Source organism: Sphaeramia orbicularis, chromosome 13 (genome assembly GCF_902148855.1).
Source record: "Sphaeramia orbicularis chromosome 13, fSphaOr1.1, whole genome shotgun sequence".
NCBI lineage: Eukaryota > Metazoa > Chordata > Actinopteri > Kurtiformes > Apogonidae > Sphaeramia > Sphaeramia orbicularis.
In genome coordinates, this window is record NC_043969.1 from 27,428,295 (window position 1) to 27,572,473 (window position 144,179).

The window sequence follows — 144,179 nt, forward strand, 5'->3', positions numbered from 1 at the left end:
TTGATGTGCGGGTAAACTGTCACTTTTTGAAGTTCAGTGTGTTTTATCTACTCTGCATGTAGGAGACTATGTCAGACAGTTTCTTAATAATGTTTTACATTTATTCTGCAACTGGCTTTGCACAGCAGGTTCACCATCTGGTGAACTCAGAAGTCCTCTAAACAGAGATAGCCAATCTGGAAATGTTTTAAATATCTTCATAGAAGTAACCTACTTTTGGAGATCTACTTCATTACAACGAAATAATATACAGTACATTATGCAATATACAGGGTGTCCTATAAAATTTGACATCATAGTGCATCATAGTGCATGGCCCATAGTGTGCGAGTTTATTTTAACAAGAATCTGCCAGGAAGATGGATTGGATGTGCTAATGATGGTGACAATGTGCTATTGAAATGGCCCCCATGCTCACCTGACCTAACACATTTCTTTTTATGGGGTTACATGAAAGGACTGGTCTATATCCCACCACTTCCCACATGTGTAGAGGAACTCAAGAGGAGAATCACTGAGGCTCTGGAGAATGTTAGCAAGTGTCCACTACCAACTTGATGTGTACCATGTCACAATCAGCGCACACATTGAACTGAGGTCGGCGGTAGGCATGGGCAGAGGTGGGCTCAGCCCACCCAAATGTCCATCTTGCTCACCCAATCAAAAGTTAAGGGAAAACATTTATTCAATAGAAAAATATAACAGACTACACTACTATTGGCTCTTATTTGCGATTGGATAGGCAGCCTACAGTCCGCCCTATTCCGTCAGTGACTGGTTGTCATTACTGTTTTGCATTTCCTGAGCGCTTCATTCGATCATACAGCAGCTCACTGTCCGTTTCTGGGCTGCGGGGAATTAAACGTCCCTCCTTGGTCTCTTCTGCACCCATCGAGGTCACTGCTGCACCTATCGCGGTGACTGTTGCACCTGCCGAGGTCACTGCTGCACCTATCGCGGTGACTGTTGCACCTGTCGAGGTCACTGCTGCACCTATCGAGGTCACTGCTGCACCTATCGCGGTGACTGTTGCACCTGTCGAGGTTTCTGTTTAATACCGCGATTCTCTCTACTGCAGTTTCACTGTATCTGTGACTTTTTGACATGCTCTGTCTCTGGGCTCCTGCAGAGCAGCCAGCCTAGTGCGTATGCACTGACTAAAGTAACACCAATAAAACACACACATTGAGCAACACGACGCCAGTAAAACACATGCACAGTCTCTCAGTCATCGCCCAAGGAAAATACAAAAACCAAGTGAGGGGCAAACGATCTCTGTCACTAAATTATATAATTATTATAATCATTTTGTCCTGTTGTTTTATATGTATGTAGTTCTACTGACATTTGAGTCTGAAGTTCAGGGTTTTAGTTGGAAAAAGAAAGATTTGTTGTTTTCTTTGTCATTTGTCACTTTTCAGATTGAATTTAAATAAGACTTTTTTGTTTGTGAAATATGAAAAAATATAATTTAGTTATTTTATTTTTACTTTTGGCCCAGTTTCAGTTGTTTGTGCGGTTGTTCTGTTGTGCCACTTTTTAGTCTGAGTTTGAATGAGACTGCCTTATTTTTGTATAAATTCTGGCCACAGTGAGAACATTTTTGTGTATTAGTATTTAGTATTCATTTTTTTTTATTTTTCAAGCTCATCCAATGAAAAGAAATATGCATGAAGGACTTTTAAAATCATTTTTATTTTATATTAAAGAGTAAATGAACACAGATGAGCTGCCCGACAATTGAATTTCTCATAGGGGATCGATGAAGTGATTCTTATTCTTAAATAAACCCCAAAAACCACTTCTTTTCAGTGCCGTCAGGACTGCAGTTCAAATTGTCAGCCTTCAGGACACTATTCAGCTTCGCTATCATCAGTACATACAAACCAAGTTGCCCGCCTGTTATTTCAACCAGCCCACCCTAATATGACCAGCTAGAACCAGCCCTGCATTGAACATTTGTAATAACTTTGGAACCTTATAAAATTACCGTCTCCCAGAATTTTTCATTTGAAATTTATAGAACAAAACATTTTATGTCCAAAATAATTCCGATTTGGAATCATTTCTCCTGACCATGTAGTCACTCCGATATGGACATCTCAAATGATGTCAATTTTTTCGGGACACCCTGTATATGGCCCTGCGATCAACTGGTGACATGTCCAGGGTCTATCCTGCCTTCACCCATAAGTAGCTGGGATAAGCTCCTCCAACCCCCGTGACCCTAATGAGGATGTACAGTAAGTGGGTTCGGATAATGAATGGATGTATTACAATTTCACTGACCTTAAATCACGTGGAGGTAAAATCCAATCACTTCATTTCACTTTTTTTTTATCCAATTACACATTTGTTTGTGAATATAACTATGTACAATGTGTGCAAAGTTGTTCACAATATAGGTCTGTCCTGAAATGTACCAATAATTAATCACTTTTAATTGTTTAAGACTGAGAACTATCTTTTTGTATTTTTTTTAATTTATTTTGTATTTCCCTCTGTTTAACTTAGTGATTATGTAGATCTTCAAAAAATTCAAAGGTTACTGTATCAAAAACAGAGTAGAGTTAAGAAATTGTGACTTGAATTGTAAAATATATCATTAACTGAACAAAAAAACAAGTCTGGAACTGCTCCTATTTGTCAAACGACATGGGTTTTATTGGTGAATCAATGTTGCAGAAGATGATGGCATTTCTATGTTCTCTACTGAGCGTCTGAATGTCCAAAAAAGACACTCCTGACACCACTGAAAAGCTGAGAAACTGCATTTTACCTGGATTATTTAAATATGTTGATAGGATTAGTGGTCTAAAATGTTGAGGGGGAAGGAGAAAAGAAACAAACAAAAGGGGAAAATAAAGTAAAGTTTATGAAATATGATTTTATGAATATGAAATATGAGAGTATTCTAAGATTTTATTTTATTCTCTGCATGAAAAATGGGGTTTTCGTCAGTTAACGTCACTGTAAATTGCTTTGGAACTTCAAATTAACACCTAGTGGGAATTTAAAGTCAGCACAGAAAATTCTCTCCAAATGCCTAAAATTGCCGTGAATTCCCAACCTCTGGTTAGAGAGCCTTGGCAATAACCCCTCCCCCAGCCCCTTGGACTATGTGAGGTTTTCGTATGTAAATAGTCCTGCTGTGAGGTATACAAATGTAAATCGAGTCATACACAACACAGTTTAAGCTTTACAGTGGAGGTGAGACAACAACTCATTGACTTGAATACCAGGCAGACACTGCTGGATGACCGATGAGACTGTGGCTGTGGATAAGAACCAAAAAACAGCTTGTGCACAATCCAAAAATTGCAGTAAGTACATATTCAATTAATTATTAGATGTGTGCAATTTGGGTTGGAATTTTATCTTTGTGTGACTTTCTTAGTTAATTGCACAGTGTATGAGTGTGGTTTTACTTGTAGAACCGATTAAAGTCACATTGATCTGCTTGAACCTGGAGGTATTTGTTCCCCCAAAATGACTTATTTTTTGTCTTGTATTCTTTTAGGAAGCTGTGCGCTGTCTGCATAACAGTGAATGAAACAATAGATGGTATGAACCAGAGTATGGGTAAGATTTTAAAGAGCCTGGATCCATTCTGCTCTATAGAATTAAATGTATGCCTTTACTGAACTATTTCTATTTTTTTTCCACAGACTGAGCTCACCCCAAAATTAAGCAGTGACTTCTCATTTAATGGCAGCTCTAGCTGCAAGTCCAGCCTTGAATGGAGTAGAAAGTGGAGTCCTGTTGATTAAGTAACTTTAATAGTTTTTTGTGTTTTGCTTTTTTATTGGTATAAACCCATGCAGCTATTTTTTTTTTACTCCTCCTACCTTGTGTAATTTAATTCCAGCGGCCTGTAAGACATACTGAAACAGTCCGATGGAGCTACACATACAGCCAACCAGATCTTGCAGCCCTGGCAGAAGCCATGAAAAATTCAGCCTGTAGCAGAGAATAAAAACAGTAAGATTTATAAGAATCTGTATTTAATCTTAATCTGTCACAAACACCACACTCTACTGCTCTGCCAACCTCACAGTGCAGCACTGATAGTACTTCCTGTCTTTACAGCAGCTGGAGGCAGAGGAGGGGTGAACTGGCCAACAAGGGGGAGACTGATTTTTGGCAGGGTGTCACAATAGATATGATGGTTTGATGAAGAAAATGGCACCTAATGGGACATCTGGGTTGATTGTCTGGTATCCTTCCAGAGTCTGGAGCTCTCTAACCTTTGTGCTGCACTCCAACAGACACTACAGCAGAACTCAACATATGTTCCTACCCACCACAGAAGACTCTGTATTGGGCCACCCTCAGAGAAGCTTTAATTTAAATTTAGATTAAATAAAAGCGTTGTCACTTTTATTTAATCTAAAAGATTGTTTTAATTTGAAAGTGTTGGGACTGTTTTCTTAAATATGTAAGTGTGCTTTTTGCATTCTGCATTTTATTAAAGCTTGTCTTTATTTTTTAACATCTGATCTTGGCAGTCGTGTTGTTTCTCAATTGATATTGGTGTTAATGTTTTATATGTAAACAATAAACAATAAATAAATAAATAAAAACCTGAATAATAAACACATTAATAACATTATTATTTTTAATGGGTGGGGCATATTATAATGCCACACAGATGACCAATACTGTCCAATCACATGTGAGCTGTCCTTTGAAATGTCTGTGGTAACATCCAATGGGTTGATATAAAAAGAAAAAAAAACATCCAGTGGGTGTTTCTGAGGCCAGACATGGTGTCTGCCAGTAACATTCAAATGTAAATAAGGGCCATTCACACCTCTGCTGTGAGTGAATAACCCCCCACCCCTCCATATCCCCCACCTCTGACGTTTCATTTCCGTCAGTTCCCGGTATGGCTGAACTTTTCTGTAAACTCACAAAAATTACTGGGAATCATTGAAGTTGGCGTGTGTTAATGAGGCCGATAATCTGTTTTTTCATACAGTGATTGCTTTTTCATTGTCTGTGGTTATAAATCAGTAAGATTTTTAATATCTCTAACAAGATATGTGTCAGCAGCAACAGTTTGACTCGACTATTGCTGAGGCTGTGGTGTAACATGTTATTGTGAAATGTCTTCTATTTTTGATTGTAATTTTTTTTTGTGATTATATTTGTCTGACAGTTGCCACAAATACAAAGAGAATTTGCTCTGGATGATTTGCGGTGAATATGTCCTGGACACAGTCAATACTTTGATGAGATGTGAGACAGTCAGTCACTTTGACACCTTAAACTGGTTTAAAAGACACATCAATATCACATACAATTTCTTCTAAGGTGTCCATAGAGAGATCCGAAGAGAGATTTTCACCTTTAACTGTAGCAAAGATCTAACTGACATCTCTCGCCACAAGCTTCCGTTGATACACAGCTTTAACCTTTTTAGTCCGTTGAGTGGGAGTGAACAGATGAGTGATTACACAACAGGATCTATTAATCTGGAAATAGCACATCAATTACCTGCTCTCAACTGCTACTGAAATGAAATGAATTAGCAAAATATGCGTTTTAACATTACATAATGCAATGAAGTCTTGATAAGGTCCTATAAGAAGACAATATTTATGTTTCCAAACAGATTTTACTTTTTTTTTTTCATCTGTCTGGAAACATGAATATTGTCTTCTGTCTTCCTCCTGTTTCCTACCACTCAAATACCCTGATTTAGACATGTTTCACACTTTCAGTAGTAAAATATGAGGCTGTGTGACATGTAAATCTGAGATCTTCTTGTCAGCCACTGCCTCTCTGGACAAGAATAAACAGTAGCAGCAAATAGAGCCTGAACTAACAAGCATTCGACAACACAGTAGTTCTCAAACACAATCTGACTGTATGCTGCTCATTTTTCTTGGCAAATCACTGCTCTTTCACTCCAGCACTGACTTATTGAACCATAATGAGCATCAGGTGGCTGCATTCCTTTATGGTAGATCCTATACATTATCACTAACTAGACAAAACAATAGGAATGCACCAATACCATTTTTTTCCAGACCGAGTACAAGTTGTTAGAATTAATCAATATTTAATTAACATTTAATTAGCATTTAATCAAAATTTAATCATCTTAAAAGATACTTCATATTATTTTACTTTAGATAGTTAAAGTCTTAAGTTTAATCACATATTAGTTAGTAATAGTTAATGTTTTAAGATTAGGGCTGGGCAAGTTAACACGTTATTACTACGTTAACGCATTCATTAAATAACGGCAACAATTTTTTTTATCTCACGTTAATGCCGTTTTATTCTAACTCCTATTCTTCTGCCTCTGCTTGTGTACGTGTAGCGATTAGCTCGGCAGATAGACAACAGGTTTCCCAAGGAAAGCCGGACGCCCAAAACTTCTCTCCAAATCTTTTACTGTAGACTCACTGTAAAACTGCAACATACACACAAAATATGTCACAGTTCTGTTCATTGCCTTAGTACATTTACATGGCATTATACATTTAAATGAATGGGAAAAAGATCGCTAGCTCGATGTTAACTTGAATGGGAAAATCCATAGACACGCTAACGATTAGCATTTACAGCTGAACTTAAAATTTACAACGTGTTTTTATCCAGCAACAAAGGTTCACATCAGAGATATTAAATACTAGTCATTCTTACAACAACTGAACATAAAATACTCACAGACAAACGTTTTTCAGGCCATACAAACAGAGTGAAAGAAACGTGTCTGTTAGTTCCTTCTTATATCCGAACTGACTACGGGAACACCGAAAGGACAAAACATACGTTAGTGCAACTCATTCCGACCACTAGAGGGCCCCCTTTGCTTGCTTTTAACAACTGAACATCACATATTATTGGGCTTATTAGTATTAGTACTTATTAGTGGGCTTAAGACTAGGGATGTCCGATAATATCGGCCCACCAATATTGGCATAAAAATGTAATATCGGTGAATATCGGTATCGGTTTTTTTGCCTATCATGAAAAACCGATAAAATAATGCTTTTATTTCACCGGCATTTACCAACCCATAAATGAAGCATTGTTTGTAGCTGAAAGAAATGTGCAGTTTTCAAAATTGTACAGTAGAGTTGCCACACTGTAATAGATTCATGGAGGGAGGGAGAGAAAATAAATAAATATGGCATTTTTTCCACAACTTAACTCTTTCTCCGCCAATGACGAGATTTTCCGTCACTCCGTGTTTTCACTGTTATACTGTAGTTGAAGCTGTTGCGGATCATGTGAATTACTTTCCTTAGTCCAGAAACAAACAATTAAGCAGCTTTTTCGGAAAAATGACGGACCGGGCTTAACGTTTTCGCACTGGAGTCTCCGTATCCCATGGCAGCGCATCCAGCGGCAGTCACTGAATGAGGAAATGCAGACTCTGCAGGAACCGCGCACAGTTTCAAAAGCCTTAAAGATGATTATGGAGACAGAGTCTGACAATTCAATATATGATGGAGTTACAGAAGAACCATTTAGAGACAGGAACGGAGAAATAGAAGGTGAGGGAGACGGACACGGAACACAGGAAACACAGAGCGCCTCAGGTCCGACACGGAGATGGGGGGGTGCACGGAGTGACACAGAGAAAATGACAGACAGGAGGAAGAGAAAAGAAACATTGCTAGAGGACATTCAAGGAGAAGACAGACACACGGACATGGGACAAGACAAAGGACAGCTAGTGTTCATCTGTTAGAGTGAGTTCAGATTCAGACTGAGGACACAGAACAGATTCAGCTGTATAATGTCAGCAGGGACACAGGTAAGACACAGATTTGGCTTTAGTATGAAATAAATAAATAAATACATAAATTCATACAGAGATAAATAACTAAATGTCCATATAATTATTTCCAGATCAAACACAGCAGGTGGTCCAACAGGAGGACCTGGTACAGCCAAGGAAAGGCCAGAAATCTACAGTATTTAGTGAATTTGTTTCTTTTTTTTCTTGAAAATGAGGAATATTGAAGTGTTTATATCAAAAAACCAAACTACTATGTGGAAGATTTATAACTGATGTATGTAAATGTGCAAAGTTTAGAAGGAACCTGGTGCTTTAGAAGATGTTTGGTCTAAAGTTTGGTGTGGATTCCTCTAATATTTTGTGGAATGATGGGATATCTTCGAGCTGTTTGTTATTATTATTGTTGTTATTATTTTATTTTGTGGTTTTGAATACAGTGTTACTGTTGGTAAATGACAAAGAGTCAAAAATGTAAATAGGAAATCAATTTTATCTTGAAAATCAATATCTTTGGAAAAAAATGCAGTTTTCTCAGTTTTTTGCTCAAAATTCAGTTTTTTTACCAATTTTCAAATGTTCATATCTCACGAACGAATGAAGATAGAATTAAATAATTTCTTGTGTTGAAAAGTTGAAGTTCTGTTCTTTCTTTTGATGTATTCAGTGTTCACATACTCCTAACACAACATTTTCAGTCAGCCTCCAAAGTTTAGTGAAAATGACCAAAAAGGCTGGCGCTGGCTACCAACTCACTGGAAAATGCTCTGGCGGGGAAAGAGTTAAGTTGAAGTATGTATTCTTTGCACAGACAGTGTTTACATTTTGAAATCCTTGTTGCATTTGAGAATGCATCCAATGGGGCATCACTATAAAATTAGGCATGATGTGTTAATTCCATGACAGGAGATATGTGATGTTACCTAAAATTAGTTTAATATCCCACATACAGGGTGGGGAAGCAAAATTTACAATGAACATTTAGTTGTTTTTTCTCAGCAGGCACTACGTCAATTGTTTTGAAACCAAACATATATTGATGTCATAATCATACCTAACACTATTATCCATACCTTTTCAGAAACTTTTGCCCATATGAGTAATCAGGAAAGCAAACGTCAAAGAGTGTGTGATTTGCTGAATGCACTCGTCACACCAAAGGAGATTTCAAAAATAGTTGGAGTGTCCATAAAGACTGTTTATAATGTAAAGAAGAGAATGACTATGAGCAAAACTATTACGAGAAAGTCTGGAAGATACTATTAAAGAGGAATGGGAGAAGTTGTCACCCGAATATTTGAGGAACACTTGCGCAAGTTTCAGGAAGCGTGTGAAGGCAGTTATTGAGAAAGAAGGAGGACACACAGAATAAAAACATTTTCTATTATGTCAATTTTCTTGTGGCAAATAAATTCTCATGACTTTCAATAAACTAACTGGTCATACACTGTCTTTCAATCCCTGCCTCAAAATATTGTAAATTTTGCTTCCCCACCCTGTATATCGGCAGCGATATCAGTAGATATCAGAATCGGAAATTAAGCGTTGGACAATATCGGCATATCGGTTTTTGGCAAAAAAGCCAATATAGGACATCCCTACTTAAGACTCCTGTCAATCTCTCACAACTGGAAATAAACTGGTGTGGACATAAACATGGAGAAAAGAACCAGTCTGTTCCATGGACATTTTCGTTTTAAATGTCTTCAGATGGTGGGGTTGAGAAGGACAAAGCTGTTTGTAAGCACTGCAATGTGGAATTATTTTTTATCACCTTAGTACTTTGAGTCTGAAATATCACTTAAAGGCAATACACGCTGTTGATGCCGGCACCCCCCCCCCCCCATATAATTATGCAATTAATTGTGATTAATCACAGAAATCCATGTGATTAATTGCGATTAAAAATTTTAATCGCTGCCCAGCACTATTTAAGATACTTCCTTTGTTTCACTAGTGACTAGTAAAGTTCTTGTGATAGCACAATTTGGTCAAAATACTAAACTGGCAGATTTATGATCACAGGCCTTAGGTTTAACCTTAGCTACACTCTGAATACACAACCCCACGTAAGATCGTAAACCATAGGAGATAAGATGTAAACATGGTCAGAATAGGGTCAAACATCTGCTTGACCTTAGAGTCAGGTAATACCAGTCTATTTTTTGTGACACAATCCACTTAGTACAAGAGCAGTTTTATAGAGACATGAAATATGTTGCTTAGATAGGGGAATCTAGGATGTGTATATTTTAACTGCTGTCAAAACAGATTACATGGCGGAGTCTCAAGGAGCAACGTGAAGCCGCTGGAGAAAACCCAACCCCCGGAATAGAATCACTTATCCAAGGAACCAGTCAGAAGATGAGATCAACCTACATGTCTAGATAACCATTGTCTACGATAAAATACTGGGTCTGGAAAAGAATAGGGAGTCAGACTGTATGAACTGGCAAAGTATATTGTTGTCAGGGAAATAAAGAGACCCAGAGCTCTGTACAACTTATTAATTGCTACTTTATAAATAAATAGTTAACTGACACCGCCTGAACTCACTGTTAGTCTTTATAAACGAACATGCAAGAGAATACAGACACATAGAAGGCAATGAAGACAAAATGTGATTCTCCAACAAAGTACAAGCACTAACATTTGATTACTTGCCGATTCCAAGTACCGGTATGAGTACTTAAAAATACCATTACAGTTCTTAGTTACTTTTGAAATATGCTTTATTGTCGTTGTCGTTGGTCTGACTGTAACAAAGTGCTGCTACTGACATTTAATGTGTTCAGATGAGTATTTCTCAGTCAATCCACCAGAGGGCGCTGCTCTTTAGTAACCATACTTGCCAAATACCACAAAGAAGAGCAAAGTTTTTTGAGAAGAAAAAAGTCGGTAATAACAAACATGGTGATGACAGAGCAAGTAATACTAATGTGGATACTAATATTGATATTGATGAGGGTAGTTGTCATAAATATGTCAGTAGTTTTTCTCTAACTCACACAGTCGCTCTTTGAAAATATCTGCTACCTCCACAGTTCTCGGTGACACTGCTTCTCCGTCTGGGTACACAAAAAGCATTATAAAATAAAATTATAATCTTTATATGACTCTGGATACGCATCTGCTAGCTCCTGGAAAATGGACAGAATTACATGTGCATTGTACGCAGAGGACGGACAATACACTCCATCCATATCCGTATGTGTCTTTAACATAACTTGCAGTTACTGTTACTTTTGTCACTGTCGTTTATTTTTGAAAATGTCCGCACTGCTGACATTACTCGTCCTACATGCTGCACTATGAGGTGAACGTCATGCCACCGTCATGTGGTATCAGTGTGTTTGTATTGGAGCACTTTTACGAGTATGAGTATTACTACACACAGTATCAGACCAATACCCAATACTGGTATCGGTATCAGTGCATCCCTACACAATAACAAGCAAACTTTCTGATTTGATGGTCAGACATCACTTCAGAGGTTATCTGTGTTACCTACATGCAATTAATCATAATTTCTTCTGACTCAAACTCAAGAACATATGCATGGGTGACAAATATATCTATTACTATTATGTCAAGTGTATCTCATACATGAAACTGATATTGAAATTAGATAATTATTGGTGGAAGTGCATGGTCTACGGCAGGGGTGTCCAATCCTGGTCCTCAAGAGCTACTATCCTGCATGTTTTAGATAGTTCCCTTTTCCAGCACACCTGACGGTCATTATCAGGCTTCTGCAGAGCTTGATGATAGGATTATCATTTGAATCAGGTGTGTTGGAAGAGGGATACATCTAAAACATGCAGGATAGTAGCTCTCGAGGATCAGGATTGGACATCCCTTGTCTATGACTTTATCAGAGGGATCTTTGTTGTACACAAAAAAAAAAAAAAAAAAAAAAAGACACACACTCTCCTAACATTGCCTGCGTTTTATGTTGAAAAGAAAAAAATGCATACATCAGTTATGTTAAGTACTTTGCTTAAATGCCATGTTAGTAAAGAGTAACGCTGTAACCGTACCAGTATTTTCGATACACCTCTGAATTTACATGTCATAAAAGCATAAAAAAAAACAAAAAAACATTTATCTAGTACATGTAAAAATGTGTGTGACTGTAAATGTGGACAGAGGAGTATGTGGGTTTGCACATCATTGATTTACTTTAGTGATGAAGACTTCCATCCAAGCATGAAAGCGAAGTGAACTGGCAAAGATGAAGACGTGCTAGCTTTCTAAAGTTCATTTGGTTGTAGTGACAATAGATTAATAATAATATTCCTTTATTTGTTGTATTTTCTCTTTCTCTTATTCATAGTTTTATTCTATTTTATTCTGTCATCTGTCATACTACCTGTCATTGCAAGGTGTAAAGTTGTAATAATGTTGAGAAGGTAATAATGTTCTCTGATGCTTCCACCCAGCGCTAAAAGCTTTGTGCCTTTGCTTTTACTTCAGGCACTAATTCTCTCCACATGGTCACCTCAGTTTTCTCTACCACACCTCCTGCTTTCCTTCCATGTCTATAGTGTTTCCTTTCTGGAGGGGGGCTTGTGTACATTCAGACATATAAGGGTCAAAGCAGACCTGAGATGTGAAGCCAAGCTAATCTGCTATGACTTTTTGTTACCATAGATGTCCCTATAGGGCATTGAGGGCCACTAAATCAAAATTAGACAGACGGTGACATTTAACGCTGTAGACACGCTCTGCTGCTTCACCCTCAAAACATCAAAGTTCAGTGGTAATCAAAATCAAACTTGTACAAACTATAGTTTGAAAATACAGCTTTAATACAGAGGATAAAAAGAAGTAGCTTCTGTTTAAAAAGTGCGACAACTGCACCCTGCCTCTTGTGTTTTTATGTGCTGGTTTGTTAATTCTCACCATTAATGTAAATCTTCTAGAAGGGAGTAAAGTATTTTTAGACGTTTACCTCTGTGAAAAACACTTAACCTTTTACTTTTTACTTGAAATACATTTTTTATGTATTCATTTCCAGCCCTTTTCGCTTATGAACATCAAAATTAAATAAATAGATAAAAAATACCATTATTTCCTTGTTGCACTCAAGAGTATTTCTACCTAAACTTCTGAAATGACAGTTTCAAGTCATCACTCAAGGTAGAGCAAGACTACTACTATTACTAATAATAATGGGATTAGATTTCTTTAGCGCTTTTCAAGGCACCCAAAGTGCTTTATATTATGGATCCATTATTCATTCACTTTCACATTCTGATGGTGGTAAACTACATTTGTAGCCACAGCTGCCCTGGAGCAGACTGACAGAAACATGGCTGCCAATGACTAGGAAAGAGCGGGAATCAAACTGCCAACACTTCAGTTATTGGACGAACTGCTCCTCCTGAGCCATGGTCGCCCCGATACTACACCACAATCACATTAAGCAATTATAGCTCCTAAAAACATGTACATTTTACCACATGTAGTTCAGTACTTTTGCCTGAGTAATCACTTCCAGGACTTTACTATAAATGGAATGAACTTACATGAACTTATTCGTATGTACTTAGATAAAAATATCACTGTAATTCTGAAGGGATTTGAGAGCGCTGTGAGGTAACTGGAGCAGCTGTCAATTGTGTGTGTTTTTGTACTTTATTTGCTCTTCAGATTATCTACAACAGCATCTGTTCATTTTCATAATTAGAAGTGTCTCTACATCCTGAGACAAAAATCAATGAAAATGTAAAGATGCAAAATCTCAATGAATAAACACAGAAACAAATACCCTGGCTAATACAATTTTAATAACTTGGAGCTATTTCACAAACAATCATTAAGTCAATTCCACTTGTGATGCAACAATCTCAGCACATGAATGCTAATCGTGTTATCATATCAGCAGAGAACAGAAGCAAGGACATTTGTTATCTAAAGGAGCCAGATATTTCAATAAAGCAGAAATATAAGTAATGTATATGACAAAAAATTAAAAATGAAGAAAAATACACAACTCATCACACAAAGTGGTCTGTTTTACTTCCAGTGCTTTTTATTCCTTATCTTGAAGATCTGTGTCTGAAAATTGCACAAATATGCTTTGTAAGTTGCTCAAAGTAACCAGACAAATCCCTCAAACATTGTTTTCTGCTGAAAAAGAGTGATCAATTTCTACAGCTTTCCACTGGCTGTATCTTTTTTACTGCTGCTCTTATATGGAGCTTTAGTGGGTTTGGCAGGAAAGTAGGTTCTATTGAGTGAGCCGGTCTTGAATTGAATTGGTCCCTCAAATGATGCAGTGTAAAACGGTTAGATAGATTGGTGGATTTTTTAACTCAAGTGTCGGAGCAGTGGCAATAAGGAGCAGCAGTTACCACAAAAAAGAGGGGAGATATGATGGAACAGCTGAAAGCTGAAAATAACATTATTTGATGCTGCTCTCATGTAGCAGTCGATGTGTCAGCAGGAGGTTACTGCATAACAGCTTGGAGTTTGACAAAGGGCAACACAAAGGATAAAATGAGATAATAATTCCTTAAACTACGGCTGTGAAATTTTAGTAACAGATAACTACTTGTTACAATGTCATGAAAAACATTTTTTAACAAATTGTCTTGCACTGAAAACTACAAAAATACATTTGTTTTTCCATTGGCTTTGCATCCTCCTAAATGTGGGAACATTAACATGAAATTTAAATTCTTATGGCAAAAAAAAGCAGTCACTGTCCTCTACTGAAAGTGCAAATAATGGGTTCTCGCATAGGTCTTCACAGCATGTTGCTATAGATACACACAAACCTGTGGGTTTTTGTGTCCGTATGCTATGTGTGTGGATGCAGTATGGATGGGAGGGGGCACAGTTTTAAAGCATTTGAGGGAGAGAGGTTAGCGGGTCCCTTTTCTTTCTCCCTCTCTGTGTCAGTCTTTCTGAGTGCTGAGGGAGAAAACACCATCTCCCTGCCTGACTTCATATCACAGTAGGTTTTTCTGAGAGCTCCAGGAAAGCATTTCTAAGTAGTAGTTAACCTCTTTAACTGCACTGAAAAGGAGAGAAGAAAAGAGGAGGTGATAGAAAAAGAAAATCAGGAAGACAAAGAAAGAAGAATATTGTTCATTTTGTTGAGCTGAGGAGTCAACATACGAATAGTCGCAACAACAGCACAGGTAAGATACTGAGTGTCCATTCACTGATTCTAGAGGATGCAGTGACATTTACATCTGTACAGCACAGCCACATACCACAGCCTTCAGGTCATGTTGTAATTAAAAGCACCGACTTACAACAGCTACATTTGCAATTTGACAATTTAGTCTGTTCACTTGCAATCAGCTACAGGTTGATGTGTTTTAAGTGTTAGAAGAAATGGGCTATATTTTGTTAATTGCAAAATGTAGCTTTTACTTGCTGATATAGAGAAATGTTAATATCAATCTCACTGCCAATTGCTGAAAGAGGGCCAAATTAAGCAGCTGTTCTTGGTTTTGAAGATCCAACAAGTCTCTAAAAGGTGATTTTAGGTCAGCAACAAACCTTAAAAGATGTAATTGCATGCACTTAAAACTTATAAATGAACTGAGTATTGCATATAAATTGTGTATAATCTTTCTTAGCACATGAAAAGCCTTGTCTTGTATAATGTATTAGCTGGAAGATTAATATATAATATACACATAACATACATATAATATGTACATACAATACCCATTGTCTGAAGGGTAGATTAGTGCTTTGTTTAATGTAACTGTTCTATGTATGGTCATATTTTTACATACTCAAATGTTATCAAAATATAGTTTTTGCACATTCCTATTCACAAAATATGAAAAAAACGTTACAAAAAAAAAAAAAGTACATACATATATATGTGTATATATGTGTGTATATATATATATATATATATATATATATATATATATATGATTTTCTTCAAAAAATGTGTTTGTACATCAACAATGTGTATGTATGTATGTATGTATGTATACACACACACACACACACACACACACACATATATATATATATATATATATATATATATATATATGTGTGTGTGTGTGTGTGTGTGTGTGTGTATATTACATACAATAATATACAGATTTTACAAATAAGTTTGACAGAAAGCTTATATGGAAAACGGATGAGTACAACATAAATGCTGTTTAATGATTAACAATATAACAATATGGTTCAGGATCTTTCACATCTTTGGGACAAAAACATCTGTGTGCATCATGCCAACATCAATGAAGACTGAAGGGAAGAGTGCAATATGCCAGACTTAAAAAGATACATTTACTACATTTGTACTTTATGTGGTTAGAAAATTGCAAAAAGAATCAAATACAAATGTTAAGAACATTCTACTGAGTTGCTGAAACATGTGTATGAATGGCTTTGGAGCTATTCTAGCAGTAAAGTAATGAACATAAGCACCCCCAGGCCTACAGTAGTCAATGACGCAAAGTATAATCTACAACAAAAACATTCTTCACCCAATGCACTTAATAAATTCTGCTATCAAGCACCTTGACAAGCTGTTCTAATTTGTACACCTGTGATTGGACAAAATCAATTGCCTTGGCTTTGTTTCTTGGTACAGCCGATACTATTAAAGAGGTTTTGACCGCTGCAAATGAAGGGGTCAGCAAGCGATAATAACATTTTGCCAGCAGCTGATCAGTAGCCCCGAGCAAGCGCTCTGTGAAATTTCAGTGTGCAGGCTTTAAAACAACAAAAACCACCCAGTATTTGTCTCAGGCTTTAATATCATGGGAATTAAAAACTGTTTTTATAGCAGTGACGAAAACGTATCACTGAAATTTACAGGGATAAAGGTGTAACAAAAAAGAACTAAACGACCCTTACATTTTTTTACGGAAAAGCAGAGTTTAAAATGAGCAGGCCTGTGCAGAATCAGAATCTTATAGAGTCAACAGTGATTATTTGTTTAATATTTGTTTGTCTCTACCTTTGTTTCTCTTCACACACCCCAATGGACTCAGACAATTGGAAAAAGAATGATGTGCTGAAGTTATCAACGGAATCAGGGAGAGCAAAAAAGTAAAGGTAAAGAGAGATGGGAAAAGCAAGCTATACAGTGATCAGCAGAAGCATCCTTCCTGTTTTGCATTTTGAGGGTTATCAATTCCCATCACGCCTTGCAAATTAGCTGCAGGGTCTGGATGGCTTCCACACAGGCCATGGCAACAGCGTTACTAGGCAGGGGTGGGTTTCTTCCATGCTGTCAGATAAGGTAGACAGTGTGAGACCAGATGGCATGAAAAAACCTATTCTTGGTGAGGATTAGAGACACGTGCATAAGAAAAAAAAAAACACAACAGTCTGCCACTGTGAAGAAGCAGCTTTCAAATGGAGAGTGAAGCTGAGCAGGTAATGGTCACTAACAGCTGCTGAATTGGACGTAAGACAATTTTGATTTATGTCTGTCAATTTGATTCCACTGATGCACTTTACATATTGAATCTGTGAGTACATTGGCTAAAGAGTTTATCAGCATTCAGGTCATTTATTTGGACAAAGATGAGATGGAACCCTCAGTTATAATGGACCAATATTTCTTTTTTTTTTTTTTTTATTGATTTATTTTTATTGATTTTAGAGTTGTGCATTATGGCTGGGCAGTCTGGCTAAAGGATTATATCATTTTTTTAAGTAGAATCATGATCAACAATCTGATTGACAATTTTCTCACCTCTTATAAAATATGCAAACTACATTAACTAAGTTTTCTACTAGTTTTTTCTGGTTGATGCAGGCTAAAGCTGCATGTGATGTTTAACTATTGTTATCTGACTACAAACTCTTCATCTTTGCATAATTTTGGAATCTAATGACTGCAATATTTGGACAATATCTAGATTAAGTAAACAAACGCATCCACATTTCCATTTAAGTTTTTTTCATTATTTTCCTAATTTATTACCTAATTTATGAGTTTTACATTGAATCCAACAACATCTTTACATTTTGACGTTAAATCCGACTCACTGCGAGTTCAGAAACCAACAGCAGTAAAACAAAACATGTTAAACAAGTGGTGCCAGGCACAACAAACCTCGCCCCCACACATATTGTAGCTTATTTTGGCATCGATCCATCTGATGTCATCATGTCTGTGCATGTGGTGATGTCAGCATATCAACTGCCTCTATATGTGGGCCAAGTTTGAAGTAAATTGAAACAAAATTTATGTTTTTATAGACATGTGAAATTTCAGCCATTATAAGAATGTTTGTGTGTGTGTGTGTGTGTGTGTGTGTGTGTGTGTGTGTGCGTGTGTGTGTGTGTGTGTGTGTGTGTGTGTGGAGGGGGGGGGGGGGGGGGGGGGGGGGGCATTAAATGCATAAAAAATTTAAACTTTGACCTACTTTTCCAAAAATTTAATGACATCTATTCTGGGTCACTGGGAATCTATAAACCCAATTTGGTATGAATTCAACCCGTAGTTTTGCTGCTAGAGTGTTATAAAACAAACACTAGCAGCAAAACTACACAAAACTGTTTGTTTGTCTCTTTGTTCTTTGTTGAAATGATACATTTTTGGATCTTTTTTTGGGGGTACTGAGTTCCCTATCCTTTATAATGGTGGAGTACCACAATGTTAGGTAAATGGTGGGGAAAAAAATTGAAAAAAATGTATCCAAAATGTGAAAAAAATACATATGCCTTAGCTTTATATCAGAGTGATGTATAACAATTGCCTCTATATATGCACGAAGGTTTAAGTAAATTGGAACAAAATTTATGTTTTTATAGACATTTGAAATGTTGCCAATTATAAGTAAATGGGAAAAGGAAATATTTTAAAAATTCATAAAAAATTTGAACTTTGAACTACTTTTCCCAAAATGTAATGACATCTATTCTGGGTCACTGGCAATCTATAAACCCAATTTGGTATGAAGTCAACCAGTAGTTTTGCTACTAAAGTGTTAACAAACAAAGAAACAAAGAACCATACCCAACCAAAAACAATAGCCCTTAGTTACCCTTGTACCCTTAGTTGGGTTTATTGTTTTTTTTTCCCATAACAACACTGGCATGCTTTTCAAACTACTAACCCGCCTCTCAATCAGAGTTTGCTGAGAGAAAACAATGGCACTTTCCAAACCAAATCATTTCATTTGATTCACTCAGTTTCCTGAATAACATAACATTTATGACTCTTGGAGGCTGTTCCTGATTGTTACTCAGAGAGGCAATATAAAACAATTTACACTTTGCCCATCTGGATGGCTCTCCATCTAAAACACAGGACACAGGTGCTTCATTTCCATTGTTATATAAGTCAAGTCTTGCCTTGTGAAAAACCTCTTGAAACTCTGAAGCTGGACCACAGAGTACAGTTTTTGGTCACACAGGCAGATGACAGACTGCCAAAAAAATCCACTCTACACAGCCAGTGGGAAATGTCAGGATTTTTTCTTGTCAAAAGCCAATTTGACATTAGCAAAAAGATTCAAAGGCATCAGAAAGAAATATGACATTCAGGCAGTGATTCAGAACATAAAGGCACTGATGAGTGTTCAGTATTAACTGCTAAAGCTGGAAGGTTTTGTTTGTGAATGTATTACACTTGCATGGTCTGTGAACTGCAGGTGGTGAATAGAGAAGACAGGCTTACTGCAGTTGTAATGACAAAGACTGAATTAAATACACCTGCATCAGAGATTTTTAGCAGGTTTCTCAGGGCTCTAAGAGCATAATGCGAGTCTCTTTTAAATGGTCTCTGACTCATAGACTGAATCGACGACTGAAAATCTTCCTGAACAAATTGCCTACTCATCTGCTGGGGTCTTCATGCCATTTTATGGCTCACTTCTGCTACACAAATCTATGTCACTGTATGGGTTTTTTCTCTCATTATCTTACAGGCTGATACATTTTTCTGTCATTATTTCTAGTTTGTGGTCGAAAGTTAGGCATGCAATATTCAACAAAGGCTGAACAGTGGTGGATATGGGGGGGGACTACATATACATACATATGTGACAGCCTTCTCTGAATTGTTATATTCCTGCTCAGCAAGACTTCTTGCCTTGTTTACAGGCCATATTGTGCATTACAGTCATATTTCACATCATAATATACACTTTAATCTTGATTAACCCGGAAGCTTAGATGTAAATGTCACATCCCAAAAAGTATCAAGGCAATCAGACAGCAAATAGGTCAATCCTTAGGCCAACAGAGATTTAGCTCAATAGGTAATGCTTGGGACTGCAAGGCAGAAGACCGAGGTCTGATTCCCGGTTAAAACAGCAGTTTTTTGTGCAGATTTTCAAACAGCGTGGTTAAGGGTGCCAGTAGGTACATCCACCATTGCTGAAAAATAAGCAAAAAAAAATTACTTAAACATAAGCCTTGTCCTTTGCAAAATCCATTTTGGAACATGGAAAGCTAAAATATGAATAAAATAATCAATAAATGCTATGGAATTTAGTAAATGTAACTCTGAAGAAGACTTTAGCATGCAGTTGTGACTGGGTGTCAACCACAAAGGTGATTTGTGGGCAGAGAAACGAAAGCACAGGCAGTTCTTTTGTTAAGAGTGCGTAATATACAGTATTGTGCATAAGTATTGGGCCACACTTAACCATGTTATTTTTACATCAATCAATCAACCAACCAGTCAGTCAGTCAATCAATCAATCAATCAAATTTTATTTATATAGCACCAAATCATAACAAAAGTTATCTCATGACACTTTAGAGCTGGTCGAAACTGGACCATAGATGGTTGTAAAGGTATGTACACATGGTTGTAATGAGCATAATATTCCAATCTATTTATTTGAAACAAACAAAATAGAGAGGAATATCATGCACTGCACTAAAAAGTCACAAAAAATATAAACTACTTGGCTTCAACTGGAAACAGTCTGAATTTAGAGTGATGTCTGTTCCAATGATAAAAAGTAGCCAAAACAATAGAAACACTGGACATGTGTTGAATGAAACGTAGTGTAAAACAGTAGAAAATTAGTTTAGTAAATCTAAAAATGTCTCCACAGAAATGTTCAAGACACATCAAGCACAAAGAAAGGTCACAGTAAATACCAGATACTTATGTGTTACATTGCCTGAAATTTTTGTTTTAATGCTGTTTTAGAAACTGAAAAATTCATTTGCATATTTTAATATAACATGACAGTCTTGTTAAAACAACAAATCTACTTGTGGCCTACAACTTTTGCATAGTACTGTACATATTTTATTGCCCAAGACTAAGGGGTAGGAATCATAATGTTTTCAAAATACTTAGCAATTCTTAACATATTCCCACTCAAAACCATGCCTCAAATTTCCATGGAAAAAGTTGTAGCATCCAGAGACATCTGGGCTGGTCTGTATTCAATTAATGTGAATTAAATGGGCACTAATGGCCTAAAGGGATATTTTGTGTATCCATCTAATCTAATGTGGTCAGTGCAATTATGCAGATACATAAGAGCAAATACCATTCTATATTCCTGAAAATTGCAGACATACAGGCCAAATCCCTTTAAAGTCTCATTTTCTTTATCATATTTCAGCATCTATGAGCTACAAGTTCCTGATGTGGTGGTAGTGTCCAAAATGTGATTTAACCGATGTTTGAAAGAAAAATAACCAGGCTGCATACTTTCATTGCATGCTCTATCACAAAGCACTGATGAATAAAAGAAATGTCTTATGTTTTGTCCTTGGGCAAGGCAGTGAAACTTCAAAAACATTTTCTAGAAGAGTCATTAATTCTCAATGAGATATCATTATTCTTTCTTCGAGAATCAATGACTTCTGAAGATAGATACAGAATAGAAATATTTCTGTTCCCAAAATCAAAAACATACATCCAAAAAGTTCTGTGTTACCAGAGAACCAACTGAGATGTAAAAATAATATAATATAATGTAGTAATGAGTCAATATTTCATTAACATGACAGAATAATATTATTTCCCAATAGAACACATATTGATTATCTCAGCAATTTCAGAGTCCTGAATGGATTTACAGAGTTTTCTTAATATACATACTGTTTTTAGGTTTGCCTCTGGAGACATGGATATAGTCATGGATGAAGATTTCACCATAAACACAAACACCAGCCATGAAGCGGGACAAGAAAACCTTGATGGCAGCAAAAGTCATGGACTCAACCACAGCGATCCTCTGGACATGTTCACAGGCATGGAGCTTCTGCTGCAGTTCAAATCTCTCTTCCTGCCTCTCTACTACCTTGTGGTGGTGGTAGCTGGTGTTGGCAATTCCGTCTTGTTGGCTTGTATCTTGGCTGACAAGAAACTTCACAACGCCACCAACTTCTTCATTGGTAACTTAGCTGCTGGGGACCTACTAATGTGTCTGAGTTGCGTACCACTGACGGCGTCCTATGCCTTCGACAGTCACGGGTGGGCTTTTGGGAGACCCCTCTGCCACCTGGTGCCCTTGCTGCAATGTGCAACAGTGTTTGCATCAGTGCTTTCACTCACTGCCATTGCTGTGGATCGCTATGTTGTTGTAGGTAAGAACAGGAACTAACATTCACAGTACATTTACACCTACAGTGCTGATTCAAGGTCAGAATGAAGTTGAGGTCATGCAATCTGTTTGTGAAGTTGGACTATACACTGCAGTTTTAGGGCTGTCACAGATTAATGATGAAAGAATGTGATTATCTTCATCTTAGTTCTATAATTGTTCACTTTTACTTGATCTGTAGCCTGAGATTCATTCATTCTATCATCACACAGTGAGCACATGTGTCGTCACTGTTACAAAACATGGTATCCAATAAACTCAGTCTGCAGGAACTCACAGTCTGCAGGAACCTTAAGATAGTGTCATCGAGTGGTGAAGTTGCAGATTACAACCAAGTGAATACCCCTCAACTGATGCTCTCCACTGGTCCACACTCAAGTATTCCAGTACAAGACGCTGGGAATTGCCACTCATTACAAAAGGGAAAAAAAGAGAAAAACAAGTCCCTTCTGTGCTAACATTACAAACTGAAAGGAAGGATGTAGGCTCCAGAACAACGCCAATGTGCACCTATCTTAAGTTATACCAGTAATACCATTGGCTGCCTCTGGGTTTGGATCCAAAAATGCTTTGCTCCAATGAATTTCTCTCAATAAATATTACATTATGATTTTTTTTTTACTGTAAAGACTGTAAAATGACTTCGTTACACATAGTTTGATGGAGTTGACCATTTTACCACATTATTAAGCACTGAGTTATTAGCGCTTAGCATTAGCTGACCTCTTATCCTTTGTGCTGCCATAAGTCCCTCCAAAAAGCCAGCCCAGTGATGGCCAAATTGCAACCTACCTCTTCAAATGGACAGTTCAGGAACCAACAGATTATATAATGGTCCCTCTATCCACTAATTATATAGAGTCTGTGGTTGAAACATCACAACAACACCATGAATTCCATTTCTGTAAAAATATTGCTTATTGAACCTTTAAAATAAAGATTGAAATAGAAATAAATTTATAAACAAATGGTATATATCATAATACGACTAATATTTATAATTGCTATTCATGATAAATATTGATGTTATATTTCACATGCAATCCTCTACCCCTTATAGAGAGATCTCATTTAATTGGAATACATTTTTCATGATAGCATTTTCTTTAATATATAATTGCTTGATGAGAATTTTGTTTTTGTTGCCTTACTAGAAGTTACTCATAACTAGAGAGAGAGAGCGAGAGAGAGAGAGAGTGGTTCTTTATGACAAACTACACACTGTTAGAGGCCCCATAGGTTTTCCTATGTCTGTTTCAATGGGGAGGGTAAGCCAAGGGGTGATCACTTGGTTGCAATTTTCACCACTTTGGCAATAAGTCCCACACAGGATTTTAAAAGGGTTATTTGCAGTCTTTATTAAACCCTCTATCTAGAGACTTGTTTTTGGTGTATTTGATGTAATACCAGTTGTTCAGTAGTATGTCGTAAAAGCAGCTTTTGTAAACTCTGATTGCAGAGAAATTGCTGTCGGGTAAATAGGCTATAATCATCACAAACACTGCCACAGTCACTCCCTGGACTGATGCAAATAAAAAATGTATGCCAAAACAATGATTAAAGAATAGTTACAGATGCTTTATTGCAGTGGTTTTTCAACCTTGGAGTCGGGACCCCACGTATGGTCGCCTGAAATTCAAATGGGGTCACCTGAAATTTCTATTAATTCATAAAAATAAAAATAGAAAACTTACTAATAAAAATATATGGTGAGTTGACAGAGACAATCCCAATACATAAAAGACATGACAAACTCTGAAGCTGAAACTGAAGCACTGTGGTCCTGTTTACCTGTCAAATGTTCATTGTGGTCGGTTTCAGATGCTGCAGCTCTTTCATAATTCATAGTTTGATTTGTTTGTTCAATATTAACTGTCAGCCTTGTAAATACAAGCTGGACTGACTGTACATATCCTGACCAAGGAAAATAAAATTCTCACTTTGTGCAGTAATCTCAAAATGGATTTTCTGCCTCTGTCCATAATAATATACTTTATATAGACTAAATGTCATCTAAAATTAACGTTTATTTGCAACATAGTACAGTAAACTATTAAAAGATTAAAAACAAATTAATTTAGCAAAAAAATGCCTCAGTTTTGAATGTTTGGGGTCACCAGAAATTTTTGATCTTAAAATGGGGTCACGAGGCAAAACAGGTTGAGAACCGCTGGGTTAATTTGTGAAATAATGCAGCGTTTTTTCTGCTTTCACATCAGTTCTTGTGACACCTTGTTCACTCTTTGTCTCAGCTCACCCAGTCCGGAAGAGGATCTCTCTGTGGGGCTGTGGTGCAGTGACGCTGGGTATCTGGTTGTTGTCTCTTACCCTGGCTGCACCTCCATCCTTCTACACACGCTACGTGGATTTACGGCCCAGCAAAATTGACCTTGTGGTGTGTGAGGAATTCTGGCCTAACAGTAGCAACCTGCGACTTCTCTACTCCTGCTTTATTCTCATTGCCTCCTACATGATCCCGCTGTTGTCCGTCAGTGTGTCTTACTGTGCCATTACTGTCAGCTTAAAGCATTACACAGTACCTGGAGAACCATACAGCAGCCAGCAGAGATGGAGCAAAAGGAGAAAGAAGACCTTCTCTCTGCTAGTGGCCTCAGTCCTGGCTTTTGCCCTGTGCTGGCTTCCTCTGCAGGTGAGTTTCATACTGTTCTCCTCAGTGTTTATCATGTTCAATGGAATGTGTGATTTTAAAAAAAAGAGGGAATTTCTAACTCTGTGTGTTTTACATATCATTAACCACAGAAACTCATCAGCAGGTAAATGTAGCAACAAAGACAAAATTCCAGCCACAATGAACCATGCAAAATCCTAACTCCTGACAATCTTCATATTAGGAAGGTATTAAATTGAGCGTAGTATGAGCTTTTAGTTTCAACTTTTACACACAATCACAGAGGAAACATGCTAAAGGTTATATTCAGCTTATATTCAATCACAATAGCAAAAACAACCTGCTGTATAGTTTTTGAAGGGTTATATACGATATACTGTTTGTATGACTGTACTACTATGATCATTTTGATGTGCATTATTCAATCACTGCATTATGTTTTAGTTGTGGTTGAATGCTAAAATTAGGAATAATGTATTGTTTGATTCTTGTATTAAGTTAGTGATAAATGTGTAAAAGCACTTGAGGGGTAGGATTAAATAAGTTTATACTTCTTTCTACTCCTTTTTGACCGTGCAAAATTCAGACTTGTACGTACTTGAAGATGGACTGTGTTCATTTAAATGTTATTTTGTTCTTGTCTTATTTTGCTTTGTTTTGTTTTGTTTCTTTGCATGTTCTAAATCAGGGGTGTCAAACTCATTTTCTACCGGGGGCCACATTCAGCCCAATTTAATCTGAAGTGGGACGAACCAGTAAAATAACAGCATGATTCAATAAATAATGACAACTCCAAATTGTTTTAGCTCAAAAAATAACATTCAATTATGCCAATATTTACATTTACAAACTATCCCCCCAAAAAAAGGATGTGAATAACCTGAAAAAATTGACATTTGTTAAGAAATATAACTACAGTTTTATCAATATTATGGCTCTACTAATCATGTATACATGTGCATTACAGATCAGGTCTACAAAGGCACAAAACTTTTAGTAACAGGCAGAAAATTGTTAAAATTGTACTTAACTTTCTTTAGACATTTCAGGTTGTTCATATTTGTTCAGGTTATTCACATTTTATTGTTAAAGGACAGTTGTCTTAATGTAAACATTTTCATAATTTTATGTTTTTTGCACTAAATCAAAGAGAAAAAATTGTGTTGTCATTATTTATTGGTTATTATGATATTATTTTTGAGTTTGATGTCCTAATTTGCGCTTTGCAAATTCATCCCATGGGCCGGATTGGAACCTTTGGCGGGCCAGTTTTGGCCCCGGGCCACATGTTTGACACCTGTGTTTTAAATAAATAAACAAACAAATATCTAACCTTTTAATACCTAGAAGTGTTTTTATAACATCTTTCAAATGAAAATTTTTTTTATCACCATTTATTATAATATTCCCTGCACAATTTTCCTACATTTAATTCTCTGATTATGTAGATGTTTACAAGAGCTGACAGTAAATTCAAAGGTTATTATATCAGAACAAAGAAAACTGAATAAAAAGTGATTTTATTCAGCAAAATCTATCATTAATTGACTGTAAAAAAATAATAATAATAATAACTGCATGCGTTTTACTTGTGAATCAATGGTGCAGAATATTTTTCCATGTTCACTACAGAGATTCTGAAAATCCAAATGGGTCATATCTGATCATCCTGAAAAGCTCAGAAACTGCATTTTACCTGATTTATACAAATGTATTGATAGAATTAATGATTCGCAAGGTATTAAACATTTTGGGTCAGTGGATACTTTTGGTCACTGTTGAGTTTTTTGGGGGAAACTTGAAACTGGTCATTCATAGAAGGAATTTGCACATCCTTATCTGTGGCTTTAGTCTGTGTTTTTTAGATTCTAATACAGATTTAGATCATTTACAAATATGCTTATGTCACTATGCAGGTGCTGAACCTGTTGCTGGACCTGGACCCAGAGTTCCATATCATAGACAAGCGCTACATAAATGTTCTACAGGTGTGTTGTCATTTAATAGCCATGAGCTCTGCATGTTATAATCCTTTCATCTATGCCTCACTGCACAGCAAAGTACGTATGCATCTAAAACGTTACCTGTGCTCATGTCACGGTCGTCAGGAGCAAACAACAGGGGTGACATCCAGAACCTGATCTTTTTACTGTATTTCTTGTAACACAACTGTTTTACCAGGAACTGACATTACCTTCAAGATGACACATGCACCTCATTGATTTTAATGTCTGAAGTGTCCAAGAGAAAAAAAAGAGATCTCAATTTCTCTGTTCAGTTTATGACTTGAACATTTTGCCCTTTATTGGTTCAGAAGACGCATTACCACATAAGGCCACATATGACCAGTACACAAGAAAGTAGACCATACTGTAGTTTAGAACGATGATGAATAAGATTTCTTGATCTTTTGGAACAACTGTTTTCTTTATGGGCTGCCAAGCTCCTGGCACAGACACTTAGCAGATCCTGCACCTTTCGAAAGGTCAGCAGTGACATAAACACAGCTTTAGGCTGACTGATGCTGGAGGCTGAAGACAGGGGCTGTTACATGGGTTACTGGGGCATGATATCCAAAAACAGCAAATGCCTTACTTTAGGGAGTTGACCGTACAATGAACTTTTCTCACTACAGAAAAGGAGGCGGGTAAAAAAAAAAAAAATGCAATGTGATTATTTCATGTTGTCCCTGATAGTGAATGTCAGTGATGCAAAATCTTAGTATCGGTATGTCTTACATAAATATCCCTAATGTATTTTATATTTATTTTTGATGTAATACACATTGGCTGCTTTTTTGTGTCATTATGTAATATTTATTTTGTGAAATTGTCTGCATCTGTGGTAAAACCTTGATTATGTACAGCACAGGGGAAAAAAAATTTTGCAATTTATGTGTTCCTTGCACATCACTGTTTAAAATGTAAAATGCAATCAATATGGAAACAAGAGAGGTGTTACCAGATAAGTCCTAATGCTGTGGCTTTGTCTGGAAAAAAAATAATGACACATTGATCTATGCTAATTAATATTCAGTTCATGAACAATGAAGATGCCTCTAAGTGTCATTTGTGATGGCGGCACTTCTGTTGAGTTTTCATCATGTATGATTAATGCTTTCTGCTTTTGTCAGTGCTTTGATATTAAGTGAATATTTTATCATATGTAAAAAGCCTCACCATAGAACTGACTAATGTGATCTAAATTATATTTATTCAGTTCTGTTCCTTTTTCAGAACTATTGCTATGATTAAATGGTTATATTCAGAAATGAAAGCTTCACATAAATCTTACAATGCACATAATTAAAATATTCTCGTGACGGGTCAACAGGTCCATCTAATCCTTGATAAACTTTCAAAATGCCAGTTGTTCAGTCATCTGACTAACAGGAACAAAAATATCCAGTGCAGCTTTGGTGTCAGCTAATAACCCTTATGCCTCCCCTAATGCTTCTGATGCTGACATCCCTGTTGCTCAGACTCTAGTTTACTTTGGCTGTTTTCTCTAAGTGAACCTTGAGACTATATTCACTTCCCTTTCACATTTGATTTTTGTTCTTATGTAGTGGTCTGCTAGATATAGTGTTTCAGGGGGAAGTTGATTGCTTAAAGGTGATTTTTTTCTTACAGATATCTTCAGTTTGACAAATTCCATATACTGAAAAATGGCTAAATTAAAACCATGAATGTAGGATGACCTTTTCCAACACAGCATATTTTTACACCATTCATCTATCACTAAATAATTTTATCCTCCGTATTAAAAACATACATATGACTGCAGGACACTTGTCTAGGCTGCATACAATAGGGATGCAACATCAATAAAACATTTTTATTGTCACAGGTATTTCATCTGCTACTTGGTTTACTTTTACACATGAATTAATAACCGTACAGACAGGCCCTTACCAATATTTTGGAAAGATAAAACCTCAATATTACAATAATTATGTGAGCTTATTCATAACATCTTATCTTTCAGATAGTAAAACCCATTGGAGAGCCATGCCAATAGCCATTATTTTCCTCTGTTGCAATGACACATACACTTGTGCGTGCCAGTATGTTTTGTACATGTTCATGCCAAATAATGCTAAGTAATTGCAATTTGTTGCCAATGACTTGCCACATTCCAAGTCCTAATTTACAGCCAGATACCGTGTCATTTTAAAATGAAAACTACCTTATGTCATCCGTCTATCCAATATAACTGCAGTAGCAGCAGGAAAAACGATAATGGATGGATATATTAAATGATGAGATAAATGTAAGTCTAAAATCCCGTGTCATTAATTCATTAAATGCTTTGTATTAGGAAATCCAAAAATAACCCATCCATTATGCAACACATTCATTAAAAAAAGGTGTGATATAAGCAGTGTAGGACCATAATGAATGATGTGAACAGGGGATGGTCACGTCCAGGACAGGTCTCATCCTTCAGGAGCACAGAGGGGCCATAAATCACCTGTTTGTCAATGAACAAGTGAGAAAGTCTGTAATGTTTAAAAACAATGTTTCTCAAAGAAAGAAGAGGATTTGGATATGTCCTCTCTACTTTACAGAGCAGAGTTAAAGGAGTCAAGGAACCAGAATATATTTTGGTGCATGAAAGGGCAAGAGTGCAACTATAAGCTGAACAGCCTTGATCTCTGTTTTCTTAGACAACACTGCATTAAGGGTGATCATAGCAAGCAAATGCGATGTGTTATGTTGTATAAATGAGAGGTGGGAGTGGGATTTAATATGTTTTGTTCTTTTCACGCCTTTTCGAGCAATACATATTGTATTTATTTTGTTATTACAGGTGGACATGACAATTGATATACTGTCTTGATCACCTCTATTTATTAATTTATTTTTGTTCTGCTATTAATTCCTTGTACACACAAAGTTTTTTTTCCTTCTGCTCAGAACAAGTAAAAAATAAAATAGATAAAATAAATAAGTCATTCAGCCATAGCTGATGGAATGTGAATACTGTGGCAAACCATTGTCAACCACTACATGTACAAATGTCAGCTCAGATTTTATTTGTTAACTGAAGCATTATTAACTTCTTTGGCTCAGAAGCATTGGGGATGGAACAATCAGTACACCAGGTCTTTTATATAAAAACAAAACGGACCACTCTGTGTTCTCCGGACCAACTGTCAACTGACTGTCAGGACTGTTACCAGCAACAAGTCCAAAAGACAGAGTCTGTCATTGTCTGGGGTTATGCCAGTGTTTTTGGCAAAGGTCAATGTCACTTCTGTCATGGCGTGTCATGGAGTGTTTATTTTGAAGAAAAAAATATGAAGTGAGATATCATATGATGTATTATTTTGAGTCTAGTTTTAATCTCATGTACCATACCAACATATGCTGATGTGTTGTTGTAAGTACGGAGGCATCAGCATCAGTGTTGAGCAAATATAACCTTTGAAAGTGTGAACAAAATGTTGGTTTCATTTGATCCTATTCATTTCTTCATTTTCCAAACTGCTTAGTCCTCCAGAGGGTTGTAGGGATGCTGGGGTGTGTTGTGGCTACCAGCGGGTGAAGGCGGACTAAACCCTGGATGAATCTTCAGTTCATCACAGAGATACTATTTACTTGATATTAAAAATTGCCCTCAAAAATAAATTAGACATATCAGTCCTATGTGTATGTATACTGTATATTATTTTGGGTTAGTGGTTGTGTCCCCAGATGGGTTCAAACCACACCTATACCACTGTTTTGAACCAACAGAGACAATTGTTTCAGCTTTCATTTTGGCCTGTGGACCTTAGAGGAAAAGTGGGATTGTTGGGCCTCCTTGGATTTTTCAGTTTCTAATCAACCAGCTCTGAGTTTAATAAGGTAGCTCATATGGGCTGAAATAAATGATTGGTTTTACTTTGGGGAATCAGTCACCAAAACACACAATGTCATTATAAACTCATAATTATGCCAGTAAAACTACCAACTGAGGATGAAGTAGCTGATGAAATGTGCTGATAAAAGTTTGTTTGTCGTATGCGGCCTGAAAAGATCATGATTGTTTTGATCCAGTGAAGCATCAAAGGCGTGAAAAATATACCGTCTGTGAAGATTAATCAAAAGATTAAAAATAATGAAATGACGTGAGATCAAATTGGTAATGCATTTCAAGGGTGCCATTAATTTTGTTGCTCGCCATGCATAATACCCTTTTGTAAAGGGTGAAGATTTTCATCACCAACTCAGATGTTTGGACATCACATAGAGCTGGATTTGTTAATTGAATGTATAATTCAACACAAAGATACAAGGATATAAAGATGTTTGTTCACCTTAAAGAACAGTGGGTGGAGTTTGTAAAGATCAAGACTTTAGAGTCTTGCTGGTACAGGGGAGATTTTGCTTTAAGTGCTTTTATTTGTGAGTTATGATGAGCTGAAACCAGGACTGATAATATAGTATTGGTGTAGTGCAAATCTAAATATCATTAAAAACTGTTTAACTGAACTGAAAATAAAATATCAAATCATATATATTTATACATTGTTCCCATTCTATCGGAATGACAGTTTTGATATTTATGCCAGTTGTTTAGAAAATATCATAAGCAAAAAATAGTATCCCAGTGTCCTCATGGGTTTATATGGGCAAGTGAGTCAAAGAGAAAATGGGGGGGTATTCATTGCAATGCATATACATGCAGTTGTCAACAGTTGTTCAAAAAGAATATACGTGAAAAAAACAAATGTGTTAGATTGGCAAGCATGAACAAAAAAAATGGTTGCTTTGTTCCTGTTTGTTCCTGGTTGTTCCTGTCTGTGAAATAAAAGTGTGAGAAAATCACTTGTCAGTTTCGTTTTTATCTTTGTGTGAAAGTGTGAGAGGAGGTGTTAAACTTTGAGCTAGACAGTATAAGTTTCCGTTAGTGGTGGAGAGGTGTTCATGAAGTTCAGTAAATCTGCATTTTAGTTCCCATGTTCAAACTGACCATTAAAAGTCAATAAATACATTCAATGAATATGTAACAACATTAGTTCAACTCCTTTCAGTACCATGATGTTATCAAAAGATAACTTAAACTACATATTGATGTTATCTATAGCAGCCTGTGTTGCTGTTGTCAAAGAATGAGGATCAAACTGCTTATTATGTTGCTAATGAAGTATCAAATCTAATGCTAAACCACTTTGTGTTTGTTGATTAGAAACCCATTAGTCCACACATACATGGAGCTGGATTATTAATACTTGCTATTTCATTAAAGACACTCAGTGAACAGCAGGACAGTAACAGTTCAATAAAAGTATGAACTGATTAGCAATGATTGCTCATTATGGTGAAGGAAATAGGAAATTGGTTTCCATTGTGTGTTGTTTTGCATGTGTCTCAATACTTAAAATAACTCCAGTCTAACAATAGCTACTGTATCATGCCTGCAGACCAACCCTGCAGTATGAGTGAATGAGAACAGCAAATCCATGAAACCATATTGATCTCCAGGGCGTCTGGCTTCAGTCAGAGTTAGTTCATTAAAAGCTGAGTCTGGAAAGAAAATATCTTGAATCTAATGTCATAATGATGGACTACAGCTTTTGGTAATTTGTTTAAACTTGGCTGTATTTAAAGTTTTACAGATAAGGAGTCAAATTGTTCATTCGGGTCGTGTCTCTTCTAGTTGCCACAAGAATAAAACAGTACACTGAGGAGAGGAGAAGCAGAGGTCCAGCATCACATGACCTGATGAAATCCAAAATTGGACAGTGTCATCTAATCCCAGGAGAGGTCCAAGATCTGTCTATACTTTTAGAATCATCCACACAATTTCCGATTGCTGCTCCTATGCATCATTCTAAAAAAAGAAAAACAAGTGGTGCTAGGCACAACAAACCCTGTCCCTCGCAAGTATTGTAGCTTATCTGGGCATCAATTCAGCTGATGTCATCATGTCTATGCATGTGCTGATGTCAGCATATCCGTTGCCTCTATATACTATGTGCCAAGTTTGAAGTAAATTGAAACAAAATTGATGTTTTTATAGACATGAAATGTCACCTATTATAAGTAAATGGGAAAAAAAGATTTAAAGAATTCATAAAAAAACAGAAACTTTGACCTGTGCTTCCCAAAATGTAATCAGATCTATTCTGGGTCACTGACAATCTATAAACCCAATTTGGTATGAACTGAAGCAACAGTTTTGCTGCTAGAGTGTTAACAAGCAAACAAGCAAACAGGCAAAAAAACAAAACAAAACAAACTGAACCAAAAACAATACCCCTTGCCTCCCCTTCAGGGTAAAAGTCTTCTTTGTGATCTTTGTGAATGAGCTATATTGGGATTTAACGGATAAAACATGACAATCGACAATGAAAACCAGTAAAATTAGAAAATTACAACATAGCAACAAGACAGCAACCGATCCTTGAAATATAAATGAGTAATATTTCTAACAGCTGAAGTATTTTCAAATGAAGACACATCATACTATACATTCTCCTTAATACACAGAGTTTTCATGTGTCATAAAAAGGGTCAAGTGGTCAGCTGTAAACTTGTAACAAAAAACAAAAATAATAATGGTTAATACAAACCACAACAGCAGGGTTTGTACTGGTTATATATCAAATGCTCAGCTGGTGATTTATTGATGCTCTTCACAAAGAGCTGTATTGATGAATGGAAGAAGCAATATGAGTAACGGATAAAACGAAATGAATAAAAATAAATATATTAATAAATGAACATTATTGATTGTACTTCTGCTCTTTTTTCTCCTTTCTTTCAGTCTTACACGCAAACATGAGTTTCGTTTTTGCAGCCTGTACCCACATGCCCGTGCTATATTTATCATCACCTTTATACTCTGACAGTTAAGACAAAGTACTTCTGCGTTAACAGCATGAGACATTTCCTTCCTATGGAAATACACTGTTACCCATAAAGTTGGAATAAAACATATTTTACTTCTTCTCATGAGATGATTGTGGCAATGTAATTTAGTCTTGATAGATAAAGTGTAACTGGGACTCAGTATGTAATTTTAAAACGTGGTCAAAGGTGATTATTAATGTGCATAAAAAGAGGAATGTGTTTGTAACCTATGAATATGTAGATCAAAAAAGAACACGTTTGCTGCATAAACCACCCAAGTATTGAGCATCTGTTGACATCACTGGTTTATTTCAATTAACTGTACAAATACAACAACCCAATATTTTGATGCAAGTCAGACATTGAGGACATGTTCGTGCAGATAAATATATATATTTTTTTATTTTGCTTCAGAGATAATGCACTTTTAGTTATACCAGGGTCACACAATTACGGTCACAATATCCTTGTTAGATTGGAGGGAAAATACAAGAGTACTTCAGCTCCGGTATTGGCCATCCACAAACCAGAAGTGGCTGCCACTGAAGAACTCTTGGGAGAACAGAACCTAGGACTGAAATCCAATTACCAACATGCATGTTATTCAAATCCGCCTCTGCTCAGGATGAGATGGAGAATACAGGAAATTGATTCTGTTCTGATTGTCTGCATGTCAGAGGTTGCACATAGCATGTGAATTATCCTGCCACTCAGTCGTTAAGTTTGAAGGTGGTCATATGTTAAAACAACACATTATGCATAATCGGGTTTAAAGGCACATACAGTACACACTCATGCATGTATATAAATGTACATATATACCAACATATTTACCATGTAGCTTATTTTTCATATTAAGTTATTATTACACTTCTCCCTGTTGTATGCAGTTAAGGCACATTCTTCTGTCTGTGTCCTTTTTTGTCTCGTGCAGCACAGTTTGACCTCCTTTTGGAACCCGTTACTGACCAGCACATAGAGCACAGGGTCCACCACACAGTTTAGACTGGATAGAGCCAGTGTGCATGAGAAGTAGAAGTGCATTTTTTGTTCAAATTGGCAGTAGCTTCCGTCGGGTAGTGTATTGTCACTGTGGTAGAAAACTAAAGAGCGTACAAGCAAGAGAATGTGATAAGGAGCGAAGCAAACTGAGAAGATCCCAATTACCCCAAAGGACAGCAAACGGACCTTCCTCTTAGCTTGGGCGCTCAGACCAGGACTCTGACCGACAGTGGCCAGTACCTTCCAGTAGCTCACTGCCAAAATCAGCAGGGGCAGCACAAAGCCAAACCCCACTCTTAGCATGTTGAACAAAGCAATAGGAGACGTCATGGGGAAGGTCTCATAACAGCGGTCATTGTTGTTGACCTCATCGTGTGCATCTGTGAGGTTGTCGTTTATTAGTACCATAACATGCAGAACAATCACTATGACACAAACTGCAGCACATTGTGCCCACACGTAGCACGCCGTACGGTGGGTTTTGGAGCGAAGTGGGTATGTGACCACCACGCAGCGGTCTACAGAGATACAAACAAGCAGGAAGATGCTGATGTACATGTTGGAGTAGTAGAAGAAGCCAGCAATGTTGCATGAGGCGGGACCTAGCCTCCAGTGGTGGTCCTGCAGATAATAATTGATCCAAAGTGGCATGGTGAAGATGAAAAGTAGGTCAGATAGAGACAGGCAGAGCAAGAAGATGCCCAGGACGTTTTGTCGTTTCACTTGTTGCACAATCGGGCCAAAGGTAAGAACATTGAAGATCAAACCAAAGATAAAAGCCAGGATGTAAACCGACATCAGGACGTCGCTGATAGCATTAGCTCCAATTCGAACACATACAGTTGAGTTTGCAACCGTTGTTGATGATGATGGAGGTGTAGATGTTACATTCATCGTCCCTTTTATATATATATTTTTAATGACTTTGCTGGTTAGAAATTCACCTGAAACAAAAAAAAAAAAAAAAAAAAAAAAATGTATTAGTAGAAGTTGCACAAGAGACAGTATTTGATTTATCTGAAACTTCAAATTCATAGTAGAGTTTGGACTTTTTTCCCCCCTACTCTATTTTGTGGCTCAGTGCACACAAGTGATAAGATTATTTGTCTTTCCTCTGATCTTTCTGAATGATTCTGTTTCTGTGCATTGGGCAGAGAGCAAACGTTTCGACATCTAGAGAAGATACAGGCTTAGTCATGCTCCTTGACGATAGCAGTTTGCACCCACGGTTCCAATAAAATCCAAGATTGCCAAAATTCCCCCCTATTGCCACAGCTGCTGCTTCTGGAGAAAACATGTCATGCAATCTTTTCTGTGAAGGTTCTGGTCTTATGGACGCTGAGTGCATTAAGGAACTAATGCCTTACATCAGATGAATCAGATGTGAAAACCAACCCACCCGGCTGATATTATTTTATGTTAATGCTGCTTTTTATTAAATATTCTATAAATTGCTCCACTTATTGCATTGTGTGGTCTGAAGCTGAGTGACAGGTAGGGTCGGCACAGGCTGAACTCACAAATCGAGCATTTGACTTTTATTGTAATCAGTGTTTAAAACTCATATCTAATTTATGCAGCAAAAGGGAATATGGGGTTCTATGAGGACAAAATAACATAAAAGGCATATGCATTCACCCAGAGCTGATCTCAAATGTTTCACTTGGGCATCTATTTCAGAAAAGTAGAATTCTAATACTGTTGATGTGACGTAAAATCAACTTTAGCTACTGTTCTATTTTATGATGCAGATGTTTTAGCCTGTGCTTTTTCCTCTTCAAATCAGCCTGATGATAATATTTAAAGGTAGGTAGGAGATCCTGGCAAAACAGTTTGAGCAAGCTACATTTAGAAAATACACAATTCAAAAGTTCAAACCCCTTTCTTCAGACTTCCCCCCGAAGCCACGCCTCCATTGTACTGATTGTACTCGCAGACGGGGGAGGGACAAATGGCAGTTGAATTTGACTGATATATCACCATTCAATCATTTTGATGGGCCAGTTAAAATGATTGGATGGTGTTTTTTCAGTCCTGCCCATTCCACAGTTGACTAAATTTTTTTATTTTTGTGTTTGAGCATTTAATTAATTGGTTGCAATCGGGGTGTGAAGGGGATTTTAAGCAATATAGTAAAAAATGCTCCAGGAAAACATCTCCTACCCTACCTTTAACCCATTAAGGACCCATTGTGACATTTGTTGCTGTTCCCAAATGAAATTTTCTCTATATTGAACCATCCTTAAGTGGTCTATCACCATTTATTGTAATATTATCTTCTGTATTTTGTGTGTTTTTTCTGTGAAAATCAAGTATTTTCCAACATTTAATGTACTGATCATCAGGGATGGGAATCACTAAGAATTTAACGATTCCAATTCCATTATCGATTTTGCTTATCGATCTGATTCCTTATTGATTCTCTTATCGATTCTCATTGGGTGAGGGAATAAAAGAGTACAAACGGGTGTGTTTGCATTAACTGTCTTTTAAATTTCCATCTCTGCACAGAAAATCTAATATGTACAGTATGTACAAATAATAATAACAGATGATGCTGGGCCCGTGTTTGGGGGGGGTGGTGGAACCGGTTCCACTGTGCCCGTCTCCCGTTGTTGTGCACCTCATTTCCTTTCCCCTACCTTTGGAAACTTGTATTTTAGGGGGTATGACGTTTGTTGCCCGCACCGGAACCAGAACTGGGCCCGGATGACGGTCTGGTGTTCATTCTGCTGCTACATTCACAAGCGCCACTGAATAGCATGTCAAATGAATCACATGCTATGTGGGCAAATGTTTGAGCATATTGGAGGGATTCCACCCTTTTGAAGAAATGGGAGCTTTGCAAGTGTTACAAGTGGACCTGGTGTCATCTTTTTAGACCATTTTTGCCTCAACCCCGTGTTGGCTACGTTCTGACCAAAACAATGCAGCGTGCATGTGACGTCACTGCGCATGTGCAATGAAGGCGGAATCGATAAGCAGAATCGTTAAGCAGGCAGGCAAACGATTCCAAGGAATGGAGCTACAGTGATCCGGTTCTCAAAAAGAACCGGTTCTTGGTTCCCATCCCTAATGATCATGTAGATGTTCATAAAAGCTCAGAGTAATTTGAGGGTTATTATATCAAAAACAGAAAAAAAAGTGAAGAAAAAGTGACATTTTCATCAGAATCTATCACTAACTGAACATAAATCAAGCATCTCCATCCACTGTCATTAATCCAGCTCCATGGGTTTTACTGGTGAATCAGTGTTGTAGAAGATGACGGTGTTTCCATATTCACTACGGAGCCTCTGAATGTCCAAATGAGTCATATCTGATGACCATGAAAAGATGAAAAACTCTATTTCACACCAATTATTTACATGTATTGATAGAATTAGTGGATCAACATGTATTAAACATTTTAGATCAGTAGATAGTTTTGGTCACAGTGGCTGTTTGGGTCTCTTAGGGTTAATACTGAAATGTACTACCACATGTACTACCACAGAAAAGGAATAAAAACTACGCAGTCTCAATTTAATCATGTAAAGAACACATTAAATACAGGAAGTTTGCTATTATCCTTCCTCTTTTATTGTCTTTATTCTGTCAATTCCTCTCCCTATATTGGAAATTTCGGCATCTTAAAACATTTCTCTCTACCTCTTTCTGTTTTTACGACTCCAATTTTGTTGTTTGATTTTTATCTCCTCCCTGTGTTTGTGTTCTATCTTTGAGGCTTGTCTCTGGTGTGTTTGTAAGCTCAGGAAGCATCTAATGCCATTATCATCTGGATAGAGATAGGCTGTCCCATCTAAACTCAATAATGGAAAAGCCATTTAGAGTCTGGCCATCTTTAGCAAATGATAATGTGCGCTTGTGTGCGTGTGTTACGTGCATCTCACTGTGTGTGTTTTTGCATAGGTCTGATTTAATGAATAATTCATTTTCAAATAATAATGGGAAATCACACCAGCTGTAGTCACAGAAGTTTTACACATGTATATGATGCCTTTTCTTAAACTATGCTGTTGGTTAGTCATCCGTCTGGCAACTATGACTAACCACATGTTGGAATTCACCTCTTTTAAAGTATGAGTCAAAAGAAGTTATTTTCTAATTTGTATGTCCACTGTTTTTTTTTTTTTTTTTTTGGGGGGGGGGGGGGGGGGGGGGGGGGGGTTGTTATTTTTACACAAATTCCAAATACAATCCTACTTTTAACAGATGGTCCAACCCTCAGTTAGCCTATTTGCACATCTCAGCCAAGTATGTGTTTGTTAATATTATAAACTGAAAGAAAAACTTGCTGTCATTGAGCAGCTTTGTTACCAGTAAGACTTTACAAGGGCACTCAAGCTTTAACTTTCTATTGAGAGGGACATATTCTACATGCTAAATCTCCAGTGAAAAAATATGGAAATATTTTATTACATGTTTCATCGTACTCCTCCCAAATACTGACGATGTAGGAGTCACAGTCCAGCACTACATTCCTGTGAATTTCCACTTTTTCTTCTTGTCAAGCAGTTCTCTGCTGCTCTCTCCAGCATGTTTTTCAGACAACACTGCTGGGAGAACTGCAGAAAACACTGAACCCTGCGGTGAATCAACATTTCTACTCATATTATTTTTGCAACATTGACTTACACAGCCTCGAATATGCAATCTCTCTCTGCGGGGAACAAGTAGCAAAAACGTGACATTTGGAAATAAATATATCTAACACCAGAGCTGTAAAACATTAAAAAATACCACATATGGTTAGCCTTTTGGGTCTTATTTGTCTTACATAACTACGACACATGTTAAATCCAGAACACCAGCCAGTTATGACCTCACCTGTTGTTATTTGGTCAGAGGTGTGTCTTGAGCGTAAAACAGAGCTGTCCTGTACGTGATGAGCTTCAGACACATTCCAGAGCTGTTTAAAGTTTGACAGAGTTCAGTCCAGGAAGGTCAGAGGAGCAGCTTCAAGGGAGCCTCTTCACATCTGCTGACATAAAGCCCAGCCTTGATAGTCCCTCATGGTGCTCTCTTATTATAACTGCAGGAGATAACCTTCAGCCGGTACAAGTGTGTAACAGAATTCTATCTGAATGTTTCACTGTGGTTGAGTTGATGCGCCGTTGACAACCACAGTTGAAATGTCAGCAAAGAGTGCAGAGACGGGATGAGACCAAGAACAAAAAAGGGAAGACACATGCAGGAGGAGGGCTGTAGCTTTGCACACGTGTATGTAGGAAGTGAGACTTTGAGGGTGGGGAAAACCATCAAACTGTAATGGAACAGATATGATGCAGATGGTTTTTACCCCTAAGAGATAAAACAACCTCAGTCTCTGTCAGTATCATAAAATTGGTATTGTAGTTACAGAATACTGAAAGTTTGTGGGAAGACAGACACCACTTTCATTTCCCCGTTGTACATTCATCTACGTGCCTTTTCACACTAAAGGTAAATGAATGAAATGTAACCCTGTCTGACTTACGTAAGATGAAGCCTACACACCATCTTTTTTCACAGTTTGTCACAGAGTTGGACTCTACAGAATGAGCAGCAAGGGATATGGCAATAAACTGAAAAAAAGAAAAGAAACAGATGTAAGTTTGAGGTTAAAAAGGGATCAGATTTCTTTGGTATTAGCTCCGTACCAGGCAGGAACATGGGCTGTGCTGTTATCAGACACAGTATGTTATCCAGGACTATCGTTTGCCAGTTCCTGTCTGAGGATTTTTGTGTTTACGAAAAGAATCGGTGACGAAAGCCAGCAGACCATCTGTTAATGTGCTGAGTAAACATTTAAACCAGCTCTAAATGTTGCATGTTTTCCTATGAGCAAGAATGCATACCTGTGGCTTCATATCATTTAGCGACAGTAACAGTTAAAAGAAAGTAAAAGATTAAACAGAAGTCATTTTTGTCAGTAAGTTATAAATTAATCTAGCAGAGCACTTTCAGCCTCTTCTCTTTTCTGTGACTATGTGAGAGTTTCAGGGGCTGTAAATGACTCTGTGAGATATTTATGGACTTTACATGAGTTTGTGGATACCTGAATTAGTTCAGTTCTTCTGAAATAGAAGGTCAAGGGCTTTGGTCACGGCATATTTATCACGTTGAAATGATTTCTCAAGTCTTCACTTGTTGAATAGTTGTCTGAGATTATACAGAGCTATTGTAAACAGGGTGTGTTCTCTTTAAGACTACATGTTATGTAATGAATTAAGCACACTCCTACTTTAATGTTCATGGTTTATGGAAAATAATACATGGAAATGGTGTTTTAGACAGACTATCACATGAATTTTTGATATTCTGTTCTCGTAGTATAAATATATATTTAAGAAATCTTCAGGATTAGACGTTCTTGATGTATATTCTAGTGGTTTAAGGGACATTTTAATTTTTTTTTTAATTTCTTTTTTTTTCTCTCTCTAACCTGTCTTGTCCAGCATCCTAACAGCAGAATGGTGGTCTTGGTGCCTTTTAGTACTGAACAAATTTGCTTTGCCAAGGGAAACTTCATAAAGTATATGAGGCTCCCCTTGATATTTTGCTGTTTTTATTATGAGTTTTGTTGAACCATATTTCGAAGCTGGGCCTGACATGAAGGAACAGGAGGGAGGAGAAGAATGGGGGAGTAGAGAAGGAAAGAGTGAAGGGGGGAGAACAAGGAAGAAGAAGGTGGCGAATACCCTCACAAGAAAATATCAACAATTTCAATAATAACAACCATGGTGATAATTGTAATGGTAACAATAACTAGAACAAGCACTGAGTAAAGTTTTTTTTTTAAATTTCATGTGGGTTTTGCTAGGTTTCCCTCACACATTTCAGCACAAGAAACCACCAATGGCTTAACATGTCATAGAATGAGAAATGGCAACTTTTCACCACATTACGGTTCAGTAAGTATTTCCACACCTGTACGTATGCTCACATTTCACCTTGGGTGAACTTTAGGAACTTGTAGACTAAGTGTTGGTGCCTCCTAGGAACTAAATTGACATTTTACTTTGTCCAGTGACAATTAAATTACATTAGCTATCCTTTCATGAATGTGAATTGCTATCCCCTCTCTGTTTTACCTTCATTATTGTGCAGTTATTACTTTCCATACAAGCTCAAATGTCAAGGAGACACATGTCGTTGCTTTCATATGACCAAATAAGAAGTTACCCTGAACAGGAAGCAGAGGCGCTTTGCAATAATGTAATATGCAGGGCAATATACATCTGTCATTCTTAAGTGCTCCTTTGTTCTTTCATACAAGTCATTATACTGTAAATGTTCTGTTGTGTCGTCTAAATATAGAATAGACTTCTTTGAGTGTAAATCCTAGCCTAACACAGTGTGTGCTGCAGAATCAGAACAGAGTGATGTGAATTTGTCATTTTTAGTGTTCTCATGAGGTGAAGTGTTAAAATGTTGAGCTTGACTTGAGTGATAAAACACTGCCAGTTTCATTTCATGTCCAGACAGTGGCTGGATGATGGAGTCTATTCTTACCTGTCAGAAAGTCCCCTGCAATTTCTGTTTCCCTCAGTACACTCTTCTTTGCCCATAGTCATTCTTCCAAATAAGTTTCCACCGTCGTCACAGTCTAAACCCCCACACTCCCTTGTTTCAGTTCTGTATAAATAGTTCCCAACTTCTCTTTATTTCCAATAGGGTTGTCTGTGTGATAATGGACTCAAGAAGAAACCTCATCCACAGAGAAGTATAAAAACAAAGTAACAAACTAAACATACAGGCATATCATTTATCACTTTAATATATTTTTTTGCACTTTTATTGGCCTGAAAAAGTAATGATTCATAGAGTAATTAACCCATAAAGACCCAGTGCTATGTTTATGGCAGTTCCCAAATGTATTTTTCTCTCTATTTAACCTTTCTCAAATCATTTATCATCATTTATTATGATATTATGCTCTGTATTTTGTATTTTTTCAGCAAAAATCAAGTATTTTCCTACATCTAATTTAGTGATCATGCAGATGTTAATAAAAGCTCAGATTAAAGTTAAGGGTTATTATATCAGAAACAGAGAAAACTGAAGAAAAAGTGATTTTTTCAGCAAAATATATCATTAATTGAACATAAACCAAATGTCTATCCACTGTCATTGATCCAAGTCCATGGGTTTTACTGGTGAATCAATGTTGTAGAAGATGACGGTGTTTTCATGTTCACTACGGAGCCTCTGAACATCCAAATAGGTCATATCTGATGACCATGAAAAGATGAAAAATTGTGCTTTACAACAGTTATTTCAACATATTGATAGGTTTAGAGGTTCAGAAGTTATCACACATTTTAGTTCAATAGATGATTTTGCTCACTGGTGGATGTTTGGGTCTTTATGGGTTAATTAAATATATAAAATACATTTTGACTACCCCTATGTTTGTGTGCAACCAGTGTGTAAATATGATGATGTTACTAAACTTAGTTAATATGCAATAAATCCTATATTCCCATAGATTTGTTCCACAAAGTTAGTTAATTATTTGCAAAGACAAAGTGGTTGGATGTAAGTAAGTTTCCATCTACCTTTTGGTTTACATCTGACAACCAGAATTACCCTGCAATTTTCTGTAATTTTGTAAATTGTTTATGTTGTTATTCCCTTTCATATAGTGCATTATGCCTAAATACAAGGGCAAACCCAGTGGCTGGCATGGGCTTTTAATGCACTTGATGGTCAAAACTGCAGGTCATTGGTGCTACAGTCACAGTGGCTGATGAGAAAAGTCCATTAAAAATGTCATCATGTTACACTTTATAGACTAAACATTTCCTGAACTGCAATTCTTTCAGTTTGCATGTTCAGACAATGTGGTTATCGGTGTCCCAAGAACTACTGAAATGAGTTGGCTTTACACTGGCTATGAGTAAAGCATCTTACTTCAGTTCATCTTTGTTATGATCAGAAAGGTGACGCAGTCCAATGCCGTTTCATACGTTACTGTGATGAAAGAAACTGTGACCACATCTGATACATTTCTAAAAATACATTAATGATGCAATTTTTTCTTAGGAAGAAAAGGAAAAACTGATGTACTGATTACACTTTACTTGTTCCCTATTTACGCCTCAAATTAAAACAGTTTAACAATTGTTTTAATTGGCAATATCTTTTAAAATAAAGTAATACTAGCTGACCAGCTTGGTAAATTAATAAACACTCTGAAAAATATATACATGTATATCTGCTGTACATCATTGTGTTGTAAAGATTTTTTAGTCTAAGAATTCAAAACAATTCATATGTATAACCATCTAAGTGGTCCGATTGCTTTTGAGCTTCTGAAAATGGTTGTAATTCCAAAACTGTTAATGTGATGTTTTGTTAAACCCCTTGAACTAAAGCTGAAAGTCCACACTTCAATCACATCTTAGTTCAGATCTGTTGTGGTGATGTGCAGAAGCAAAATGCATAAGTTTGTCTTTGACCTTTTCTAAATCGGCACTTTTACTGCAGATAATATATAGTGTCTTTGCTGTCAGATAGGAATGCTTTGCTGTAATCTCTTTAGCAGATCTGCACAATTCTGATGGCATTGCCATATGTAGTTTCACATAACTTTCAAACACACAAATTAAATTGCTTTCCAAGACAAAATTTCCAAGAAAAATAGAATTGCTCCCACTGGTTGTCACCAGCTGGTTTAGTTAAAACTAGACTCTACTGCAGTTGACAAAAAATAGGTTTAGATGAGGTAGAATCTGGGAACGTTCCTATGAGTTAATCTGGTTCTCTGTTTGAAAAGCAGGTTAATATTAACACTTTAAAGTTACAATTTGTTGTCTGTAATTTACGGCATTGTGTCTATAAAACAAATGTTGAATGTCATTCATGATGGATGAACAAGTGAAGGAAATTATGAGGTGACAACTCCTGAAGTATTCAGTTCTTGTCACTCACACCAAATTAGATGCATCACCTCAAATTCATCCTCCTCTTTATTACACTATACAAGTAGAGCGTTATTTTCATGGAAGTATGTCAAGTCAAATTAGTGGTAAACAGATCCAACTCTGTGTTTTGGTTTGTGTCTCTGCTTCCTAAGTGCAAAGACGGTTGCCATGGTTGATGGAAATGATCTGCTCTTCTTCAGAGCAACATATTTCCAATCTGTCATGCCTTAAGTAGAAAGTTCTTGTGTTTCTGTTATTTAAAGTGTGTTCACCACTATAAAAACACCTGAGTGACAGTCCCTGCATTTAAATCCACTGTAGCCAACTAGAAGAAACATATTGTCTCTTTGTGGCTTCATGGTGTTCTCTCTTGAATACTATGACCATTAAAACTGTTATGTTACAAATAAAACATCAGACACATAAAATATTGTTCAAAGTTTGTATTCTGTTACAAAGGCTAGAATCATTCTTAAGACATGTTGTACAGCCTACACGTTTGACATTACATAAACTTCAGGTTACACATCTATAATAGATCACTGTAACTACAGGATGCTTTCTATTGTATTTTATATAAATCTACTTCACAGAAACATGCAAAATTTTGACATATCAGGTAGTCCGTAATCAAACCTACTACATACACTTCCCAAAAATCTACCCCCTTCCCCAGACCCCACCCCAGATAATGCACACTGACCATCCATGCACCTCTACTGTAGGGAGAGGTCTGCTTGTGCTAAAATAGCAACAAATAGGTGTCCATTTACCTGCTAGGGTATACTTATGCTGCCTTCATTAACAGTATATAAATCTTATATAACTGAGTGAGTCATCATTTGACAGCTTGACTTAAGAAATGAGTGAAAGTGAACACAAAAGAAGCAATTTTCTGAATTCAGTGACAGTCGTTATGGGTAATACAGTATAATTTTTCGGATATAGGAAAAAACATTTCACATGCCTGTAATGAATTTAATGGTCATGGCAGACAATACACAGCCCATGATAGGGTTCATTTAAACCCACAATGACATTTTTAATCACATATATTGTCTAAGACTCTTTTGTGTCTCAACAGTAGTGGTAATTACTGGAGATCTTGCAGCCTCTAGATCAATACTTCACAGGGATTTATGAGAGTGCATTTGTGAATACAGATGGACTCGACTACGTGCCTGCACATTAGTAATTACCAACACAGAGGAAGCCTTTTGTCACTTAAAAACACTCTTTTTTTACTGAACACATGGGATGGAGTGTTTTTCCAGTTAGAAATATAGTGAAAATGAAGGTTTGGTACTCTTTAAGTGGTGGGAGTTAGCTTGAGGCAGCTTGATCCCTTGTTAGGACACAGTTTGTGCTGAACTTTCAAGCATTTTGCAGGGAGTAGAAAAGAACATGCTGTTTTCACAAATTATGATTTAAAGACTTTTTTTTTCAGATTAGGGTTTTTTCAGGTTAGCCACACACTGAATGAGAAATATATTAAAGCAGTTTTCACCTTGAAGAGGCAAATGCTATGAAGTTAAAAGTAGAAAGAAATTCTCTTCTTGACTTCAAGCTCGAGAGAAAAGTAATTTATTGCTGTAAAATTGATTCTTGCACACAGCAGCTGTTCACTGTCAAGTCAAAACTGTTTGACACCATTCGTTTTAGAACCAAATGATTCTAACTTTATGTTTCTTCCAGGCTCTTGGTTCACCATCCCATCCACCCTCTCCCTGTTTCTTTTCTCCTTCCTAAACTGGAGTCTCTCTGTCTGGTCAGAGGATGCTGACCCTCTCCGTCAGGCCTTGCACATCTGCGTCCTCCCCACCATCTTCATCATCAGATGCTGGTGCAGGAGGAGGAGGCACCAAGTGAGCAGGGTAAGGCAGAGTATGTTCACGGGCAAATGTTTGCCAACGGCTGTCGTCACTCTCATGGGTGATGTAACGCTCGCCAAGTTTAGTCTCCAGTTCCCGCAGATCCAGCCATGTCTGATAATCCTGAGGAAGAAAAAAAGTGGAATAAACAACGGGATGAAATTTCACTTTTGGGAGCATTGAAATTAGATCAAAGTTAGAGGGGCTTTTATGCATTTATGGAACATCACCCGGTAATCACTTTAGTTTGAATGTGTGAGCTGCTATGAACTCAAGTGACCCCAGACTAAGTGGTATCTGAGTGTTTCTGACTACATTATACATGACACTTTCATCCACACGACAAATTGCTTTTACAAATTGATTATTCAATAATTAAAGCATGGTTTAATTTTCCTGACAAAGTTGAGCCGAGGTAAAGGAGACACTTAAGAAAACCTAATTTTTATAGCTAATGCGTCCCTCTATGCCTACAATAAAAATCAACCTCCGACTGTCACACAGTTGTGCTAAATGCAGGGAGTTTTTGCTTTTCTAAAATAGTTTTTATAAGGCTTTTTCAGGGTATTTGCATGTTACCACTTCCTGCTTGAAGTTAGTGAGGCAGAAAATTGCAAATCCTAAGTCATTACAGTTATTGTAGATTCTTTGTTCAGTGGGATCAGTATCAGGAGTGTTTTTTTTTTTTTTTAATTAGCATTCTCCTATTAACAGTTCATCCCTTTCATTCACATTTAAGTCATCTGTAACAGTGTACCACAAATACTTTTAACATGTTTTTGAAATGATATTGAATTGTTTTACAAAGTAGAAGACACCTAGTTTACTAGTTAACCCAAAACATCAGAGCAAAAACAATAAAGCATGATTGCAAAATAATTGGCACTGATACAGATTAATATGCTATACAGTAATATGACCTGTAATCGAGTGCAGGGAGTCCATGTTTATGCTTCAACTCTAAAACTGCTGCACAGAGGGGTTGTAGGGTATTTGCATATCTATCGCTCTGTATTTTTAATACATGCAACATGATTGTCACTGAAACTTGAAGAATTTCACATTTTTTAAGAGCAATACTCTTTTGATCAGAGTAAAATCAAAACACAAATTTATTATATGCTTTATTTATCAAGAATTGTGTTTATGCCTTCAGATAGTATGTATTACCTGTAAGTATGCGTGGCTGAGACTCTTGTCCACACTGTAACGCTTCCTCATCTTCACTTGCAGCAAGTTGTTGATCAAGTCAATTGCTGAAAAAGGACAAAATGATATAAATAATTTAGTTTAATAAAATTAAGAAGGAAATACATATAAAGGATTTCTAAAAATGCTACTGGTTATTATTGTGGAATTATACTGTGTATATATATTTTGACTAAATCATATAATGTCAAAAAGTCACTGAAAACTTCAGGAAAAAGTGATGTTTTTACAAAAAGCTTCATTTTTTTCCTCTGTTATATCATCATCGTCATCATCATCCTCCTCCTCATCCATTTCCTCTGTGTGACGGTGAAACATTACTGTGTGTTTACCATCACTGGAGATCTGTTTCCAGGGGTTGGGAGGATACATGAAGGCTGCATTGTGGATCTGGTCATTGATATCTTCATCCTCATTAAATGGGAAAGTCCCGCTGAGGCTGACGTACATGATGACGCCCACAGACCACATGTCCAGCGAGCGGTTGTAGCCCTGGTTTAACAGAACCTCAGGGGCCAGGTAGGCAGGTGTGCCAACTACAGAGCGACGAAAAGACTTCTCGCCAATGATGCGGGCAAAGCCAAAGTCACACAACTTCACCTGTAAAGTAAGGTAGGTAAAAAAAAAAATTAACACAACACGGAAAAAGATATTTGGAAAATTCTGACATCAAATGTAGGCTGACATTCCATCGATACTAAGTGCTGGAAATATAAAAGACATGAATGCTCCTTTATTCATGGACTGTGAAGTTGATGTTTTATCATTTTGGAGGAGAAGTAATTAAAACTATTCAAAGTTGGTTAAATAAACCTGTACCTGAATCAATTCAGTTGTGCCTGTTGGGAAATGGATTATGTTTATCAATGATTTCCACATTTTTTGTAATCCTATCACCACCCAGACTGAGTCATCATCTAAAACAGTAGTTAGACCTTAATATAGGTTAACCTGATGACAGAAACTCCACTATTTGAACTAATGATTGCTAAATTAGATAATCACAAAGAATAATGGTGCAATACGAAATGCATGTATTTATGCTCTTCATGTATACTATTTTTTTTCTTTTTTAAACTGTATACATAAACTCATGTCTTTGAGTGAACTATAAGGATTATTACCTCCGCCAAGGAACGGCAGAGGTTATGTTTTTATCTGGGCTTGTTTGTTTGTCTGTTAGCAAGATAACTCCAAAAGTTATGGGCGGATTTGCATGAAATTTTCAGGAAATGTTGATACTGGCTCAAGGAACAAATGGTTAAATTTTGGTGGTGATCGGGGTGGGGGGGACTGATCCACCTTGGAGGAGGTCTGCACTGTCTGAGTGCGTTTCTAGTTATTTATGTATTTATTTACTTATTTTCTTATTATTCTTCTGTTTGTCCTGCCATGGATAAGTTAGTGTTGATGAATGTCACTGACACTGCTAGGATAATACTGTTTTGTTTACTATATGCTATTAAATTTAGGGTCTTATTTGTTTTTTGTTTTTTTTCTGATTAAAAAAATTGATAAAAAAAACTTGATTATGGGATGATGTTGGTTACAGAAGGGAAGTTGAGAAATGATCATTAGGGATTTGACAATATAGCTGCCTCAACAAAGGAGAGAGAACCAACTGCCTTATACGAGATTGTGTCAAGATGTATGTGTGTATGACCCTGGTGTGGCACTTACATCATGATGTGTGTATAGATGTGTGCATATACCTGGGGGAAGGGATCAGCAGAGGCAAGCAGCACGTTCTCAGGTTTCAGATCACAGTGAACAATGTTCTTAAAGTGCAGATGTCTCAGAGCTGCAAGAATCTACGCACACATCACAACAGGATATGAATTAGTCTGAGGTGATTGCAAAACCACATACAAAAACACACTTAGAAAAATGATCTATGACGCATTAAATATGCATGCAGAGGTACAACAACCGCAAAAAGCATGCTCTATGACACTGCAGCTTCCAGAAGTAAACAATAAGTTATGTGCACACACAAAAGAGCAGGTGCAAACACACATTTTCACTGTTACAGAATATAAGTACACAACACATCCATTCTTTGCTTCGGTGCATATATACCTGAGTAATGAGGAATTTGGTGAGTCTCTCAGGTAGCCTGCCTTTCTCACTGGAGAGGATCATCTCTAGCATGTCACCATGTAGCTTCTCCATTACCACAAACACTTTTTCTGGCGTTTCAAACATACACTCCAGGTTCACAATACCCAGGTGGCGTAAACTCTATGTAAGAGATTAAAGACAAGGGGGTAATATTGACAAGGAGACAGAGAATATGGAAATTGAAGGGTATTTGAAAATTGCAGGAGGGCAGTTAATGCAGATTTGACAGGATAAGAGACAAGAAGAGCATGTAAGAGTGTGTGTCAAATGGGAAAAACAAAAAGGTAGAGACGGTGTCAGCAAAGTTGGTAAACCACAGGAAATGTGAAATGCAGCAGAGAGAACAGAAATTGGATTGTTGCATATTTTTGCAGCAAAAATACCACAAATGTTTTCCATAATACATGTTTACACATCTTATACGTGATGTACAATTTTGCCCACATCATTTTCTCTACGTACATTATTTCAAGTCTTCACATAGTGTTCTTTACAATCACACATCTGAGCAAAGCATCGTCAAATTTTGGTGCAAAATGCATTTCTACCACCACAACATCTGATAATTCAGCAACAGTATGTTTCCTTAACTATTGCTCTCACACTGAAAGAATTTGGCGCTCAGTGTGTAATGAACTGCAAAACAAAAATCCATATGCTTTTCTATGCTTTGCTATACAACAGCAAATTGTCTGTGCTATATTATGGTACAACAAAAGTATGAAACTACTTCTCCATTCTAGTAATAGCTGCTAGCCCATGATTTGCACGTAGAGCAATACATTTTGCTGGGTTGACAGTAAAATTTGCTGTAATTGGACACAATTTTCCTGGTGGTAAGCATTGAATGAGAGACGTATTCATGAATTTTGGAGAAAGTGGTGTTTGAATGCATTTGTATAAAAGCAATGCAAAAGTATATGCTGTTTAGTTCTAAAAGTATACATGCTGAATGTGATAAGTGTTTTGAGTAGGCGTGGTACTGTGATACGTACAAAAACAATTTTAGCCAATGTGCTAAAAGGCAGAGTAAATAAATGTTGAACTGAGTGGGAATAAACAAACTGCTTCTCTTATGTCTCCCCCTGCTGGTAATACAAGGACTGTACACCAGGAATGAGACTAACGGCAAAAACTGTCATTTAAGTTGAGGAATTGGTGGTAAATTTAGGTCTGTTTATAGCTGTATTTCTTCAAAAAAAAAAAAAAAAAACCTGTTAAAAGGCAATTGCTTAAAGCTGTTCTGTACAACTATAATACAACATAGTGAAGTGTTTATTATTATACTAAAGTAATGGTTTCACTTCCTCACAATAAACTGCTCAATATGGTCGTTATTTTTAAATAATGAATGAATTAATGAAATTGGTATTCTCTTTTGTCTTTTACGAGAAGCGCATTTTCATTCGTATCAGGCTACCTTTTTGTGATTTTTAATATTTTGATGTAATTATTTAGTCATTTATTTGGTTGTTGATATAGTAAAGTGTTCAAGTAGCATTTGCATTTGACAAAGACTAAGAAATGCTTGATTTTCAATTGCAGAGCTTTAGATATTATAGAATTAAATGCACAATCACAAGCAAAATAAATATTAGAAACATCATCCGGAAAACTAAAACAACCTGTTGACATTTAAATGTTATCAGACTAAATTATCATTAATCTAAGCTACCCCCATGTATAAAGGAGTTATCATATATCTGTGACCTTCAAAATATGACCTTTAAGGCTTCTGTAGACAAGAATCTAGCTATTGTTAAAACAACACAAAACAAGCTGACGTTTCTCAAATGGCTCTAAGAACCAGATTGTTAAGTCCTATTGCACTAAAATCACAATATTATGGCCTCTTCATTACAGCTCCCTTTTTGTAGTTTTAAGATGATGCTCTAATACTTTTGTTGTCTGTCAAAACACTCATAAAAGGAATGAGTGTGTGGTTTCACTTTTCAAAAGTGATTCAGAAACCAGAGAACACTAGGGTCAGATACTGAACTGTCTGTTCCTGTGAGGCAACAATAGTACTATTATGTGCTCAATTTTAGTCATGTTACTCATCTAAATATGATTTATGTTGTAATATTTATAATAATGAATGTGAAACGTTCTTCTGCTTTACTACAATCATCCATAGGCCCGGTATTGAAATCAGTGCTGGCATTTTATACCTCATTTGCGTACTCTGTGTGTAATACACAAATATTTAATGCAAAGAGATGTGTCCTTCATGGTACATAGCTCTCATTTTGCCAGCACTAGTGCAAACATGGGCCTTGACAGTTGTGGACAGATGCAGATGTGTGTTTACCTGCAGTATGGCCACCTCATTTCTCAGCTGGCTCTCCTGCTTGGTTGGGAAACGAAGCTTGTCTATCACTTTGACAGCTACATCTCTCCCTGTCTTCCTGTGCTTTCCTATTGAAAAAACGCACACATGGTTTTAATTATAGTACATGTATGTATATTAATTAAGGTTTGCAGAGCTACATACCTCCATACACAACTCCAAACTGACCAGATCCTAGGACTTCATCTGCAAAAATCTGGTACACTGTACCAATATCCTAGAAGGAAACAATTTTATACATAATCAACAATCATAATCATTGGAAATTTTCATAATGCTTTAAGAAAGAGCATTTTGGAAGTTGAGCGAAAGGCTCACCACATTCTCCTGGATTTGACTGTTTGACACAGAAATGCTAATAGAAGCTTGTCCTGAAGATACAAAACCAGAAGTTAAATTCAGGTCTATACAGAAGTGGTGAGTTTGATTCATCATTTAACACAAGTGTCATTTCACATATAGTGCATTGAATTTCACCCTTTTCAACCACTGTATGACTTAACAATCTGAGATATCCATTCAGAAATATCAGGTTGAAATATGCTGATAAAAATAACATGATTCATTTAAAGCACACCATCTGCATTCAGTCCACTTACTGTGTGTTGTATTCCCCTCAGCTGGAGGCGCATCCTGAAAAATGACAGGCATCAGGGCCTGGCGAATAGCACTTTCCCAAGCCTTGGCCACTTCACGGCCAATGCCGCTGTTGGGTGCCACCTGGCTGGGTGAAGGGGGGGTTTGAGGAAGAGTCTGGGCACTACTGGTTGAAACAGAGGGGAGGGTGTTGGGGTCCTCCCCTACAAAGTAGCACATAGTCCCTGTGATGAGCTCGAAGCAGTGAGGATTAGTGCCAGGAGGGACAAGAGTGAAGTTGCCAGCAGGTCGCAACTCCAGAATCTCAGACAGAGGGATCTCCTACATGGACCAATGACAATACAATAAAAAAAAAATAATAATAAAAAAAAAATGGCATTGACATGATTGAACAATTGAACAATAACATTTCCTTACCTTGTAGTATTTATTGGAGGTGTTGTTCTGGAAAAGGATGATGCACTTACAGTCTAGACGCCAATAGTGCCTCTTCCTCTGATGGGATGGAGCAACAAACGGGAAGGCAGGGTATCAAGGGAGGGGGTGACGGGGAAAGGAATGGCAAAATTAAAGGATTAACATGGTTGTAACTAAAATTCTGAGTTGTGGTCCAGAGGAAGAGAAGAGCAGCCAGATGTGAAGAAAGACAAGGAGGACAACAGGCTGCAAGATGACGAAGAAGACAGTAAGAAAAAGTTGTTAGTACCGTCAGAGGTCACATCTAAAGCGACAGTCAATTTCTTCAAGCTCAAATACAGAGAATGCATTAGTAAAAAGGAGCAGAGAGTGGCTTTGTAGGTTCAATTTTCTCATAGAGTGCTTTTATGCTCTTAGAGGGTAAGCCTCTATTTACCTTCAGCTTTTCATGAGGAAAGAGGCTTCACATGTACACAAACCCACTAACACACACTAGCAAATAAAAAGACAAACGCAAGCCATTAAGTGTATAGAAACAAGGACTAAACGGTTAAGAATGGAGCTATTAGATTGAAAGCAGACTAACTGGACGAAGCAGACCGATGACAAGACTGGGAGTAATGTTTTAGAATCATAAGATAAACAAAACACATTTAAGAGCAAGAAAATATTGTGCAAAACACAGAAAAACAAAAATGTAAGCACTTAAAAGAAAAATTATTTGAGATCTTTACTTCTGTCGTGACGGCTCTGGAGAAAGAAAACTCTAAACCAGTATAAATATCCAGTAGGATAGGAATTATGGGTAATGCTTTTACCAGTGTGTCCTTGTTACTGTAGTGAACCATCCACCCCTCCTTGATAGCTGTACTTGAACGTCGAGTTGTGTGTCTCACAGATTGTACCACCCTCATTAATGGGATGTAAACACTGAAAGAAATACAATATTTAGGTCATTAGCTGGTAAAATGTGCCGGCAATGCATGTAGACTCAATGAGCGACTTCTCCTTTCACCTCTGGTCTCCGTTGGTTCCATCCTGGTTGTTTTCCGGAGAGAAGGACCCAGGAATACTGCAGGCTTCATCTGAGTCATCCATCGAGGACTTATCTGATGTGTCATACTCACTGCTGTAGTCCATGGGCACCTCGGGGTCCGCACTGGGACTCAGCATGTCTGAGGTAAACAAAAACGCACAATGGAGTTAGAGGTGTTCGAGTTCAACCTCATTTTATTGGGATTATGCGATTAATATTGCTCTAATAAGCTGCCCTAGAGCCGCTAATATGACTAAAACCACCATCTATAGCCTCAGCACGGCGCACTACTTTGCATGCATTCATAGCGGGTACTGGCAATACTTACCACTGTTACTTCTGTTGTCTGAGAAAATAAAAAAAAAATTAGTTCCAGTGAGTTTCAGTCTTGTTAGTTGGAAGATTATATGATGTATGCTTATGAGTATTAACCTCCTTCTCACAATAAAAGCATGCAGATGAGTTATTAATACTGTACACATCCATGCAGGGTTAACAGAGTCATGAACATAAAGGACAGATGACAGACTTATATCTCCTCCTACCTCCAATGGTTTCCCCGAGGCAGTCATTAGGAACCTTGTATGCACAGCGTTTATGGCAGTTGAACTTGCAATCTAGAGTGGAAAAAATAAAACACATCCTGATGCTTCTGACTGGTTCTGTTGTTGTTATATATAAGGTGGATAATTCTCTCCCTCCTCACCTTTGCACTGTAGGCCCTGTCTGAACAGTCCTCGAAGGAGCCTCTTACAGTACTGGCACACTGTCGGCCTTGTGTATGAATGGACGGCAAATGTGTGGGGCACCTTCACCTTACTCATCAAAATCTTATCCAGATGAACAGGTCGACCCGTGTAAAAACGTCGGGCATCACTAGCAGTCCGTGGCTAACAGGACAAAGAAAACAACAAGGAAGTGCATAAATTCCAGTCAGTTGGTATAAAACAGTAAAAATAGCTGCTATTTTTACCCTTTGTGTTTAAGATCTATTTTGATGCACTTCAGAGGGTAAACTGAGCAGCTTTACCCGGTTTCTGACATTATCCTGACAATAATTTTTTTCAGATATTTTTTATCATGAAGCCTTATCATAGTACAGACTTGAGATCCCCTAATTGGTACATTATGCTTCATTTTGATGTCAACACAACAAATGCACAATCAGAAATGAAAAGAAAACAACATGAATAAAGTGAGGAAAAAAAAGAAGAAAGAAAGAAGGGGGTAGAAAAACAAAAAACACAATTTGACATGTCAACCCCCCCCCCCCCCCAAACCCATCCCCCCTCCCCATCCCATCCCAGACCCACTGAGATAAACTGATGCAGTGCTACGCTGTGGACCACTGCTTATATTAGCAAAATTTCATATACATGCTAGCAAATTTGCCAATCAGAAACCCAACTTTGTGGTCTTTAAATCCTACTTGAACAAAAAATAAAAAATGAAACACATCTAAAATTTAAACACATCTAAAATAAATAAATAAATAAATAAATAATTAAAAAAAAAAAAAAATCCTACTAATATCCTTCTTGGACACACTTAAATTTTGCACAAACTCTAAAGCTGTGAAAACTAAAGCCTTATGTAACAAATTTGAACTGTAATTTTTTTTTTTTTTTTTTTTTTACTTAGATTACCCCTTCTTTTCTTGTTTATTGTTTAACTTATTTTATTTATTTACTTAATTTATTTACTTACTTTTGTATTTATATTATTTACTTTCTTCCTGCCTTGCCTCAAGTGTTATGCATTAAATGTTATTGTTTATTCCTGTTGTTGACTGCTGTTGAGCTATTTTGTATACAGCATTGTGTAAATAAAGTTTGAAAAAAACAAAAAAACAACTGCTTATGCAGTGGACCATAACTGTCTGGCCCCTCCATATATGACATCACTGATTTCCAATTTTTTTTTCAAATTCTCCCAGTTTGTCGTTAAGTGTGTATCTAAACCTTTTAAAGTGAAGGGTATCCATTATTGCTGTTATTCAGGCTTTAAAATTATCCTGACAATAATTTGAGGAATTATTCAAAAGACAATTGTCCTCCAAAGTCTAAAACCTACTAAAATACTCTGTTTAGGAGTAGTTCAGTACCATTTGTGTATGTGAGCGGATGAGGCTGGTGTCCTCTGCGCAGGTGGAGGCCGTCCCTACACTGTACACTGACTCGGTGGTGGACAGACGTAGGGACTGACTGCTGGACAGGGAAGTGGTGGAGAGACGGCGTTTGCGAGCTCCACTGCAGTTGTTTGGGATGCTGAATGCGCAACGTTTATGGTAATTCAGTCCACATCCTGCAGGGGGTAACATAAACCCAGAAACCAGAGAGCAAAAAATCAACATAGTGGTTGATGTTAAGTTTTACAGGACATTTATCAGAGACATTAACTAAATTGTAAGTAGCAGTTTATATGAAAACAAGCACATAAAACTGACATTTGATGTGACAGCTGTCGTGAACATGAAGACCACTTTATGAATGTTTATGACTACTGAAGTTTAACACTGAGGCCCATAAAGATTTCAGGCACATTCCTCTTTTTATTCCAGTTTACACACATCAGTAATCACCTTTGACCTGGTACAGTGATTATATACTGAGTCACATTTACACTTTATCTATCATAAATAAATCACATTGTCACAATCATCTCATGAGAAGAGGTAAAAAATATTTTATTCCAACTTTATGAGAAACGCCACAGCAAAAATCTAAATCTTACCAAGTGTATTTTTCTCATTTCTAGTCAAAATATCTCATCACATTTAAAATAAGACATAATCACCTAAAGAGTAACTTTTCAGTGAGATATAAGAGCTTATTTTTAGACAATAGATCTTGAAAATCTTATTTCAAGAAATCTTACCAAGATAATTTTCACTTGTTCCATTGGCAGATTTTCTTTTGCTTAATTTAAGATTTTTTTTTTGCTTAATTTAAGCAAAAAAAATCTGCCAATGGAACAAGTGAAAATTATCTTGGTAAGATTTCTTGAAATAAGATTTTCAAGATCTACTGTCTAAAAATATATCTCACTGAAAAGTTACTCTTTAGGTGATTATGTCTGATTTTAAGTGTGGTGAGATATTTTGAATAGAAATGAGAAAATAACACTTGGTAAGATTTTGATTTTTGCAGTGTATTATCATTATTCTTCGTCTTACTATTATTATATTAAACTCTAAAATGTGTTTGAGTTCAATATTGGTCATCATAAGTGACAGGTGACACTGTTTAAATAAAAAAACAGTACAAAACTGTCTTTCTGCATTCCCACTTTAATTCTCCATTTTGCATACCGTCACACTTGAGCCCCTGTCGGACCAGCCCAAACAGCATCTCTCCACAGTGATCGCAGAAAGCCGGGGCCCGATAAGAGTGTACATTTAGTGCATGGGGTCGGATTTGAAAATCTTCATACGTGGCTGCCGCTAAAAGAAATAACAGACGTAAAATGTGGTCAGTGGGTGTTAAGATATAATCACATCGCTGTAACAAGGCAGAATAAACAATTTATCACACATTTAAGATGGTTACATACCAGAGAGCACAACCTCCACCAGATCTCCCTCTTGAATGTCACTGGCAGCTTTAACCAGCTGCAGGATGTTGTTGGTGGTTGTGTCATGCTTGAACAGTAAAATTTTGTCATAAATGCCATAAAAGCCGCACTCTGGGAACTGGAAAACAGAAAAAGAGCATAAGAGGAGTTTAAGTTAAGGGACTGAACAATGCAAAAGCAAATCAAAAAAGGTTTTCTGCAAATCCAGAGAAAATATGTATCCAAGACACTACCGCAAAAAACACACTACAAATATATCCATTATAAATCAGACAAAATATGGCAGTAGTTCTTTAACTGAAATATAATTTTAATTAGGGCTGAACAATATATCAAATTAAATGTTTTGCTTCCTGAAAGTTGTGAAAAATTGCCTAAATCACAAAATTCAGACATTCCTTTTGGGGACCTTCCTTGCTCAATAAAATATCAAGATGCAACCTGTTTGTTCTTGTAATAAATGAACTCTAAATATGTTTCTGCAGCATACATGGCATATTTAGTTGAAAGGAGGGGGGTTGTCCTCAGTTTCTGTGGCCTCATAGAACAATAGATAAATAAAAAATGAACTATTCTATTCTATTATGTTCCATTCTATTCTTCAAACAGTTAAAAGACAATAGAAGACAAACAAAAAATTCTGTAGATTTAGATAGTAAAACCACATATAATCAAAGCAGATAGCGGTGGAAGATAAGAAGTACTACAAAGAAGAAGAAAGTATAAAGAAGAAAGTAAAAGACAGTAGTTTCAGATAATAAAACCCTATATGATCAGCGGTGTAGGTTTTGAAATAATAAACAGTACAAAATGATAATGATAATAATAATAATAATAATAATAATAATAATACATCGGTTTTATAGAGCGGTTTTCTAAGTACTCAAAGACGCTTAGAGAGATAATAAGATAAATAAGATAATAAAAGATAATAAAAATACAACTGATAAAGCTGCTATTAAATGGTTGGTAGTTGTTCCTCATATCCTGAAATGAGTGGTTTGTTTACATGTTTTTACATTAACGTGGTACATGAAGGTAAACCAAGAATGTACAGTATGATCTCATGGAAATTCAAGACCATGCGCTGAATGTATGTCTATGACTAAATCTGTTATGCCGCTTTGCTTTGTTTGGCTTCTGAAATATCATCTGGAAAGCACACACTCATAGTGCAGCATGCATAAGACACACTGGGAGTACACCACAAATTGGGAAACTTAAGTTATTGCAGAAACTAAGTCAAAGGAGAAACTTTATCCCATCCCCTTATCAACCCTATGAAAGTACACACACATTTGCAGGTTTCCATGAAGGCCTTCCAGAGATTTGAGAGATGAGAGTGTCAGTCAGAAGTCAGCAAAGCAAAGGAGGCTGTCATAGGGAAACCCTGCTCTCCTGAATAGTTAATAATGTCTGGTTCACTTCAGTGGCCACACCACACAGGACACCGTGGGTACACACAGAAAGACACACAAACACAGACACACATACAGCAAGAAAGGAAAACATTAACTGCTCTTTAAAATTTACTTGTGATTAACTGAGAGTTCATGACACACACTGAGGGAGACTAGACGCACAGGACAGAGAAAAAAAAACATACATCTTTCTAACATCCATGCTCACACAAAATCCTCCCTGTGCGTGTTATTGTTTTTCTCCTGCTGGAGTCAGGATTCACCATCTGGCCTCTAACAACTTACAGGAAGGGGAACCCTGGTCTCCACCTTGGACCGACACAATGATATGCACACCTCCTCCTCCTCACTTACCAGCAGACACACCCTTCTTACAAACACCAACACACACCCTCTCTTCCCCCCCATTTCCCTTATTTTCTCCTGAACACACACAAACATGCAGACACAACCTCCCTCTCAGTTTCCCAACAGGCCCTCCACATCACCACATCTGAAATCCAGGCTTGGGTCGTGAGTCCACCACACCCCTGCAGTGGGCTACTGCCACTGACCACACAGTCAACAAGACACACACACACACACACACACACACACACACACACACACACACAAAAGAAACCGAGTGAGTGTTCCCCACATTCACAGATGCTGCATAAGCTATTCACCAGCAATTACTCCTATATACAGTGCAACAAAGGTTATCACAGACACAGTTTTATAACATGAGGATAGAGTATAAACCAGACAGAACGAAAGGATTTTGTGTGTAAATCAGTGCAACCATTGACATAATCTTGCTCTTTGTCTACAGAGCACACCTATTATACAAAGCTCATTCACAAACAACCCAAAGAAAATAAAAAGGATGGATTAACAACAACTGTGACGGTGAACGTGAGAACAGAAGGGTCACATAGAAGGGTTAAGGGTTGACAGTGATACCTACCTGCCAATGACAACTTAAGGAACATGGGTTGACTTTTACTATGCACCATTTAACTATTTACATGCTATTCTGTGTATGCACCAAACCACTGAAGCTAATTCCTAGTAATGTGAACCCTGCTTTTTTTTTCACAATATTTTTATTGGTATTCAAGTTTTTTATAATGAAAGGTAACCAATATAAATAATAGTAATATACATAAAGAACATGACTCAAAACAACACAAACACCCATACACACCAGGTAAACTTGCCCCAAATGACATATCTATACAGGGTGGGGAAGCAAAATTTACAATATTTTGAGGCAGGGATTGAAAGACAGTGTATGACCAATTAGTTTATTGAAAGTCATGAGAATTTATTTGCCACTAGAAAATTTACATAATAGAAAATGTTTTTATTCTATGTGTCCTCCTTCTTTCTCAATAACTGCCTTCACACGCTTCCTGAAACTTGCGCAAGTGTTCCTCAGATATTCGGGTGACAACTTCTCCCATTCTTCTTTAATAGTATCTTCCAGACTTTCTCGTAATAGTTTTGCTCATAGTCATTCTCTTCTTTACATTATAAACAGTCTTTATGGACACTCCAACTATTTTTGAAATCTCCTTTGGTGTGATGAGTGCATTCAGCAAATCACACACTCTTTGACGTTTGCTTTCCTGATTACTCATATGGGCAAAAGTTTCTGAAAAGGTATGGATAATAGTGTTAGGTATGATAATGACATCAATATATGTTTGGTTTCAAAACAACTGACGTAGTGCCTGCTGAGAAAAAACAACTAAATGTTCATTGTAAATTTTGCTTCCCCACCCTGTAAATAACATACATATATTCCTATGAACATGTATACATATATGTAGAAATAAAATTAAAATACAAATCATAATAATAAAAAATAAAACACTAATAATTTGGATGTCATGTCCCTATTGTCCAGATACCATAATGTTCATATAAGGTTCTCATAATTGTACAAATTCCTCCAGTCTTTCCAGTCTGATGCACTCTGATAGTTCTTTTATCCATTGCTTTATAGAAGGAGCTTACATTCTCTTCCAGTTCACAGCGATAACTTTCCTGGCATGCAACAGTCCAAAGTCCAACACTTTAGTTTGTTTATTAGTATGTGTGAAATCCTCAGGATATATTGCCAGGACACAAAGTTTGGCACAAAATGGAATCTTGATGTTAAATACCTCAGACATACAACTGATGACCTCCTTCCAGAATCTTTGTATCTTTGGACATTCCCATTGACACTGAATAAGAGTTCCTTTATTATCTGGGCATTTAGTACATGTATCAGGAATATGACTTGACATATGGTGGAGTTTTTCAGGGGTTATATAAACCCTTATTAGCCATTTAAATTGTAGTTACTGGAGTCGTGTATTTATAGTTAGGCCTAATGTGAACCCTGTTTACTTACATGGCAATAAACATGATTCTAATTCTGATTAATCTGATATGTTAGTGTTTAATCATCTGCACTAACACAAACATGAATGATCGCACTGGGAAACCACAGGCCAGAGATAACTCACGCTTTGTAAGGAGTATTTCTACTAGCTTATATAAAGTACAAAACTATGCAGAGTGAGGCCTTTAATTATCAGGAGTAACTGAAAAGAAGTGCCTTGATTGAACATTTTCCATTTTTCAACACTGTGCGCAACACAAATTAAATTCTCTCCACCTCCACATTTCTATGACTGAAACAAAAATCACACAGAAGGTTATATAAAACCATAACTATGGTCAACTACATTTTGTGGTAAGCCAGAATTTTCTTTCTTTTTTCTTGCAACCAACCATTTAATTCACCTGACGTCAGTATAAATGTTTCTGGCTTTGGGTCCATCAGACAATACAGATCTTTACCAGAAAAGTCTCCAAAGTTTTCTGCCTCCAGACTTAAAAACCCACAAGCTTTGACAGTTGTGAATCATGTAATAACTGCATGCATCAGTAGCTGGAGTTGCCACAAATAAGACCAACTGCTGCCACTTGTAATTACAAACACCCACAAAGCCCAGATCAGAGGAGACTCCCAGTTTTATCCAAATCTCAGACAAGCCTCGGCCTAAGTCATTTGTAAACCCCAGAGCACCGTCTGATTCCAACTTCCCTGCTATTAAGTCCACACTGTTGTTGCTTACTCTTTTCCAGAGCAACTTCAGAAACAAGCTTTGTCATATTATCCAAAGTCTACTGCCCAAAACAAACACAATGTAACAGCTACAACTGCAGTCGCCACGTCTATACAGGCCTAAAGTCTTTACAGGCCGACAAAAAAAAAAAAAAAATCACAGTTTCCCAACATGCTAAAACCACAGTCCCCTTGGAGAAAATGACTGTCTTCTTTTCTTCTTTCTCTGAGTAAAAGCACAGTCCACACATAGCTGCCACATTCAGCTTGGGAGAGAATGACTTTCTTTGCCTTGTAATTACATAACCATTTCTAAATGTTTACTTGTCCCTGTATATGTGGCTTAGACAGTACAGATTAAGAGTAGGCAAGTAAGTTATTATTGCATTTGCAAGAAACTGTGTATGTGCGTATGTGCATATATATATATATATATATATATATATATATATATATATATATATATATATATATATACATACATGTGTGTGTGTGTGTGTGGCTGTGCATACACTCTGCAGACAAAGAGTTGCCTGTATTATCATTTGAACTACTGTGCAGTGTAGTTTGCCTGGAGACAGGGCTGTGTCTCTGGCTGGTTTTTTGGGTTACCAGGGATCAGGTTGCCTTGCCTTGCTTGCTTTATTCCTGCTGCTCTTCGGGCCAATGAAGCCATTATGAGTGAAATGAATTATGGACTAGGTCTTCTTTACTGCAACTCCTCCCTTTGTTTCCCATCACTCTGTTTTCCTCTTTTACTGCCTTGTTAACCAACCTCATCTAACTTCCCTTTATACTGTTTAACCTATTTTTTTTACAAGCTACTGTAAGCCCACTGAAGAGGACTGAGAGTAGAGAAACAAAGAAAATAAGAGTCACTGTTTTTAAGCCCTACCAGCCAATAATATTGTGTTTTATGTGGTCCACTATCTCCCATGCAAACTGATGTAATGTTAACACCCTCCGTCCAGCAGCACTGGCTTGCACTCACTAATGGCTTCAGTAACCTACATTTCAAGCAGGATAGAGGTTGTGTTCAGATTCGGGGTGTAATTAAATGATTTTTGGTGGACCCATGTGTAGAAGTTCATGATTAAAGAGCTGTTTGAAGGCAGAAGTGTACTCTTTTGATGCACTTTGATGCAGCTGTTATTACAGTCCTGAACGATGACTGTCACTTTCTGTTGCTGTGGGCCTGTGTGTGATGTCACTACTATCAGTACAGGCTAAACAGATTCATCACACACTTCAGACAACAGGATGTGCACATGTAAAATAAAAAATAAAAACAGGTGACACCACAGTTTGTGTCCACTACACACAAAAAATGTCCCTCTCATCATATCAATATTTGGAACACAAAGAAACTGATTTGAGATCAGTTTCTTAGTGTTCTAGCTCTAACACTGACAAACATTTCATGCCACATGCCAGTCATTTCCTTTCCTCTATGGTGATTTTTTTTTTCCTTATTGATCACCTCAACCCCCGTTATGTGATGTAGGTCACAGGCACATTCACAGTTGTGATTGTCTTTTGTGTAAGGTTCAACAAGTGCAGACAGACTGGAACCTTCAGAGTACAGAAAGGTGACCTATTTCCTTCTCCCTCCTCCAGTCAATTTGATGCAGCTAGCTGAAGAAGAGGATGTAACCTTAATTTACCTTGTAAAATAAAACTAAAGCTAAAGTTAATAGATAAAATAACATGACAGTGTATATACACAAGGACAGCACAGAAAGAAACTAACTGAACAACAACAACACAATTCAAACATTACAGCGGCACCACGCAGACTACAGAAATCATCAACAGGTTAACAGCACATGCACTGATGTCCAGTTGAGTTGGTGTTCCGACCTCGAGGGCATGTCGAAGGGCTGTAGAGCAGTGCCTCTAAATATAGACCGTCTTTATATAAAGACGCTGCATGTGTGAAGAACACAAAGACTTTTATGTCCTGCTGAGAAAGCTGCTTGCTTGTGCTTTTCATCCTCCCCATTACTTCCCCTGCAGCAGCTCAGCATGAGACACCTTTGACCACCAAACCACACAAACATACGATAACACACACACATTTACACATCATCACCTTCATGCAATAATAAGTAAGTGCCTCATAATGATAGTTCTGCAGTTTACAGATGTGCGGCAGATGTGGGAGCTTACCCATCAATCATTCTGACCCCATAACCTTCATTTTGTTTTGGCTGATGTGGCTGATGGAATCCCATAAGCTTTTGTTTATGTATATAGTGAGGCAAAACATAAAACTTAACTGTTGTCCACCTTAATGTATTATAAAGCTGTACTTGTTTTACTTCCCTTTAAGGATGCAAACAGTAAGGTATGAGGTAAAGCATCTTTAATGTTGAATTAACATTCAGTAATTGTGGTTTCTTCAACATGAGCAAGGTGACTTTTTTTTCTTTTTTTTTAGCAAAAAGGGAAACTCCAAAATGACAAATAAGGAAGGGTTAGCATTAAATAGTGCTATTTATGTTTGTGCTTTATTATTATTTATTTAACTCTTCTTTGGTTCCACAACTGTTAATATTATTATAACTAATATAATTGTAATATTGAGGAAATTACAATACTGCTCGTGTGGTTTATAGCTCTTTAAAAGCATGATGTACCGTACAATATGGATAGTAGTAGTTGTAGTAGTGGTAGTTATAATTAAAGTAAATATTATATTTCATTATTTAAACTTGGTCAGCCACTTCATGTATACATTTTGTGCTCAGAATTTTTGGATCAAAATTCTGTAACACTGAACTGCTAAATTCTCAAAACTAAGACATGTGTGAGTTGTACGTGCACGTATTTGTACTTTTGTTACAGTTGATGCTTTAATAGTGTGGTGAAAATTGCCTGGAGGGGTGAGATGTTAAAGGATGACAGGAGCTGGATTTGTGTTTATACAGAGCAGTACATTACAGAAACACTGTAGTTCTACAGAATCAACAGGAGGAAAGTCCAGTGATGACACACGATCAACAAATGAGAATCAGTTTGGCAAAAATACAAGAAGTGTGGTGTCTTCCACATCCAGTTCTCTAAACAGTGTGACCTTTATAACCATACATGGTCCTCCAAACTGATGTGTTTCTGCAACAGAGGATGGTTATCACAACAGGAACCTGATCCAGCCATTTTATAGTCAAGAGGAAACACACTGCATCCCTTCAAACAACAGACATTGTTTAAACATCCATGTCGCACTGTGTAACAAATCAAACAACCTTCTACACACTTTGGTGCATTTACACGCTCACCTTTTAATGTGCACATATTGTTCAGGACCAAGGGGATGTGTTGTAATGCTCCTTCACTTTTCTTTGCATGCATTTATTCATTTCTGTCAGTACTTTACAATACTTTTTTTTAAAAAAATCAGAAACACATTCAAAGCCCACAACAACCCCCTGTCCTTGTTAACATGTCAGGCACAGGAGTCAGAAAGAACCACCCCACCTATCGGAAAGGTGATGAGGTGTTTAATGAGGGGTTGCTGTGGTAACGAGCATGTAAAGACGTCAATGATCTGCCCTCATTAGCTCCGGACAACAAGCTGGCCAACACTGGAATTTTTCCTTTTGTGCTTACAGTATTACTGATGGAACAAATGTGTTGCTGGTCCCACTTTCTATTTTTAACCGCAATGAGGTCACACACTGATGAAAAGATAGAATCAGTGAGAAAAAAAAAGGCCATCCCTGCCCTCCTTGTGCCCTCAGGCACCTGTAAAGTGTTTACTTGAGACGATGCTATTTGAAGGAAACAACGACAGAACCTGAGCTGTTGTTTTTAGAGACACGTCATGCTTTAAATCACAGGAGTGAATGACAGCTCTGTGCCAGAAGGACGAGGAATTAAGTAATACCCCTGACGTCAGCTAACTGCTGGGCTTGGCAAGCTCGAAAAAGATGAATCGACAAAGAAAGTACGCACACAAAGCAAGACAAATCAAGTGCTACATTAGCTGGGTGACACAGCATAGTATCCTGTGCCCTCCTAGCACCAGAAACTAGTCACCTGTTGGTAGTTTTGATTATATCTTTGTTGTTAGCTGGCATTTGCACATGCTGTAACATGCAGAAGTGTGAACACACCTGTAATGGGAGGTGGCTGTTGTCGCTAAATTCTGAGCCTTCCTGTTTTTGTAAGTAGTGTTTGTATGCATCTCCTCAAACAGACACCACAAAAGAGAGAAAGTAACTGTTTGAGTAAATGTGCATGTTGTTCGAGCTTCAAAGGTTAATGAGAACCTGAACAGCAGGATGTAGTATAACACTGGACTGACTGATGATCAAGTTATGATCATGATCCCAGTTGAATTTATAAAGTGATCCTAAAGGCTACATTATTTTATATTTATCTATGCAGTTTGAATGTGAAAGCCCATCAAAGGCTCGCGTTATTGTCAGGAGTTTGTCAATAAAAGTAGTAGCTAGAACCCTGGTGAATTAAAACATGGGATGTCCACACTCCTCCAGTAGCTTCTTTAATTGTTTGGCATGCAGGCTTGTAAGACCCTTCTATGTCACAGCATAAGTGTTTGTGACCTTGGATGGAGAAATAATTCAATATCTTTTAATTCATCTTTGATTTAATTTTACTGATATGCAGTGACTTAACTGCGAATGCTGTGTGAAAAAATAATTAAAATTTCCGTAGAATGGCAAGTTTCGAACACAAGCCATTTTGCAATCCTGACTTTTACAAACGCTCAAAGTAAAATTTAATGACGTTCTTAATGAAGCGTCATACTATTGTGCTTTTGCGTTTGTCTTGACTCATGTTGCACATGCATGTGTGCCTCTGTGTGTATCTCGTCTTGAAGAGAAATAATCAGGTTTACATTCCTGACGTGGTTCTACATACCAGAGATAACTGTGTAAACCTGAGTGACTTGTGAGGGGAGTGTAAATCCAGGTTGTACACACACATGCGCACAAAACATAACAATGAAAATGTAAATATGCACACACATGAGGACTAAAGAAAAACAGACGGACTGGATTGCTAACATAACATAATTTTCTGCAAAGTTTTCTGCAGGGAATAAAGGAGCTTTGAGGTTGGCTGTCAGGACCAAAGTGGTCATGAGTTCTCACATAAACAAATCATAAGATAATGGAAAAAGAAAGATGCATTTCTAATATATTGTACATTCTGTTTAAATATCCCACACAGAGGTCCGAGTAAGACGGTGAGAAGATACAGTCTCAACTAAGCGTAAAGTGTCTTAATCAAATAATCATCAAAGACATGGGAAAATAGTAAAGCACAGATGGAAAAAACAAGACGGATTAAAAGTAGAAAAGGAGAGATCGCACGTGAAAATGTTTGATAAAAGTGTGCTTCACGCATGTGTGTTTTATACTCGTGTGTATACCTTATGGCTGTGTACTCTGTGCGTGTGTAAGTGGAAGCGGGTTAGTCTCAAGCAGCAGCACAGGGACAAAGCATCGCATTCTGCTCCAAGCATCAAGAAGGACAGGGAGGGTAACATGAGAGTCACATCCAGGCAGGAGAGAGGGGTCTGGGGATAAAGGAGACACGCACTGCAGTTCTGAAGCGGCCTTTGTTGGTAGCAGCTCCTGTCTCCATTCACCCCCTTCCTCCTCCCTTCTGTCTCTCCTTGGCTTGATTCTGGGCAGGTAAACTGATAGGAACCTTGCATTCAATCCACTCAGTGTGCAACGAACAACTCACTGATTCATGACAAGAGAGAGAGAAAGAGAGGAGGCCTTCATGTGAGAAGGCAAGTCTGGATCAAGAGTAGGAAAAATAATAAAGACGAATGGAAAAGGAGCATTAAAATGAGTACTTCGCTAAAATTATAGTGTTTTATTGCCTTGGTCTTTGTCACGTTGTCAACATATCCATTTGTCTTAAAATTATATTGTTCATTTTTCACACTGATATGCAATAAATACAGGATAGTATAAGCACTGTTAAAACAGGAACGTGTACTACATAGTTGAAGGGGAAAAAAACACAATTACAGGCAGGGAAATAGTTTCTACTGTTTAAAAATACAAGCATGACCATAAGTATAAGACAGATCATTCTGTTCATTAACACCCGAACTTGATTCTAAACTGCTCTTGCAAAAACATGTGAAAAATTGTAGAAGCACACCACCTAAACAAGTTCTAGCAGAGATGTGGGCACATTTGCTGGTCACTGCTTTAATTAAAAAAAAAAAAAACAAAAACAAACAAACCTTTCCCATGTTTTACCTTACACAGATAAGACTGCCTAATTATAACATGAGTATTTTTATACACTGCTTGTGCATGAAGCATGATGCACAAATATTCAGTGATTTTCCATAACACGGTACAAAGCGTTGTGTCTACATTACCGTAGTACAGTGACACATTTTACACATGATGTAGAATATAAAACAAGAAGTGAAAGCGACCCCTGTGTGTGAACATTCTTGTAGAAAATTTGTTTATGTATTCTCACACACTCTTTTTTATTAGTGTAATATAATAGGCCTACATCTGGTATTTGTACATCTCTCTTTAAAGTAACCCTAAAGTAGACATTAATAAAAGTGTACTGAAAAGAAAAAAAAAATCTCCCTTCACATCTAATAAAACAATATCACCTATAAACCACATACAAGTACCATTAAAGTGTCTGCATAATTCATCTAAACTAATGTAATATAACAATTGAAGAGATACCCACTTCAGAATTTGAGAAATTATTTAAAGGAGTGAGATTTTGCTTTTTTTTTTTTTTTTTGCTGCTGACAAACAAATATGGTGTACTCTGAGAAATGTTCGTCGGCAGTCTTGACCTTATATGTGCAAATGTCGTGACATAACTAGTTATAGACCTAACAAATTAAGAAGGAATTGAAACGGGTTGGAGAAATCCACTCAATTTTTGCCGGAATGAATATAAAGATAGCTTTGCAGCACCTTGAGGGTTCAAATTTAAACTTTATGAATTGTTAGGGTCCAAATACACAAATAAATGTACCAAAGACTAATAAAGGTGGGTTTAGCAAAACATATGACCCCTTTAATTAAGCTAAAAACCTTTAGAGGTTTGTCATGAGTAAAAAAAACCTCTCACATTCGAGAAGTTAACTTTATTTCAGATATAATATTGGGCTTATAGATGAACACACCAGTGAATATCCCTCAGTTTTTCCATTCCCTGCCATCAAGGTTCTTAATGTGCTTTGGCCATAGATCTAATGCATTCTCCATAGTTATCTAATGAAAAAACACACACACACACACACACACTTAGTCTGGTCATAGAGGAGTATTTGCACATACTGCCTGTGCCAGCACTGCCATGGACACACAAACACATAAAGCTGAATGCCAAGTGTCACAATAGGCACATTACTGCACTCTGAGTCACCCTTTCTTTGCTTTATTCCTGCCCCCCCCTCCTTTCCACATGCCGCTCTTTCATTCTCTCCTCTCCTGCAGCATGGCTTCAGAGATTAACTGAAAAAAGGGAGAAACGATGCCTATTGGACTGCAGTCATGGGACAAATTTGTGGTTACATTTAGAAAGATAAGTCTGATAAGTCCCTTGACTCTAACTAAACTCCATGACCTATTGAAATGGGTAGCATTTTTTTCTTTAAAGAAGTACGCACAAAATCTACTGTTGCTTTTCTGCATTTTGCTTTGTAAATATTGCATATACACACATGGGTTACCTCTTTTCTGAATTGTCCATAACATAAATTTTACACTTTATATGTTACTCCCACTACCAGACAGTAAGTTTTCTTTTAGCAGCCTTACACAGTAACTACAGATTGCATTTTCATGAAACTTTGTGGATTGCTGGTGAAAATTTTGGAGCAGAGAAATGGGGTAGAAGCTTTATTTCTTAATATATCTGAATTAGCAGACTGCAGGGCCCTGCTGGAGGTCTGTGCTCTTTTCTAGTCATTTATTACATAGACAGTAATGTTCTGGTGCCATGGTCATACCCAAGGTCTAATTGATGGACACTCGTCAGTGAAAACCGACTGGAAAATAATCAGCCTCCAGTATTGGTGTCATGTGTTTACCTTCTGAGGTAAGACTGTGGTTTTGCCCATTTCCCCTGTGTCTGCTGCATGCAGACATACAGTACACACTCACACCCTCCCTTAGTGCCTCTGGCCAACCTCTGTCAACCCTCACACTGACCCTATTGTCTGCAGGGTACATAAGAATACTCTCACACACATTTTACACAACCAACCTATAAGCAGCACAGTTTCATGGGCCTTTAGCAATGTAGCTCTTCCTCTGTTTATCTGTCAGATCAGGCAACATTTATTATTTTGTTGTGTGTACCTTAACATCTTTCTGGAGGAACTACTCTCTGTTGTCATTTTTTTTTGTTTGTTTGTTTGGGGGTTTTTTATAATTCAAGGAGCTATATGTAGTATTTCTACTTTAAAAGATTAAAAATGACCATAGGTGTCATTAGAGTGTTTAGAAAAAAAGAGTTCTGGCATATTGTCACAGTTGTTGATGCAACTAAATTTACTCACAGCCTCAGGCCAACATGATATTGAAAAAGTGTTTGACCAGTAGAGGGAGTAGTGAGTGACTGCTGGTATTCAAAGGTATTGAAAACCAAGGGGTTGAAAATCAGAACTGGTGAGAAGGTGAAAAAACAATTTTTAAAAAATTACGCTAAAAAAAAAAATGTAGCATTGCAGGTATGTATTATTATATATTTAAGCACCAAAAAAATATGCACTGCTAAAATAATGAAGTTTAACGCTGAAATCCCAACATGTTTCCAGTGGTGAGTCTGATTATGAGGCTTATGGCAGTAGAAATGTACTATCTTATGTTATTACATTTGCTGAGTTCACCAATGGTTGACTGACAGTTCTGACCTTGTTTGGACAAATCTTTACTGCTGTTATTGACAACACAAACTGGAAACTGAGGTGATTTGTGGTTTTATTGTGGCTGAAAAACAGCTAACAGAACTATCAAGTCAACTATCGACAGGAGTGTCATTAGTTTGACTTGGTATCAGTAGACATGGGTTTGTTGTGGTACACAACTTCCCCTTGCTGCTGATAGCTTCAACACCAAGGTTCTAATAGTTTTGAATTTTTCATTATAGTTTGGTTTTATTTAGTTTTTACTTTTTTTTCTCTAATTCGGTTAGTTTTAATTCATTTTTAGAACAGGTTTGCTAGTTTTTATCAGTTTTTGTTATTTTCTAAATGCTTAGTTTTAGTATTAGTTTTTTTTTATATCTTTTACCTTCTTTGGTTCTGTATTCAAATAAATCCCATACAGGACTCTGCTGCTTTCTCCCACCTTTAGTCTGCAAGTTTCCAGGTAGAGTGGGGATGAGAAGACGACTCTAAACCACAAGTGACCACAAGTGACGGACCGTTAAATATCATATGGTGCCATCAGCTAAAACTGCTTGAGTGAAATAAATCAATTCCGTACCAATCCGAAACTGACAAAGACAAAAACTAAGGGAATTTTATCCATAATTTTTATCCATTTTAGTTAATTTTGTAAGCACACAATACAGTTTCAGTTAGTTATTGTTTTTTTCTTTTTATTATAGTTTTTATTTATTTCAATTAACGAAAATGTTTTTACAATTCTAGTTTTCATTATTTCGTTAGTTTTCGTTAATGATAATAACCTTGTTCAACACCACGTACAGTATAAGCCATTTAAGTTCCACTTAAAGCAGCATATGAAGTACCCCGAATCCATTAGTCTGTGATGACGCACCTGAATCACTCCCCTCGAGGTGAAAAACTTCGAAGTTGACTCCATCACAAGCAGTACGCTTGTTTCCATACCAAACAGATATGTCACTCTGGCCTTTTCGGAAATTTTGTGGCAAAGTGCATTGTGGGAATGGGAATTCCACGCAGCTGCAGTATGTCCGCAGCAGCAACAAACACGGAAACGGCTTCATTGCTTCTTGCTGCTGCGACTGCGTGGAATTTAGAAAAGGCTCGAGTGATGGTTTGGTTTTGGTTTGGTATGTACACAAACTGATGGCTTGTGATGGAGTACACTTCGAAGCTGTTCACCATGAGGGAAGTAATTCAGGTACGTAATCACGGAAAGACTAACAGATTCTTGATTCTTAGGCCATCACAGATTTACAGATTTGATGAAATACTGGTGACGAACGTTGTACGCTCCTTCAAGTGCTTTGAAAAAGATATTTACCAGTTTCCTAATCCTGTATGTTTCCAGCCACTGTGATGGCAACTTTTAAAAGAACAGACCTCCTTAACTATTTCTCTCTTTTTTCTCTATTTCTCTCTTATTTTTACCCAGTATTCGACACTTTCTAAACAAGCCCTGTGTTGTACTATGTTGTTCACAAGAGTAGAAATTCTCTCCTTCTAACCAGCTGGTTTGATCCCCCACATTGTTACATGCTGCTCAGCTCTACAACTCCCAATTGGATTAAGGCACAAACTGTTTTACTGGTGCTAATCACTGGATTAGTATTATAATTTATCCTTTGGAACAAGAATAAGAATGTAGGGGTCTGAAAGGCCTGATAAGCCAAAGAAAAAAATGACTAGAGAAGAAAGTCCAGTCTGGGTAGGAGCTTGTTTGTTTGTTTTGTTCTGACTTTTTCTTAAGCCATTTGATCTCTTTTGTTGTCAAATTGTTTCATAGAATGTACGATGGTGCTAATAACATTATTTCTACTAGCATCAAGAAACAGTAAAACTACAGAGCCACGTTTTGTCACAAATTATGCAAAAAAAATTATATAATTTTTGGGATCACAGTTTCAGTGGATGCACACAGTCGGAATCTGTATCCATATTGGGTTTTTTTTTCCCTTTTTCTTACTGATACACATCCCCTTCAGTGGGCTTCACCCAGCAGTGTGTGCTTTGAATAATCAAATGTCCTTGTGTGAACTAATGTTTCCCCTGCTGCTCAACGGTAACAGCCAGGAGACACCAGGCACAGTTAGTCATGCAAAGCTGTTCCGTTAGCATTCAAATTGAGAGAGACACACATACACCCAAACAGTAACAGGTTTGGTATGAGCAGAACCCATGCATATCAGTGTGGGTCTACCCCTTTGCAAGCAGACATCATTTCCTTTCCAGCAGTATGGTTTTAAATACAATAATCATAGCTACACTGAGATCATTTGGCTAAAGCTACTGCATTTGTTCAGAGCTGTGCTATCTTCAGTCATCAAATGTCATGTAGCCCGATAAGGGTGGGGTTTATTCTTTGCTTACTTGTCCGCCTGCTTTAGTGTCTTGCTAATTAACTGGCATTTATTCATTAACTAACAGGTTTGGCTGATAAACTGAATGTATTTGCCCAGTGGCTCTGACACATATGAGCGGTGTTTCAATAAGCGAGAAAGCAAGCATGAAGACAAACTCCCGTGACATCAGATCAGTGCACTGGATGGAAGTGTAGATGTGGGTTGCAGGTCAAACTAAATTAAGTCAGTGCTGAACACAGAACACATGCATTCATACAAACAATATGACCTTGTCTGTTCAACTGGGCCTTCAACAGGGAAATCAGGGCCAACTGTTACGCTACTTTGCAGTGTTTGTGTGGGTTACACGTGTAAGAAAGTGAGGTAAACAGGAGGTTGAGTGTATGACCCATTCCCAGGGCCAAACGGCTTCTCCAGGGAGGGAGATAAAGAAACAGCCCCTTCCAAAACGGAGATGGAAACAATGGCTAGGGCAGAGGCTCAGTCACAGCTGTGTGTTTGTACGTGTATCTGTGTGTTCTATGCTGGTTTTAACAGGTGACATAACATCACATCTATACTGGTTTCCTTGCATTGACTCCATGTTTTTTTAATTGATTTTTACGATTTTATTCATCACGTTGCTCCAGTATCCAGAACCCCCTATAACCCAGCTCAGGACCATAGAGCCTCAGGTGGGGCCCTTCTGTTCGTTCCAAACTTGAAACTCAAATCTTAAGTTCCAGAGCACCTCGACTCTGGAGCGAAACACCCAAGGAGATAAGGTGCAGGGTCAGTGAGTTCTTTTAAAATCACTTAAAACCCCTTTTTTTTTTTTAAACATTGTTTTATTGTCATCCTATATTACTTCAATTCAAGCTCATCTTACTTCTATTTCCCTTTTATTGGCTTTATTTTTACTGGTGAATTCTCTTTTTATTTTCTTTACATTTGTTTTTACTCTTTTCATTGTGTTTTTTTTTTTTATTATTTATTGTTTTGTGAGGTAATGCAATTGATCTGATTGTAACTTACATGAATGAATGTTTAAAAAAATACTTTACATGGGGAAAACATATCTTTTGTAATGAGAAAAACTGTTCTGATTTTTAAACACATGCCCCAAAATGCACTCTCTAAGTCCATAAATTTCATAAAGGTTAATGCATCCCTTCCTGAGATCATCACACACATATGACGCATCTCCTACATTCACTCCTCACAGGTCAGCAGCTGTTGAAAGTGTCGCAACTCATCACAAATCAGTCAGAAGACATATGTAACAATCCAGAAATATAACCACAGCTATTTCTGACAGAACTCGACAGGTTCTCACAAGCTGACAGACTAGTGCGCAAATACTCTAACACACCCAGTGACGTCAACGTAAATCAGCACACATTAATGACGAAATATGACGAGTTGCTGGCGTTAAAAAAGAGAGGGAAATCGTTATGCAGACACACCTTTTGGCAACTTAGGCCAAGGAAAAATAAAAAGGCAGACCTGACTATAGAACATTGTAACAACTCTGTACTGTAGTTCTTATTTTTTTATGTTAAACAGCTTGATTTAAACTGTCAACGATGTGTAACACTTGCTGGAAAACATGAATCATTCTGAAGAAAGAGTGTTTTTAACAGATCCTTTTCAAGTCTTAAGTTCTCCAAGGCCATGTTGTACTGGTGTTTACAATGAGCAGTGTTGAAGAGTTCAGACAATGTAAAGAGACAGTAGAGCTGATGAGGAAAGCAGAGTAACAACAGTAGATGAAGCAAAGGTGGAATGCGAGGAGGAAGAGGAGGTATAGCGTGAGAGGAAGTGGGTGATAAGGCAAGAAGGAACAGGAGATGAGTGGATAAGGAGAGGAAGTACAAAATAAAGAGGAGATTGAGAGGGAAAGGCACAGGAGAAGGAAGAGTAGGTGGTAATTCTACCACGGACAGTGAGAGGAAACAGGCGTCAGTATCTATTCATCCCAGGAGAGGAGAGGAGAGGAGAGGAGAGGAGAGGAGAGGAGAGGAGAGGAGAGGAGAGGTAAAAAATTAGGGGAGGAGAAACAAAGGGAAACAAAGGGAGAAAATGAAAATGTAAGAAGTAGGTGGAGAAAAGTGATGCAATGAGGCCTGTCCAACAAACTAGTGAATACATCAGAGAAGCATCAGGGTCAGGTGGACATAGACCTGTGGTGGTTGTCGTCCATCCAGAGGAGGGAGTCTGGGAAGATAGAGGTTGATCGGCTACATGGAAAACTGCCAGGTACAAGACAAAACTGTAGACAGAGTGTGTGAGTTAAGAGGATAGATATCTAACTGGTGGATATAGTGCTGCCCTCAGAGGCTGAGTGTTTGGGATGAAACGGGGAGTAAAAACAGGAGGGTCAACATTACTTCAGGCTCAAAGTGAAGCCAGAGGAAGATTGCGCTCCTCCATGGAGAAGTGAATGGAAAAACGTGTCAATGGAACACAAGGAGGGAGTCTGTGAATAAACAGAACTGGTGACTCACCCTTTCTGGGATGGGAGAGATGACTGAGGGTGGGGGTGTGGGGTACCAAACGGTCCTCACTACCCCTCTAAAAACACCAATGTAGGCATTCATGCGTGCTCACAGACTAACTCATGTGTCGCGCTCCACTGGCAGGACCAAGACAAGCTGTCTATTGTCCAAACCCTCCACCTAAAGCTGCAGCTCCAGGCAGGGCAGGAGTTTTGTATTTAGGGGAATTTGGGACTGGTGAATGTGTGTGTGACTAGTCTAAAACAGCTCGAGATAAGGCTCTGAGTATGTGCGGTTGTGTGAATTGGAGCTAGTTTTTCCTGATATGTTCTGTTGCTTCATTTCTGAAAAGGTAAATAGAAAATCTCAAGGTTGAACAAGGAGTTAGAATGAATCTAGACACGTCATACACGATTACAATTACTAGTGCAACATAATTACACCTCTGTAATTCATATGGCAAAGGACTGCATTAGTTTTTATACAGTATAAGGTCATACTTCATCTGCAAGTCCTAGTTTTGAGGTCAGAGAAAGGCACACTGGGAGAAAATGCTCATTCTTTTTGGGACTGCAGGAAACCACATCACCTGAAGCAAACCCATGTGAAACCAAGACAAGCAAACAAAGCATACAGCATAGCATGTACACAGAGAGACTCACTCAATGGAGCAGTTATCCTATTACTGCAGTTAGTGATTGAAAAGAAAATGTAAACACATATCTTGTGGTGCAGGCTGCACAGAATAGAGGAATATGCAAATAACGCTTAAATGTGCCCATCAGTTAAATCAAGCTATCTTAAATAATTGTTTACCTTACTCAAACAGCATCTGACTGCATTACATACTGTATATACTTTGCATCAGCAAGTTCCTAGCACTTCAGCAAGGCTACAAAATGCTTACATTGAGGAAAATCAAACCAAGTCTCCAAGATTATTTGGCTCTTGGAACTATGTAGACATCACACCGTACTCAAAATCTTCTCAAAATAGTCTGGGATCTTTGAAACACTGGGAAACACAGAATTTAGATTTGTTTTTGATGACAAGGGACTTTTTAATTAGATGATGCAGCAACCAATGTATATTTATAATTCAGCTGTGGAGTTGACATTCCTGTCTTTGTCTAAAAATACAGAAAAAATAAGGCTAGATGGGTGTTACCAAGTTACAGAGGTTTTGTGGGATTGTAACCTTGATTGGTCTTCATAACACAGCCTAGATTGTTTATTAGTTATCCTTAGTGTGAACCGCAAACTGGTCACAAATACTGGTCAATAATTACTCAACTCCACCATTCTTGTACATTCTCCTCTCTGTATACACATGACACATGCAGGAAAAATATAAGAATACAGAGTTTTTACTGCTACTAAAGATGTCTTCCCATGCTTTAATATATATTTACAACTTCTCCAGTTGACTAATGCCGTCATGTGCTCCTAATATCCGGCCAAAGCACCGACAACCATCCAAACATCATGGTCAGCTGATTGGCTTAAGCATGTTACAGTTCTCATTAGTCACCTAAAAATAAGAAGCTTTGTTTTTTCAGAAGGGTAATAAAGTTTACTCCCGTCTTGCAAAGGTCCAAAACCAATCCACGAATCAAAAGCACTGAAACAAAACTAAATCAGATGTTGGACAAAGCATATCTTGTTGTCTTGGTAAATCACTTCGACCTACAAAAAGGCTTCCAATAGGTGTGCCTCTGTTGTTTTAGGAGAATATAGAAGTGTTTTGGTCTGATGTGACGAGAATGGGGCAACAAATTGTGAATCTACCCACTTTTATACAGCAATGAAGCCGTGGGAAGGCTTTTTACCAGACATATTTAACCCTCAGATACCTAGAATAATCTCTGCAGTACTTGATCTTTACTAGGTTATTTAGTTTTTCTTTAGTATCAGTCTAATGCATGTTAAGTCACAAATCTATATTTACTTTGTTTTAGAATAAATGAGTTTATGAGAAAAAAAATCCAGTGAAAATTTTATGTTTTTTTAATGTATTATCTATAGGCAGTTTGTTATATAGATGATGATGATAGATGATCTATAGGTCATATAGAAGACGTTTTAGGGCAAAAACACATTTCCTACAGAGTGTCTAAACATCCATTTTTTTCTTCACCTGCGTCGAAAAAAAAAAAAAAATCACCAAAAAGCTGACAAACTGCACTTCGCCGGACTTTTTAAAGCATATGGCTGGAATTAGTGGTTAAAAAGCTACTGAACATTTTAAACACAGATGGTTTCTGTCTTTGAGGGTTAAGGTTTTTACCATAAAGGAGCTCCTTCAAACTCCTCAAAAAGGTAAGTAGTAATTCAAGCTATACATGTGGACCTTTTCTACTTGCTTTCCCCATCAGCAGTCACTTCTAACTTAAAAAGAGAAAAGAAAAGGATTGCATTACACCTGTTTAAAAATCAGAAATGCAACTGATTGACTGCATTTCATATGAGGATGAAGAAGATGATCAAAATCCCCAACAGCTACTTTCTTCATTTCCCAGGAGATCAGTTAACGAAAACACAAAAAGAGGAAGAGAAGAAGACGGAGGTTCATGTGAAATTGACAGCTGCTGATTGCATCCTGATAAAGGTAAGGTAAGCAAGAACTCCACAATGTGCTACAACCAAAAACATTCCAATTATACAGAAATGCAGCAGAAGCCATGCCAATTTACAATTACGCAGCTCCCAGCACCAACCACAGTATGGTTAATGAAAAGTGATTCATTGGTTTAGCACTTGCTGCATATTAAATTAAGTACATAGAGAACCACTCATATGATGGAAAGAACAAACACCATTACAGAGAAAACCAGATTAGTACAATGGGAAGGTAAGCCGAAGATACTATTTCCTGGAAGATCGGTAAGTAAGGGAAATTTTATTGAAGTGCTCTGAGACTGTGGAAATCTGTTTATCTAATCACCTGCCAGCCTGAGGGACTTGGATAGCTTGATAATGTTGTGTCCCATGGTTTGGAATGGACATTGTGAAAAGTCTCTGGCTGTATACAGCTGTACTATAAATTAGTACTGGTGGTTCTCAAATGAAAAACATACAGTATTTCCCATAACACCCTGTGCTTCCTGTTGCAAAGAGGATGTCACTACTTCTTCCCCACAGCCCGTTTTTGCATGTGTTGCTTTGACACTACTGTTTTACATTTTATTAAACAAAAAAAAAAAAAACAATAGGGGGTTATTACTGTAAACTGAACATCCCTTGAACTACAATGGCAAATCCATTAAGCATCAGTTTGTGCTAAAAAAATGACAGCCTGCTCTTGCTTTGTATGCTGGTTTTGTTTATTTCTGGAGAAATACACTTTGCTGTGGGAGTGAAATACAGTTATTTTAATGTTATAGCCAGTTAACTGCAACTTAATTAATGACTTTTATTCATTTATGGCAAGAGACAAGACTATAATTTAGAGGTGCTTAATTAAGAGGGAACTCAATGAAGCGTTCAACAAAGACACATTTGCCTGAGTAGAAGCAGAAGCAGAAGCCGAAGGGACTTTTGAAGATCACAAAGTCAAGTAAGCAGGATTATTGGCCATGTAACTCTTTATTATTAAATACTAATCATATTAGAGCCACAGTCTGAGTCTGTAATGGATGTTCAGTGACTGACCTCACATTTGGAAGTATTGACACGCTGTATAATATTGATTTCTGTTACTTGACTGAACACAGACAGTTTTTGTAGCAGATAAGATGAAATGTGACTGATGCCTTTTGAATGAACCATCAGATGAAAGTGATTGTGCTCATGTCTGTAACACCAAGCTCATCCAATGTTCTCATACCAGTTGTTGGATTGGATGTGGCGTAACAACGGCTAATTGAACACAGTGTTCTGTCCCAACTGTGTAAGAGAACAATGTTAATTGCTGTAATTAAAGTAGAGTAAAATTGAGACCTTTGGTGCATTTCCTCAGAGTCTGTTGTAGCTGCCTATTGAAAGTGTAATAGTCAAGTGATCTATGAACATAAAGTACAAATAAAAATGTTTGACTGTCAGACACAAAAAAACTGATATAATATAAGTGAGTCAGTAGCTGTAGGTGACATATGAGCATTGTACATAAACATGTGACACCTGAGTGAAGCATATGCACTATGTTACCTGACAGCCCACAGATACACACATGTACACACAGACACACTTCCTACCTTGGTGTCAACAATGGAGCAAGCAATTTGTTTCACATAGGCGAGGTCAGCGGTCTGAGGCATCAAGACAGATTCTCTGGTCAGGCCAATCTGGATGATGAAGGACACCCCCGCTGGAGTGGGTGGTCCTGAGGGCATCAAAGCCCCACCAGGACTCTGCCCAGGTACCATGTCCATGACAGGAAAGCCACCTTGAGTGGGCATTGGAGGCATAGACATGGAAGATCCTGGCTGCATTACTGCTGAGGTTGGGGGAGAAGAGCCCCCAGGTGGGAAGAAGACCTGGGCCACAGCCCCTGAGGTCATACAAGGGCTAGCATTCGCCATTCAGAGTCCTATGTGCTGGGTGCCTGAAGTTCTCAGCATACACACAAACACACGCCCAGGTGCAGCCCAGAGCTCTGAGAAAACCCAAACTCATTCAGACTGTCTGAGTGTGAACAGCCTGAGGTACACAGACACACACTGAGCAGGGTCCCAGTCCTCCTGTGTCCTGTGTCCACCCCTTACTCCACAACCAACAAATCCTTATCCAGGAAGTGGAGTTTTTTTCCTCTTTTCTGTTCTTCTGTCGTGCTCTCCTGTCGCCGGACGTCTTTTACTGCTCAGGGATGACAAGCATAAGCAATATGAGTGAGACTCACAAAACAAAGATACACTGAGGGGGGAAAGAAGTACCCTCCTGCTGCTTTCCCTCCTCCACCTTCTTCCCTCCTTCACCAGTCTGTCTCAAGAAGTTGCTCTGCAGAGGAGAAAGTCCAGGGTTGATTATGAAACTCCCTACCGTGGGAGAGGAAAAACACAAACAATGCTAAACTTTGTTGTGCTCTTCTCCAGGCTGAGTTACAAAATGGCCTCCTTAAACAGGAAACTGTGAGAATGAAGGAGAGAGAGCAAAAGCCTGCACTCCTTTTACGAGTCTTAGCCTGTTTCAGTTTCAGCCCTAGTTCAAGCTTTTTTGAAAAAGAAAAAAAAAAAAAGCAGAGAGAGAAGGCTGCCTGTGGGTACCTCCCTCTCCCCTCCCTCCTGCCCTCTCATCTGTGATCTTGCCAGTCAAGGAGGAAGTGAAATGATTGACACAGCTCTCAGCCAATAGACTATCAGAAAGTTGGGTGGTGTCAAAGACCGCCCTCAGACTCCCCTCTCCCAGGCTTCTCCCTCCCCCTTTTCCTTTTTGCTCTCTCTCTCCTGCTTACTTTGGGGTTATCTGTCCTTCTTGCTTCCCCTCCCTACACTGTGGCCAGCATGTATCCTCTTACATTGCCTGAGGGGGCAGCTACACTCCTCAAAACCCTCCCATCTCTTCTGCATCTTCTGTCTTACTACATCAGCCTTTAATACCCCCTCCCTTTTTTTTTTTTACACCGTTGAACAGTCTTCCTGTCTTGTTTTTCCTCTGTAGCACCTTTTCTATGTATGTTTGCATTGACACAGTTCTGCAAAACAGACTCATGACTATTTCTAAGTAGTTTAAATGCAAATATGACCACAGCTTTAAGTGAAATGGGGAACTTAGAAAGCTGGTACTTTCCTACAACACTGTTCAACATATAAGGTGTTAACACCCAGCTCCTCACTAGTTTATCCTTACCAAGAACACATACAACCTTCCTCTGATGAAGAAGAAGATAATTTCTTTAGTCATATTAAACACCCTAAATGATTTGTCACACTTAATCATCTCATAACTTACCTTCTTTCCATGTGCATATCCACACCTCATTGAACAATCTCACAATTTCAAATTCATTGGACACAAAGATTAGTAGCACAGACATTAGTGTGCTACTGAAAAGTAAGGTCAAAATGGCATCCAGATGTATTTACTTTGGAGCTGCAAGTAATATTTGTAACCATTCTGTTGTTCACCTCTAGAGGGCAGTGTTTGATAGTTGGACACCAGTTGATTTACTCTTAAAGTAGGTAAAAAAGGCTGCACCAAAAAGTATTTTATGAATTCCAAAACACATGTATTTGTGACCTAAATGTTATTAAAATGGACTTGTGCTTGCTGATGTCGTGGTTGCTCCTCTGATGAATAATTGTCCTGTTCCATCTGTCTGACAAATAAGAAAAAGAAACCTTTATAAGTTCAGATCGACAGTATGAACCTGATCGGATAAATAATTGTCCTTTTACTTTGAGTCATTTCTGCCTTACAGTGGAAGCTGGTTTACTACAGTGGCTCAGAGTTCAGTACCTGACCCTTTACGTGCTTATTATTTTAGAAAGTAAAGGGATCATTCTTTATTATTTACGCCCATTTTTTAAAAAGTTTTTATATTGTAAGAAAAGAAAGAAGACACAAGACAACATGTAATTCACTGTACAAAATCTTCATTTTTTCTTCCTTAATGACATACAACAGGGGACCCGTAAACAAAAAGAGAAAGTCATTTGATACAAGCTAAACTGCAGTTCAAAAATATATAATAAAACAAAATTAATAAAAAGCAGGTCTCTTATCCCTTGTAGTTAGAGGAAATAGTTTGAATACAGCTTAATATGATGTACAAAATATCACACAGTGATAAATTGCTATTAAAAAAATAAAAACACAAAGAAACAAGAGTCCTTTACCTTGGCCTCTGACTGGTAACATACTTTTTTTAAACTTATTTTCAGAATTTTTCATGTTTTTTAATGATTTTACTTTTTTACAAGTTATACATTGCCATTATCAATCACAAGTAATTTCTATGCCTAGCAAGGAAGAATGATTCACTTATGATACTACAGTATTCTTACATCTTATTAATCATATCCATAATCAAAGAAAAGAAATGCAAGAAAGAAAACAAGGAAATGATGGACATTTACAGCATGTAATGGCATCTTGAGTCATCATTTACAACCTCTGTTTCAATTTCTTTTTCTTTTTCATGTGTCGCACTGATTTGTCTATATTTTCAGAGACGGGACAAAGTAACTCAGAGTGAAAAAAACATCAGCATCAACAACAGTTGGCTATCAGTAACTCTCACTAACAAATAACAGCATGCCCCATCCTTGTAGTATTAACTCCAGATTGGATTTCTGCACCCTGTTTATAACCACTTCAGCTCATTCAGTATTAGATGTAGTGCAATGCAGACCCAGATAGTAGTTAAAAGTGTTCACGGGACATTATGCCCAGCAGCAGTACAATAATATAGTTGCACCCAGTTATTTTCTTTCATTTTTAAAACATGTCCAGCTGAATAACTACTATCTACTCTAATTTCAGACACATTAAGGAAAACTTTGACCCCAGCGATTAGGAGAGGAATGTTTTCCTTCAGGCTACAATCAGCATTTAGATCTGACTGATGTGACTCTTTCATCTCTCTTTGTATGAAGGGATCCTACTCATTTAACAAGATTTTATCAGCATTTTACAATATAATTCTAACAGCTTTTAGCAGGGATTCAACAAACGTGCCCTGCAGTGATCACTGTAAGAAAGGGGAATTTATTTTAAATGTCCCTGATTTATCACCCTCTTCTCAAAGGAGCAATGTTTCCACTTGAAACATCTAAATTTCCTCTGGGTTAACGTTGATATATAGCAGCTGGCCGATTCAAGCGCTGAGTCATGTCACCTCTTTCCCATGTTACTAACGTTAGCTGAAGCCAACATATCTTTTCTTCTTCTTTTTTTGAAATAAGAAAAGTATCTGAAATTAAGATGGACTTTACTCTCTTTTTTTTTTTCCCTGGAGCCATTTCTCCCAGCATGCCTCCTCAGATCCAGGAGTCCAGCTTCAGACGTTGGCTCTCAGGTTAATGTGGTAAACTTAACACATGGATTAAGGTGATGAAAGATACTTTTTTACCGTCCTTTTTTAAAATGCCTGAATAAATAACATCAAGCAAGAACCAAACCCAACCTACAAAACTGGATCCAACTTTTCATCTGAAATGAAAAAGATCTTATCTGAGGAAACCATTTCAGTCCATATGCTCCTCGTTGTAACAGAATTATCATCTGATCTGTACACTCCCACACAAACCAAGCCTGAAATGATAAAGGCTGACATCCACATCCATCTAATGAGAAACCCCAACATTGCTAATCCTGAAAAGTGACCACACAGTATCTTAATACAAGTTCATGAAATGATTCAACAATGAAATGTCATTTAAAAGTATGAAATGTCACAGATGTAGATGTTTAGCCCAATGAGTGAGAAACAGTCTTTCTTTACACACACACACACACACACACACACACAAAACAGGTCCCTGATTCTGACTCAAGATTAACAAGGTCTTTCATAGCACCGTGATTTAACTAGTGCATATACAAACATACATACACACACACTCTTCTGTACAGTAAAAAGCACCAAATGATGCAATCTGCGTCATTTGCTGAGTGTATACAGAGTTGTCTTACACCCTTCTAATCTACAGGCTGAAACTGCTCTCATATCTGTCTGTAGCTGGTAAATGTAGTCAGAGAGCATCCGTCTGCAGAGTCCAAACTGTACATCTGCAAAAATGGATCTTATTGTTGATAATATTTCCTCCACTGTGGAAATACTTTCATTCGTCTTGTACAGCAGAGTGACTTTTAACTCAACCAGCACACATGCGAGGAGACAGAATCACGGGGACACTATATAACACTCGCACATACAATGAAACTTGGTGTCTTGGCGATTGAAGTTGAAATTAAAGCTATTGTCCAACACTGGTTTGCGACTGTCTAGTGTCTCCTTTTACACGACTAAGTTAAACATTCTCCAACCCCAAATATGACACCGCACACATTCTTCCAGGAGTCTTTGGAATGTAATACATTGGATCCCAGCGTATAGTTGAGTCAGATGTTTTCTGGCAGCACTGGGAGCTATTTACTGTATTTAGTCATGTCTACATACTGTATGTATTTTAGCCACAAAAAATGTAACTGTTAAAAAAGCTTTCAAACTAAATGTGTCGGTGCATTTGTGCATGTGTCATTCGTGGTTCTGTGTAAAATGTGATTAGTGTGTAAGCTATTCAACCACACAAACGAGTGCACACACACACGCGCGCATACACACGCACAGTGCTTCATAGTAACCGTTAGCAGACTGAAAAAAGCAGAACAGAATTTTATGTAGTGTAAAAAAGTGTTACTCCAAACATTGTTATTGGAAAACAGAGCAGCCAGGATCTTAAAGTTATAAAAAAGCAGGATGATTAGTATTACAAGAAGTCACTGAGGCATCATAAAATGGTGAGCAATTGTGGGAAGGTGACGTCCTGTGGCGATGGCCCAGCCAGTGGGGTGCAGGACAAGTGTACATGTGTGTGAGTGTAAGCAGGTGAAACTAGTCCACTGTAGTCTTCAGTCTCTTTTGGACCAGATGTAGTTCTAGGACTGTAAAGGAAGAGAAGTAGTAAACAATGTCAGACTAACAAATATTTACACTTGTACTCTTCTTTTGTCTCGTGGCTAATGGCACACACAAATTGCAATATAATGCAATTTAGAGTCATTGTAAGAGGTGCTAGACTTAAGGCTAAATAGATCCAATTGTTTCCTCTGTCTGTGCCCATTCCTGCCTTGTATCCTGCACTCCCATCTCACCAGAATAACGACAGTGCTGTCAGACAAAGATCTTGGCAAGTGCATCTGCGCCGGCGCTAGCGATGAAGGGCTGGGAAGAGTGGAAGGCCACATCATGAATGGCCTCATCGTGTTTCTTCCTGTGGGCCGTGATCTCCTGCACGCACGTCCTGTTGTCAAGCATCCACAGGCGCACCGAGCAGTCGTGGCCTGCAGGGGGTGGAGAGCGAGGATAAACAAGGCGGCAATGGAATACAATGAAAATGAATTCCTCATATTGTTTTTTTCACAGCCTCTTCACAATGTAATTTTAGTCAGTGCATAAACTTTTACTTTCTTAATCTCACAGAATGTCACAGTTTTTCTTATGACAATGACTTTTAATCATTATTATGGACACAAACTATTCATTCCATCAAAATGATCTGTTTGGGATATATCCTTGAATCATTGAGAACACATAAGAACACTGTTCATTTTTTTGTTTTTGTTGGGCCGAAAGGTTATTATGACCAAATGGCCAGGAGAAGAACCTCCTTCAATACATCTGTGGAAGTCTTTGATATCAAACTATATTTCTCTGGAAAGACTAAGATTTTATATTAATGATCAGAAGGACGTCCTTACAGAAAAGTTTGGCAAAGTGTTGGAGCATCTGGGAACTCAGACTGGAACTGCCTGAAATAGGCCTAATAAGGACTTTTGAGATCATTGCTGTGGACGTATTTTGGATTTGCTACATATTTCATACAACCTGTATATGTACTGTGCTGGACTTATAATTTTGAAAATGTTCAATAAAAAGAATGTTAAAAAAAAAAAGATCTGTTTGTAATTAGAATGGCACAGCACTAGACTGGTTTATGCAGAGGAGTCTTAATGGGAATGAAAACTAATTCTAAGCTATTCAGAGCTTAAAAAGTTGACTGGTACTCACTGCCTGAGATGAGGTAAGTGCCTTTAGGGTCTGTTGTAAGACAGGTAACTGCATCCAGGTGAGCCACCATTGAGTGCACAACTTTCCCTGTAAGAACAAATAGACCAGGAGTAAATAAACACAGTCTCATGTGAGTAAAAAGCGAGTCCACATAGGAAATGAACTAGTGACATATACATGCAAAGCTCCCACAGATACCTGTCTTGTTGTCTACGAAGCGGATGGTGCGGTTCTCATGCGCAGTGATGGAGACAGGTTCAGATGGGTGACTGACCACACGGTTGATCAGTTCACTGCCTGTAAAGTAAATATAATTAAGCAGGACTTACATATACTTCACTATTGTGGTAATTCCATGTTACAAATGAAGCATTAGCTCTACAAACATACCATCTTTGGTCTGTGTCTCTAGGGCAGTGACACTCTGCTCTGTGTTGAGGTCATAGATCAATGTCTCACCAACATCAAATGACACAACTACTTGGTTGGGGTCAGAGGCCACAAAGGCCACAGAGGTGGGCGTACCATGTTCTAGGAGAACATAAAAGTAAGAGATGCATTTGCCATGCCATTTACATTGAGCTGCACAGCAAGATATACAATATATACAACCAACACACACAGCTACCTCTCTCCTTATTGAAGACAGACAGGCATGGTGCAGAGTTCTGAGGGTCCCAGATGCGAATGGTGCCATCAGCTGAACATGAGGCCAAACGATGGTGGACTGCAGAGTAAGTGAGACCCCACACACTATCCTCATGACCTGCCAGCACACTGCTCTCGATGCCGGGATCTGAATAAAGGGTCAAACACATGAAAACAGTGATGAAGGCAACAGTTCTATAAATCAAAATTTCCTCTTTATTAATTATATGATGGCAGTCAAATAATAATAGCTGGGACTGACTGACTAACCATAGTTGTCATAAGGATCCACATTAAGGTCTGGCATCTTCCAGCACCTAACGGTTCCATCCAGACCTCCGCTATAGCAAGAGTCTCCATCCTCACCCATGGTTAGTGACAGAACGGCACCACTGAAAGTAGACAAATTAATCGGACGTTGTAGAGCGTCTGTGTATGTTGGTTAAATGTTTGTACCAAGGTCATTCATGTGTGTACACCACAGACTTAGCTCACCTGTGCGCTCTAAATGTGTAGATGGGTTCTACATCCAATGCTGCATTCCTGTGGAAGGACACAGTCTTTTAAAAGTGCTGCTTTTTTCTTTCTGTTTCTAGTACTGTCATCATGAAAATCTCTTAATACAGAGCTTATCATGAATTCCTTGTTCCTTTGTCTTCATTCAGTTTCATGTGGATCTGAGGGTTCTTACTTTTTAGAGTGCATTGCCTTGTTGAGGTTCCACAGTTTTAGAGTTCCATCCTCAGAGGCTGTGAGCAGGACTGCTTGGCTAGGGTGAAAGGTCAAAGCGCGGATGGCGTCAAAGTGGCTGCGTAGTGTGAAGCGAGGGTTCCATGTCTTTTTAAACTCTTCTCTGTTATCCTGCATCTGATACGACACATTTACAAGCATTGAAATATTCATATAGTTTGAGTTTGTATTCAACATTTAATTTGTCAGAAATCCTAAATGTTCAATTACATCCATGGAGAGATCGTTGTCATTGGCAACAGTGAGGTCAGCCAGTTCACCAAGGTTCATGTCGCCTCCTCCAACCGCATCCATAATGAAGACGTCAGAGGAGAAACCCAGGGCACCACCTTTAGGTGTGTGGTGGAAAAGCACACAAGTCACTAGAGCAACTTGACAAAACATCAACGCCCCCTGAATTCAGTCTAAAATAACTGTGAAATATAGCAATAAATCCTGGATCTGTGTGGCAAGAAACCAAGCAGCTTGTGTTCTTATTCTTACACTGTGTACCAGAGGAAATATTTATATGTGTATGAGTAACTTTGTAAGTTCACCCCCACACAGCTGTTAAAATTACACCTTAGAACATCTACATTTGAGATTCAATATCGCAGCTACAATATCCTGCTTGTGGGATGTCAGAGGAGACTGAGGAAGAGTACTTGGGGATGGAAGTTTGTGGTTTTATATGAGGGATATTTGGTGGGCATTAGGGGAGTCTTACCTTCCCCGGTGCGAGCCTGTCCCGACACAGAGGGGGGTGGGGTAGGTTTAGGGGGGAAGTCCGACATCATGCCTTGCAACTTGTTCCTGCGGTTCTCTGAACCCAGCAAGAGGAGAGAAACACAAAACATCCAGTCATGCAGAGATGTGGAGGAATGACGGAGAGGCCAACAGAGGGACAGATGAAAGACATATGCAAAAAAAGTTGTACTCTAAAAACATATCTTTTGAAAAGCCTTCTTGTGAGAGGATGAAATCAATCAAAGCACAGAACTACAGCACACAAGACTCAAATCATGAAATGTGGACAAAAAAACAGGGCAGCATGCTCTAGAACTTTTGAAATGACCCCAGATTACAGATAATAGATCTACAGACAGAGATGACACAAGTCTAAAGAGTAACAGACTGACAGCTCGTGAAACAGGACAGAAGGACAGAGAGACAGGTGGTTGGGAAAAGAGGTTGGTTTTATTGACAAGAAGAGATGCCAAGACACAACGAGAAGTAAAAGATAAAATGGTGAGCAGTGGAGAGAGGGTGGGGGTGGGGGTGGCAGAAAAGACAGATGCACTGGTGGCAGTGATTCTGGCAGTGCTGGTGCTGATGATGTTGCTATGGCAACAGCGTACCTAGCTCCCGTCCGTCCCCCGAGATCCGGGCCTCTCCCGCCCCCTCCCCATCCTCCCCCGAGCCCAGGAAGTCAAATTCACTTTGGGCATCTTCTGAGTCATCTTCATCCTCCTCATCCTCTGGGTCTAGGTCTGTGGTCATGGGCTCTGACCCCATCTGGAAAAGAGACAAAAGGATTGGAGGAACAGATAATGTCATTCACATGTAAAGATAGTCTAGGGTTTTTCTATAACTGAAAAAAACTTTCCATTTCAGTGATCCCACCTTTACGCGAGACTTCTTGTTCTTTCGCGGCCCGTCAATGCAGTCAGTGGCCATACCTTGGAAGTCATCTTCCTCGTCACTGTCATCTTCATCATCATCCTCACAGCCGTGCAGAAAGGGAATTTTATCGAGCACAGAGCCACCCAAACGCTCCTTAGAGCTTTCTTTGCCCGCATTCCTATAAATACAAGAATAATTGAGCTTCCCCATCACACATGAAAAGGATGAAATCTAACTTTATATTTATCTTGTATTATTGATCACCTCGGCAGGCAGTTGATGCATGCCAGAGGTGAGAAAATGCAATCAATGTACGATCTAAAAAGTAAGAGACCATTATTATTCTATTTAGTTCTGTACATGTAACTTACTACTTCACACATTTAACATTTGTATTGAATCGTTTCTAGTGGTTCAGTGATTGTTTTAGTGAAGTTTTTTGTGTTTTCTCAGAGTTTCTTATTAGTAAATTCATACTTTAAAGTTTCCTGTCCACAGAAGACAACATAAATAGTACTTTGTGCATTATGACTGCATTCACACAACAGGCAAGTGTTCCATCTGTGTGTTATTTTTATTTATTTGTTACTCATTTGCACTGTCTTTGATTATCATCTTGTTGTTTATGCTTCTTTGGGAGAGATGACATGGATTTTTTGTGTCACCTCCAGAGTCTGTATTTTCACAGTCATTTTTTTTTTTTTTTTTAAATCTGCTCTTTTCACGCATACAGAACGCTGGTTCAAATCCTATTCTGAACAGTCAAATCAGCATTCATGCAACTTTTACATCACTGTAGATTGAGATTTGTCACAACTCTGCACTTGAATGAGTTACAGAGATACTAAAAACAGGGCTCGTACAGGTTTCTACAAGTTTAATTTAAGACTTTTTAAGACCTTGTTAAGACTACTTAGAACAGAATTTAATGCCCATTTCACAGCTATGCTGGCAAAAACTCGTGACTCGTTGAATTTAGGAAAATATATTTATTTACTTGATTCCCACCATTCTGAGTCATTTCTCACCGGGGGCTTTAAACTTAGCAATAACTGATTCCTAATTTCAATATAAATTATTGAGTTGGAACGGGTGGAACCGAGTAGACTAATGTTACTTTCTTTGCAGCTTAGACATTTAACAGACACATTTAAACACAATGCAGTGACCAAGTTCATGGCAGCATAACTTAAGATCTACCATATCAAATTTAATACATTTTAAAGACTTTTTTAAGGTATTAAATGCTGATTTGTCAATTCAAGGACTTTTAAGAGTTTTTAAGGAACCTTGTATAAAGTAGTTCAAATGACCTCAATCGTAAACATCTACAGCAGTAAAATGAAATCAAAAGTGTCATGTTTTAATAGTAAAACACTGGGAGGTTTTTACTGCACAATGTATAATGCAGATTCTCAGTATTGTATTAGTACTATTACTGAAGAAATGATCTGAACATCTATGAATTCGCTGCTTTTGTGAATGTGTTTCAGTTCAGGACTATAATTAGTTCACAATGGATTCTTGGCCACATTTTATGAGATAATGTGATTATTTTTTTAAAATCAGATCTGAGCAGTAAATGATAGCACTTAGGCTAGTACACTGAACTGATCTGAACAGTATAGTACAATGGTTCCCAACCTTTTTCGGCTCATGATCCCATTTTAATATCAAAAATTTCTGGTGACTCCAGACATTCAAAACGGAGACATTTTTTTTGCTAAAATTAATTTGTTTTTGATCATGTGATACTTTGCTATACTATGTTGCAGATAAACATTAACTTTAGATGATATTCAGGCTATATAATGTATATTATTATGGATGGAGGCAGAAAAGCCAGGTTGAGATTACTGCACAAACTGAGAATTTTATTTTCCTTGGTCAGGATATGTACAGTCAGTCCAGCTTGGATTTAAAAAGCTAGATATTAATACTGAACAAACAAAACTCAAACTATGAATTATGAAAGTGCTGCAGCATCTTAAACCGACCACAATGAACATCTGAAAGATAAACAGTACCACAGTGCTTCAGTTTCAGCTTCAGAGTTTGTCATGTCTTTTATGTACTGGGATTGTCTCTCTCAACTCACCATATATTTTTTTACTTGTAAGTTTTTTTTTTTTTTTTTTTTTTTTTTTTAAATCAATTACTAGAAATTTCAGGTGACCCCATTTGAATTCCAGGTGACCCCACGTAGGGTCCTGACCCCAAGGTTGACAAACACTGGTATAGTATGATCCAATATAGATCTATGTCATTTATTTGTCTGTGTAACTAAATTATGGAGTGGCAGAAAATTAGGCAAAAGGAACTGCCAGGTCAGTTTTCGTTTTGTTTTTAAAGGAAGGTACTACAAATCGTCACAGTACAAAGCATAGGCAGGTGTGGAATATTAAAAATAAACAGTAAGTGAAAATAGTGAGGGATCTGGTTGCATTGTGTGATATTACTCTTCTGTGGATTCTTTCACATTCCCACCTCTTGATCTGTTCTTCAATCTGTCTGACCAACAGTGACTCTCCTCCTGCTCGAGGCTCAGGTTCGGAACAAGCTTCACTGGGTGGAGGTCCGTTAGCTTCTGGACTGCTCCGCCCAAGTAGGGAGCGCACACGCTTGGATCGCATGTCCAGAATAGTGTCTGAATAACCCACTTCCTCAAGATATCTGCATTCACAGGAAATAAATATAAATCCAGAGGCATATAAATGGATCTTTTTAAACTAGATCACAAGATTAATAATAAACCCTGCTAAACAATTTTTAGGACAGATGAAGAACATTAATATGATGTTGAGATAAAAACAAAAAAAAGGCTGATGACGAAGAAGCCTTACTTGCGCAGTAACTGACGTCCTTCTTTCCAGGACATCTGATTGGCTGGCTCTGAGTCCGACTCAGCAGGCCCATTAGGGACTACAGAAAATAGATTGGTTAATAATGATGCAACAAAAAAGCATGAAAATAATAACAGAAAAACAAAAAGCCTTGAATGCAAACACAATATTTTAAGTTTAAGTTTTTATGTTAAACATACGCTGGTCTGCCTCTGTCTCTGGTTTCTTGTCTGTAGGACTCTGATCATTTCCTGTCTTCAGTTTCTGGTGTTTAGCCCTGCAATCCCAAAAAAAGCACCACACGAGGGCAGCATTACAAATAAAGACAAGTACAGCTTTCACCATCAAAACATAATTCATACAGCATGCAAAACATCATTATAGCCGTACAATTAGGTGTGGACGTTAGAGGAGTTCCCTAGCGTTATCTTACCTCTCTTGTTTGAGGGCGTACTCTAGCATTTTGATCCGTCTTACCAGGTCCTGTTTCATATTCTCCTGCCCTTTCCTTTCACCCTGTAGGAATGCCACCTGAGCCTGGAAGACACACATGCACATGATGTTAAAGAACACACAAAGCACTCTCAGAGAAGCATGTTAGAACCACTCACAAACATATGTTTCTGCCAAATCAATTTATGCTGGATAGGGACACTGCTGTAACTGGAGAAAAAGGTATTAAAGTGTTCTGTCTCAGTTAAGGCAAGAGTAAAGCATTTGATGTTAACAGAGATTGCAAGCAACCACTGTGAGCATGTGCGTGAAGGGAAAGTTTGATGTGACGAGCATAGCAAACATGACTTCTGAGAACCCGGAGGAGTAAGTAGAGGGTTGTGGAACAGGGCTCTTATTTTTAACTTCTTCTGACCAAGGCCTTAATGCGCAGCTGCAGAACAGAACAAAAAAAAAACCCACAGACGGGACAAATTCAACTACCTACTTTTAAGACACATCCTTCCTCTGTGTGCTTCCTCTCTTATTTTTTGTCTGTTTCCTTCCTCACACTGAGCTGATAAAGTTTTACCTCTAGGAAAAGACAGTCAATGTCCATTTGTCAAATAAATCAGGTATTGTTAAGAGGAAAAATTAAGTGATAATGAGAAATAGCACAGTGAAATTACAGTCAAGTTTTGACAAAGACTATTTTGAGACAAGGTCACCCTGAGGGTAAGTTGTTATATAGCAATTAAAAGTGTGAAATGGCATATGCCTGGAAAACAGACATGGAGATTTATATCATGCATTTCAAGAATTTATTTCTGAGCAAAATTATAGTTGTTATCAGGCAGGAAGAACCCTGCCCTCTTTTGGACAGAGCAGAAAAATGCCCCTGTTTGGGAAAAACAATGATGCCAATTTTAAACAGGTTGAAAAGTAAAGGTCTTGCACTGTCTAAGAAATTCCCAGAATATGCATACAAGCAATGTAACGTCACAATAGGTTTTCATTTTTACTCTGCCCTCATCCTCCTCTCTCTGTGACAAGTGGTGCTGAAGCATTAATGCCGCTTGTTTTACAGCCCATTTCTCCTCTGCACACCCGTGTCTGTGTGCATGAGTCTGCTCCCACACGCACACTCAGTTCTGTAAAACTAGAACAGTCTAAAAACACTATCTCATGGGGCAGGCACTCGGTCTACTTGAGAGGGTATTCAATCACCCAGGAAAGAGTGAGCACGCGCATACACACACACACACAGTCATATAACCAGCTAGGAGGGCCAGTGGTACACAGGATAATCTGACAAGCAAACCTTACTGCTGCTGCTGCTGCTGCTGCTGAGTAATCCTGATTAATGCAATGTGATTTGACGTGTTTATCTGCGAATTTTGGAGATAATTGTCAAAGCTAGAATGTCAACACTGAATGCATGATCCACAAGGCCATGAAATACAGATAACTTAATGTGGTTTATACTTGGAGAAGGGGTGTAGTACTATATGAGTTTATAAATTGTTTAAATGAAATGATGAAGTGACTGGATTTATGAGCAAGAACCACTAAAACAAATGGTCAAAAATAGCCTGCATTTACTGTCACATAACTAGCAAGGATGGGAGGTGAAAGATGACAAAATGTACTTAGCCTTGTATGAATAGCAGCACAATAATTTGCTAGGATTATGCTGTGATTAATAATATATCACTTTCTAGGATACTACTTACGCCAGCATAAAACACAAAGGTTGTTCAGACAGGAGCAGTTTGACAGCACACTGCATGAACAAAACTTGTCTAGCTGTTGTGTTTTACAGTGATGTATGTAGTACCATCATATGCATTACGCATGAGAGGAAATTCTTGATACAACACAAATGTTATGCACCAACATCAACATCAGGGTGGACATTCAAGCTTTGTTTAAATAATATCCAGAATAATGACAATGTAACTACCTTTTTAACATATTTTGAGTGAAATATAATGCCATCTATATTAGGGGCGTGTATTGGTAAGAATCTGGCAATACAATAGAAATCACAATACTAGGACCATGACACAATATATCACGGTATAGCATGATACTGTTAAGATCCTGCTCTAATGTTCATATTCTATTAGTTGTGAAAAGAATGCATAGTGTACAGTCCCTGAATCATCCAACATCATAACATTATTTCTGTGCGATCCCAACAAAGAAATTAACATTTGCGTCTCAGACGGTAAAAAGTGCTTTTAGGATGACTGAAATAACCATTACTTAACAAAACAGTGTTATCAGTTTAAAAAAACTTACATGCATGACCTGCAATATCACAATGCTACTTTTTTTTAGTATACAAACAGGGCAAAATACCCATGTGACGTTTTTTTTTTTTTTTTTACAGTACTTTTTAATATCGATACAGTATTGTGAAATGAGACATCATGATAAATTGCAGAAATGATATTTTCTTACACCCCTAATCTATATATGTAGAAGATACACATTTAAACCCCTAAAATAATGAAAACGCCCATGATTAGGTAGGACACAAGAGACCAAAACACATCCAAAAAACAATTATGATGTGGTGATTCTCCAGCCCACAGAGGTATACTAAGTTATTAACCTTAATGAATTGTACTCATGTAGCTTTAATTAGTGTTACCAACGTGGAGATAATCAGAAGCCCTAATGTCAGCATGTAATGACCAGGGAACTTAATAAACTACACACACAAGACACTACATATTAACACTGATTCAATTTGCACTGAACCAAACAAAATGATTTCAATATGCAATTTTCACTTCTGAGTTAACACACTATTGTCTATGTCAGCCTTCAGGGGTAGAGCACGAGTTTTTGCACCTTCTCACACACACAGACAAGCTACAACCTGCTCACAAACGGATAAGCATCGCACACATTCACCAGACAGTGTCACGCTGTGGTCGTAGAAGGACAGGTTCCCACTGGTGCCCAGAACCTTAAATCCCTGACACAGTATTGTTGGCCAGCATACAGTCAGGGCTGCACACACACCCGTTTTCACATGATAATGAGCTCGCACAATAAAAACAGCCTTTCCCTGATACATAAAGGTAGCCAAAACAGTGAGCGTATTGTGTCAAAGGGCTTGCTGCTATATGCCATTCCTCATTTATTGCTAACCTCATTCTTAGACTATGACCTTTGTTTTTCCTTCTTCCTCCTTTTTGTTGCTCTTAAGACAGTAGAAAAGGCAACAGGGTGAAATGCAGAAGCTTTACTTTACTGTGCTCCGCTCAGCAAGACAGATTAATGCAGCCCTCCATCATACAGTAAGCGCACTTATCAAGATGTATGGACAATTTGTCATCACAGCTATTTTCAGCGAGTGAAAGGTAGTCAGTTAGGGAGTCATCTAATGTTGCCTTGCTTTATACTGTGATGGGAAACAAACCAAAACTCAAGTACAAAGGAACCTTGGTGTGAGCAAACCTGTTGTACCATCTGACCTCTCTTTCATGTGGATGGGTTGTTCTCCTGTCTGACTTGCTACTGTTGACAAATCCAGAGTCTAGGGTAGCATGGAGAGCTGGCATATTTAGCTTTCTCCATCAGCCCCTGCTTGCTAGATGCGGGACAGAGTCAAGGGCAACTTTCCTCCTCCACTGGCCACCCTCCATCTCCTCATCCCTCCATCCCCAAGAGAGAATCCATGAGTCAACAAGTAGAGCAATGAACTTTTCTGGGACAGTGTGCTCTGATTGAGAGCACTTGAGAACATCAAGTGTGTGCGTGTAGCATTTAGTCAGAGAACAGCATCCAAAAAAGTTGGGCTTTCTGCCTACATTTGATTAGAAGATGCTCACTAAGCACAGAGCGGCAAAAAAAACTATTGAAGAAAAATATGGAGGGTTTTGAATAAGAGGAAAAAACTAAATGTGATTTTAGCACTATGAAACCAACAGCAGTGGCAGTGTGTGGGAGTAAGGCATGCACAGTAATAATGCAGTACATATGGATGTCATATGTGTGTCATGGCTGAAAGCACAGAGCTTTTAATTAGAGATGTGTTCCCAAGAGCAGCCTGGGACACACTCAACAGGAAGTGATGTCATATGGGTCACCAGTAATCTATTTTCCACAACCACTGTCATAGTTAGTCAAATGAACTGGCTAAAAATGAGTTAATAATATAAAGAAAGACACACAGATGCTTCATTTGGAGTAAATGGAGTCTCTCTGATGCACTGACAGTTTGTCTGTTAGACTGGAATGAGGATAAGGCAAAAAGGACAAAAAAAAAAGCTAGTCTGAGGGCCTGTACAATACAACTGTAATTTGATAAAGTACAGTGGGATCAGTTCTTGTGTGTCTCAAGGACAAGGGGGGACAAGGCCACCGCCACCTGTCCCCTGTGTTGGCGTCCCACAGCCGCACTGGGACGTCCCACCTGGCCCAGAGAGGGGAGGGCTTTCATTTCTGGCCTGTCACTGGAGACACAGCACCACAGGTGGCTTTTAACACCAAAAACACCCACAGGAGGAACATGTGCTGTAATCCCACACAATCCCAAGCAAGGCTACAAGTACATGTAGATTTACACCGTCTCATGGAGACACACACAAATCCTGGCATTTTCTGACACTACTGATGATTTGCTATCACTGACATAAACCTTTCCTCACATGGATTCTTTACTATCCTTTTAAACTCAAGCATGCCATGTGATCACACTATGACGACAGGTAGGGTATGCTGTTAACACTACGGGGCATGGCGAGGGCATGCTAACTGGCATGCTGAGAGCCCTGCGAGCACTTGGCTACAAAAACCAGGGGGCTGCGGCCGGGGGGGTGATAAAATGTAAGCTAGGTCAATTATTCAGCTTGGCACTCTAGAGATAGACTTCTTCTCACAGCACAGAACGTGGTGCTAATTGTACCCGTGAAACCAGACCATGTGCAGCAAATACGCACACACCAAAACAAAGTTCCACAACAAGCCCTAATGGCATGTTGGACATGGCGATGGCCTGCTTTTGACTTCCATTCTAGCTCTTTCCCACGAGTGCCTATAAAAGCAGAGAGCAGAGCCAGTTTGTTATTGTTCATCCATATTTTATCATACTCCTATTTATAACTGCATAGGTTTGAGTCCAGAGCAAAGTGAGAAGTGGAGTGAAAGTGGAAGAGAGATACATTTTCCTGTGGTTTTGTCAAGCGTATGAAATCCATTCGATAGCTCATCCTAATAAGCAAGCAAAGCATCATTTCAAGCGAAGACCCCATACTGGTTTAGAAATGAAAAGATTAACTGTATTCCAAATGCTGTGCGGAAACATCTTTGCATGTGTGTATGTTTTCCTAACCTTTCTTAATCCTGGAGCAATTTGATGAGTAAGCACAGTCCTCCACAGCAAGACTCTGCCTCACAGAAACATACACATAGGGGCTGTTGTGTTGTATAACTTCTGTTTTCTGCTGCCTGGCTCTGAATAATTGGAGTGAATTGGCGACTCATGCCTTGCTCAAGAGCTTTTCCATGGCATTTAATCACACACTGCCTCACATTTTTCTTGTGATTAGAAAGAAGTGATACGCTTTAGGGCTGTAAAACCACACATCTAAGCTGAAAGCATTTACAAATAAATAACAATAAATATATAACTTATATTTTTATATATGTGGGAGGTCATATTAATCAGTCAAGATTTACATATTATACTATGTATAAGCTTAGCTGTAAATAGAGAGGCCTCTATGTAAAGAGAAGAAAAGAGAATGAATTTAACTGAAAAATGCGGTAGCATCAGATCCAGAAGATCTTCTGTCATGTACAATACAAACAGCCACTACACCACTGATGCATCCATGTGAGTGACAGGCCTTAGTTTAAATGATAAAAATGTTGATACCCATTCAGTGTCGTCATCCATTAAGCTGTCATCTATCAAGCTTCTATTTTAGTAATTCTATCATAGTAGAGTCATGTGATGTGATTTACTACAAAAAACTGCAAGTAGTTCATAGTAGACAGAAACAAAGTACTAATTGAAGGTCATCCACATATCCTCACTGTGCAAACTGTTTAATAGGTAACATTAAATTACTCCTCATCTCCATGCAGAATTTCCATAAATGAAGACCCCAGATCTCTCAATGAAAACCAAGACCCTAATTACTCTAAATCTCAGCTGTGGTGTTTTAAAGGCAACCCACTACTATGTGATAGTCATTCCCATTGAACCACACACCCACAGATCATTTCTTTTGTCCCTGTGGGGTATGAAAACTCTAAAACTGTCTACTACAAAGTATGCATCAACATCAGTCAAAAAAAGGAGGCTGGTCCAGGCATGTCATTGATGTGTACCTGCACTGATATCAAGGAGACACTGCAAGGTAGCCACACCTTAACTATGTTAGCCCAGATTTTTTTATTTGAAGGATTATGTGATTGGTTTTTTTGTGACCATAAACATGTATCATGTGGTTGAATTATGTATAATGCAAACAGGGCAGATTATATGGGCATCTGAAAAGTAATAGCATAATAGGTTTTGGGAATGATTTTACGCTCGAATTGTATTTTTATGCTTTGTTGTTTTTTGGGGGTTTTTTTTCTCTCTTTTTGCATATTTTTTATGGTAGTTTTATTATACCAAATTTACCAATTATATATTCTATTTCAGATTTTATTCTTTATCTTCTTAAGCTGCAAAAAGAGAGCTGGGTAACTACATTTCGCCCTATCATGTATCATTGATTGAATGACAATAAAACTGAGTCTGAGTTCTTTTGTGATCATTTGCGTAAGAGCATACATATGTGTATACATATATTTGCTGTCTAGTAATACCATATCCCGGTCAGTACAGTTCGATAAGGTGTAGTGTTAGCCCGTTAGCATTTTGTCATCCTGAATCTGACTGACTGTAGGGCATGTGTACCCTCACAAAGCAACATTAAAAACCAAAAATACAGCGTCCTTTCTGGACTTTACTCGGTGTTAGCATTGGAAACGGAGGCTAAATGTTTTACATATTTACCCTGAGTTCGTCTCTCTCCGCCTCCCAGCGGTATTTCTCGGCCTGGAATCGTCCCCACTCGTACTGGATGAAGTGGAGGATCCCAGGAAGCGTCATACCCGAGTCCCCGTCCTGCGGATCCCGAGACTGAGACGATCCGGGCATGGCCCCGACCGCCGCCGCCGCCGCTGCAGCAGCTGCAGCCATCGCCCCGGTCGCCGCAGCTGATGTCGCCTGGCCCGGTGCTGCTTTGGGCCCATTTGGGTTGCGCCCCGCTCCGCTGCCGCCGCCTCCGGAGTTCTGGTTTGGTCCTCCGCCGGATCTGTCCGCCTCCATTTTAACCGTTCAACCTTTCCTCAGAATAAGGAGGTGGACACGGTTAGTGTGCGAACAATAACAAAAAAAGTACCCCGTACCCGTCTTCCAACCCTCAGCACTTCACTATAGGCTACCCTCCTTTCTTCCTTTTCTCACACGCATAGATCAAAATTACTATTCACTTAGTAAAATACTACTCTTCCGGTTGTATCCCTTCAACATAAAACACCACGAAAACTACACATTTCTACTCTTGTCCTATTTTGTGGTTCGAATGAGTCTTATCTACCATCAACCATATCTGAAAATGTCTGTTTTACTGATGTCTTAATATGGTGTCTAGATGTGTCAAGTGTTGTGAGCTGTGTGGGACTTTTATTTTGTGCATCCTGCAACTGTTTCCTTTTCCAAGAGTCGTTAACCGAGACGCCCGACATAGTTGACAAATAAAGGGTCATGTTTTGGGTAATACACAATGAATATGTCGCAAGGGGGGTTTATTTCCTGCCATTTTGTGACCGGGGAAAATGTGAGATCTGTAAAGGTAGATATCATTATCTTCAGCGTCGTTTCCGCTTCTTGTATAGATGTGAATTTTGTTATCGATGCATACATTAATACATAAAAAAAAAAATATGTCACTAATATATAATTAAGTATCAATATTATTTTACTTGTTGTAATTTGTCACAGCAAAATGACAACATTTTGTGTAGACATAGATTTGAAATAAATATGTAATGTGAGCCAAAATTTGCATTATTAGTCGAAGTTATCGCACTCCACAAACGGTTAAAACGATTTTTATTAATGTATTTATTGTTTTGAATCGTGTAAATTAGAAACTGGGCTTTTATTCTGAAAAAGATGCTACCGGAAATGATTTGGTTGCAGCTAGCATCACCGCTAGTCAGCGTGAAAGCTAGCTGATGTGAATTATCGTAGACCGGATTCTTGGTTGTGAAGCTAATTTAAATGAATTATTTTGAAGCAGTTTTTGTGCATTAACACGTCAATGGATTTTAAATTGTTGGACACTCGACTCAAGTGAGATTCTCTCACATATTAGTTAACAATGTGGAGTAATCGGTGTGTTTTCTGCAGCTGTTTGATCCAGTTTTGCTGCTCTGGCTGAAATAATCCATAATGAATCAAAAATGTAATAAGACAAGATTCATGAACTTGATATTTCTAAAGCTGTTTTAGAACATGGCTTATGGGTGATTTGGTCGTCTGCGTGTAGCATGTGTTTGTCTTTTGGAGAATTTTAAGTCCAAAACAAGGTGAGTAGCCTTGCATTTTAGCAGACAGTTGTTATTGATTGGTTATGCAGTTAGCCACTACAGTATATACAGGGGTTGGGTTTGGAATATACATTGAATGGACCTATTAATTAAAAGAGTAGGATTGCAAATAGTGCTATTATTCCACATTTAAAGGAATTTATTATGCCTTTCAAGTACTTTAGCATTTAATACAGAATTGAACTGCTTTTTATGTTAATGTTCTGGTGCCTTGACTATGTGAGTAATGGTTCTTACATAACTCATAGTATTTTTTAATCTTGTCTTTTACAGCTTGTCTTGATGTACCACAAAAATGGGGACTTGAGATCAACTTCAATTCCTAAATCAAACTTTAGACCTTTTTTCAACTGTGTGGACAAATTGGCAAGGGGAAAAAATGCGGATCAGTTTTTGCCAAGGCCTGTTGACAGGAGCCATTATTCTCAACCTCCTGATTCTCTACTATGTGTCTCGTGCACAACAGCAGATGATGGAGAAGAGGAAGGAACTTGGGAGGGGCACCAGGAGGGCTGCCCTACCAGCTTCAAGTCTGGGAGGAGGTCTTGGGTTACTTGTAGGGCCTGGAGGTGAACCAGGAGTAGCTGGTGTAGAAGGACACAGCCGTGGCCCTCGTGTGACTATACTTGTTCGGGAGTTTGAAAATTTTGAGAATTATGTTGGGGATGTGGCTAATTCCTTTCTTCACCAGAGACCGGAACTCCCCTTCTTGGCTGTTGCTGACACATCTCCTTACCCTCCTTTAACACTTCCAGATGGGGCTCGACTTCTGTTGCTCTCCCCCAGTCCTGATCAGCCACCACAAGCTCACAGGCCAGAATTTCACATCCAGACAGAGTTTGTGCTTCTAGTGCCTGATGGTGTGGAGCTTGAACAACCTAGAGCAATTGAGAGGTTGATCAGAGAGCTGGAGGGTGAAGGTGGGGGGCCTGTGAGGCTGGTAGCTGCACCAGTATTGGCTCGGTCAGCAGTGCAGTGTCTCCACTTGCGGGTGAATCTCAGAGAGTGGACAGCCACATACTCACCTGCTACATCTGGTAGCAGCGGAAGTGTATGCACAGCTTTACAGGGAGATGCTGTGGTTCTTATCCGCACCGAGGACCTCTTTAACCTCTCTGTCCCTCTAGGGCGACCCCTCTTCTCATCACTTTTTGTACAGACTGCACTGAGAGGCTGGAAGGTCAAGTTGTTGGAGAGCCCCTGTTTCTCAGCAAACCACCGTCCCCTCTTCAGCTCGGCTCACAACCAGTGGAAGGCTGACACTCGACTAAAGGAAGCCACTGGAAAGCTAATGAGGAGCTTTGGTCTAAAACGTATCTTGCTGCCTGATGGTAAAGAGCAGTGGTTTGGCTGCAGTAAGGAGACACCACGGTGCTTTGGCACAGTACACGATGATACTCCAGACTACCTGTACCTGGATCGGTGGACACCACCTTGCTGTCTGAGGGCACTCAGAGAAACTACCAAGTATGTCATTAATATTCTGGAAAGCTCAGGTGTCCGTTACTGGCTAGAGGGGGGAACCCTTCTGGGAGCTGTTCGCCATCAGGACATCATTCCATGGGATTATGACGTAGACCTTGGCATCTACCTGGAGGATATACCCAACTGTGATCACCTGAAGAACTTGGACTCAGGCTCTCTGGTGGATGCTAATGGTTATGTCTGGGAGCGGGCGGTGGAGGGAGACTTTTTCAGAGTCCAGTACAGTGAGGCCAACCACCTACACGTTGACCTGTGGCCATTTTACCCACGTAATGGCGTCATGACAAAAGACACGTGGACAGAGCACAAACAAGATGTGGAGTTCCCAGAGCACTTCCTGCAGCCACTAGTACCCATGACTTTTGGTGGAATCACTGCCTACGGCCCTAACAATCACCGCGCCTTTTTGGAGCTGAAGTTTGGAGAAGGGGTGATTGAGAACCCTCAGTACCCCAATCCAGCCAAGAAAAGATTGGACAGAAGCAAATTATGAAAACAGATGGAGAGACTCGTAATCAGTTATGTGATGTAATTTTATTTGAACCTTACACAATGAGAGTCTTGCCTCAGAAACAGCCAATAACATGACATCTACTAAATAATGCAGTGCCATTCGCTTTTGAGATTTAACAGAGCTATGTGAGCTGTTTTTCCTATCTTGGTACCATTATTTTGGAGAAAAGGACTGTTCTTTACGGCAGGGCAGTTTTAGTTACAAGGGGCATGGATGATTTAAAAAAAAAAAAACACAAAATGCATAAACACTTGCTTTGAGTCCTACTTACTCAAGAGGTGTGAAAGACTGGTGTTATATTGTGCACAATGCCTTTGTGTTATCCAACGCAATATACTGCTGTAATACAAGTAACTTAAATAATATGAATATTCAGACAGTGTACATTATCTTAAGCAGGATTTAAGGTATTGTACAAAATGATGTTGTGAATTTTGTGTAGGGTGATTTGTAAATGTTTGATTGTGTTGCATTGTTTTGCACTAATTTGTTTCATTTTCAGGTCTACACAGTTAATGAATGAAAAATACTGCCATTAATGCCATTTGGTAGCATGATAAGTAGATGTATTATTTTTTCAGCAGCAGAAAAGCAACAAATGTTGCTATATTAGCCTTCATCAAAGAATATTAAGCTCAGTTACATGTTACTGCAAAGCTCTTCATCTTAACTAAGTGAAATGTAATAGTCTTGTCATTGTATTACTCAAAGAAAGCATATAGGACCCAGAAGGGGAACCTGAAGAGCACATACCTCTACCATGGCCTCACAGCCCTGTAATTCAGTCAGGTGGAGAAAAAATCTGCTTCTGAATTGAGTGGCAGTTTTTTCACACCATGTCTTCAGAGTAACATGTTTCCTTGTGGTGATGTTGTTGCTTGTGTGTGATGTGTTGAGATGTCAGGTCATTTCATAAAAAAAGAATAAAATAAAGCAATTCTGTGTCTTCATCTGTTCATATACAGGGTGTCTATAAAGTCTCTTTACAATTTAAGAAATTTATTACAAAAGCAAATAAATAGACAAATGTGTGGAAAATACTACAAAATGAAAAATAGATATTTAACTTCTTTTTTTTTTTTGCCTCATTTAATACACCTCTATATGGGCACCATCGGTTGCATGAAGCACATAAAGACAGTACTGAACTTCTTGGCATGTTGGCTGTAGCATAGCCTCATTAATGGTGGCAATGGCATCAGTGATCAGTTGTCCTGTGTCTGCTTGAAACACAGTATCTTTAACATAACCCCACAGAGACAAATCCAGGGCAGTAATATCTGGTGGATGAGGTGTCCAGAGAATTGGGCCATCCCTTCCAATCCACCAGTTTGGAAATGTTTGATTTAGGAACCCATTAACATGCAGTCCCTAATGTGTTGGTGAACCATCTACCTGGAAAATGAATGATGGTTGGTTGAAGGTCATCTGGTTGTGGTGCTACATATTCAGTCAAAAGGTCACGGTTAACATTTGCAGTAATTGATCTCCCATTGAAGAAAATGGACCAGTAATTTAATTACACATAATCAGACAATGTGATTAAAAACTTTGATAACCATTGAGTACATAGAACAAATCTGATTAACATATATCATCAACTGTTTTTGTAGTAAGAGACTTTGTGGACACCCTGTGTTATTAGGACAGTGCAGATTTGCTGCAAATGTAGTTGCCACATTTGAACACTAGATGACAGACAAAACCCAACATGATACTTCCTGAGCAGCCTCTGGGCCTTTTGCACTGAGGTATGTTTACTGTAACATTGAGGGAGTGTTCCGACCATATGGCAGGATCCCCAGGGGCGAAGAATTTTACAACAGGACAAACAGTAATGTGGGAGGAATGCAGCTGCTTGTCGTCATAAACCAGTACAGTGATCTACACCTAGTTCCTGGACACGTTCACTCACTCAGAACTACTGCTGTGTATTAAAGAAGCGCTAGTTTTTACCTGATAATACCACACATCATGTATATTCCTTGATGAGTGTTTACATTCCTTTAGATTAACAAGGGATGAACTGTGTGTATATACCCTGGTGGTCAGATGATCATCCATACCACCAAAAGACTATGTGGACTTATTTTTGTCTATCTATAGGGGTTGCATTATGGTGTTATGTAATGCAATGGTGTATTATGGCCAAAACAGGTGTTGTACCAAGGTATGCATCCCTGCTCAGAAATGTTTCCCCTGGTCGCAGGAGCATAATTAAACATTTTTTTATCTCATAATTATGACTTTCCATGGGGATATTTTTTTTTTCAGTGGTGGAAATGGAGAGCCTGTTTCTGCCACTGAAAGAAATATCCTCTTGGTAAGTCATAATTATGGCATAAAAAGTCATAATTATGAGATAAAAACTTGAAATTATGAGGAAAAAAAGTCATAATTAAGAGATAAAAAGTCATAATTATGAGATTAAAAAAAGTTGAAATGAGATAAAATGTCGAAATTATGAGATAAAAACTTGAAATTGAGACAAGTCATAATTATGAGATGAAAGTCAAAATAATGATAAAATGTTTAAATTATAAGATAAAGTCATAATTATGACATAAAAAAATATCTAAATTATGAGATGAAAAGTTGAAATTTTGAGCAAAAAAGTCATAATTAAGAGATAACAAGTCATAATCATGAGATAAAAAATCGAAATTAGAGGCCAGGGGAAACAATTCTGAACAGGGATACGTACCTTGGCACAACACCTGTTACAGGTTCAATCCGGCCTGTGGGATGAATTTGGGAAATACAAAAATCCACTAAAGATACTAACAATTACTTTCGTTCAGGTTCCACATAAATCCCAATTCAATCTCAAGTGGGTTGAACCTGTAAAATACTATCATAATAACCAATTTAATTTAATTTAATTTAATAGCTAATTAAATTAAAAGTAATTTAAAGTAAAATTACATGAACATGTTTACATTTACAAACTATTCTTTCCCAAAAAAATGTGAATAACTTGAACAAATATGGACAACCTGAAATGCCTTAAGAGAAGTAAGTGTAATATTAACAATATTCTGCCTGTTACTAAATGTTTTGTGTATTTGTAGATCCACTGTGATCTGCAGCTTGTAATGTACATGTATAAATGATAAACTGAGACGTAGTATTGTTAAAATTGCCCTTATTTTTCTAAACAAATTCCACTTTTTTCATGTTATTCACATTTTTTTTGAAAGGTAGTTTGTAGATGTAGATATTTTTCAAATGTTATTTTAGTTTTTTTTAATTCTTGAACATAGAGAAAAGTTTGGAGTTGACATTATTTAGATATTATTATAAGTTTAGTGGTCCGGTCCACTTCAGATCATATTGAGCTGAGTGTGTAACCTGAACTAAAATGAGTTTAACACCCCTGCTTTAGACTAATTTACACCATTATTTACAGTCACTCTTTTGGGAAAGAGGGAAAATATCACAAGAGGCACAGCACGTAATAAAAAAAGGCCTTTATTGTTTAAACCTATGGACAGTATTTTCTGACTGAAACCAAGAAACAACTCTGTAACAAAGCCCTACCAAAATAAATCGTTTTCGCCTCCATACGCATACCAGTACACACACCACAATTCCTATGACTGAACCATAAAGACATGAATATTCTTAGAAAGGAATGATAAGATCTTTACAACCTTCCACCAAATAAACATCACAGAGACTGAAACATAGTAAGTGTTGTCATTTGAGTGTGATAAGTACAAGATAACATTACATAAGACTGAGGAAATTATAAAAACCTGCAAAGTAAGCAGCTGGCCCAGTCATTTGATGATATGGATGGAAGGCTTATTTTCAAATAAAAGCTGGATAGTGCAACGTTACATTTCACCATATATATGTTGCATTAGAAAATAGTATCTTTCTAAGGTACAGTATTATATAATTCATCTCATCGCTCCTACACTACAAGTACTCCAAAAATCTCAAAATGTAGAGATTCAAAGTCTCAAATGCCCATTGTGTTACTGCAAAAGACAGACCCCAAATGGAAGTACCCTGACACAGTCTAAAAACAAGTTGAAAATAAGACCAATAACGACTCAACATTAAAAATAAAATAATCAAGTTATCATAAGAGAATCTGAAATTACTAAACTGTAAAAATATCTTTAAATTCTTGAAATTCTTTGTATTTTCACTAAATAAATATGGATTGTAACAAAATTATTATAGGGAACATCATAAAAGTAGTGCTAAAGCTAAATATATCTAGTATTGTCACGTTTTGTGTAGTTAAATCCTTCACTGAGGATGAAACACTTAGCTTTTCACTTAGTTATGTAGGTGTTTAGAACTCAACAGAATGATACTGAGGTCCAAGGATATTTTTAACAATGGAGGCATCTTTGTAGAGCTTACTTACAGGATACCTGTAGACATAGCAATACAATGACAATTACATCCAACATCAACAACACATTGTTACAGAATGTGCTTTAAAACCAAGTTGTGCGAAGCTGGGACTGACATTAACCAATATTTAAAAAATAAAAATAAAAAATGCATCTCCCATGAAATATCATTCAGAGTCATTAGAGGTTCAATGATTTAGTTCCTGTTTGTAGTGCTGGTGTGATTTTTGGTCTCAAGAAGAGTGTTAAAGAGCAGTTCAGCATAGTCTTCAAGCGATATTTAAACCTGAGGTTAAATTGCATATACCATTGAAGAAATTCCTGGCAAACTACAGTATCTGGAGTGTGTCCATGCATGTCGACATATTGAGTCCTTGAGATGAATTTCCTTCATTCAGCTTTAGGAAGGTGGGTAACATTTCATTTGGTGTGCTTAGAGGTATAAATATAATAAAATCTTAGTAACAAGGTTTTACAATTCAGTTCCTTCTCCTCACAAGAAAGGCATTGTGCATAAGAGAACCACTGGCAGGATTCTCCACAGAAAAAATCATACCCCCCCCCCCAAAAAAAAAATTTATAAAAAAAAAAAAAAAGAAAGCAGGTTTGTGCATTTTGTCATACATTTTCATGGCCATTCATGCAGTTAACGGAATAATATTCAACTACAACTGTAGCTTTAACTAGGACCTAAAATGAGGCATTGTTATGAACAAAATGTCATGACTAACCATAATAATATCAACTAAAATGCACAACCATTGTATGTTCATTGTACTTAAAGCATATAAAAAGTATCCATTTCCTATCTTCTACAAACGACTGAAATCCGCAGAAATTGATCGCTATATTACACACCTGTCTTCAGTAGAAAAATCAAAGAAGACTGTCTGGCTAATGCACCAAGGGCAGCAAGCTCACTGCTTTACCCTGAAATGCGGTCCTCTTCAACTTTTTAAGTCAGGAAACGTTAAATTAATCACTGTAAAATGTAAAAATATGGTTAACACCAATTTAATCTGTAAATTCTGCCAGGGTGTCAATTGAGATTCACGATAAATGGATGCATGGATTGTGAAATTCTGGGTCAATACAAAGGTTTAACAATATATCAGATGGATGAAGCCAATTTTGTTACTTCTGTTTTTGCTGTTTTTCCCCGTTTTGCACCAGGGAAACCAAAAAATGTTCCTAATATTAAAATTAAACACCAAGTCATTCAGCTCTTTACAACCCCATCTTTGAACGAGCACTAATTCATTCATACAAATTTATGAGACACCCTTAATATAAAATCAGCCATGGTGATCAGTGAATGTCATCTTATTTGTCAATATGTCCGATATTTACTGATACCAAAATATTGACACATCCCTAATAAATAAATGTAGCATTTCCTATTATTTGTAACATTACAACATCTGACTGTGTAACATGTACAATGCAGTGCACTGGTAATTCCATTCTGACTTTAAAAATTGATGAGGACCAGCCAAGTGGAGTATTAAGACAGAGACAATACAGCAGTCATGCTCATGTACCATTACTGTCCCTCAAAAAGGGAAAAAAAAGGATAGGAAACATCACTGTGCATAACATGGATGTTCATTTCCCCCTCGATTTTTTTTTTTAACTCCCTTGGAGGGTGATGTGCAAATCCATCCTCTCTTAATGCATTCTTTCCTTCAGAGCAGACAAAAAAATAACCAGGGGGTGACAGAACCTCAGATTTCAGCTTGGGAAGAGTCAAGTAAGTGTCACTGTGGGTCACAGATGGGGTGAAGTCAGTTTACATGACAGACTCGTTTTCACTAGACAGTGCTTTGTTGGCACCTTCTGCACTGTCCCCCCCACCTCGTTTCTCAATGAGAGGCGAGTTTTCCGGTGCAGCAGCCGACAGGTCCCCCTCCATCTTCACTTCACTCAGCTCAGGTCCGTCTTCTTTTTTAGATGTGCGGTCGACAAAGAACTGCAGGAGTCCAGCTCCGAAGGCATCGCCCTCCACATTCAGCACTGTGCACGTACGGTCACTGACAAAGAGAGAAATAAAAGGCATGCAATTTTAACATGATGATATTTAATCAACAGTCTGATGCAGCAAATTTGGACATTTTGTATGTTGGAAAATTTCAAGGCGTCAAAGTTAGAGTGGGATACTTCTCAAATGTACCACACCTCTTATTTGAGTGAATGATTGAATTTTTATTATTGCGTCCTGCATAAAAATATGCCCAGCCCTTATAAGACACCAAAAATACAAACCAAAGACCAAATACCAGACAATAGGCGCAATAGATATAAACAAGACAATGTACTGACCTATTTAAACAAACACATCTGCCGCTTTTTCCAGGCTTTACAAACAAATAATGCTAATTTATATACATTTGAACTAAACATCCATTTCATCTTGTCATCATCAGTGGTCCAAAACATATCAGGATTTCAGATAAACATGTCATTAAGCGTTCTGCTCTATTAAACATGAATATATACTCACACAAGCCAGTCAACAGCAAGAATGAGTGAGATGTCATTGGTGGGTAACCCTACTGCCTCCAGGATGATGGCTAAAGTCAACACACCTCCAGCAGGAATACCTGCTGCTCCAACACTGGAAGCTGTCGCTGTGACACTGATAGGATTGGATAGAAAATTCAGTTACAGACACCGATCATTCACAAATAATCTATTAGACAGTACAAAAATGAACAGAATCCAATATCAATTACTGTCATGTTCTTGCACTTCATAAGTGAGGCTATTTCGTGGATATAGTATTTAACTTGTGTGTGTCTTTGGAGCTTACAGGATCGTAATGACTTGGATGAAGTTGAGAGAAGCGTTGTTTAGTTGAGCAATGAAGACTGCAGCCACACACTGGAAGAGAGCAGCTCCGTCCATGTTGACTGTTGCTCCGATGGGGAGGATAAAACGGCTGATGTGCTTGGAAACGCCATTGTTCTCCTCCACACATTTCATCATCAGGGGCAGGGTGGCAGAGCTAACAAACAAAGAACGGGGGATGTTTACTTGTGTGTTTGAGTGTGAAATGTGTTTGTTGAGGGGCAGGAAAATCTTGGTATTGGCAACAAACAGTGAAATAAACAAGTTTGTGTTAGAGAAGTCGTTTTCTTACCTAGAGCTTGTTCCAAAAGCTGTTGCCAGAGCTGTGAATATCCCCCAGAGGAAGGTGTATGGGTTCTTTCTTGTAATGATGAAGTAGATGGCAGGTAGCACAAGAAATCCGTGGATGGCATGCCCAATGATACAGCAGGCTATGTATTTTCCCAAACTGGCAAACAATGTGCCAACGTCCTCCATCTCAACAATCTTACCAGCAACAAGGAACATTATACCAATAGGAGCATACCTATGAAAGGGAGGCAAGAGTTAAAGGGGTCATATTTTGAGAAACTATCTTTAATTGGTCTTTAGTACATTTATTTGTGTATTTGAATCCTAATAGTTCAAAAACTTTGAATTTGAACCCTCCAGGTGCTGCAAAGCTAACTTTATATTCATTTTGGCAAAAATCTGGTGGATTTCTATGACCTGTTTTAATTCCTGCTTAATTTGTTATGTCTATAACTAGTTATGTCATGACATTTGCACATATAAGATCAAGACTTCTGACGAACATTTTTCCGAGTATGGCATAATTGTTTCTTAGCAGCAGCGGGTGTAGTCCATACTGAAAATATGTCCAAACTTCGAACCGATTAGCTAAAATGTTCAGTTGTTGGTTGTATTAACAAACACAAGTGGCTAAATGGGACAGAGCAGCACAGCCAACAACCTGGAGGGGGTGCAGTGTGAAGTGGCTCATTTGCATTTAAAGGTCCAGCGCTCAAAATGACCTTTCTGGTGTCATTACTCAGAAATAGGGTTGAAGATGGATCTGTGGAGTTGAATTAATGAAGAATTCAGACCCAAGCATAGCATTTACAGTTTATGTAGACCACAGGGAAATGTTTTAAAATGCGTAATTCCATTTTAAAAAAGCTAAATATCACTCCTTTAAGTGATGAAACACACAAACAAACCGATCTAATATGAGATAAATCAAACACAGGGTGATCACAGGGTTTCATAACACTGCCTTCATAACCCAGAGATGCGTGAGTCTCCCTTACCACATGATCCAGGACACCAGCACCATGGTGGCCTCATTGAAGGAGTTAAAGAACTTGATGAGGATCTCTCCTTCCTCTCCTAACTTCCTCAGGGCCACACCAAATACGATGGCAAACACCACCAGACCTAGAATATTCATGCCATCCTGATCTGTTCCAAATGGCACCTACAAACACCCAGATATACATGAAAGTCTTAGTCAGGACACACAGATGACATTACTTCAGCAACATTACAATGTATGGGGGCCTTTACAATGCTCACCTTCTCCACTGTGATGTTAGGCATTCCATCAGTGCCGTTCTTTGTGACCAGCTTGTAACTAGTTGCATACTGAGAAAAAAAAGTTTGCTACTTCAGTGTACTGGTCCAGATTGTGGAATGTTTTCCAATACTTGTATAAAACCATACTGTGGAATTAAGGTACTGTACTTACTGACTGAAAGGCAGCAGATACCAAATTGGAGGGAAAGATATTTCTGTGGACAAACAAAGGGAGAAATTATACATTTGGAAACTGAATTCAGAACAAAAAAAACATATGTTTAACTATAGGTTTTGTTCAGTTATTTTTTATTCTGCATGCAAAAGTGCAAAAACAGACACAGGCCAGTTACATACAGGAAAGAGTCAGTCAAATCACAAACTGACTTCCATCGAGCAATTAAATATTTCTGATGATCCCTGGGACGTTTACACACCACAGAGGAGAGTTTCAAACAAAAACGCAAAGGAGCCACGGGTCACAGATTTACTTTTTAATAATATTCTGCAGGGATCTAACAACAGAGGGGTTGCTCTGAGTGTCAGTGAATGTTCAAAAAGACAGAATCACAAGGCTGATCATGTGGAAATAGCTGAGAGAGTTTAACCATTAATCCCATTTTTTCTTCCTGCCCCAATTCTAATTACTGTGTTTGGCCATTCTCTACTAATAAGTACATTCTAACACATTTATGTTGGTACATAGGCCCACAGGCATATTAAACCTCCCAAGAACTCATGAAACCCATGCGTCCTCATTACCCTCTGTACTCAGTTGTCTCTAATGGATTTAGAGTAATAAGGAATTAACTTCACAAGCTCTTTTTCCTAGTCATTCAGTCCCTTTCACTGCAAACCATACCATATTGGGATTAAACATCATGTGACTGTTGTGACAGTGTGTGATAGCATTCACCAAAAGAACAAACTTGTCATGTTTTAAGGCAAACATTACTTTAATATTGTGTATTTAAATATAGTCACACGACTCATAACTTTTCTTGAACGGCAATACAATAACAACTGTGGGCTGGAGTCAGAAAAAAATGGTGCTTTTGCAGTACACATATTTCGTATATAATTCGTAGAAAGCCAGGCTAAACACTCAGAGGAATGTTCAATGCAGGCGCACAAAACCTTGAAACGGTTTTGTAACGGCACAAAATTAACGCAAATCAGTCTGGTTTACAGGATGTACTCCTCTGGAATAACTGGATGACTGATACAGTTCTCCAACAGCAACTGTACTTGTAACTGCACAATAAGAGTGTGATTTATATGAAAAAATAAGACTAATCATGCAAACCAGAAAGTTTTACCCCTATTCTACAGTCACAGTGGATGGTAGCAGAAATACGTTCATTACTGGATTCTGAGAAAATACAACTAATTACTTACAGCATTACCAGACTACCACCTGTGTGCAAAAGTCACAACGATATATAGGCCTATATCTTGATTTGTCTAACAGTATGTATTGTATTATAACTTTAAAGCATCTGAATGAGCAGAGTATGGTTTGCTGTAAAGAGTAAGATATTTCCACATTTCTTCTTTAGCTTCGTCTGTAGATAAAAAGGCAGTAGCTGCAACCTGATATAAACATTCATATCCTGCTTTGCACCTGCATCACCATTTAAAACTGTTTGACAAAGAGGTTTACTTCCCTTCTCTATTGTTGTTTCTATATTCACTACTTCCTGAATGTAGGGTTTTCCAACACAAAACAGGACAATAACATATGTTCATTAAATGTATGTGTTAATATTAAATATGAAGTCATATACTCTAATTCTGTTTTAGCTGAATGACTAAATAAATGTTATTTTACGCTAACCATATGTTACGATATGTGATTTTTCGCTACATACATGAGTTAGACTTGACTATTATTTAGCCAAAAATAAAGAACAGAATTATTTGTCAATATCTAGCACTTACAAAACCATCAAACCCTGTAATGCATGTTATATAACAGTGGTTCTCAAATCTGGTCCTCGAGGACCCCTGTCCTGCATGTTTTAGATATTTCTTCTTCCGGCACACCTGGTTCAATTAATGATCAGCTCATCACCAAACTCTGCAGAAGCCTGATAACAACGTAATGGTTTACAGGTGTGCTGGAAGAGGGAAATATCTAAAGCATGCAGGATAGGGGTCCTCCAGGACCTGATTTAAGAACCACTGTTATACAGGAAACTGCTAATGTTTTTTGTGCATTTCTTTACAGCTCCCTTATGTTAGAAGGAACATGTTGTGCATCTTGATATTCAATAGTAAACACAGAGGCCTCACTTTCTTCAAAAAAATGGGTTGACAATGAATTACCACCACCTCAAAGTGATCTTTAGAGTGCCTCTAAATTTAACCCTGATGATACTAGGCCAGCGCAGATGTAACAGGGCCAGGTCAAGCGGTAACACACTTCATGTTCAATAAGCTCTGTGTTGAAAACTAAACAACTTACCTCCATGTTTAATACATGTATGAATAGTACAATGTAGAAAGATTATGTAAACTCAGATTATTTGTCAAATATACTCTATTAGCTGTATATATCACATCAGTTGTAATACAGTTGTTACATAAAAGTTTATTAGCATATTTATAGTGTTTTAGTTCCAACAAAGTCTTTTATTATGACTACTGAACAAAGTGACAAACTGCTGTCCTTGTGTCACAACATATTTGTATTCATAAAAACTTATCCTTTAAACATTTTTATCCAATACTGATCACAGTTTTAGTTTAACATTATAGCTAAAGAACTATGTTTCATTTAGTATCTATTTCTTATGAGAACATGTTTTGTACATTTGTGTAAAGTGAAACAATTTTTTTAATTTTAAGTCCCCGTGTCACACAGCAGTAATTTAAGTATTTTTACCCCAAAATTGTATTTCTGTAAATTATAACATGTGTCTTGTGAAAGTACTTACTGAGACCAATTCATACATGTATTATACATGGAGATAAGTTATTTAGTTTTCAACACAGTTTACTGAACATGAAATGTGTCCCTGTGTGTGTCACAGCTTGATCTGGCCCATATGTTTATAAGTGGATATTAGTAGATGTACATGTGCAGACAATAGCCACTACTGTTTTTATGTCTTGATGAACAGCGCCTCAGTCACTGTCCCCGAGTCTTTGTTGTGAAAACTCAATAGGACACCAACAACAGGACACGCTCTAATCAAGCACACGGGTCTGCCTGTTGTCTAATGATAATGTGTAAACATGTGCCTCTGCCATGTGCTGTGCACGAGTTAAGTATTACAATCTAGCCTATGCTTTTTTCTGCAAACGGCAGTCTACCAGATGAACCTGGATGACAATGGGGCAATACTGCATTTGAGAACATTTCTTAAAAACTGGAGCACTTCTAGAAGGAAAGATGCTATTATTAGCAGATATTTATAAACAGAGAGAAATAAAATACTCCATAGTCTTTAGTTTTTATCATACATTGTGCTGTAATGTTATGTAAGACCATCTGTTACATGATAATGTTAACGAAGTAAATTAATGATTGGGTTTGGGCTGTTACCTTTGAATGCCTAATCTGACTCTGAGGAGTAGGAAGTGTTCTTACGAGGTGTTGCCAGGGCTTGGTCACATTCCCTACAGGGGAGGAGGAGGGGCTGAGGGTGGAAAACTCTGGCTTTTACAGTACACAATACCATAATTCATGGAAAGTAATGGTAAACACCCTGGAGAATGTTAAAACCAGCCAGACAAACTTTGGAGTTACAAATGTATGAAATCACAGGCAATTTAACTAGTTACTTTGTGTATTTATACAAAAAATACTACCAGAAAACTACCTGTGCCCAGTGGGGGAGGGTTGGGAAAAATATGTAAAGCACATTGTGCCTAGTCAAAACAAGCCGTCTGTCTTACTTTGTTTTACAGAATGCATTTCTCAAAACAGACAAATGAGCCGAGTATGGGTTGTGGTAAAAGATAACTAAGATATTTCCTGATTATTCAACAGATACTCTACTATTAACATTTTTTATTAAATCTCTGCTAGAGGTAGTATCCAAGGAACGGCAACTCAGAACACGTGCCCTTTGTTTCGCAATGTGTGTGTAGCTGTTGTCTCAGATGAGTAATGCGCCAGGGTTAAACTGTTTTTATGTGTAAAATAGGAAAATCAGAAAAACCTGTTTGGGTGAGACCTGTTGTGTAAGTTCTGTTATTTAAAAATAAGTGCATGCAAATGTGGCATTTTACTATTTCAGTTTCAGACTAAAAACTTCCTGCTAATTTTAACACTTCCTTTCCAGAGATGATGATGTTGAAAAGTGTCTAAAGAATGCCACATGGATATGACACATGGATAAAAAAAGACATCTGTTACTCAACCACACATGCTTACAGCACTGTGGTAAGAGCTGATACACTTATGCACAAAAAAAGACCAAGGATCCCCCATGTTGGGCTCTGGATCCTACAGCATGGCAGAGGGATATGGAGTCAGCTGACAATAGGAGACCACATGTCATGTGTATAATAAATCCAAGTTCTTTCCAAAATACCCTGCCAACTTAGAGGCCTAGTATTTACTATGAGCTGGAATCATCTAAAAACATTTAAAGCTGTAATTTTGAGTAAAAGTAGAGCAATCCAGTGTTCATTCTGTGGACAAAAGGGAATTTCCCCCAGTTCCATCACACTGTTACTACAGTAGTTTCCGTCACGTGTCCTGTGAAATTACACGAAACCACATTTAACGCTGTGTGGAATATTTCAGAAAGTGTGTGGCAGGTTCTGTGGCCGTGCACCTCTAATAAAGGAGTGAACTGTCTATACTCAGGGGCAAAGCTGATGCAACTCCTGTTGTCATTACAGCACACCGAGCGACAACCTACACTGACAATTTGGCAGCCAGTAAATACAACGTGGACTCCCTTTAGCCACTTATAACTTTACAATCAGCTGTTTTCTGTTGAAGGAAATAAAATAAAGTAAGAGGGTCAAGAGGGTCCTGTCGTGTTCATGTATAGAACTGGGGCTGGTGGCGCGCGCCAGTTGTGCCAATGAGTACCAACAGTAGTACCAGTGGTTTTCTCACTGTGGTTTTGTTGGGTTTTTTTTACTTTCACTCACCTGATTAAGTCTAAAAAGGAGTCAATCACTTCTTTAGGGGCAGGTACGTTGTCGTCAATGCCAGACACTACGGGTTTAGATGCCACCGAACCCGGGTTTATGATGAAGGCCATCACGACCCCGATGGACGAAGCGATGAGTGTGGTGACCAGGAAAAAGAGCATAGCCCAGCCCCCCAGCTTACCCAGGGCTTTAGGGTCAATGCTGGCCGCCCCGGACACCAGACTGCAGACCACCAGGGGGATAATGATCATTTTTAATAGGCGGATGAGCAGCTCACCGGGAAAACCCACGTAGATAATCTGGGTCCTGGTAAGCGTCGCATTGCGCACACCAAGCCCGATAAAAACCCCAACAATGACCCCGGCCACGGTCAGAATCACCAACATGTTGGCCTTCACTATCCTCTTGACCCGGTCCGACATGGGTTCCGGACTCCTCTTCTGGTGGTTCAGTCCATTGAGGTGCACCTCTCCGTTGGATGTCTTCCCTTCCTCCATGTCTATCTTCTCAGCCATTACGCACGGTTAAAGTGGCTCTAAAACGACTTCCTGAAAGGCTACAGTCGGTGTGATAGATGTAGTTGATCCAACAGTTACAGACACTCTGCAACACGGAAATGAAGCACACTGATCCACAGCCCGGTGCGCGCGTGGCTACTTATCCTTCCAGGAGAGGCTACCCCCAGCGCGTGACGTAAGAGCAGGGCGTAGTCAGAGAGCATTACATGTGTCAATCACTAATAAAAGAAAATGTTCCATTAGAGCAGGGGTGTCAAACTCATGTTAGTTCAGGGGCCACATACAGCTTGATATGATCTAAAGTGGGCCGGACCAGTAAAATAATATAAATAAGAAGATAATAATAACTTTTGAGTGAAAAAATTAAAATTCCGTAATGAAAATGTTTACATCTATGAACTGTACATGAACATAACATGAAACAATATGAAAACCGGAAAGTTCTTTAGTAAAATAAGTGGAATGTTAACGATATTACGCCATAGTTTATCATTACCTCCGCCAAGGAGGTTATGTTTTGCCAGGGTTTGTTTGTTTGTTTGTCTGTCTGTCTGTTTGTCTGTTCGTTAGTGTGCAACATAACTCAAAAAGTTATGGACAGATTTTGATGAAATTTTCAGGGTTTGTTGGAAATGGGATAAGGAAGAAATGATTAAATTTTGGTGATGATCGGGGGTGGGGGGGGCCCACGGGGGGGCCCATTTCCAACAAACCCTGAAAATTTCATCAAAATCTGTCCATAACTTTTTGAGTTATGTTGCACACTAACGGACAGACAAACAGACAGACAGACAAACAAACAAACAAACAAACAAACCCTGGCAAAAACATAACCTCCTTGGCGTGGGGGGGGGCGGCACGGGGCGGGGGGCACTGATCAGCCTTGGCGGAGGTCTGCGCTCTCCGAGTGCTTCTAGTTTATACATGTAAAACCTAAAGATCACAGTGGATCTACAAATACACAAAACATTAAATAACAGGGAGAATATTATTAAAATTCCACATACTTCTCTTAAGGCATTTTAGATATTCACATTTTTTTGATAAAGGTTAGTCTGTAAATGTAAACATTCTTGTGTAATGTAACTTTTTTACACTAAAACAAAGAGAAAAATAAACAGTTTTCATTATTTATAGGTTATTATGATAGTATTTTACTGGTCTGATTATTTTTAGACTGAAATAACCTAAAATGATTTTAACACCCTTTATTGTTAATATCTTCAGTGTAATTTTTGCATTTCACAAATTCATCCCATGGGCCGGATTTGGCCCCCGGGCCGCATGTTTGACACCTGTGCATTAGAGGATGCATCAACTGAGGAGTCCAAACAACCTATTAAACTATGACGTTGCCATCGTGTTTTAAACCTTTTTTTACCTTTAGAATATCGTGCAAAACATGTACAGTTGGCTATAAAGTTGGAATAATACAGAAGAGGATTAGGGCCACTAGATTTTATTTTATTTATTTATTTATTTTTTAAATTAAGGTCCAATATATTGGTTTTTTATTGTTATTCTGAGAAAAAAGTCAGAATTCTGAGAAGTATGTCGGCCAAACTTTGGCCCAGTAGTTTTTCTCAGAATTCTGAGGAAAAAAAAGAAAAAAGCCAGAATTCTGAGATTAAAATCAGAATTCTGACTTTAATCTTAAAAATTTGGGTTTTTTTCTAAAAATAATTATAAAAATATGTATTGGACCTTATTTTTTTTCCCTCTTCTGTCGAATAAAGTGTTGCTTTTATTTTATTTAAAAAATAGTATTTAAAAATGCAATTGTACAAGCCAAATAAAATTAAATAAGTTTGGAATTGAAATATTATAAAAATTTCTTGTGTTTTTCTCCAATAATTCCAACATCTTCTACTGTGGTCACGGCAAAATAAACTGAAAACTGACCTGTCTTGTAATTATACAGACAAAACTACAAATAATCAAAACTGGTATCACTATTAATATTGAAAAAAAAAACAAAAAAAAAAACATGCAGTTTATTATGTTCTGATCATTTATCCTGCTATATCTCCACTTAACAGAGTTGTGCTACTGCTTAAGGGGCGGTGTGTACAGCTGTGGACACTTTGATGTGACCCCCCTCCTCTTGGTTTATTTGTTCTCCTTTAACCTACCAGTTCAACAAATACTACTATTATTGTTAAAACTATAGCATCAAAGGATACACACGTGGAACCACTAGTACTGGGATAACATTCATTTAACATCTGGCTTTTTGAATGACTGTGAATCATGGGTGAAGAGCAAACAGACTCCTTTGCAACATGTCATCTGCATCTACAGTGAGGATGAAGTCAGAAAAGGCATGTAATCCACATACCTTCTTTTTGCATTTCATTTTAGTAATGTGTAGATAGGCTGTACGCCAATTATGCGTAGCAGGTTCACACATTAGTCTATTGTTAGTCAGTCATGTTGGTGAGATACAGCAGCTTCACACATGCTGTAGTCTTAAAATTAACATTAGATGTGAATTTTTTCACATCTTTCAACATGTGATCTGGTTTATACACAGTGACTGCTTCTTTAAAAAGTGTCAGCTTTGTTATTTAGATGAACACCAGACTGTCCATAGTTGTACATATATTTATGCTAGTTATACTGACACACTTTCACTGAGGGATGTGCAGCTTTTTCTCATTATAGAGTATTTTACAGTGTGTGTTAATACTTTTTGGGAGAGCATTACTTTGAATGCCACTGTGCTGCATTTCTTATAACTGCTCGAAAGTGTGTTGTTATATTCTGCAGTTCTGTGTTTGATACATTGTGATAGTAAACTGTTAACTTAAAATATTTTATACTGTCCTTTAGTATAGGGTGTCATGGTTTATCCTTTCTCTGTGGAAACTGCATATGTTTGCATATCTGTGTGGGTTAACCCCCATCTTCCTCTCATGGTAATGCACCTTAAAAGGTTGGTTAATTGTCATTCAAATTTCTTAAGTCACTGCAATTAACACAACAAATATCCAACAACTCACCCACAGATGTGTGAATTTAACACTTTAGTTTAAGCACAGTCTTTCAGGGTGTGAGTAGAGGAACCACCTATGATGCTTGCTCTGACTAAGGATGAAAGTTGGATAGATAGAAGCCAGAGTTTCAATTTTAGATAGATGTTGACTTACTGGCTTTCACCCTGTGGCTTTTGGCAAGGTGTGTGTCTCAATCTGTAATAGGAGAGAGACTCCCATTGTCTGAGGTACTGAGTCCTACAGTCTGATAGCTTAAAATTTGTGCAGGGCCCCCAGAAAGCCCGGGGTTAGCTTACACTCAAACAACAATCCATGCCCTTTTTTTAACAGGGTCCCACTGGTGGAAATTTGTGGGAAAAGCACCCTTAACACCAAAGAATGCCCACAGGACTGCAGCTCAGGCTGGCTGGAAGCTGTCCTCTCTGGTGCTCAGTTTGTTATCTCAAGCTTATTCTTTGTTCCCTCTGTTTGAATGATTGGAGGAATCGCTGTGATTTCTATGGAATAGTGCATTACTCTGTGAGAAAGGTCAACTTCAATAGCTAAATCCACAGGCACATGAGAGCTGAGAGAATTTTTCTAGAGTAGGCCCCATCTATGAAAACACAAAGATACCCACACAATGCACATGCTGTGGAGAGGAGTTTTTGCCATTATCTAACATATCAGGTTTGACAGGTTATCTAAATGTATTCAGCAAAAAATATAAAAATAATACATTAAATTATATCTGCAATATAAAGTTTGTTGTGGAGTATAACATCAGGTGAGTTAACCCTTTAACCCCTGACGTGTCTGTGGTGAGCATTCAGTATATGTGATATATTTTAAATATTCATGAAAATTCAACCGTTTGCTCAATAGAAAAAAAAATTCAAAACATGCCAATAGAATAGACCTTGATCTTTCCATAGTTATCTGAGCATGCTCAGTGCACCCTCTGCTGCTGGTGGAGGTGTGTGTGTGTGGGGGGGGCAAAACAGAGCAGTGAGTGATTAAAAAATAGATGGTTTTGGATTTTTTTAATACTATTTTCCTTGTGATTTTTGTTTTTACTGTTATTTGCAGTGTTGAGCTGATTTTCTTTCCTCTTCTTCTTCTTTTTTTTTTTTATCTTTTAATTGCATTTTTATTGAGTTTTGACCATGTAACTGCTTTTTGGAGTTCAACCAGGTGTCAAAAAGCAGCTGGACTGATTTAGAAAAGACCCACAACAAAAAACTACTGGGCCAAAATTCAAATCCTTTTTGTTGTTCAGTGTGTTCCAGTACACAGTTCATGTTCAACACTCGAATTATCTTACTTATGTACATTCTGAGTGCCTTATTTTGTAAAAACCTGTAAAACTTCAATTCTTCTTTTTGTCTTCTTCTGTTATTCCACCCTGTTTTGAACCTAAAACACACAGTAAAACAAAACCACAGAGGAAAAGGAGCACAAGCACATACTCACAGCAGCTTTTACGACACTGAAACAGACGTAAATTCACTGTAGCCTGTTTTCCTGCAATAACATCTCAGGGGTTAAAGGGTTCATTAGTTGTTCTCTCCTTTTATATTTACCTCAGACTCCCTAACTCTACTATCTGTCGTATTTGGCCTGTTACACACCACAATAACTGACACTATTGTATTGTAATGTGACACCTAACTGTTGATGTTGCTTGATGATCTACTTGAACAGACAGAGAGCCAAGTATAGGAAAGGGGATAGGACCAACACATGACCTTTGAATTGGGACATGGAAAAAAAGAACATGTCAGTTGACAAAACGCAGCTGTCTCAGGTATCATGAGAACAACAGGTGAGAAGCAAGGAGACTGATAATAAAGACTGTATAAAGAGGGACGCGAAAAAAGAAACTTAATTCCCCCATCTTCCGGGCACTTTTCTATTCTATTCTAACAGGTTCAAGATACAGTGCAAAAACTTTCACTGACTGCAAGCTGCTGTTTTACAAGATGGAGACCCTGTTCACTGAGTTAAAGCAAAACAATGTATGTCCAAAAATGGCTTTGTGGTTTCTCATCATGACTCAGCACTTTGCTTCAGCATGACTCTGCTCTTTGCACACTACTCTAAAAACAATAAGTACGGCAGAAATGAGCAGAGGTCCTTAGTAGTCCGGTCAGTCTGAGCTTTGACCCCTTTTAGGTGCATTCATGCATCCACATAAGAGGGTTTGTCTGTCAGTTTGCTCATTAGACCCCATTATGTGTAAAAATGTGCTGCCTCAGGAATGGCTCGATAAAATGTCTTGAAAATTAGCTCAAACATTCACTCAGACTCTGAAAAGTTCACTCCGGTCACTGTAAACTCATATAGCACATTTTTGGCAGTAACTCAAGAATTCATCCAAGACATGCATGGTAGGATAAAATGAAGAAGTAGTGACTTTTATTTCCCACTGATCAACGGTCAACTTCAGCCTGAGTTCATATTCTTATATAAAAAACAGTATTCAGCTATAATTTTTCAACAGCCACTAACTACTTGCTCACACGAATAGTTAAGTGTGAGCCAGCGCAGTAAAATGGCTGATTCTAAATGTGTTTTGCAAGAAAATAAATATCCTCTTTTATTCCCTCTTAATGGAGAGCAACCATCAATGACAGATTCTGTCAGACTCTACATTTCCCATTAAGCTCTGAGTTGTAAGTTACTGCATCCAACCTTATAACGTCTAAATAACCATCTTGTATCCTAAAGCATTGCACTATTTGGAATTACATAACCACCAGCATAGTGTGTGTTGTTGGTTAAGCCTTGACGGAAAATGAGGTGAAGTGCAAGACTGTGTCACACAAATTACACAATCTCCTTATTGCAATTGTTGGAACCACCCACAAACATAGCCCTTTTTTGAATAGTCATATAAATAGAAATATTCCATTTCTGTCACTATTTTCACATTGCTTTCACTATCAGTAATTTATTTGATTAAGAAGTAGATTATGTATATTTAAGTTATTAGTTTAGACTAAATAAGCAATCAGAAATGCAATTTTTATTTATGTGTTCTGGAAATAAATGCCATTAAATGTTCTTTACTTCTTTGTTAATTGCACTGTATGTTCTGAAGTAAAATATTGTTAGGTATTAGGTATTGTTAGGTCACAGTAGTTGAATAAGATGAACAGAAAAAAAAACACATATCATTGACCACTATTAATTCTATGACAATTAATTTTCATATAAATTTCATTATCATGACAGCCCTAGTTACAACTAAATCATTTATAGCTGAGACAGTTTATAAAATGCAATAAAAAATAGTCTGTGATTCCCTTGTATCTTTACTTATCAAAAGTTCACAGAAAAGTTTCTAAACTTTTGTGTGACCAACAAAATTGTATTACATATGTATACAAATTTAGATTTGGATGCCTGTAACACACACACAAAGTTGTAACAGAGGCAGGTTTACTGTTGTGCTACATCTCCTTTCTTTTTTATTTCACCTTTTTAATTGTTTTGGAGCTGTGCACAGTAAGTGTTGCATCTTTTCAGGTGTAATTTTGTCATTTTTGCTGTCCACAACCCTCAAGGTGCTCATCAGTATGTGGTGGTTGTCTGATTCTTCATCTTTATCCAATCCAATCCAATCCAATCCAATTTTGTTTATAAAGCACTTTAAAACAACCACAGTGGACCAAAGTGCTGATTTATGATGTTTATATGTTTTCAGTGGAAGACAGATGTGGACTTCAGACTGGACGCTCCAACACCAGGTCACACTGAAGCCTCTCTGTTGGAACTCATGCAGAATAAGGTTTGGCATTATCCTGCTGAAATATCCTTGGAATTCAGGGGAAAGATGTCAACTTGATGATAGTGTACAGTGTGCCTCTCTAAAGTTCAATATCCATCTTCATGTCAGTTTTACATTTACACATATTCAAATCAGCCATGTGGGCACCGATCCCCCAACTGATGCACCCCCATACCATTACAGAAACCAATGCACACCTCTTAACCTTTGTTGTACTGCTTTTTTACATTCACTCATAACAGTCTGCATGATATTTTTCATTTTTACCATATGGAACCCAACCTGAAACATTGACTCAAGACATCAGCACAAGTTTCCACATTCTTTCAGCCCATCTGGGATGAGCTTGTGCAATCAAGTTTCACATTTCATTTCTGAATGCAGTGGCAGACGGTGTCAAGTAACAATGGTTTTCCAAAGTCTGTATCTATATTTCTGACTGGTCAGAAGTTATGCACAGATAAGAGGGCTTTTTAGTTTTTGGCCATGACTCACTGACATTTTTCGCAATTTTGTAAATTTTAAGTGATGAAAGGTGTAAGATTTTTTTTGCATTTTTTTGTGATGATTAATATACTGTTTGAACTGACAGTTTTCTCTTGTAGTTTGGAACAAAGTGTTGAACCATACACTCATCCTTATAAATACTGAGCCTTTAGCGCACGCTCCTTTTACAGACAGTCAATATTCTATAAACATTTCAGTCTAATGTTATAAAACTGTGTCTGTGTTACTTGCAACAAAATCTGACTGAGCTTGTCTTTACAGAATACAATCAAGCTGATATTCCTTTGATTGTACTTTTTCAATTAAATAAAGCCTCAAAGGGCTACATGGTGGCGCAGTGATTAGCACTGTCGCCACACAGCAAGAAGGTCCTTGGTTTGATTCCTACACCAGTTGATGGGGGTGGTACTTGCCTGTGTGGTTTGCATGTTCAAGTGGGTTCTATCTGGGTTCTCCCACCATCCAAAGACATGCACTAATCGGTTAATCTAATTTGCCCATAGGTGTGAATGTGAGAGTGATAGGTTGTTCATCTCTATATGTCAGCCCTGCGATGAACTGGTGACATGTCGAGGGTGGACCCCACCTTCGCTCATAGGTAGCTGGGATAGGCTCCAGCACCCCGCAACCCTTTCAAGGATTAAGCAGCTCAGAAGATGAATGAATGAAAGTCACAAATGAAATAACAAATCACAGAATTCCATTTTTTATTGGCATTTGGGAAACTGTTCCCACTTCTCTGGAAATAGAAGCCCCAGGGGATGTTTTCTTTCGTCAGATTGGGCTATGTTAAATATACATTTTGCTGCCTACTTGCTGAATAAAAACTGCCAATGTCTGACACAGTCTTTATTAAATATTTATATATATTAATATATTTATTTTACAGGTAGAGCTTCATTTTATTGGACTTTTGTAGTAGGTGTTACAACTAACCTCTCTGTCTGTTACATTTCAGCTTTTTTATTTTATTACGTACTTGTTGATTTGTAGCAGAAGTTCATTTGTTCCCTACTTGAAATATTTTTTGTAATTATTTAGCCAAAAACAAAAAATGTGCGGCTTCTGGCTTCCCCATACAAATCAGTAACATTATTGAAATGACTGAGATATTTTGGGGTCAAGTCATTTTTTTCTAGGTTGACGGAGATTGTGTCCCCCGTGACCCTTTAGGATATGTCTGTAAGGATACCTGTACACCCAGTTTACATGTGCATACACCCAGTATTGCACAAACTGTAAGCAAAAACATCTAATCTTTGGATAGTCATATCTGAAATAAGGGCTTTAGAATATGCTCTGGAAAACTGCTCCATTCCTTTACCTAAAAAGCATAGACAAAGACATTAAATGTGTTATAAAGGTGAACACAGATCCTGAAATAGTGACATGATTCTAAAACACTGGAACTCAACTTTTGACCTTGAAAAACATATGCTTCAGTAAATTAAGTTCAGGTACACCTTTATGATTGTGATTGTTCAGTATGATGCAAGAGTATTAGAACCAATAAAGGATGAAACATTATCACTGCCCTTTCTCCTGACTTTTGCTCTTTTGTGAGCAGGACTGACTGGACTATATGGGCACATTCCAAGAAACTGTTGTTTCTATAAACATTTTTTGCAAGGTTTACAAATTCTTGTATGCTTGCATTCTTATGGTTTATAGTATCAAATACCAGCCACGGACTGCAGTATCCTGGACCCAGTATCCATTTATACCATACTGTCAGTGTAAAAATATAAAATATATACACATTTAGGCTATATACAGTAAAACTCAGAGGTCTGCAAATATATTTTTAATTAAAATGTTCAAGCCAGATATTAAATGATAGACTATAATATTTTCCTGTATGTTTTTATATGCTTATGTCAGCCTGTAGCAATGAGGAAAGTGTTATGCCTTGTATTTTCACACACAGTTCTGTTTTTCCTGTTCCCCAAGACAGATAGGACGCCCTTAAACCCTGCCTGATCTCACAGAGCTTTATGTAACCAGAAGGGGCCTCACAAAATTTTTTACACATTTACACTGTGTAATCAGACTCATGCACAGCCTACAACCATCCACCTGTGTCTGTTACAGTCTGCCTTTGGTAAACACACTTAAAAAGCTGCAGTGTTCAATAGTTTTGCTGGCATCATTGGGCAAAAAGAGCAAAATTACATTTCAGAATATTATGTGAGTAGGAAAAAAGAATTCTACCTCTTTCTCTGGACTCTATGATGGGGTAGATTTGACTTATCATAGGAGTATTCAGACAGATAGGAGGTATCATCATGTGCAGAAACATTGTACAGATAAGTGTTAAGATGGCATCAGAAAGGACTCATCTATAGACTAACCACTCAAATGTAGCCCCTTTCACTGTTAATAAAATTATAGTGGCTAATAATTTGCTTACTCTTCAATCAGGTCTGTCACCATGTCCTCATGTTTTTGACAGTTAATTTTGTGGTAAAACAGAGTAGATTTCTTAGCTCTAATGGGGAGGTGTAGCTCTCTGTTGGGTAGTTTGGTTATTTTTGACAATATTAAAAAGAAAAGAGATATTAAACTGCGTGAGTATGTTGTTTATGACTAATGGCAGACTGTAGAGCTGCCATAAGGACGACACCCCAAGCAGTCACAAAATAATAGTTTAGTTTATGTTATTGTAATTTGCTAGTCAGTGGATAATATGCTGAAGACAGTTGCTTATCCAGCGAACTGAGCTACTTCTGCTGTGACATGGTTACACCTGGAGACTGGAATGTAGTATGTTTAGATAGAAAATCATTGACTCCACTGTGGTACTCTGTGGTTTGACACAGAAGCTTCCCTCAGTGGAACAACATCAGGTCATCTATATTTAGGCTTTTGGTTTGGAGGTAGAAGAGAGAGCAGGAGAAAGATGTTATTTTGTGTATTTTCAAATTCTGACATTTTTTCCCATGATATCAGCTGCTGTGGCTTTAGAACCAATAATATCTATGTACGTGATTTTTATTCCTTTATTTTTCCTCCTTCATTTTTGCTTCAACATTCAGCAATCCCTCCCAAAATCAGCCAATCCAAACAGGAAGAAAACTCCAAGGCATTCTCTTTAAGCATTAAAATGCTTTTATTTTCACAGCATGGTCATGTGTAGACCTTAAAAAACACTTCAACGCATTTCAGCTTCATGCCTTCATCAGGAAGTTTTGTTTGACTTCTACTTTATGAATCCCTTCACCTCAAACACACTCTTTTTTGAGTCCTAGCAGCATATCTTCCCATGATTTGTTAATATCGACTTTTTTCTGCACATTAACCAGCAGTGACAGTGATTAGTGATTGACAGTGTTCTTGGTGACAGCGTTACCAAAGTACAACTTTTTAATGTTAGGTTTGGTTAAAAAGTAATTCAAATGGACTGACAGTGCACTTTTATGTGTGGTTTTATCATTACAGTCAAGGTTTAAAGGTGTCTCTGTGTACCAGACAAACAATGCACAGGCGCTGTAAACGAAAGATGGATAAATGTATAAATCATTAAAAAATATAGTTAACTACAAGATGAAGCACTCTAAAAAGGATTTGTCTTTTTGGGGCAAATTTTGTTTATACACAGTTATATTTACCTTATTTACCTGGAAGTAAACATCACATTAGCACAGTTCAGCATCCAACAACAGAAGTTACATTCTGATACTAGTATAGCAAAAAAGTCCCTAATTTTTTAAATTTTTCTTTGAGTATATAATGTTTGCCACAGGTAAACACAGAGACCTTTCTTTAAAACACTATCCAGTCCTTGTGCATTTCCAAATTGAGGATGACACATGTCTTTACAGATCCATTCCCTACATCTTAACTCGTGTCCCTCTGGATATACTCAGAGAAAACAATCTGAATCTGCATCAGTATTCAGTGACAGAATTTTATACACTACTAATCCAGTTTTCCTCAAAAATTCTTTAATTCTTGAACATTTTCAAATGCAATGAATGAACATCCCTTTAATCCTGTAAAGCCTGAACCATTAAATCATTGACAGAAAATTCTAGTTCTTTGAAACTGGAGCCCTTATTGGCCCTTCTGAACAACCCCCAAATTTTTTTTTTCAATTTCAGTTTCAATTTTGTATCATATTTGATACATTGGATCTCAATGCTCAAATATTATTTTTGAACAAACAAAAATATAATAAAACACAAACATGTCTAAAAAATTGATAATTCCTTTTCAAAATTGGCAAAGTTCCGCCTCCTTCCTCAATAATGAAAATCTTATTTTATCTAATTGTATACATCAGGTTTTTTAATAAAAAAAATATCACCCTGATCATGTAGAGGGCTTCAAAACACATGTATCAAATATGATACATTTGGCATTATAGGGTTATATATGAATTTTATTTGATTCTGAAAAGGCAGTACACTCCTGTGTGCTGTTAACCTGAAAAATGCTCATTGTAGATATAAGTTTGCATTTAGTGTGTATTTTTTAATTGTTTTTATTTTAGTGTTAATAGTTATGAGCCAAAGAATGAGCACTCAAGTGATTTCATTTCATGCTTTTGGCCTCAAACACCCTTTAGAAAAAGGTAAAACTCTTGAGTGCAGTCTGTAGTTTAGATTATGTAATAGCAAAACACCTCGGTCAGCTGAGTAATTTATACATGGACTGATCCATTTTGTTTGCTTGTACCCCTTTGACTTGACAAAAAAGTTGAAAAACCAAAATGCCAGGATGTTATCGGTTCTGACTGTATATCAGCACATGTATACAACAGCAAATCTGTTTGAAAGCATCTGTCAACCCTTTAGAAACCAAGATGCAGTGTTTATATCGCTTTTTTCCTTCCGCCCTACACCTCTGCACTTATTGTGTCCCTCAAAACCACAAACTTGCTTCTAAAGTAATTATCTGCTCACCGTGAATACTGCAAGAGGGTTCCATCTAAGATTAAAACCTTCAAACTGCACCATGTGTTGGCCAGCTGTCTTTATGTTCCGCATGTTTTGCTCAAAAATGTTCACCCTGTGCTGCTCTTTTTGCTATGTTTTCACTGCAAGAAAACTTATAAATGTATTTTCCCAATTTAGTTTGTCTGTCTCATCTGCAAATATACCTTTTTCTTGTTAATCCTACACTACAAACAAAAAGTTAAGGATACTTTTAATTTTTGGGCAATATTTTCAGTTGGGATTTTTGCACAGCGCTTTTTACTTTTTAGTGTGTGAATTGAATTGAAACACATTTTTTTAATGACCAGACATAGTTTTATTTACAAATGGCAAAAATGACAAAAAAAAAAAAAAAAGACCAAAAAAAATGAAATATCCTTAACTTTTGGTTTGTAGTGTATCTATTAAAAAGAACCACTTTGCTTTCCTCAGCAGATAAAAATGAAGGAGTGCTGCAAAAGTAAATGATCCTTCCTTTCCTGTGGCTCTCCTCACATTTAGTTATTTGATCCTTTTGCATTTACAGAGTGGAGGTCATAGCTGCCTGTTTATTGCAGGCCAAACACAGCCTGTCACTGACTCTGGACACAGATGCCTGTCAACATTCCCTCAGTACTACTGTGAGAGGAGGACAATGCACAATACAAGTCATTTCCATTAAACACGTGCCATTAAATGTGTTCATGTGCAAATGTCTGCGTCACTGTGTGTGTTTGAATAAATGACCTACATCAGGTTTCGGTCAATCAATAACGTATAGGGGGTAGAGCAGTCCGATGGGTCCTGTTTCTCTTCATGTAGGCTACATTCTTGTATATTATTAGTAAAGTCATATAAAATACTGCCTGTGCTTGGAATGTAGTAAGTAAGGGACATAAACATAATTTGACTTCTTCAATTTGTTAAAATGGATAAAAGAATTCCCACTTTCTCTTCCTTTGTCTGCTATTGTAAGTCACACATTACCTCCTCTTGTACAATATGGCCTTTGGAGTCAAGGACACAGACATTGCATTGATTCCAGCTTGGGTATTGTTATTCAAAGCATTTGCGTAGAGAGAGGGCAGTAAGGCCTGGAAAACATTACTGAGAAACAGAAAAATAAAATCAGGAGAGAGTAAATCAATGCACTGCAACTGGAAAGTGTGTTACCCACAGTGTGTATGCAGCTTTAGACTCATCTGCTGACCTGGCGATGTCATCTAAGAACACCACATGTAGTTAAAGTTAGGAGCTTGTTTTCGTCAGCCGGCTGTAATCTATCCATGCCTTCGGTATGTTGGAGTTTAATGGAAATTTTCATACAAAGCAATTTAGAGTGTGCACTTGGATGATATACTTTTATTTCAGTCATTTATAAGGAGCTAAAGACAGAAGGTGAGAGAGCATCCAGCCAAATGTGAGGGTATTGAGGATGTAAACTAGAAACACACAGAGAACACAATCTTCCCACAGGACATTTGTAGGGAACATTCAGACCAGGGCGGTACAAACCAGACTGAGCAAGAGAGTGATTTGATTTGCTGAGCTCAACACGCCCTTCTCAACACTGCCACCTCTTTCCTCAGCTCCGTTTTTACCCACCATTTGCCTCACAGTAATATGATACTATATGGCATAGAGAATTTCCTTTTTTCCCATCAAACCCACCCTCTCTTTCTCTCTGTGTCTTTTTTCTGCCTCCAACTCAATTTTCTTTCACTAGCTTCCTTTGTGCAGATAAGGACATGGACACAGGGTTTGAAGAACTGAAAAGAACAGAGAAAAAGACTTTATTGTGTTTCAGTTCTACGCTACTTTGTGTGCGTCTATGCAACTTTTCTAATTTATAGTCTGAAACGTCAAAATAGTCTTTAAAAAACAAGATCTGGAAAGGTTTTAAAGAAAGACATTTTCTTCTGTTGAAGTTCAGTGGAAATGAATACAATGACATCAAATACTGCAAACTCCATCATTTTTTGTAAATGTTACTTGTATTGGTACAACCATGATGGCAACAAACTGATCAGTTTATCTCAGAGTTTGTACAAGTAACTAGTAGCTTTGTCGTCTTCGTGTGCAGCCTGCACGTGTTCTGGCATGTTATGACTTGAGATCCATGTTCATGCCTTTTTTTCTCTTCTCAGCCATTTCTTCAATTCTTTTTCACCAGAGGGCAACTATATATTTGTATCTGATAACAGTGGAGTGGGTTGTGCATGAATTAACAGTATCACAATGGCTTATTTCATGAGTACAACAGTACCTGTTACCACCTTTATTCATGAAAGCATTTTTTGTTTTAAGACATTACTGAGTCCTATTTGTGACATTCAGTTTCACTCATAAAGCCCCAGTGTGACTTTTGTGTCAGTTCCCAAATTAAATTTTTCTCTCTATTTAACCTTTCCTAAATGATTTATCATCATCTTATTATAATATTATCCTCTGCATTTTTTCAGTGAAAACTACCTATTTTCCTATATTTAATTCACTGATCATGTAGAAAAGAAAAAACTGAGGAAAAAGTGACTTTTTCAGAAAAATATATCATTAACTGAACATAAACTAAGTGTCTCCAACCACTGTCATTGAGAAAACTCCATAGGTTTTACTGGTGAATCAATATTGCTGAAAATGATGGTGTTTCCATGTTCACTATGGAGCCTCTGAACATCCAAATGGGTCATATCTGATGACCATGAAAAGATGACAAACTGTATTTTACACCAGTTATTTACATGGATTGACAGGATTAATGGATGAACAGTTATTAAACAGTTTAGATCAGTAGATAATTTGGTCTCTGTTGGATTAAAATATATTATTTTCTATACCATTATGTTAAAATCATCACTGTTTCTTGTATAACTACTCTAGATGGACAGACAGACAAGCAGGAGTGATTACGTAACTTGTTTGGCAGAGGAACATGTAAAAATAAATTGTGTGGTCAAGCTTTTGCATATATGTTTCCTGGCATCATGAGTTATTTTTGTATGTGGGCAGCTTCACGTGTAACTGTACATGTTGCTGAATGTGAACTCCGCTGTACACTATGGTGGATAATCACGTATATGAGTATGTAATATGAAAATTCATGGTCCTGTGTACATCAGAAGTGGCTGGCTGTAACTGTTCCAGTCCACAGTAGAGGTCACACAAATGTTAGTATAAGTTTACATAAGATATTCTATAAAGTCAAAGGTGTGACCTTGTTGTTTACTGTTCCACTTGGTTAGAGTACTGAGGCTGTGATTGGCTTGGTTAATGTCTTTCACATGGCCTTGACAGAAGTATTCCAACATCACGGAAAGAATAAAAAGGTGCCAGGCAAGAACACATGATCTGTAAGAGTACACAAGTAGAAGTTGTTACTGGAGTGGAAGTGGAAGAAAAGCTATAATTGAATTAGGGAAATGAAAAACTGGTGGATCCCTGATGTAGCTGAATCTCAGGTAGACCATAGGCATTTCCATGGTAATAAAACATCATCACTATCCACCCACATTAAAGATTTACATACATACTCCAGTTTTACAGCCAAATTTAAAACATGGTTTGTCGACAACTATACCTGCACACACTAACATATGGCTGTGGGTTATTTGCATCATGATCATGGATGCTGTCTGTCCATATGTGATGTCACCCCGTCTGTGATTCTGTGCTGACGTATTGTGTGTGATTATATTGTATACGCTGCTTTTGTATGTTTGAATTATATGTGCTGTCTGTATGGTTGTACTGATGCTTCACTGTTCTCTTTTATCATTTTTGTCTTTTCTCTTTATTGATTTATCTTGTCTCTTAGTTGTTTTAACTCTCTCTTTTTAATTAATGTGCTGTAATATATTGTTGTTTTTAGGGTGCCTATTGTCATCAGGCTACAGCAGGATACTAGCCATGTTGGCTAAAGCTGCCCTTTTTACTGTTATTAATACAGTTAATTAATTGGGATTGTCCATGATAAACTAAACTAAACTAAACTAAACTAAACTAAACTAAACTAAACTAAACTAGGAAGACTACCTATGTTGCTATGACAACTATTAATTGTTCAGGTGAGGTTGTTACATTGGATGTTGTTAAAATTTTACTCCTTATCGTAAGCCAAGGTCGGGGAAAGCCAGCTTCTATATTTGATTGGCTCCTCTTCAACCCCTGCATCTCTAATAATACAAATCTTTTCTTATTCTCCCATAATACCCAAGTACATCCAGATACCATCATCTCAGTCCTTCAAAATTGAGGATGGAGGGTTTTAAGTTCATAACATGATGGCGACTGCTGAGTGAGTTTAAATAATTTCAGTGGCCAGCACTATTAAAGGATTTTGGACTAAATGAAAAGACAGTCTGAGGTCTTAATGCTGATATGTTACACAAACATTACCTGTCATTTCCCCAGTAATAATGGAAGCTAAAAATCGCGTTTGTGCTGATTTTTTCTGGGGTTTTACTGGTGTTGAGAGAACAGGAGTTTATAAAATGAAACTAAAAACCTCTTAATCCCCTTACTCTGCATCCCCAGATTCACCCCTGTTTCTCCATCATACATTATGTTTCCTCTCCTCCCTGGCTGCCTCTCCGTCCCCTCCTTACCCCACATGGCAGCCTAATCCCCTTACTCTAGCCGATAATGCCTGTTGGCTCTGGGCCGTTAGCCGCAATACTGGATTGGATGAAGCGCACTGCTGCTATGGTGGAGAGATAAACCGCTCCTACACCCAGTGACACACTTCCCTGCTGTTCCAACACACAGCAAATATGGTTATGCTTGATATGACAGTGTGGTGTGCTCTCCACGGTACAGTTAGGTTAGCTTGTCACTCTGCAGGTAGTCACACTCTGTGCATAATCTTTTTCATTTGTCCCAGTTTCCTACTACCCTAATCCCCCCTTTTTGTGTGTATAGGTCTTACTTAAACCTGTAAGCTGTCACCTAATCAAATAGTGGCCTGGCTTTGGTGGAACCATAAGCTGATGCTGCAGGAACTAGCATTACTAGCATTAGTTAATGTCCCCATGCGGAAGCTACTATATCAACTTATCCTGCAGCAGGTCCATTCATTTATTACAACACTGAACGTCATAAGAACGATGGAACAATATACCAATTCATTTTTCAAATATTTGTTTTTGCGCATGTTTAGCAATTAAATAACACACCCAAAGACCGGATGAGTTCACAAGTACTTTCCAAGAAGTGCAGTAAATAGCTGTCTGAGTATACACCCATTTTTATTAAGTGTGGTGTATCCTGGTGGATTTACCGTATTGCACAAGTGATATTACACTCTTTCATAAGTCAGTGTACATGTGACAGTAACATATCCCACTTCCTTTCTAAAAATTAGACCTGAAAGAATCTTGCCGAGGGGGGCTAGCATAGAGAGATACCAGCGATGCAAGGCTGGTGGGGCCCAGTGGAGGTCTTAGTAAAGGTCAGACAGTGGGGTCAGACTGTCTAAGCCCCCCCTGCATTGGAGATGCCCCTGGGATAGGTGCTCAGACAACACCCCATCCCGTGAGAACAGTCATACAGCACAGCTCCCCTGGGACATCCAGATACGTACGTGTAGATGTACAAAGTCTGCTTAGCCAACCATCCTTAACTATGTCCGTCACGGTACACACCTAGGCAAACAATGCACACAGACAGAGCTGGACTGACAGTTACCCATTATATATGACCTTGTACACACACAAAGATTCGTTTTGTTGACCCCTGGATTTCACTGATTAACAAAGAACATTTTTCCAGATAAGAAACATGTCTCTTCATGATAATACTGTTACTGACTGAAGTACTGCCAACACGTTTCATCTCATCAGAGATAAGAAGCGCTACTGGTCTGTCTCTCAGGCTTTATACCATTAAGTAGATGTGCAGAAAGCGCATGGTCTATAGAACATATTCACACACCTGAATGTTTAACCATTTTATTTCTTCTACAAATGGAATCATGGTCAATATAAGTCAGGTTTCTGTCAATTAATAAAAACGTACAACCCACAAAGACCCAAACAGCCACTGGCGACCAAAAACGGCTACTGATCTAAACTGTTAAATACCTGCTGAGCCACAAATCATTGTAATTTATGTAAATAATTGGTGTAAAATTAGTTTGTCATCTTTTCATGGTCATCAGATATGAACCATTTGAATGTTCAGAGGCTCTATAGTTACCGTGGAAGCACCATCATCTTCTACAACATTGATTCACCTGTAAAACCCATGGAGTTGGAGCAATGACAGTGAATGGAGACGCTTGGTTTATGTTCAGTTAAGGATATATTTTACTGATAAAGTTTAGTTTACTCTGCTTTGATCTAATAATCTTTACATTTACTATGAGCTTTTACAAACATCTGCATGATTAGTGAATTAAATACAGGAAAATACACAATTTACACTGAAAGAAACCCGAACTAAAGCAGATAATATTATAATAAATGGTGATAAATTGCTTAAGAAAGGTTAAATATAGAGGAAAAATTAATGTGGGAACTGCTACAAAAGTACCACTGGGTCTTAATGGGATAAGGTAAAAAAAAAGAAAAAAAAGAAAAAGGGATTGCATATATATTCTCCCCTTTAAAATGACCGACCTAATTCAACAGAGCTCTTGCCATTTGGTGCTAATAGTCTGACAAACTAGTGAAATGAACATCACCTGAGTGTAGTAAATATGTGTCAAGTGATTGTAGCATAAACACAGTTGCATCTGATAGGGTCATCCATCCATTTTCTGAACCTATTCCTCGTGAAGGTCATGGGTGTGCTGGAGCCTATTCCAGCTACCTATGGGTGAAGACCTGATGAGGCAGACAAACACCAAACACCGCACATCACCACAGACGCACCATCCCCACTGTGAAGCATGGTGGTGGCGCATCACATAGTCTCATAGGCTCTGAAAGGCTTGTAAAGGGTACAAATGCAAACAGGGAAATCCAGCAGGACAATCTGATTCACTCTGCAGGAGAACTAGGACTTAGGAGATTTATTTTCCAGCAAGACAATGATCTGAAGCATACAACAAAAACTATTCAGAAATGGTTTAAAAATAACAAGGTGAATGTTCTTGCATCAAACCTCAGACCTCAAACCAACAGAGAATTAGTGGCCTGACTTGAAACAGGCTGTTTACAGCTGATTCTGTGCAACAGCTCAATGAAACTTTTAATTATTTGGTTTAAGTACAAGGTATTATATAAGTTCTTGTCAAAAAAAAAGCCAATTTAGAACCTGTGGAGGAGGTGGAGAAGAGGAGGCTTAGAGGAGGAGGAGGTTGACAGCCAAGCTATCCTCCATGATGGACAAAGACTCCACCCCTTCCAACACACACTCACTGCACTAAGGAGCTCCTTAAGTGACAGGATGAAACACCCCAAGTGTGTGAAGGAGAGGTATCACAGGTCTTTCCTTCCTGCAGCTGTCAGGCTCCACAACAGAAACTGCTTTAAATAACTCTGTGCAATAAACCATGCAATAATCAGTGCAATAAACCGTATCCCTATCTAACCTGTGGCATGATCAGCATATGCACAACGGTAAATTGCATATAGCTTTTTTGATTTTTGATTTGTCTTTATTTTGATTTTGCACTTCTTTTGCTCTTGTGTGCTTTTGTACTTTGCTGCTGTAAATTTGGAATTTCTCCTTGTGAGACTAATAAAGACATATTTTATCTTATCTCTTAATTTATATTCATAATGAGTCAAATTATGAAAGCAGTCACAGGAGAAAGCATCTGATAGGCACAGTACAACTATGTCAACAGTGATACTTAAAATCTATTAGGTCAAGCTATCATATTTGTTAGAAATGTCCAGAAGTGGAATAAGGGAAGCCAAAATGTTTGCTATTTGTTATCCCCTCTGCTGCTCAAAACACACATAAAACTTACTGCACCTTTAATTCATTGCTTTAACTGATTTCTCTGTTATAAACTGGTCTGTGTTGGTCCATAGCATTTCTGTTTTATCAGTTCCATTTGTTACCTCCGCCAAGGAGGTTATGTTTTTGCCAGCGTTGGCTTGTCTGTCTGTCTGTCTGTCTGTCTGTCTGTCTGTCTGTCCGTGTGCAAGATAACTCAAAAAGTTATAGGCAGATTTGGATGAAAATTTCAGGAAATGTTGATACTGGCACAAGGAACAAATGATTACATTTTGGTGGTGATCAGGGGTGGGGGGTGGGGGCACTGATCTGCCTTGGCGGAGGTAACAGTGCTTTTCTAGTTTTTCCTGTTTTTCCTTTTCATTCTTTTTTTGAATGAACTTTTCTAACCATGTACCTCCAAAAGCATATAAACATGCTCATGCATATATAGTTGTATTTGCAGTTGTATGGTATCCCACATATGAAGAAAGATGAGGAGACAGACTATTGATTTGACTCTAACCACCACTGGAAACACACTCGCCTCTTGCTTAATTATTCTGAGGTTGCTAGAATAAGATCTGTCACCATGGCAACTATGGCTGTGACCTTAAGGTAGAGGACGAAGTCATCCCTGTTTGTTTTACATGTACACAACCTGTCACATTGTACATCTATCAGACAATGTCAGATATTCCTGCTATTGTTTTTCTTCAGTAATTCTTTAATTGTTGTTTTGAAGATGATGTTTGAATAATATTTACATGTATGCAGTAAATATCACCTAAGAAACAGAGTTCCTTCCACCCATAGTCATAAGAGTTTCATAAGAGTTGAGGAAAAAAGGCAAGCCAAAGAAAACCACAGTTTTTCCAGCCATTCCTGATGATGGCTCAAAATGAAACTAAAAAGTACTAAGAATGAAAGAACTGTATTACAAAAAAGCTGTAATAATGGAAAGACAACTCTGTGTATGTCTCTAAATCTATCTATAGATGTCCAACTGTGATAAATATTACAATCATCATTTCTGTTTTGTCCTTAGGTTTCATTTTGTTCACATTGTCATCTAAAACTGAAATTCTTATCATGACCATAAATAGCATATTCAGAATACCTTAACAGTCCCAGAGGAACATATGTAAATATATAAATACCCATTATAATCCATAAGTAACCACCTGATTTATTCAGCTGTGGAGCTCAGAAAGAAGCCTTTACACTTCACCAGATGTCAGCTTTTACACTTGAAAGAACTATTGGTTTGACATTTATTGTAATATGTGTTGGCAACATCTGACATGATGACCATTTTTACATTTTCTATATTTTATCATAGTATATGGTTTATGCTGATCCGTGCAGTAGTTGGAACAGCATGTGTTCAATGTGATCATGATAAATGTCCAATTTTTGTCTCATAATAAGACAAGGCAGATTTGTTTGAACAATAATTACATGGCTGAGTTCAATGAGCCAAGAAAAACTGTGTCCCTTGTGACCCTGAAGTGGGCAAAAATGTCAGTTCACAGAAAAACACACATTTATCAGCAGTTCCTGGTGACGGCTCAAACTGAAAACAATAACACTCAGCATAAGAGGATTTTATGAATGATCAGTTTATTGGTGACGTTACTTGATTATTATGTCGTCCCCGAAGGGAAGGCTGGCAGTATTGTTTTGGTTGGTTGGCTGGTTTCTTTCTTTCTTTCTTTCTTTCTTTCTTTCTTTCTTTCTTTCTTTCTTTCTTTCTTTCTTTCTTTCTTTCTTTCTTTCTTTCTTTCTTTCTTTCTTTCTTTCTTTCTTTCTTTCTAGCAGCAAAACTATTGCTTCAATTCATACCAAATTGGGTTTATATATTGCCGGTGACCCAGAATAGATGTGGTTACATTTTGGGAAAAGTAGGTCAAAGCTGAAATTTTTTATGAATTTTTTTAAACCTTTTGTTTTCCCCTCCCACTTTATTATAATAAGGGGAAAAATGTCAAATGTGTATAAAAACATACATTTTATTTCAATTTACTTCAACCTTGGCACATATATAGAGGCAACTGATATGCTGACATCTCCACACACATAGACATGATGACATCAGCAGGATTGAAGCCAAAATAAGGTACAATATGTGCGAGTGGTGAGGTTTGTTGTACCTGACATCACTTGTTATTATACTAAGTTTATGTCATTACTTTACACAGTATAACAGGTGAGTGCAAAACATCCCACAATTAGTACATACCGTTGTATTAAGAAAGATAATTAAAGGGTGAGGTGATGGATGACTGTGGTATCGACACATACTACATATATTTTATTACATACATAGAGTATTTCTGACATGCTCCTATGAAAAACTGGAAAATTTTATTATAATGAACTCCTATTTACACACACTTACATTATTACTTCTTATTGCTGATCCTGGAGGGATTCAGTGAGTTGGTTGGAGTCATATAATGCAGTGGATGAGACCGACAGTTTGGATCATTGATGACTAACATACTGTGGGTGTGCACATGATTATAAAATATATTGAAAATGTGACTTTAAAACATCTCCCATGACTGTCTGACACATCCACACTCTTTTATAACCGTATGAGGAAGAGGACAGAGTATCATGTTTTTATTCTGTTACCTAGAAAAAACAGTATTTGTGTGCCACAAAGACCAGAACCAGGGACAGGTATTAACTGCACCATATGTGTCAGATTCAAACTTAAAAGTAATTATAATGGATGGATGTCACGACGCGCAGAAATATCACATTATGGGAAGTCTGTTTAAGATCGGGAATAGGACAAATGAAATCAGCAAAGGATGAAAGGAGCATCAAAAATAAACTTTTCAGATCTCCATGTGGACCATGAATCACAACAACTGCGCCTCACCAGATGTAAAACCCCATCATGCATGAAAACTAGAATTGATAATAATAATAATAATAATAATAATAATAATAATAATAATAATAATAATAATAATAAAAATGTAGTGAATGGAAGAAACATTAGGTTTTGGAAAGTCCAAACCAGGAAATAATGCAAAAAAACGAAAGTGTAGCAAAGAATGAAAAAACTTCACTATTAATAGACAGAGAAATATGATGAACAAATGCAAACAGCTGAATAAAGATCATAATTTGAATAAAGATCATCATTCATACATGAAATCTGGTTTACCAACTTGTCAACTTGTCATACACATAATATTTACAGACATTAAAGTGAGCTTGGATCCTGGTGTCCTGATGGATGATGAATGTCAACCATACACATCCAACTGTTGTCATTTCTTCTCCTATTTCCTGTTGTGGCTCTTTGATCTATAAAGACATAAAACACTCCCAAACAAATACTGAAGAAAAGGTAAACTTGAAGGCAGACATCCAATTTCCTGAGCTCCCATGATAATGTGCATGTCTATGTGGGTATGGGTCCGATCAAATGGTAACACGTGGACACAGTTTGTGTTCAACAGTCTCGGTCATGTAAGCAGAGTAACTTATATGCATGTATTATACATACTAGCGGCATTGTACCCGTGGTGCCATTGTACAATAACATGATAAAAATCGCCCAGCATACCTCACAGCATTTGAATACGGACATGAAATTGTGCCTAGTAAATAGTCAGGTAATGTTTCTGTTCATTTGGCGAGTTTGGCGGCGATCGGGTCTGTGAAGGCTGAGGAAAATCCGTACAAATGCCCTCCTGTGCTGCAACATCGATCGGACAGACACAGAACGTGCATTATATAGTAGAATTTAAGTAGGTATTTATAAGGACTTTAACATTATGTATAAAAAAATTGGGGAGATAAAATTTTATAGGTGAAAAATGTCAAATTACTGCTTGGTAACACGTGAACTTGAAACAGACATCAATTTTTTTAGCTTTACGCAAACATTCAAAACATGTGGTTCTCAACAGAAATTGATATTGAGTAAGACAAAACCTTTTAGATATTATGTTAAACTATGCTGAAAATACATTTTGGAGTAAAATATTGAAAAGTCTCTGTTTTATTGACATGAGAATGTGGTAACATGTGGACAGGCTGCCATAGTAACACGTGGACAACTCTTTACCATGTGTAGGAGCTTTTTGTGCCACTTTTTCTTTTTCTTCTAGCTTTTATGAACATCTACATGATCAGTAAATTAAATATAGGAAAATACCTGATTTATTCTGATAAAATACAAAATACAGAGGATAATATTGTAACAAATGGTGGTAAGGCCCTTAAGAAAAGTTAAATAAAAGAAAAATTCATTTGGGAACAGCTGCAAAAGTCACACTGGGTCTTTATGGGTTACATTTGATGACAAATAGTCACTACAGTGTGCATCACCCTAAATGTTGACTTATGATTTAAAACATCAAGCCAGATATAATCACAATGCTTTATGTAATGTATTTAATGCTAACACAGTGATATTTACAATTTGTGGTGGTCCGTACTGATATGGGTAAATTACAAATAAAGAGTCATTTCTTGGTACCAGTTCACAGATAGTCCTTTTAAATGTGACCAGTGTATGAATTCACAAACTTCATCATTTAGAATTTTTATTTCTCAAAATGTTAGACAGTCTTTTGCATGTCTTTTTCTTAATTTAGTGCAGCCAAGGAGAAGGTTCGGAACTTCTCCTGTACTATGTAAGTGGTATTTTAAAAAGGATAACAGTTCAATTAAATAGAGATCTGTTTCTAAAAAACAGCCCCACTTGATAAATGATGAGTGCAAATGTACTTTTTCATGTTAATGTTCACTTTCTCTTGATCGGACCTGCAAGTGAAAAAAGAGGTGTTCCTTTACACAAAGCAGGCATTGGTAGTTTATGACAAGTTTTGGTGGTAAATCAAAGATGATGCACTATAATGTAAAATAAAGAAGCTGAACAGAACGGTTTATAATGCAGAGCAGATTGTGAACAATAAAAACACTTTCTGCTCTGAACTCTAAACATTTGGGCAGATCTCTCATAAGTCAAACTACATGGTTGGAAATGCACCTGGCTAAAAAACAAAAGTCACACACACAATACTTCACTGAACTTCCTTTAGCTTAGATTATAGGAAGTATTCACTGTGGCATCATTTATGCCACGTGATGTTTATGCAAATAAATGACGTGACAATGCTGTGACAAATAAATGTCACAACATGTATTTATTTATCCGGCACAACCCAAAGATTGTTAGTGGGGTTCAGTCTGGATTCTGTGGAGTCCAATACGAGTGTGAAAATGTTGTATCATGCTCCCTGAAACATTCTTTCACAAGCCAGAAGAACCCAGTGGATCCTGGCATTATTCAGTCTTTTTGCTCTCTAGCAAACTGATGGTTGTTTCAGTAATGAGAAGCTACTCACTGTACATTGTTTCCATCTGAAACTTAATAAGTCAGTGTAGTAATCACCCAATGCAAGGTCTTTTTGGTTTTTGGCAAGGCCGTGTATATACAAATGGTAAATATTTTAAGATGTAGGAGCCTGAAATAAGTAGTAAAACAGCAAAATGATCAAATACATGCTCTTTCTAAAACTTTCCATATCAATGAGTAAATGCTGAAGTTACCATCTTACCTGTGAGGAGCCTGGAGTAGAGCAGTAGTCACATTTGATGGAGCTTTAACAGCAATGGGTAATTAAAGCTGTCAACCACATACAGTTTTTAACACTGTACCTGTCTATAACCACTGTGATGACTCAAAGTCTACCCTCCAGGTAGATTTTCTACAGTCTGACAAAGATGAGAGATGACACAGGAGTCACGTTTACTCGTATATGCTCATACTTAAAGAATATACATAGAATATAATTTCCTCAAAAGTGGCAAAACAATATTGGGTTCTGATTTTAACAGAACTCTTTCTTTAAAATCATGAGTGAGCTCTTGAATTCATGCGTTTTTATTGTATGCGGCCAGCTCATGATCTAATACAGTTTATGGGATGCATTTGTTATTATTTAATACAAGGGAGTGGATCCCACCTTCACTTAAATT

General features: G+C 37.8%; 6 protein-coding genes and 1 long non-coding RNA gene across 8 annotated transcripts; 3 read left to right on the forward strand and 4 right to left on the reverse strand.

Moving 5' to 3' along the window:
• The first annotated feature begins 2,149 nt into the window (after positions 1–2,149).
• On the forward strand, positions 2,150–4,417 carry LOC115432026 (uncharacterized). The gene is made up of 3 exons (XR_003937156.1): positions 2,150–3,770; positions 3,869–3,981; positions 4,090–4,417. It is a non-coding gene; the product is annotated as an uncharacterized LOC115432026 (long non-coding RNA).
• A 10,268-nt stretch (positions 4,418–14,685) lies between these two features.
• On the forward strand, positions 14,686–28,809 carry LOC115431002 (prolactin-releasing peptide receptor). The gene is made up of 4 exons (XM_030151227.1): positions 14,686–14,910; positions 21,795–22,273; positions 24,543–24,940; positions 26,836–28,809. Exons 2-4 carry the CDS (start codon positions 21,811–21,813, stop codon positions 27,058–27,060), a joined length of 1,086 nt encoding a protein of 361 aa, XP_030007087.1. The 5' UTR covers positions 14,686–14,910; positions 21,795–21,810; the 3' UTR covers positions 27,061–28,809.
• Positions 28,810–34,049: 5,240 nt separating this feature from the next.
• On the reverse strand, positions 34,050–39,937 carry gpr184 (G protein-coupled receptor 184). Its single transcript, XM_030151241.1, has 2 exons — positions 39,595–39,937; positions 34,050–35,708 (listed from the first exon to the last, which is right to left on the reverse strand). The coding sequence occupies exon 2, from the start codon at positions 35,656–35,658 to the stop codon at positions 34,612–34,614; it is 1,047 nt and encodes a 348-aa protein (XP_030007101.1). The 5' UTR covers positions 35,659–35,708; positions 39,595–39,937; the 3' UTR covers positions 34,050–34,611.
• A 5,166-nt stretch (positions 39,938–45,103) lies between these two features.
• On the reverse strand, positions 45,104–81,265 carry prkd2 (protein kinase D2). 2 transcript variants are annotated; one of them, XM_030152226.1, is made up of 19 exons: positions 80,302–81,265; positions 57,829–57,967; positions 57,587–57,718; positions 56,381–56,580; positions 54,983–55,166; positions 54,822–54,893; positions 54,605–54,622; positions 54,256–54,415; positions 54,059–54,170; positions 53,241–53,318; positions 52,826–53,144; positions 52,545–52,597; positions 52,371–52,443; positions 52,188–52,294; positions 49,835–49,996; positions 49,468–49,566; positions 48,088–48,355; positions 47,717–47,802; positions 45,104–46,669 (listed from the first exon to the last, which is right to left on the reverse strand). In XM_030152226.1, exons 1-19 carry the CDS (start codon positions 80,626–80,628, stop codon positions 46,445–46,447), a joined length of 2,814 nt encoding a protein of 937 aa, XP_030008086.1. In that variant the 5' UTR covers positions 80,629–81,265; the 3' UTR covers positions 45,104–46,444. The 2 variants fall into 2 exon arrangements, with proteins under 2 accessions (XP_030008086.1, XP_030008087.1); XM_030152227.1 differs by lacking the exon at positions 54,605–54,622.
• Positions 81,266–82,621: 1,356 nt separating this feature from the next.
• Positions 82,622–100,397, reverse strand: strn4 (striatin, calmodulin binding protein 4). Its single transcript, XM_030151714.1, has 18 exons — positions 100,083–100,397; positions 93,054–93,157; positions 92,821–92,897; positions 92,621–92,699; positions 92,265–92,450; positions 89,778–89,955; positions 89,513–89,669; positions 88,882–88,977; positions 88,386–88,504; positions 88,117–88,292; positions 87,921–87,968; positions 87,696–87,817; positions 87,406–87,573; positions 87,168–87,308; positions 86,976–87,074; positions 86,778–86,864; positions 85,862–86,050; positions 82,622–85,651 (listed from the first exon to the last, which is right to left on the reverse strand). Exons 1-17 carry the CDS (start codon positions 100,395–100,397, stop codon positions 85,881–85,883), a joined length of 2,322 nt encoding a protein of 773 aa, XP_030007574.1. The 3' UTR covers positions 82,622–85,651; positions 85,862–85,880.
• An 882-nt stretch (positions 100,398–101,279) lies between these two features.
• Positions 101,280–104,620, forward strand: fkrp (fukutin related protein). Its single transcript, XM_030151715.1, has 2 exons — positions 101,280–101,662; positions 101,957–104,620. The coding sequence occupies exon 2, from the start codon at positions 102,063–102,065 to the stop codon at positions 103,659–103,661; it is 1,599 nt and encodes a 532-aa protein (XP_030007575.1). The 5' UTR covers positions 101,280–101,662; positions 101,957–102,062; the 3' UTR covers positions 103,662–104,620.
• A 2,516-nt stretch (positions 104,621–107,136) lies between these two features.
• Positions 107,137–118,219, reverse strand: slc1a5 (solute carrier family 1 member 5). Its single transcript, XM_030151890.1, has 8 exons — positions 117,572–118,219; positions 112,629–112,671; positions 112,457–112,525; positions 112,192–112,358; positions 111,195–111,428; positions 110,865–111,059; positions 110,556–110,690; positions 107,137–110,085 (listed from the first exon to the last, which is right to left on the reverse strand). The coding sequence occupies exons 1-8, from the start codon at positions 118,087–118,089 to the stop codon at positions 109,845–109,847; spliced, it is 1,602 nt and encodes a 533-aa protein (XP_030007750.1). The 5' UTR covers positions 118,090–118,219; the 3' UTR covers positions 107,137–109,844.
• Between the last annotated feature and the right edge of the window lie 25,960 nt (positions 118,220–144,179).

Coding starts and splice junctions, on each gene's coding strand:
- slc1a5 (XM_030151890.1), bottom strand. CDS start 118,089: ATGGCTGAGAAGATAGACATGGAGGAAGGGAAGACATCCAACGGAGAG. Junction 112,672..117,571: donor TCCTTTTTAGACTTAATCAG/GTGAGTGAAAGT, acceptor GTTTGTCCACAG/AAATATCTTTCCCTCCAATT. Junction 110,086..110,555: donor CTTGCTGTTGACTGGCTTGT/GTGAGTATATAT, acceptor TCTCTTTGTCAG/TGACCGTACGTGCACAGTGC.
- LOC115431002 (XM_030151227.1), top strand. CDS start 21,811: ATGGATATAGTCATGGATGAAGATTTCACCATAAACACAAACACCAGC. Junction 22,274..24,542: donor GGATCGCTATGTTGTTGTAG/GTAAGAACAGGA, acceptor TCTTTGTCTCAG/CTCACCCAGTCCGGAAGAGG. Junction 24,941..26,835: donor TGTGCTGGCTTCCTCTGCAG/GTGAGTTTCATA, acceptor GTCACTATGCAG/GTGCTGAACCTGTTGCTGGA.
- fkrp (XM_030151715.1), top strand. CDS start 102,063: ATGCGGATCAGTTTTTGCCAAGGCCTGTTGACAGGAGCCATTATTCTC.
- gpr184 (XM_030151241.1), bottom strand. CDS start 35,658: ATGAATGTAACATCTACACCTCCATCATCATCAACAACGGTTGCAAAC.
- prkd2 (XM_030152226.1), bottom strand. CDS start 80,628: ATGGCGAATGCTAGCCCTTGTATGACCTCAGGGGCTGTGGCCCAGGTC. Junction 52,598..52,825: donor TGAGGGGAATACAACACACA/GTAAGTGGACTG, acceptor TTGTATCTTCAG/GACAAGCTTCTATTAGCATT. Junction 48,356..49,467: donor CTGCTGATCCCTTCCCCCAG/GTATATGCACAC, acceptor CTTACTTTACAG/GTGAAGTTGTGTGACTTTGG.
- strn4 (XM_030151714.1), bottom strand. CDS start 100,397: ATGGAGGCGGACAGATCCGGCGGAGGACCAAACCAGAACTCCGGAGGC. Junction 92,451..92,620: donor GGACGTCAGTTACTGCGCAA/GTAAGGCTTCTT, acceptor CTGTGAATGCAG/ATATCTTGAGGAAGTGGGTT. Junction 86,051..86,777: donor CACTTACCTCATCTCAGGCA/GTGAGTACCAGT, acceptor CACCCCCTGCAG/GCCACGACTGCTCGGTGCGC.